The sequence below is a fragment of the Megalops cyprinoides genome, chromosome 1 (assembly GCF_013368585.1).
Source record: "Megalops cyprinoides isolate fMegCyp1 chromosome 1, fMegCyp1.pri, whole genome shotgun sequence".
Taxonomy (NCBI): Eukaryota; Metazoa; Chordata; class Actinopteri; order Elopiformes; family Megalopidae; genus Megalops; species Megalops cyprinoides.
Genome location: NC_050583.1, coordinates 35259160 through 35372249, shown reverse-complemented (window position 1 = coordinate 35372249; position 113090 = coordinate 35259160). Strand labels below are relative to the sequence as shown.

Genomic DNA, 113090 nt, shown 5'->3' with positions numbered 1-113090 from the left:
TAACCCACCCTTGCCCTCAATGTTTCCTTTCCCCTTCTCCTATTTTTTTTTCACTTCTTCTCCCCTCACTCCTCTTTCTTAAGTATCAGGCAGGAAGACATTCTCCCGACCCAGAAACCTGGCAGAATCCGTTCCTTTATTGGAGCCTGAAACTTGTAAAGGGGCTTAACCTCTTTCTTCCCTGTACCCTCCTCTCCTTCCTGCTTGCTCTCCACCACATAGAAGTTTATGATACCAGCTGGCTGGTCCAGGTACACCCCAAGAGTGGCAGAGTAGGGGACCCCCAGGATTTCAACATTCTCCCCTTTGTGCCAAACATGATAGCAGGATCCTGCCCAACCCAAAGCCCAGGATTCATCATTCTCTCCAAGGCCACAGGGCCCATCATGGGCCTTTCTTCCTGCTCCTTCATATGTGGCTCCAATGACAACCCAACCTGAAAACTCCACCTCCCAGTATCCTCTTGTACCCCATAAACCCTCCTTGCAGAGCACCTGGAGAATGAGAGAGGGAGATGAAGAAAGGAAGGATTAGCATTTTTCATACAAACCAGCTGAGTATTCACAACATTGATAATATAATAATACCAACAATGAGACACAGACTTACCTGTGGTGAGTGGTCATATCTCTCTGGTCTGTCCAGGTAGGGACAAACTTCCTCAGTCAGGCGGGACACCTTGGCACCACCCTCTGAAATCCATAGCAACTTCTGGGCAGTCCTTTCATCCAGAGAGAGATTGATCCAATCTGAGAAAATAAGGGAAACAGCATTGGGTATCATCTGAAAGGGAGAAATATATGCTGTAATACTACTGGTAAGTCTGATGACTAATGTATAAATTTAATTTATAAAAGTTACCAAGAAATACACTGAATTAAAGAGGCATTGTCTTACATTTCAGGAGCTCAGCTCTGCTTGTGGGCTCTGGAATATTTGGATCATAGACTGGATTTTTTTCTGTGGTGGAAAATATAAATCTACTGTCATTCAGTGACTGGACACAGTAGCACATTGACACTGACAGCTGCAAAATGAACTGGAAATGCACAATAACTGACAATGCAGACCAGTTATTATTATAATAAATATGACATGTTATATATTTAATACACATGCCATGAATGTTTATTATGTGAAAATCATCACTTTTTTGAATCAGACCATATATTTTTAGTTTAACAATGAGATTATATTCATAATGAAGAGGCTTGCATTTAGTGATGTCATGTCCCTCTTTTCTAATTCTTACCAACAGGAGCAAGTCCAGGTTTTGTTTTTCTTCCTTTGAAGGAGAAAAGAGGGTAATTGAAATACAAGGAAAGTAATGATAAGAAGAACAAAGGAGATCAATGCCAGATTTGCTTTACAAATTATTGCCCATGTTTCACAAAATGTTTATTTTAGATGTAATAGATAATTAAAGCAACATGAAATGGGAAAACCTTGCGTGTATTTAGTTGTAAAAACAGATTTATCTCTTCTGCTGGAGGTTTCTTCTCTTTACTACATCTGCAGTTATACAAGGCGAGTCAGTACCATATTCAACAGCTTAGGATAAATATTTTTTATTTCATCCACACACAAGTCTTCTCAAATAGCAAACATATGTGGGGAGATTATTATTCAATGGTTCAGAGACAACACTACAATTTGTTGTTTGCAATGTAATTAGGAGAAATGAAAGACTCTTTTTCCAGTCTATAGTTACTTGTACCTGTTTTGTGGACATAAATGTGTGACCAGGATGTTCCTTTCCCCTTGCTATAACATATTGTAGAATAGTCTACATGAATAAGAGTGTTTTAAGTAAAAAAAAGACTTCTTTGAATAATCTTGAATTATAAACAGACATTTGAGGTAATTGCTACAATATTTAAATTAATATTAAACTTGAAACACCTTCACAATAAATTCACATTAAACTGCCACCTCCCCTTCCACAGATATTCAAAATTATCACCATGGTTAATGAATAACAGCACATTGTATGAATTGTTGCTAACATGAACACAGAAGCCAAATGCTACAGAAAAATATTCCTATACATTCCTATAGAGAAAGTTCATGTGTAAAAATCAGCAATAGATGAATCATGGTAAAACTATCTATATGGTTGTCTTTTCATCTATGTATTCACCTTATACATATTTCCTAGAAGGTTTTGAAAGAAAAAAGACTCATCAGTGAAAAAAAAAGTCAGAGAACCTACAGCTGTCTCTTAATTTCCTCATATCCCATTTCTCCATATGGACAAGCCAGAGTATGTATATGTGTGCCTCTATATTTGTTTTAGCTTAAAGTATTTCTATTTCGTTCAAGAGAAACAGGTGTGCATCTAAATGGCTAATGCCAGAAAATTGAGAGAAACTTGGACGAGCTGTGAAAAAGTGTCATAGGGGTCAACTCATCTTACAACCCACTAACCCACTGACCTGATTAAATATATCCAGCTGCAGGTCTGCCAATTAGAGTTTTTTTATACAGAAACATAACCAGCACATCTATGCAGAATGTTGAGCAAAACACACACAGGTTTAATCAGTAGAAATCACTGCCAGGATTTGCACCAGTAACTTAACAGTATCTGGCCTTTACTAACGCAAAACTAAGTGAAGGTGGGCTCTAAAAAATAAGACCTGCCATGTGGTCAGTATGTGACATGTGACTGTATGAGGTTGGACCAATTAGTGCTTTTAAGTGAAGACTGCAAAAGAGAGAAACAGACCCTAAGAACTCACTACTCTCCAATTTGCAAATCGACTCATAACAAAAAGCTGTTATAACTAGTTCCTACCTGGCTTCTGAGATTCAGGTATGATTGTGGCTGATGGTGTTCTGACAGGCATCTTAATGCTGGGCACTCTCTTCTGTGTGCTGTTGGTTTCTTCTGTCTGTGCCTCTGGAGCAAAGTACCATTTGTCTGTCTCTCAGGGTAGTCTCTTATACATTCTGGAACAGGGGGTGGGCTTGGACAGGGGGGGTGGATGGAAAGGACCTGGAAAGGGTATGGCCATGGGGGAGGAGATGCCACATGGTGTTGTTCTGTATGAAGGCAATAATGGGGTTAGCTATGTCATGTGAAACTCCATAAACGCAAACGCCCTTTCAAAAAAGGGAAACACTTTGTGGGTATGATAGATTGGACATCATACTACATCAACACCAGCAGAGGGTGAGAGAGACAGGATTCCTCTATCAAGGTTATTGAGCGGAGCCAAGAAGAGCTCATACACTGACCCACTTCCTGACCAGAGTAGCTATGAGTTCATGCAATCAAGAGCTCTTCCGGACCTGAGAGATTTGTACTAAAATACCCAACACCCAAATACTCTTGACCCTGGAGAAGAAAATACTGTCAGGGAGACTATTGTCATCTCAGATGTAAGCATCTGAGTCGTACAGAAGTGGTAAACATGCAATAGCCATCAAACAGTTCTGTCTGAAGAACAGAGAGACCAATGAAAAGGGTTTCCTGCAGCAAGGACAGTTGTCCTCACATCAAGCCAGCAAAAAGGAAGAGGGTGTGAAGCAGTGATTTACTACAGAGATGCTCATCACCACTGTTAACAGCTACCGTGCTCAAACTGTAGAAATATCTTAAATATATATTGTACTAATAAAGCCATTTTCCTGACTGTGATTTGCAATTTGTATGATGTTGTGTTACCATGGTAACATCTGCTATGCTTGCAACCCAGACAGAGCATTTGAACATGAGACAGAGGGCTCACAGTCTGCGTCCGCCCATCACTCTATGTGGAATCCATGCCAGGATCTGTGGCACCGCTAATCTACATTACTTTAAATGGAAGGGGTGTAATGGATGTATAATGCATATAAATAGATGTTATAAATAAATTCTTGGCACTAGTTCTAGCTAAATGTTTTATCTGAATGCTTGTCATCTAAACTTCAACAACATGTTCTAAACATGCTAATAATGAAATCTCTACATGATACATTGGGATGTCATAGCTATGGGCTGGCTGGGCATACACCATACCAACACAGCTGAAAGACTTAAGCCCTTTTTTGGGTGTCCCACAGAAATAAACATAATGGCCATGAAGTCTGACTCCTTACCAACATTTCCTCATGTGAACACACAATATTGAGATACAATGTTATACAACCACACAATAAATGGCTAAACTTGGGACTATTTTGCGGTTTCTTTCTCATATTTTCCTATTATGGTCAATGATACGATCTATCCTGCTGAGGTGATGTGAGAAGCAGGTTGGGTTCACTACGAAACTGCTGCTGCTGGCAGCAATGAACAGGGTGTAGTAAACTAACAAGTTTACTAGAAAAGGCTAATAAAATGGTTTCTTGTTTGAAACACTGTAGGTTTAAATTAAAACATCATAATTCTTTTTAATGACGGAACAAGTGGGTTAACAGTGGCCGAATTAAGATATATGTATATTATGTATTTGCTGACATATATATCTTAGCAAGGTGTGCTGCAATTTGCATGTCAATAATAAATCTGGCAAATAACCAGAAATGTATAATGTCATTTACTGTTGTCTTTAATAATTAGGCAGGGTCATTTACATTTATTTTATAGTTAAATATTTAAGGTAAATATTACAACAATTAATATAATTAATTAAATAACTAAACAATAACATGAATGACATACCGATGATTTAATCGATGATTCAATCTTTACTCTTAACGGCATTCATAAGTGGAAGACAAAGGAAGAATTTCATTGTACAGGGAACTTGTTTCTTTACTGTGCATATGACAATAAACTTAAACTTTGACTTTGACTTTGACTTAACTTTAGTGAATAAATATTTTTAATATTTATATTAAAAGCATTGTGGAAAATTCCACAGTTCATATCTGTTTGATCTTATAAACTGTAAATATTGAGTGTCACAAGCATAAAACCCTCATTTCTGCTTAACAATCCCCTGTACCCCCATCCCCTGTACACACACACATTTGAACAGAACAAGCTGCTAGTGACTTATACATAAACAGTAAAAAGACAAAGTGAAAGCAAAGCCACAGGACAGCCCTGATCAAGACAGCCTACCAACACTGCCTCTCAGTTCTTGGAATAATGACCTGTTTAACTAATCATCCTCTGCAAGATGCATCCTATTAAACAATCATTTTGAGCTACTGGACAAACACACAAAACTCACTTACCCAAACGCTTTTAACAGTACTCCCAAAAATTAAGCAAGCCACCCCTTGACTCTAAACTAAAGATCTCCAAGGGCAATTGCAATTGGAGCCTGGTCTAGTCAGCTCCCTTGGCATGAGGAGAATATATTATTAAGATTAGCTGTGTCCTCCTAGGGAATGGTTCACTGGTCAGTTAAAAATGAAAGAGGAAAAAACCAATGAGCAGGTACATGGCTGGAGAGACAGTGCGCTGAAATAATTGTTTTTGGGCAAAACATTGACATACAATATTGACTAAATATGCAAGGAAAACAGGGAACAATTGGTCCATGAAGACATTCTTCTAATAACCAATATCCAACATGTCACTATCAACAGCTATGATAAATACCCACAGTATTCAGAGTGCAGCCAAATGACATACAGTACAGTGCCCCCTTTAACCATCCTACCAACATTCTCCTTTTACAGAAATACAGTATGACTTTCTATAAACTGAACAGTTAGTTGAATAGAGAAATGAAAGCAAGAGACTCTTTCTGGTCAGGTTCCAGCATAGGTCAGGGTTGGTCTCACTCTAACAGTCTGAATACAAAACAATAACGTTTGTGTGGAACACCTGTGTCATGAAGAACAAGAGGTCTTGGAGATGGTACTGGTGGTTTTACGATATGTATCCAGCTGATGACTCTGATAGTTGGTTGTTCATGAGAAAATGAACCTGAGTTGAGTCTCTGGGAGCTCACCCCAGCCGTATACTCCCAGAACCAACAAAAAAGCTCCAGGTGTTGACAGGATGTCAACTTTTATCTGCAGGAGGGCATGGCAGAGGTCTTGCAGCTCTTGGAGTTATACAGAATAGGTAGGTTTGATGCATCCATGCAGCAGAACAGAATCTTAAAAAAGGGGATAAGAAAGAGACCTCCGGAAATGGCGGTGGATCAATCCCCTTTCAGTGGATTAACAGATCAAGTCTAAGTCCATCTCCCATGGCCGTAACCAGGGTTTGAAAAATAGTGAGGTCTGGGGGGGGTTAGGTTTTGTCAAAATTACACATATAAACATTACGTACATAGAAAGAGACCTGTTGCTATTTACAAGAAACAAATTTTATTAGTTTACTGTGAGGTAGATGTGGAGCTTTCATATTAATATGCATTGCAGAATGAATAATAAATCGTAAGAACATTATCAACAGCATCAAAAAACATAGGTCTACGGTGTGAAGCATGATAATTAAGCTAAGGTTATTTGTAACCTTAGCTAGCTGTAAAAATAAAAGAAAAATGCTTGAGAGGAACACCATTACAAGATAACTTCATTATACACTTATATTCATTTCCAAATTTGGCTTTGAAATGTTTCGTAGGCCTACTATTATTGACACAGTCGCCTACATAAGCTGTTTTTTAATCAATTGTGTGGAACGTTACTTAGCCTACTAATATGAAAGAAATAGCCTAGCCTTCATCATGGCCAGAGTACGCATATTTAACATGATTCTTACAATTGCCTTTACTCCAGACACTGTACCAGGTTACTGTTTTGAATGTATCTTACAGGTAATGGCATAACGATCATTGCTTTGTCTTACCGAATGGTATCCGGCATTCACACAAGCCACCTGCTGCTGCCAACGTGCGTAATTTCCAATTGCTGCTGTCAGTGGAAGTGCTGATGATGCAAGGGGTGCGCTCATGCCCTCTCTCACAACTCTCACACACAGCGGACACTAAATAACAATTCTAAACTGAATTAAGCATGCACTCCTCTCGTCTCAACCTTCTCAACCTCTGATTTTTTTTTTTTATCAACTTGTATTTAGCTTCAAATTTTATTTTTAGCTCTAAAAAAATTTCCGAGGTCCGGACCTCATAGCTGGTTACGAGCATGCCATCTCCCTCTGGTGATATGCCTTGCATAGACATGTAGCACTCCAGAGAGCTCCGTCTATTACAATCTTCTACTAGCAGAGAGACATTCTCCTGTCTTGGCTTTACTCACTTTGGCTCCTCTCCTGTATGTCAGCTATATGGACCTATTCCACCAAACTGTCAGGATAAAGCTAAAAATCATGGGGTTCCAGCTGATGGGGGCACAATGGGAAGTGGCATACATATTTTATGTCATCATTGTTGGCAGAGACAGTTGTTCACCTTCACTGCCAAAAAGTGGTAGATGTGCAGACATAGGTGCCTGCCATGTAGAAGCTGAATCTATTCCAGTTTCACTTGGGCTGATTCTGAAACAATATGAAAAAGGGAACAGATCAAGATAAACTGAAATATACAAACAAGCAACAACAGCTCACAAACAACAAAAAATAAGTATCTTAGTTTTGATTTTAGGATAGGCCCAGTCACACAGATGCAGTGTAATATGCACCATAAATGTAACTGTTGGCATAGCTCTCTGTGGCTTAGGAACAGAGTGAGAAGCAGTAACAGGGAGTGCTGACCAGCCCAAATATTCAAAACTGAATGGCGAGGGTCACCTGTATGACCATCTTATCCTTTTGAGAACAAAAACATCAGGCTCCTGGGAATGATCTTGTTGTGAGATGGGGCAGAGACAAAAGCTGGTGGGAGGCGGTAAACCATGTCTAACAGAAGGTTGTTAGTTGTCCATGACGATGACAGGTGCTTGTCCTGGAAGAAGTTATCATCCACATGCATCTCTGTGCAGACTGGGTATTTCCTCTAAACAGAGCTAATAATAAAATAATGAAAAGAACAGCCTGTTGTTTGGACAAGTACACCAAAACAGCTGGACAGAACTGTCATACTTAAGGAGGAGAGGGTGGTGAATTGTTAGAACAATGACATTATGGTTTAGTAATAAAATGAAAATGAAGTTAATTTTAATTTGACAGACCAGGAAGAAAACTGCTTTGTGTTAACTGAAAACTTGCTCTCAGAAGCTCAGCAACACAATTAAACATTCCGGCATCAAAAAGTGGAGGGTTTTTCTGATGAGACATGCGAGACTGTAGAGACACTGACTTTTTTCTGTTTTCTTTTTCTCCTTGCTTGCTCACCTTGGATATATGAGGGAAGACTCTGGCTGTGGCAATTTTCCAGAGCTCAAGGATCTTTTGAGCTTGTACCTTTTATTGTATATTTTATGCTTTTTTTTGGTTTTTCAGCTTATTAACTTTGTTAAAATATGATCTGTATTTTTTGGATCTACCTCTCTGTGTGACTGACTGAGTTGTGTTGTGGTATTCTGAATCTAGTGCTTGACCAGGGAAAATAATCATGAAGTCATTTTCAAAAGCTACTCCTGCCCCCTGTTTATGACACACTGTTTACAGCGCTGGTATTCTGCATACTGTACACTTTATGCCTGGAAATATAGGAAGAGACAGAAAAAGGACTTTATTTTGTATTTACATGATTATTTCTTATGGGGCAGTTCTTCTCTCTGGACTTTATTATTAGCTGATAAATGATAGAACAGAAGCACATATCCTCAATTTCATACCTTGAACAGTTACCGTGTTAAAACCATGTCGCTTTCTGCATGATTGATAGGGCAGGTGTAACATTACTGCTTTGCCAGCAGTAGTGACTGTGGAAAACGATGCGTCCATATTTTGTTTCTAATCGGAATTGCTCTTTAGTCACGAACTGCAGCTCCAGGGATGAAGCGCAAAATGAGGGCTGACAGCAGTTCCAGAAGCCTGAGATGGGGACACATTGCAATGAGCTATTAGTGGATGGAATTTTGATAAAGGACCAGTGCGCTCAACATACTCCCACAAGACTCATCATGCTTAGATAACAGTATGCTGTCAAATTCTGCCAAACAATTTATTAAGCCATTTTAGGAAATACATTAAAAAACAATAAAACAAGATATCTATATAGATTCTGTATATAGTATATAATATATAATTCTAAAAATACAGTGCATTGTAAATTGTATTATAAATATAACCATGTGTTAAAATTGTAAAATAAAGAAAAACATGACATTTCAAGTCACCTTTTAGTTACTTTACACTTTGAAAACAAGCTGTGAATGAAAGCAATGAAAACAAGCTGTGTTCATTGTTTCAAGCACTACATTAAAAGCAGGTATTTTCTAATTGATTAGCAGTGACTGAACAATAATATAAAATTTTTCAAAAACATTAAGAAATATCAGAAATTTTGGCTAAAATGTAACTTACTGGCACCAACAATTTCCAGTCATTTAATTAAACTGGGAGATGTATGCAATAAACAAATACAAATAAATAACAAATATGAAGCAGTATTAGTAACAGTTATAGTAATAGTATATAATGATATATAATACTGAAAATGTCACTTATGCACATCTGCTTCTCAACCCTTAATATGGTGTTAATATGGTCACAATAACATCCCTACTTCTGTGGACTGTGAAAAGAGTTGTCTTGGAGAGATCATGCTGTAATATTCATATTAATTAATATTAATATTTCTTCTTCCATATAGTGCCATCAATCTAAAATGCAATAATATAGCTATTTGCGAGCAGCAATTGCAGGGACCAACTATGATAAGGAACTGGCTTCCACATCATGGGACCTATTGACACCACTGACTAAAGGTCATGCAATGTATTTGAATCCAACTGCTGATATAAAAACCAAGATTTTAGAACTTTGACTAATTTATGGAAAACATTTTGGACAATGTACTGGCAACTGGCACTGGTTAAAGAGAAGCCATCCGAGCAGTGAACAGATCATTTTGATCTGTATTTTCAGAGACATCCAAGATAATGGAAAATCCATCAATATGAATCCAGATGTAAATTATGAAGATGTCTATTGTGATATGCATCATAGCAGTGAATGCACAATGATGTTAAAATGAAGTAAATTTGATTTACCTGTGCTATATTGGGAAATATTTGTTATAGCTGGAATACAATTTAACCAATAGAAACAATAGGTTGCAAATAGCCATTTTATATTAAAAAAAAAGAAATTCCAAAAATAGCTACAAATTAAAATATGACAGCTGTGCCATGTGACTAAATGATACAATTTGGTGTAATGACACTTATGAGTCTTTAAATTACTACCAAGATTGATTGATATTTTAAGAATGTCAGTTATTGTTTCCTATTAACAATTCTTAATTATTAATTCATGCATTAAAATGGTTGGCTTGTGTTGAAAGTTTTGTTTAGGAGGTTTATTGAAGTTTAATGAATAACAGAATAACCAGATTATCTTAATGAGTAACCAAATTTCAGATCATTTCAACCAATGGCTCAGAAGAAGACATGGATAGTACTATGCATGCTAATTGCCAGGATGGGTAAAATTCAAACACTCCTGGTAACCATATTTCTTAACAGACAGTACCACTCAAAAGTTTAGGCACACCTACATTTTCTTTATTTTTAATATTTTCTACATTTTAGAATAATAGCAAAAACATCATCTTATATTTTTTTATAATCTTATATTCTCTTCTTATATTTTCTTATATTTTAGATTCTTCAAAGTAGTCATACATATTTTTTCAAATTAAAAAAAAAAAATGGAAAGAAATTCGTACAAGTTCAACTTCACTATTTATATTTGTCTAAGAAACACAAGTCAAGCATGTAAGCATAAGTTTTCATTAAAATGTCTTTGAATGCATGTTTCCCATTATCTTAAATAGGTGTGTCCAAACTTCACTACAAAATCCAATGTAGTGGCCAATCACTATCCATGTAACCTGTGAGTATGATATTGAGCTGTGAGCCTGTACCTCATATTTTTCTACAATCCTGCCACAATTCATGGGTTTTGAGTTTTGAGCACCTTTACCTTATAACTTGTGTGCAGAAGTATAGCATAAAAAGTATAAATTAATAATAATAATACCATAACAATAGGGTGCTTTCAAACCTTCAGTACCTCACCTCCTCACAATGACACACAATTTAAAAATGGTGTCACTAAACTGTATTTGTCATTAGTGGCCAAAAATATGTAATTTTTTTTCCAATTTAATTTGAATTGGGATGAATCTCTGCATAAGCAAACCATTTTACCATGTAATTCATTGTAATTAACAGGATTATAATGCCCTGCACAGCATCATTTATTCAATGGAAAAGAGCCAGGGAATAATCTGTGATTATAAACCAAATGTGTATGATCCATAGCATGATTTTAGTCTGCTCTTTTGCTGTGTGATGTTACTGTTGACCCCTGCCTCCTCTACTTCCTAGCAACAGCTGCTAACTCTGCCAATATCTAAAACCCTGTCTGTCACCACCCGATTTTAAAGCATGTGTCCTAGTTACTGATGTGCCAGGGATAAAGACTACTAAAACCATACAGTACCATGCACAACTTTGTCTTTTTACATAGCGTCCATGGTGATGACGAACAGTGTACTGTAGTACACTGCGTAGTTTACTGTCCCAGGAAAACTGGGCAAGAGAGAAACAAATTGATAATTAGGGAAAAATGAAAATTCATGATAATGCTCCTCTATGTCATTCAGTACTGCAATGCACTCTGTAGGTTATGGCCTTCCCTATCTAATCTTAATGTTATCCTACCTTAAATTTATTATCATACCTCTTCATATGCTTGTCTTTCCATATTAACATTTCCTATACTGTCAAAAGTAATAAGACTCCCATGTCAGGATGACCAATACCCTTGCTCCTGTGTAACATGTCTACATGATGAATGCCCTCTTTGCATGCTCACTTTTGGAATGGCACTTCTGGCACTACACAAACAAAGGGGGGGGGGGGGGGGGCATTTATAACACTTGTGCAAATGAAGTTTTGTTATACATATGAATAATATTGCAATTGTTTTGATGTTAATTGAAAATACTTCACCCAGATCTCAAAGGTAAACAAATGGTCAAACAACTCTGACCATTTTACACTGCAGACCCCTTTTGTCCCTTTATTTTAACTCGGGCAGGCCAGGACACAGCCTGATAAAACAGGCATGTTACAGTAAAGGGTGAGCAACAACTTTGACATGCAACTTGATAATGAAGAGATTTATAGTGTTAATGTTTCTGTCTGGCTATCACCTTTCCCCCAGCCTCATCTACCAGCCTCTCATTCCATTCCACAGTTTGTTTTTAAATGTCTCTTAAATCAATGAAGGTTGCAGAAGGTAAAAACATAGAATGCAACAGAGAATGCTTAATGATTTTTAATATGAAATTATTACATATAACATACACCTGGCTTTTCTAATTCTGTTGTATAGGGAGTGAGATTTGGAAACAATGGATTTGGACAGGCTATTCCAACAAAGCAATAGGGAGTAAAATGTTTTGCAGTACATTCCCACAGCAAGTCTGCTCCCTGATAAAGAAGGGTGGCATTTGTAGTAAAATACTTAGTTTATCTATTGCTGATACATATAGATGTTTATGTATGTGTGCTACTTTACACTGCCTCAGAACTTTGTAACTGTGGAAATTATTGTACAGATTTAATTTACTAATGTTATAAGGCCATTCCAGAGTACTCTGTGTGGACACTTAGGCCACTGCTTACTAAGCCTTTGCAGTACAAAAATCACACAACTGATCAAATCTTTCAATCAATAGTACCTACTAATCACACAGACCTGAAAGAGTGTGAAGTATAAATAATAATAAGGCATTAGAGATATGTAGGTCTAGTATAGTCTTAAAGGGATTTCTAATTGAGCCAGTTTTTGTAGTTACAGCTACATTTGCAAGATGGTCATGTGCTGTCTTGGTTACTTTTATTATTACATTATTATTGGTATTTACTAGACCCTCTTACCCAGAGTGACTTACATCAGTTACAATATTATCCATCTGGATATTGAAGCGATTTGGGGCTAAGTACTTTGCCCAAGGGTACAACAGTAGTCCCCGAGCGGGGAATCAAACCATGAGTCCTGCTCCGTAACCACTATGCTACACTGCTGCCCCTACTTTGCTTTCTCTATTAATATTTTCAACTCTATATAAAGGGATGTGACTTTCCTCTGCGGTGTGTTTGCATGTTCACTTGCCATATTTGTTGTTGAGCTCAAAGACCCAATTTGTCATGAGAGGTGCCTAAATGAAGTACAGTGAGGGTACTGTTTGTTCCTTGTAGCATGTAGCATGATCACTCTTGGTAAATACACTGCAATTGTCATTTTTCTGTTAAACAGTGGAACACTGTTTCTGTTTCAAAACATGGTATAAATGTTTTATTTATTGTTGCATGTATTGAGCAGTGATGAACATGGGAAGGTTAAGTTGTCAAACACTGAACTGCTGCGCATAATCATCAATTTGCAACAGAATAATAAAAGACAATGACAAAAAAAACACATTTTGACTGCAAACATATTTAGACATTTTAAAATAATAATTGAAGATACAATGCTATTTTATATTATAAAGTTCCAGAATGACCTTGCCAAGAATGTTGCAGGATTCTGTGTGAGGCTTTCTGTACTGCAGTGTATTTGATAAAACATACTTCGTGTCCTCTTGTCTTCTCTGAACACCTGCATGGAAGCCAGTTAGGACACTGTTGATGATTTGCCTGTTCCCATCAACCTGAAACCATGGTGGTTGTGATACACTGAGGCAGATCAAGATCTTGTTGCAGTTAGCTAAGATCTCACCACTTTCTCATCTATAGCATGGTTAAGTCAAGAAAGTCATTAACAGCCTTAAATTGCTCTGCGTGTGCCAAATTGTATGGGGCAGAGAATAATTTCCTATGGTAAGTCACAATTAAGTGTCTCATAAAGAGCATTCTGGTGCCTCACTCATTCTCAGTGAGGAAGTCGCACACCCAAGGTAGAGATCTGTTCTTACTCCAAGCTGCCACAGATCAGTTATTGTTAGTGTAATGTAGCATCTTAGCTGTTTAACTACAGATAGCAGTTTGTTGCAGTTTTATAACAATTTGTGAAAATACATTTCTGAACACAATTTGAAAGGACAGCTGTCTTTCTCATGTACTATACTGTTTATCAGTTAATGGGTCTGCTTCTCTTCTTTCAGTCTCCCTGAAAATATCAATACAATCACATTCAGTTGCACACTAGAATACACAGTGGTCACTGTGTTTGTTCTCCTCTATTTAATCAGGCTTCTGTTGGCATGTTAGTGATGCCACAGTTCTGCCAAACATCAGAAAACGCCAAATCCCACCACTCCAGTTCTTGATACAGATTTACCGTGCATAGTCAGTAACAGATACTTCATCTCCCAGAAGGGGCTGGAGTCCAGACTAAGACAGCTGTTTTAATCTTGACACTTGATTACTGCATGTGAATATGATCACAGTTCCCCTATTTATCCAGGCTTTTGGAGTGGAGCTCCCGCTGTTTTTTATTTTTTTTTTGGCTGCTTTCAGCACCAGTAGTCACAATACCTGAGTCCAAATTTGCTAATAATCTTTAGCTTTGTCTTTAGGGTAAACTCTATCATTGTCAGGGGCAACATTTCCTATCATGTTGCTTTCTTTCAGTTCTCTTCCTCTCTTATTGGGTGGCTTTTAATTCTTGTTTATTTGACTTTATTTCTGTGATGTAACTCAAACTCTCCTCATTAACACTTTCACCCTATTGTCTGAGTCATATGCTCACTAATGGAATCATATGCTTAGAAAAACATGACTAACAAATGCACATAGCATTATTCTGTTGTGGTGAGCCATTCACCAAAAAAATAAAGAATATTTAACAATCTGGTGACATCCATGATAACTACTTCACGCTTGTGATTAAAAGTGAAAGTGCGTTCTACTCCCATCTGTTCCTCTACATAACCCAGCTCTATTGGTCAAAACCTACTAGCAGACTAGAAGAAGGTCAGACAAGATTTTGAGGCACACAGACTGGAGCTACTGTCTCTCATGGGCTCTTTTTTGTGTGTGTGAATAGCTGTGTAAATTAATATTTCCCTTACCTGTTTTTTTAAGAGTGTATGTGTCAGCTGTGATCTTTTCTGCGACTCTGTTTAATGTCATGGTATGCTATGTCGTAAAACAGTTATCTTGTGGTTACCCAATCCGGTTAGCACTAAAGTACAAAACATTCATAGCCATCCAAATTATCCTCCTGTGCACCTTCAAGTGAAGCTAAACAAAATCTTAGGTTCATTTTTGCTTTGAAAATGAAAATAGAATTAATGTGTTTTTTATAAACCATTGATAATCCATCGCTGCTGTCTCTCATAATCCAGTTCTGTAGTCTGTAGCACATATGGAAAGGAAGACTATATAACATACTGTATATACACTCACCCCCTGACACATGTCTTTTTTCTGACTAGCAATAGTAGCATTCACATTCTCATATGTCCCACCAACTGCTCCTGCCTCTTCATTTTAAGCCTGTAGAAGACGGGACTGGGGTAAATACAGAAGGACTTCACAAAGCAGATTATATGATTATGTCAACATTAATTTGAGCTTTTCCAACAAAGGAGAAATGAAGAAAGGGCCCGAGTAAGAAAGAAAGGGGGTGAGAGAGAAAGAGGGAGAGAGACTCTGAAGAAGACTCTGAAGTATCTACCTTATCCCTCGGATTAGTGCACTGAACCACTGTGACACCATTCAGCCACTGGATAACATCCAGCCTTCACACGCCACCAACAATTCCAAATAGCTAGTGTAAGCAGCTAATGTATCACACATGGCACCACCTCTCCTATAAGAGAAAACACAAATGCAACAGGAATATATATATATATCTGAGACAGACAGAGACAGATTTTCTGTGCAAGTTGAAGCTATGTATATTATAGGTTGTTCTAGAAAATTCGGGGCTGGGAGAGGGGATTCATACAAAACCAGGGTGGGAGTGAAGAGTGCCAGTGCTGACACATTCTGTCTGGGGAGGACATTCTGACTCCAGGCCCACTGCTGTGACTCTGAGCTGTTAATCCCCTGTCACTCAGGAGGGGTGGTGGTGGGGGTAAGGGGGTGGAGAGGGGGAGAGAACGTGCAAGAGAGGCATGCTAAACAGGGATTGGAGAGAAGAGAGGAGGAGGAAGGTCAGAGAGAACGACAGACAAAAAAAGGATGATAGGCGACAGAGCGAGAGTGACAGGTGCTGGAGGCACACACTTCTTGGGAAAACATTATCTGATACAAGGCTGTATAACAGGGTTTGTCAACTAGAGGTCCTTGTCACACATGGTGTCCTACAAGCAATCAAAAAATAGCATAGTGAAATAATAAAAAAATACTGTGATATAACCACCTTGACAATGGTCAATGTTGTAGCTAATACTTTTACAATTACACAAATGAACCCTAACAACATTCAACAAATGAGGGCCTGCACCCACAAAATAAATACATGAAATGATTATCTACTTTCTAAATCTAAATTTCGTTATCAGTAATAAAACATGGCAAGTCGTATTAGCTACTGATGAAGCGCAGCACCTGAAAATTAGGGGGGATTTGCTAATACACCAATGAAACAACTTCAAATGTGAGCTTGACATGACATGTAGGTTCACATAATAAACATGTATTGTTAAATAATGAAATAACACTCACTTCGCATGCTGAGCTATGGTGTTGTAATTTCACTCTGAGCTAGTGCTGTACATGGTTATCAATGCCAACTCTACTGTCTAGATCAAACGCGCCACAATAAATTTACTGTCGCTCTCTGTTCTACTGTTCTACCCTCCATATGATTTACGTTTAAATAGAAGGAATTTGATTTACACACCATCTTTTTTCCAGGGTGACATGAGAAAAATCATTCATGAGCAATGGTAAGGATGAATGGAGACAGGGAACTTATATTTAATAAGAAAACTTGGAAACCTCTTCACTGGTTGATTTTTGGTAATGTAACCAGATTACTTCAATCACAGTTTAATCACATGAATCAGATAAAATGATTCTGGAGAATTCACTGAAAAAAATTCAACCATCTGCATATAACATATAGAAATGAGCTTCGCACCCCTTTTGTCGGTAAAGCGGCACAGAGTTCACTGAAACATTTGTGCTTTGTATTTAAGGGCAGTGCAAAATATGATTAATTGGAGTGGTATTTTGTTGCTTTTGGTCTGCCAATACAGTTGGCTGCAAATTTTGTCAGTCACGAAATAAAATGTATTTTGTTTTTACAATTGAATGTTTTGGATGGGACTAACTGACCATAACCTAAACTGTTCTTTTGAAAGTTGGAGATACTGTTTTTTTATTGAGGATGATTTTAAGACTTAAATTAATATGACTGAGACTTTAATATCTAAGAACTGCTCATGTTCAGCCTTTTCCAACTTTAGTTGTTTTTATTCTGTTATGTTTTGCTAAAGTACAACATTATGCAATTATGTAACAAATGGTTAATATTCAAAATCTTAAACTGAGGAAAAAATGTCATTGAATCCCGTTTAAATCACTTCAGTTTTATGTTGTAAGAGTCCAATATGATTTACATAAAGTAATGCTACTGTAATTCACCGGCAAAACATTCTGCATGTACTTGAGTAGCCATTAATTATTCGTGCATACCAATTAGATTTATAATTCAAAGAAAAATAATGACATCATAATGATTTGATAATTTTTAAGTATAAATAACCAGTTTCTTTTAGAGTGAAATCGGTCATATATTGCACCACACCCCAGGCTATCCCTTTATTTGCAAAATATCATGCAATGATATACAAAATTGCTTGTTAGACACATAGTATAATAATAATAATAATAATAATAATAATAATAATAATAATATGACTTTTTAATAATGGTCAGTTCCAGTGATTCAGATACTAAGAATAATCAATGGAAATAAGTAATAAATCAATTTAATTGGCATAAAAGTAACCTAGACTGATTGATTATGTTGGTAATTGCAACAATTTTACCATTTTAGCACAATAATCTTTAGCAAATGCAACAGATATGATATGGTCTATTACAGTACAGTAAATTTAGCTAATAAATAAATGTTCACTTAATGAACACAGCCTTTCTCTGATGCAAGGCCAGATACTATTGTTAAAAAAAAAAAACAAAAAACAAAAAAAAAAAAAAAAACAGACAGCAGGTTGATAATGCCATGCACTATGTATCTTGTCATAATGGCCTTATAAGACTAAGTAAAATAATAAATGAATAACAGCAACTTTAATACTACTACCACTACTACTACTAATAATAATAATAATTTACTAAATGTTAAGGAGAAGTTCCATCTGTAATGGTCCCTCTCTTATTTTAGGAAGTTAGGGGCCACAACCATGTACATCTTACATCTGGTTTTCCAGGAGGAAAAAGAGTGACGATGCATACTTCTACAGGCTCGTATGATTTACAGAGGGTACTTCTACATCCAGGGTGGAATAATTAAAGAAGTTACATTGAATAGAATGCAGCTAACCCCAGGCAACGCTCAATCTGCCAAGCATGTATCTGCCAAGCATGTATGGTGTAGCAGGAGTGTTTTACAGAAATCAACCCTCTGTTTGCTATGGTCAATATTCCACAGTATATAATACTACATCTATGGCATTATTATTCTGTGATAGACACTAATAAGAATCATATCTATATAATGCCTAAACTGTAATGCCTATAACACTTACATCTGTTTTACTGATAATCTTTTACGGTTGGCACAAGAGAAAACTGAGAAGGTGCCATCCAAGCTTTTAAGGTACATGACGCAGTGACATTACATAGTGCACATAGTGTACATTACAGCCTAAGATGACCAAAGATGGTCAACGTTGGAAGTTATTAAAATGCATTTTCAGGAAATCTGAGAGAATAAAAATTTGATCAAGGTTTTTATGGTTAAATTGTATTAACAGTGTAGGATTACCCAGGTTCAAAGGGAAGGTTTCAGTCCACTTTCCAAAATGTACATACATCTGAATAATGTAATTAATGATCTGACTTTTTCAACTGCCGCCCAATTGCATTTAGCACCAAGTGCTTCTTTTTAACTAATGGTGTTACACAATAGGTTTTAACACTTGATAAGTGCATTTCTATTTGTTTGTCATGGTCTTGTACAAACATGCCACCATCTGCAGGACAGTGAGTGAAAAGAGTGACAGAAAGTGACAGAAAGAAGGATCATTTAGAACATTTCTGTTATTTTATAATCCTGTCTTTCTCTTTACCATTTACTTATACATGCGTTCTTGTGTTTTCTGAGTAAAAATGTGTTGCTTTGACAAAACAAATGTTTGTCAGGCCAGTAATGCTCATTGAATTGAACTGATATAGAAATAGAAATACATTTACAAATACAATATACAGTATACAGAATACAGACTGCCCAATAGTGAATAGTGAATGGTGAATGCTGAATGACTTATTTGATTCCGTTCATGAATGGATAATGTCTACATCTGTCAAACCACTTGCTGCAATTCACTGAATCTAACCTTGAATATGTTTCTTGAATTTTATGTGGCGTTTTGTCTCCCCCAAGTGTCAGACTATTACAGAAGCTGGTTGTGATCTACAGCAAAATACAATAGTGTTATGAGCACATTCTGGGGAAGATGGTGTTGTTGCTCCACACATGGATGTCCTCAGTATCCTTATATTCAGAAAAAGACATTTCTCTTTTTCTTCTTCAGTAAAACATCTCTTATTCTGACTACATTTTTTGTGAAGTTTACTTATCTTAGATGCAACATGGCATATCCAGTTCACATCGAAATGTGAAACACAACTTCAATCTATTCAAATATATTTCTAGTTGCCTCAGATTTTGAAAGTTAAATGGTGCTAACCTATTATGAAATACCGTTCGTCTTTTCACACTTTATGTCACCTTAAGCAACCCTGCGAATAAGGCAAATACTGCATATCACCACCTCAGAAAATGCAACTGGAGGATCATCCCTATGTAGCAGTGTTGGATGATGTCAGATCCATCAGAGAGTCCTTCAGGAGCTGTATGAGGAGCTGAGAAGGGCAAGATTCAGCGCCTGTTATGGAGGTGTCCTTTTCTTACAGTATGTCTGTCTGGATGTCACATACTGATGTATTGCACTTGAGACCTAGCTTCCTCTTGCCCCAGAGTCAGTTTCCAGGTCAGTGTTCCTGAGAAGAAGGAGAGGAAAGGAAATAGAATCACATCATGCATAAAGCACAAGCTCTCCTTCATTTACTGAACAAATGTTAAACTCCAAATTTAATATGGGAGATTGTAGGAACTGTCATTACTTCAACCATTTCTTGTCTTTTTGCCTAGTGTTTTATATTAAATACTATGGTTTACATGTAAAATGTTTTAAAATGTAACCATTTGTCTTTGGCACGCATATACTTCACGTTAATGATATTCATTTTGGAAAAATGTAAAAGTTACAGAAATGCAGTCAAGAACTGAAACCAAAGATCAGTCTGTGCATACAATGACATGCCATAATCCTGCGGAGCTTCTTCTTAGTGGGTCGAAATTCAAATATTGTCCTCCACTGTGTGTTCTTTACAAAGACTTTATAGATAAGAAGTTATAGTTTAGTGTGCCTTTATGAAAGAGATAAAGAAGACAAGCAAATCTGGGTTGATTGGCAATTAGCCTCAGTTCTGCAGGTGATCATCTGTAAGGTTACCTCTGTCCCAGGTCCTACAGCCTCCACCCAGGCTATAGGGGACTGCAGCCTAAAAAAAATGCAAGAGCTCCTGTCCCACCTCTTTCACAGTCATAAGATGTCGTAAAGGGCATACACAATCCTCCAAGTGATGTTTCGACTCAAATAAAAACGATTAAAGTCCACATGTCAGGGCTCAGGCATGGACTCAAATGCAGGGTAGATATAGGGCTGGGGTGACGAGGAGATGGGATGCAGGTGTGCAGGCAGGCAGGTGGAGGAGATCAGGTAATCAGGTGGGCGGGGACAGGGCGGAGAGCGGGGCAGGGCTGGAACACAAGGAAAACAGTAAACAAAAGCACGTGGACCACATTAACAGACAGGGAGAACACCAGAACAACAACTAGGGGGCCGGAGTACTGACACTATATGCTACTGTAATGCTCCCAAGTGGCTTTATTTGCACGTAGAGATAACACAAGTGATGTTTTCATCCTTATGGATCTTGTTCAGGACAAAGACAACATGGAAACAGAAACATGCTCTAACAAAGTGCAAACTTAGCAAGCCAGGCCATGCAAAACAGACTGGAATAGGCAGGCATGGCTGCTCAGAGAAGAAGAAGGCTGTGCTCACCCTGAACCCCACATGAAACTGAAACAGAGCGGAAATGAGTAATATAAAGAGATTAGAGAAATTTTTGTGCAAAACTCAAAACGTGTTCCTAATTTTTCCATACCCCGTCCAAAACCCAGGTACTGACAATTCTCCAATGAGGGGAGAGATGGGCTGTGAATTTTTTTGCAACACATACCGCAGCAGGCTGTCAGGCAGAGAAAGTGACCACTTTGAGACCTGCAGCTTGAAACTGTAGGCCTCAGGCTTGATTTCCAGTAACCTGCGTCTTGATTGACCAGACCATTTTGACTCAGGACTTTACATTAATTTACGTAACTGTCATTTGGCAGATGCTCTTATCCAGAGTGACATTCATATGTTACAGTTTTATTGATGTATATAGCTGGATAGTTACTGAGACAACTGGAGGTTAAGTACCTTGCCCATGGGTACAGCGTCAATGCCCCACTACGCCACACTGCTGCCCACAAATAACAGCAGTAGCAATTGCTTTGTACATTACATTACTGTCATTTAGCAAGCACTCTTATCCATAGGTTACAATTTTATCCATATAGTGGGTAGTTACTGAAGGAATTGTGTGTTAAGTACCTTGCCCAAAGTAACAACGGCAATAACCCAGCAGGGAGTTGAGCCAGCAACCTTTCAGGTACAAGCCTTGCTCGTTACCACTATGCCACACTGCTGACTTGACTCTAGACCTCAAAGTCTTGAGACTCATTTGAGCCTAAGTGTGACTTGGCCGCATGTCTGCTTGCCAACTATAAAACACACAAATTCTTGACACACAAGAACATTTTTATTGGATCCCCCATCCCTTTGGAAGACTCTTTTGAGCTGTGTGAATATCTTAAATAATACAACCTAACACTGTCTGTCTTAATCTCTTAAATGCTGCTCAATGGTTCTGGATGAAGGAAACACTGTTGTTTCAGTTATTTTTCCTTCTCTCTTGATGTCAGCTCTAAAGATGAAAAAAAGAAAAAAAATTATATAGATATACCCAATGACCACTTTATTAGGTACACCTCTCTAATACTGGGTAGGACCCCCCTTTGCCCCTGGAACGGCCTGAATTCTTTGTGGCATGGATTCAAGAAGGTGCTGGAAACATTCCTTAGAGGTTCTGCTCCATGCTGACATGCATCACACAGTTCCTGCAGTTTTGTCAGCTGCACATTTATGCTGCTCCAGCTCAGGCTGGAGTGCTGACAGAGACGACAACACAAACAGCCCCTTTTAACAGGTAAGAGCAGTGGCTGTTGGAACTTTTATTAACCTTGCCATGCAATGTGCTGTATAAACCTATTCGCCTAAGCTCACAGGGATGAAAGGTTACTTTAAGAGGGACAGGTTTATATCCTTTGTTGCATTAAGAGTATACCTGTAATGCTATTTATTTCATTCAGGACTTTTGTTGCAAAACTAACCTTCACCTTGTACCTTATGACACAGCTATGTTTCTATTATACCATGGCCTATTGTGCTTAGTCTTTTTTGCAGAAATGAAACTTTTCCACATTCATGAAAGACCTTGTGAAAAATAGATTGAAATGTAGATAAAAGCCTTCCATAAAGAATATCTGATCTAGGGAATATATTCAACAAATATTAATAATAAGTAAGTAAATAAATAAGTAAATATATAAGTAAATATATACTGAAGTTAATCAAATTTTGTATCTGTTGGTTTGTTCCTAATAATTCTTGTGGGTCTCACAATTATGACACTCCCACATACAGTGGAAAAGTTCTCTTACCCTCTGTTAGTATCTCAGGTGTATCTGCTGTATTACCAGTGTTGTAGATATATCTATTGTACAGTTAATGTCTCTGTTATATCTACTGTATTGTCAGTGTTTCAGGAATGTCTAAGTTACTACATTGCCAGTGGTCCATGGTAAGAGTGATTCAAACACATTGTGGAGAAGCTGGTCAAAACTTCTCATAAAAACGAGCAAAGGTAAAAAATAAATAAATAATAAAATAATAATAATTTATTTCAATAACCAACAAAGAAACCAGCCTAACCAAACAGTCAGCAAAAACTAAATGAGCCCCCTTGCTCCCTAGTCACACAATTTTATTTAATAAGCCTTTAATTAGGGAGGTTTGGCTCATTAACCAGTAGGCTGGTTAACACACTGACAAATACAATTATAATTACAAACATGCAAACAATGAACAATTAACAGATTTAGATGCAGTTGATGAGATATGATTTATGGCCAGTTTGAATTGGTTATATGAAAAGGGCCCTTGAACATTTTAACAATTAACAGAACCTAACCACGCACATTCAGTTTCTAGGGGAGGTGAATGCACAAACACACAGATATGGTACTCACACAGACAGAGGTTTGGGGTGCCAGATGTAAGATAAGATAAGATAGCACTTTATTGATCCCCAGGTGAGGAAATTTGTGTGTTACCAGCAGCAGAAAGGACAGGCGAAGAAGCATAGATAACAATATAATAAAAATACAATACAATAAAAAATACAATAGGTACAATATATATAATATGCTATAATGTGTAATGTAGTAATAAACAATAAACAGTACAAGAACAACAATTAAGCAGACAACTGTACATGTAGTGCAAAAGTGGCATAATAGGTTGATAGGTTGGGGGGGGGGGGGGGGGGGGTGGCAGACAACTGTACATGTGGTGCAAAAAAGGTATAGTGAACAGTAAAAAGCAGAAACAGTTTCAAGTATTAAATATTAACATGTAGTGCAAAAGTGGCATGATAGGTTGGGGGGGGGGGGCAACTATGGAAGAGGCATTGGCTGGGGGTCTCTGGCGGCTGTTGGCACAAAAGAGCGTCTAAATCGCCCTGTCTTGCACTTGGCGGGGGGGGGGGGGGGGGGGAGGATGAGCCTGTGGCTGAAGGTGCTCCCCATCTGCCAAACCTCATCGTAGAGGGGTTGGGAGGGGTTGCCCAGGATGGTCCTTATTTTGTCGCTCATCCTCCTCTCCGCCACTGCCTCCAGGCTGTCCAGTTTTTGTCCAACAACAGAGCTGGCCTTCTTCACCAGCTTGTTGAGTCTGTTGGTCTCCCCAGTCCTGGTGCTGCCTCCCCAGCACACCACGGCAAAGAATAGTGTGCTGGCTACCACAGACTGGTAGAACATTCACAGTAGTCTGCTGCACACGTTGAAGGACCTGAGTATGTGAGAATGTATGTATAAGTATGAATGAATGTATGAGAATGTGACATGCAATGCACTCCCACCTTTGTTAGTTTGTGATGGAGTATATTTCTGAATATACACATTGTCTTTCTCTCTGCAGTTTACCTCCATATGACCATGTTTCAGCTCTTGATAATGCATGAAATTAGCTACTCATCTTCCAACTGAGGGCATACAGTCTGTGACTGGTAGGAAGTAACACATTTTAAGAAAATGCCATCTGTACCAACATTCCATGACAAATAAGAGATGCTAAACAGCTGAATTAAAATTTGTCATATTGGAATGTCATATTTCCCTTGTTTAACTACCTTAAACAATGAGACAAGTAAAAACTGATCTTTTTTGAGTAAACAGAAGATCCCTTGTTCAATGTGCCTTAAAAATGTTCTATTCATTTTTAATATAGGAAAATGTGCATTTTATGATGCATGTTGGCATTTCATACACACATGCACATGCACACGTAAATGCTTACTGTCGTTCACATGTATATTCCACACTCATATTGTTATTATTGACACATACTAGTCACATACCTGCACACACATTCCCTTGAAACCTTTGATGATGTTGTAATGTTATCATGTGCATGTCTTGCACATTTTGCTTTGTGGTTACTTTGTGTGTGGACACATGCATACACACACACTTCTAGTCCTTCAAACTGTTCTGTGACACCGTGTCTTGTTTACAGCAACAAATTCTCTGAGAGCCAGCTCACATGAGCTGCAGGGAGTGGAGGGAGGAAGAGTCAGTGTTCTGTGCAGCTATGACACTATGTATGGCAGTGACAAGAAGTACTGGTGCAAAGGGCTGGATTGGTGGAACTATTCCCCCATAGGAAACAGACTCTCAGAGCCTGGAGACAGACAGATTATCCATCAACAACAGGACTCAAGGCTTGTCACCATTAAGGAAGGAGGCAGCCAAAGATGATTACTGGAGTTAAGATCAAACTCAAACATGATAGGAATTCCTGGTGTCAAAGGGTAAGAACTCGATTTCAGACCTGTGAATGAGAGAATGTTAATATTGGCTAAATTTGTGGGTGACAGGAAACCACTGCTGATGTTGTAACGACTTCTTTGGGAAAGAGAAAGCAGATGGACTGGAAGAGATGAGCTGAAATTTACGGTGGCCACCAGGTGTCGCCACTAGCTCAGCTCTGTAGTGTCTCATACTTGCAATGTCCATTTTTATTTTTTTTCACTGATTAGTGACACTGACTGTCCATGGCTATTTCCATTTGTATGTCTACTCAGTGTCTAGGAGAATTGTACTAAGAATTAAATTGACCACAAGGGGGGCAATGGATTTGAATAACGCAACGGTAGCTGAACTTATCCTGAAGGTCAGTACAAGCACATTTATAGTAATGAGCATTACAAGCATACATAAGATACAGACTGCTGATTTCAGATTTAGGGTACACATGGATGTCTGCTGTCAGAGAAGATGGGGCATATGCTGGATAATAGCTGTTTTTTTCCAGTTTTGGGAAGATCTGCAGAAGAAGGGAGCACTAAATGGAGAGTGCTGCCAAATGGGCATATATTGCAGAAGAGGTCCCAAAGGTCACTGCAGTTGGTTGACAGAGACACCCTGACTCTGCAAAGAGCAACCTGCGTTCAGCACCATACCACTGCCAAACACAGTGTACCAAGCTAACATGTGCTGGGTTGTGTTAGCTAATTTGATATGTGTGTGTGTGTGTGTGTGTGTGTGTGTGTGTGCTTGTGTATGAGAGAGACAGTGTGTGAGAATGAATATATGTTTGTAGTCTGTACTGTGTGTTATTCTCAAATTACTGCTGATCAGGTGGAGTTTGAGTGCTAATCTTTTCTCAATAGACTATAGTGTGGATGTGGAGGGATCTATTATTGTAATTTAATAGTAGTAACACTTTTGAAGTGACACACACTGGGTTTGAGTACTATTAAATGTTTTAGTTGATTTGTTTTCCAAGTACTGGTCAGCTCAGCTACTGATAACTGTTATTTTACTGAACATAGCAAATGTGCCATTCATGTGTTGCCTCCCTTTGACTTTATATATGTGTGGTAGTGACCCAAAGGTTACCACATGAGTAGAGATCTCACAAACAGCACAGTGAAATGTCCTGGACCTATAACCTCCACTGCAAGGTTAAATGCTCCTTTAACCATTAATCAAAGGCATTAGAACACGATCTACCTCCGTTTTCATTAGTTTTAATGTTTATAATGCTTATTATGCTGCTTGAATTTGTTCATTACAGTTATGGAAAGTTGTAGACTTTGTCTTCACTCAAGATTTAACCTCTGATAATAAGAAGTGGTTTAATTTTTTATCAGCAGCTACACTGGATATGCTAAAATAGCACAAGTAACTTAAGTCTCACTTTAGAGTGACAACCAATGGCATTGCCATTTTTAATTGTTTGTTTAACATCTGGCAAGATGCTAAACTGATTGACTACACTTAACAATCAGGGACAGGCATGTCCACTGTGTCAGCTTCTCTCAAGTTGTCCTAGGACTTATTCTTCCTGGTATGTGTGAGTGATGTGTGGGACTCTCTGCTTCTTCTTAAATATTGTCTTTTTGTCTTAATAGTTAATACTTTTTTTTTTTTTTACATTTTTTATAGACCCAGAAGGGAATTGCCAGAGGCCACTGTCCCTGTCTCCTGTCTTGTACACTGACCTGTAGAGTATTACTATTTTTAGTTGCTAAAAAAAGCGACCTATATTCACAAAAGATGGTGAGGCAAAGCATTTAAAATAATGCTCATGATGAATTTTAGGTCCAAATCTTTTCACCAATTGATAAGCAGTAAATAACTGTTACATATCAAACATTTACTAAAAATACATGAAGGTAAAACAAACTTATTTCAGATTTCTGTGGCCAGCTGGTCTTTAAATGGGGGCTGCATATATTCACCATGGAATCTGATGTTTATTCTACTGTAAGATGATGACTAAGAATAAAAATGACATAGAAAAAAAAATCTTTAAAAATACCAACAGAAATCAATGGCTACTTTGTGTGGTCACATACTACTGCTGAGCATATGGGACATGCTGGTCATTGTCACTGTTCAAAATTCTCTATTCACCACTTTTTTGTTATGTTTTGTATGCATATAAAGATAGTCAAGTTTAAAGCACATGGCATTGCTATCCTTTTGGAAAAACATTCTCAATTATTAACATGGTGTTATTTCTTAATTTCTACCAATGATACAACAGTAATGAAAAACACCTGATGAACTATTTTAACGTGCCTAAAACTTTGCTCACACACATATAAAAGGCTCACACACATATGAAAGGCTTGCACATACACTCATACTATTTACAACTTGCACACAGACATATGAAATGCCTGTGTACACATATGAAGTGCTCATGAGCACAAATGTGAAAAATGTTTCATAATGTATGTGCATATGTAAGCATTTCATGGTCTTTCATTTGCATACACCATAGCCTTTGTGCGCATACGTGCATAACATTTTTATAAGTGTGTGTGCATGTATTAGCTATGTATAATTTAATATGGATAAAGTGAAATCCTTGCACTGCACATACCAGTAAAATGGGTCAGTCTGAGATTGCATTATCAAGGGAAAACTCCCAAGCCAATCTCCTAAGAAAGTGTACCTCACCTGAATTAGGTGTATTTCCTAAGTCATCTATAACCACTCTGACTACATCATAGTTGGACATCACACTAAAAGCCTACAACATAAGTCTCAGGTAGACTCTTCTTTATGCCTCACACACAGCCTTGCGGAACACCTTCACAATGCAGGTCAAGAATGATTGGTTAGTGTTTTGGAATGTAAGGAGTTATTTTTCTCCCCTAAATAGTTTTGCAGCAAACAGTCAACTCAGCTTTGATACATTTTAATTTATGACCAGGTCAGCCCTTTAATTTGGCCTTTTCACCTTCCCCTGCATATCATCCAATTCTGACCCAAGCATGGGCATGTAGTCTGGACAGTCTGAAGGTTAGAACATGATTGGAGACCACACAAACAGTACAGCGAAAGGTCAACAACCAATAACCAATAAAATGGGTTAAATTTTCCCATCACCATTAGTCAGAAACACTACAAAATTACATCTTGAACTTTTTTCTGAAACAAGGCCCAAATTTTATGTATTCACAAAGTGCCTACAACATATTTTATGACAGCATCCTGAGACAAAAATCAATCACATATTATTTAATGATCATGCACTCTGAAGTCAACAAAGACCCCAGTATACACAGCATGCTTACAAATGACAGCCATAGAAGTAGATTTCTACACAAAGTGCCATCTATGTGTATAAGATCATACTATAGCGTCAGTAAGGTATTTAATTCTTGTTCAGGTTTTGAACTGTTTTCAGTTGAGAGCAATTTATTCAACGACCCTCCTTGTTACAATTGATGATGCAACCCGAGTAGAGGGCAAATGTTGCTATATTATACTATATGCCTCGTGACATCTGTGTTCATTGTTCGGACATTCAGCATATACATATGAGATGCTAAATCCATAACTATCAGTTATTTTTCTAATGAATAGTAGGATTACATGAAAGCATGACTTTAAATTGAGATGATGATTCATGCCAAAGAGTCAAAGTGGTGATCAATGCTAATGACTGGGGGTGTACAGCTGAAAAGCAAGGCTGTCTGGTTAGCTAGTTATTTAATGCAAATGTGTAAGCTAATCGGAATTATGCTGTGATAGATCATTTTTAACCACCTTTGTATTTATGTATCTTTATTTATGCACTGTTTATGTACCACTTATGTACATTAGTTGGCTAGCAGGCTAGCTAGCTATAGTTTTGATTGCACATAAAAATTTGTGAATTCAACAAAAAAATGAAGAAAAACTTCCCAATCTCCTGCATTTTTTCACCTGTCTTGCCTGTTTTTCCTGCATTCAAGCAAAATTCTCTTTTCAAGAAGTGTAAAGCCTCATTCTTTCATTGTGAATATCGATGGGCATGCTTCTACTGGAATGACTGGATTTTCTTGTAGTAACAAATGATGTAATGACTTTTAACCAGCCATGCAATAATATTTTTGTACTTTTAGGATATGATTGCTTTGTCATCAGTTAATGAGTTTCTGCAATCCTAACCGATACTGGTATTCATGTCTACATGATGATAAAAATAAATAATAACTGTATGCTCCCTACAAAAAGACTGATTTCAGCTTATGGTCATAGCAGATCACTAGGTGCATGACGAATGAAATCTGGTTTTGCTTAGTGTCTTCATGACAAACACAGATAAGTAATGACACCATTTCAGTCACGTACACCAATGCTTGACACTGGCAATGGTGGCTGTTTACAACAGATAACATTTCTATGGAAATGTTCACCTTCCATCAAGAGTCCAACTCCACCGAGAATGTGAGAGAATCATGTGCCTGTCATACGAGTCCCACACATTCTCTCTTTGAAACAAATATCCACTGCCCCGTTGCTGGGTTCGCACATTGCTCCCTCTTGGGCAACACTTCAAAACAATGCCCCCGGCTTTCACATTTTAACTATTATTAGCATTGCTATACCTTTAGGTACAGTGGTGGTATTTTAATAAATTTGACATATGGCATTACATTTATATACAGTGACATGCATTTGACTTAATCAAAAATGTGTCTTATTCATATTCCACTCTGTACTTTTCAATCAGAATTAAAATTAAGGGTTAATATCAAAAAATAATGTTTGCATTATTTGCACTGCTTTGGAGTCAGAAAGTCACCTTTTTTCCCCATGCCTAAATTTTTCCACAAAACAAATACAAGTAACTTGCTTACAAGAGATAAAAATGACATTTCATTACATGAAAAGGGCATGTCATGATGTTACCCATTTTGGGGTGATGATTTTAATTCAGTCACTTTGATTTACATACATATTAATTTTCAGGCCAAGCATTTCTGAGCTTATTTAGATATCATGGTAGGCCTGTTTTAGATTACTTGAAGGCATTGCCAAAAGGCTATGTGCTGAGGTTTGCTACTTCCCTGTAAAAGACATCCTCTGAAACATTACACTACTGCAAGTTATCACTTGTAATCAACATTACAAATGCTTGCAGTGTATCTTTGCAGTCATAGTTTTCCTTGTGCTTAATTCACATGAAAATCTTTTTAGTAAATCATGTCAGAATTGATTTGGCTAGGCTCTACCTGCAGGTGTTGAGAATCCGTGATTATGCAAATGTTGGCTGTAATGTACATTGAGACTTTTCCAGTGTTAGAAAATAGAAAATGAACTAGAACAATGGAATCCTGGTTCCATCTTGTTTTCCATTTCTACAACTTGAACCAAAGAAGAGTTCATGAATGGTTCATCTGCAGAGACTTGATGGAAGCCAGTCTTTTGGCAATGTCCTTAATGACTGCTGGAAATGACTGTTGGACTGTTCTTCTGGGGTGTGGGGTGCTGGATGGGGACTGCATCTGGATATATGGTATGTAGCATAGTGGACTTCCAGCCTAACCACAGATTTGTCAATTTCAGCAACAGGATCTTTCTCTGTGGTAAATGGGAACCCTACCCTAATTGGAGTGTTTGAAGTGAAGGCGCCACATTGTTGTTAATGTTATTATTTGTTCACATATTCAGGCAAAAGCTTGTGATAGTTTGCTATCCATACTGTACAGGTATATAAAGAATATACTGCATGCTGGTATACAACATGTATATACCCTTTGTCACACATCTTTATCCATGGCATTATTAGCTAAGCATTATTTTATAAATCAAAATGAGTTAGTTCACTGAATGGGTTCAAGGGACATATTTATGGAAAGAAGAAATGTCAAAAACAAATACCACAGTGAGTTCCCTTGGGTAGGTAGAGGTTGAGTGGACAGTGTTGAGTGTTGGCTGTCACTTCTCAGCTGGGGTGTCATCAGTTTTAAAGTGAAAATGGAGCACTTCTTCAGTTTAGTGGTATTTCTCCATCCACTTGATCACCTGCAGACCTTTACCACTGATTCACCCGCTGCCTCCTGTTGACTTGTAACCGAAGACAAACTACCACCAGTATTACACTGAAACTACATTCATTACCTTGAATGTTCCTTTCTAATGTTAGTATAACTGAGAATCCTTCTTTGTCTTTTCATCTATAATAAAGAGAGAAACAGTGAACAGAAAAACACATATTTAATGATACTGTGTTATTATTATATTATTTTCCAGGATCTATCACAATATTCTTTGTTTACCATAAAAGAACTGCGCATGTATTTTATATAATGTTTTCATAAGTATATCAAATATAAAATATTATAAATATAACACTATTTCTGCATTTTTCCAATGTGTCTTTCTTTCTAAATCTAACAACAAATGACTTTTTATTCTTTATGGCATTTACATATTATTAAAAAAACAGCATTTCTAGCATTTTGCATTACTATGTTGCACAATATGCCTTACTGTTATGTAGTCTGATCAAATGTATTACAATTTATAAAATTATAAAAAGAAATAACTTAAGGAAGATATAAAACACAATAGAAAAATGTGCAAGACATAGAAGAATGTGAGTGGAAGTGTGAGTGATCCATGTCAGCTCCTCAGTGATGAGTACTCTGAGGTATCGGAAACTGCTCACCCTCTCTACTGGGGCACCATTGATGGAGAGTGGGGTGTAGCTCCTCTGTTGTGTCTTGCAGAAGTCGACTACCAGCTCCTTTGTTTTGCTGACGTTAAGGGAGAGGTAGTTGACCTGGCACCATTTTGTCAGGTCCTCCACCTCCTCCATGTAGGCCTTTCTCATTGTTGTTGGTGATCAGGCCCACCACCACAGTATCATCCGCAAACTTAATGATGGTGTTGGAGCTGTTCTTTGCCACACAGTCATGTGTGAGGACACAACCCTGAGGAGCGCTGGTGTTGAGGGTGAGAGAGGTGGAAGTGAGGCTGCCCACCCTAACCACCTGTGGTCTACCAGTCAGGAAGTTCAGGATCCATTTGCACAGAAGCTTACTGACCAGTAAGGGGGGGATTATAGTGTTAAAAGCTGAACTGTAGTCAATGAACAGCATTGTAACATAGTTCTCTCTGCCGATGTCAAGGTGGAATAAGGCGGTGTGCAGTACATGAGTGACTGCATCATCAGTGGAGCGGTTGGGGCGATAGGCAAACTGAAGGGGGTCCAGAGTGCATGGCAGAGAGGAGCAGATGTAGTTCTTCATAATCTTCTCAGAGCACTTCATTATTTCAGATGTGAGAGCTACAGGGCGGTAGTTGTTTAAGTTGGTTGGGGAGGGTTTTTTGGGCACAGGAACAATGACATGTCTTTTGAAACAGGTACTACAGACTTGGCCAGGGAGATGTTGAAGATAGTCGTTAACTCAGGGGTTAGCAGATCTGTGCAAGTTTTTAGCACCCGTTCAGGAATGCTGTCAAGACCCACTGCCTTCTTAGTGTTTACTCATCTCAGAGTTCTCCTGATGTCATGATCTGAGACGGTGAGTGCGTGCTTTCCCCCCCACAGCAGGGTTCAATTCAGCAGGGCCCTCTCTGCTGGATCTGACACTCCACCCATGTCTAGTGCTATGCACCATGCAAACTGAGCCTGTCGATACATTTTCAGAATACATTCATCTTGCCCTATGCACACTGCATTGCCCCTTGATGAAATGGCCTAGTTAAAACTTGAGCCTTAGTGACAGCCTGGATCACTCTGCTGTTGAAAGCTCTTCAGTTGTATTATTTCATTGCCCCACTCTTTCTCTGGTTGACTGAACAGCTCTGCCTACTAAAGTCCCGGGTGCACAGGCTTGAATGCACATTAACTATACTGTCCAACAGCATCCCTTCGGTTGGCATCTGTTGATCTGCTCTGCTTCTTTTGAATCATCTGTAGCCAGTTTGTGCTGTACCTTACACCTCCACCTTCCTCCACTTTAAACCATCAATGAGCTACTAAAGCAGCATTTTTCCATCACTGGGGAATGAAAACACATCTGCAAACAAAGGTGGGCTAAAACCTGTAACAAGTCTGGTTCTGAAATTTTAATGGAGTTTCAAAATGGCAGCCATGAAAGGAATAGCTTAGAAACATCCTTATCCTGATGTCCCGTCTGCCTTGAGATAAAAATCCAAGCTTTTTAACCCATTATCTTAGAAAAAGAGGTGATAACCTTAAAAAAGAGGTGATAACTTCTGAACTCAAGTGGTGTCTGATCCCATTTAAGGTCTTATACAGATAAATTCTTATTACTTAGGAATAAGGAATAAGCCTACCCTGGTTAAATGATTGTCTTAATATGCAATGTCTGCTTTCTAGATCTGAATGATACCTTTAGCACTGTGGACCACATCATACCACAGGAACTCTCAGTTCTCATTTGCACACTGGTGGTTGATACTCAGGAACCATGTAGGTTATACTTGCTAAAAAGGTTTCTGCTGAAAGCAGCAACAGCAATAATACTTCATTACATGGTTTTTTTTTTTGTTAAAGCAGTATGTTTTCTCATATTTTCTCATTTTCACTGAATATAATATCTAAGAACAATACAGATACATAACATATTCCAAAGGAGGCATACACACATTACCATTTCAGGCTGAATGGTATATCCTCTGAGGGAGATTCAGCAGAACTGCTCACATGCATACGAGTCACCTCCAACAATTAGTGGAGAAAACAATCAATGGAAAGGAGCTTGGTTTTGATGAGAGAAAAGTGAAGTGAGAAGAACAGAGGAAGAAAGCTACAGAGCTGAAGTCAAAATAAGGCAAAGAACAGAACACCAGGAAAGTATGGAAGGGCACAGAACAAAATACACACAGGTAATCACAGATGGGTTAAAGATGCCAGCCTTCCTTGGGAAGCTAGGTTCATCCAAAACTAAACCAAACTAGTTGTTTCAAACCAGGATATGAAAAAGTGATCTGACTATCAGTGCTCAGTACTCAGTGAAATATTCACACAGGATTGATTCAAGTCTCTGCCCACAGAGTTACCAATCTGGAGAGCTGGAAAACATCTTTCACCCTGAAGTTAGCTGGTGTCAATCTGGGTGCATAAGTGCACAGCAGAAGCATGTCACACTTGTGCCTGAATACAATGCAGGCAAATGAAATTCATTCATTAGGATGAATATACATTTCACACAACCCACTGAAAGCACTGAATAAATATTATGAATAAGTGTCAAAATTGTCAAATAACTGCATCCACTGAGAAGACAAGTTTGGCCAGAAACTAGATAATGCTTCATTCTGAAGACACTACACATTGCATACATTTTCTATTACAATGGAAAAGGACAACAAACATCAGCTTTATCTATGTTGATAAAACCTTGTGTAAAATTTAATTGGGGCACATGGTAGCATACAGAAATTACAATTTAAACCAAAGGAAAAAAGGTATATATACATAAACCAACTAACAGGACACTACTGTAGCACATTTACATTGATCATGTTTAACACACAGTGTCCATACATTCAACAACAACTCGTGTGTGGAAGTCAGTGTAGAATGCACGGCTATGACCTTACAATACAATAAAATATTTTTTTCAATAGATTTGCTTGAATTTTTGATTTTGCTTGTTTGAATCCAGTGTTGATGAAGATTTTAATATTTTCCAGAAATGACCACGAACCAGAGTCAAAAATTTGTACATTTCACAAAGCAACAATGAGCTGTAGACAGCAGTGTTCTGCCATCTGTAATATCCTCCATCGGTCATATTTGCTTACTGACAAATTGCAGTTTAAAATGTGCACTCTGAAATGTCTTCATCGCAACTTGTCACCATCTCTTCAGCTGGTAGAGTGTGCAAGTTTCGCCGGCTCTCAGAAGAGAAACGTTCCCTGCTGTTTTACCCAAGTGTAAATCCGTGAAACCAATGAGCACGCCAGCAGAATTCCATGCATCTGGATATGGTTGCATCAGCTGAAACCCACTTAAAGTGGGAACGTTGTGTTAGTGCAGGATTTGAGCAAACATTCGTTTTACAAGACACACACAGAATCTCAGTAATATTCAGGAGGCATATTTATTAAGGGGGTTGATTTATATCTGGAGTGAAGACACGTGGACTTGCCATCCCCCACTTTGTGTTAAGAAAAGGTAAAAAGTTACTGACCCCATTCTGGGGGGGCAGGTCACATGGGGGGAGAAAAAAAAATCTCATGAACTTATGTGCAAAATTCTTGTGAGGAGCATGACCATTACTCTAGGATTCCATACTCCAAACCCCATAGATGCATCATTGGGACTACACTGGGGACCTTGTAGTTGTGATTATGATTGATTGATGATGATGATTGTGACTTAAAGATGCCATCTACCAGAAGCTGTTCATTTTTTGGCAGATGTGTTTTTGCCTCATTTTCATTTGTGGACAGATAAAAATTCCCCTTTGATTTATACTGCCAAATTTCTGCTTGGAACATTCAAATCATTTTCTGAGACATCTTATTTTATTTTCATAGTCCTTAATAAAAATACACAATATGTTCTTATTATTATTATTATTATTATTATCATCATCATTATTATCATCATTATTATTATTATTATTAATGATAAGCCATTAAGAGGGATAAGGGGCTCTGCTGTATAAGGTATTAATGTTGTGAGAATTCTGAACATAGGGATAATTATGTACACAAGAACTGACACAGGCAACTGCAAGGGAATAAACATATAAAGGAGCATTTTTGTTACGCTCCTGGCGTCATTTCAAAAGGGAACCTATCACATTTCAGAAAATGTGCAAAAATATATGCCCTACAGTGTGACAGTCACACAATTCAGAGTGTCAATCAGCATCACTGACCATGTTAGTGTGTGCAGTGATGAGTGACAGTTATTCTTCTGTGTCACTCAGAATACAGAACCTGTATCTAAATGTCAGAATATGCATGGTGATGAGTGTAACAGTCCATTACAGTCAGGTCTGTCCTGTCAGTCAGCATTCCAGTGTGGGAATATGAGTCAGGCATTCAGGGAAGGACAAGGCAAACACACAATCTGTTAGTCAATTAATTAATCAAGCATTGTATCAGTTCAGGGTCTGGCCTTGCCACTATTGGATATTCACTATTCAACACCTTTTACCAGTCGGTTAGGCTTTTCATTACGACGGTAAACCCCTTTCACCACTTTCTCCCTCTTCCCCTCATCTTATCAGTCTAGATCTTTCCTTGGAGAATTTGCATTCCCCAATGGTTTTAAGTGACAGTCTCTCTCTCGCCTTCTTCTTCACCACCACCCCCCCCCCCCATCCCCCCCATACCTCAGTCTCTAGAGGGTAAGAAACTTAAGTGCTGAAAGACCACGAAGGGAGAGAGAGGGGAATAAAAAAGATCAACAGAAGGAGCACTTACAGACTCACGGACAGGGAGCAAGGCAATACAAGGGGTACAGAGACACAAACACTAACGTAGCCATGCCTGAAGCTAAGGAACCAGGTAAGGACCATGAATACACGTACATTGGGGGCTTGTGAAGAATGATGCAGAACATTTTGACATTAAAATGTATTGTCCGTTCCCCCATATTAAAATTAAAATTGCTGTTTTAGCCTGAAGAACATCAATATTTTGATTAGGTAGTAAAATAAAAAAGTTAAAATGAAATAATAGTGTGCTTTTTTCAAAAGATTTTTGCAACTGATTTTATGCAAACATTTTTAAAGTATTCTATTGTACTGTTCTAAGAATGTGTCACATAATAATAGTAAAGGGAAACTGATTACAATGTGGCTTGCATTACTAAAAGCACAGGCATAAGATAATGGAGACAATGAACAAATGATAAAGACCTGAATATTTTGCATATTGATCTTTCTGTGCATAGTTGCTCTTTCCCTGTGCATTTTCTGTTTTGCCATGTATAGTGTTCTCCTATATCAGATTTGTCAGATACAGGTACATTTTTATCACTCTTTTCTTTCTGCCTTCCTTTATCTTTGTGAAGTGTACCTACATACATGAACAGCAACTCTTTTCATTTAAAAAGTGATATCTCACTGGCACTTATGAGTTGGATGCATTAATTAAATGGCAACTTACTTGGTAATCCATTTAATGAAATGGATTACAAAGTAAGTTTTGACAGTACCTACTCAATGTGTGTGTGCGTGTGTGTGTGTGCGCGCACACGTGCGTGTTCGTGTGTACAGATGCATACGTATGTGTGTATAGATAGCCTTGACTCTTAGCCAGTTACTACAGTTTCCAACACTATATAAGGATTAGATAATGTATGATGGGAGAAATGAGACAGGGATGGAAGGATATGCATTAAAAATGGGTGAAACCCCTGCCTTTAATTCTTGAAGTGATTATGTAACATGAATGGGCACATGTATTACAAGTAATGTATATTGTTTTAAAGTAAGTGGTAGTGTTTGTAAGCTACTGTAAGTGTCAAGTATGAATATTTAGAGAGCTATGACACATGCTTTGCATATTCCTGTTGCTAGTTAAAGCAAAGGCTATGTTAATATTTTAGAACCAGCAACATGAGCTGTTGCATCTAAACACAAAATGAATGCTTTAAAAGGCAAGAATATGTGTGTAAATGAAACAAATTTGTACTTACAGTCATTTAGGTTATTATATGTTTCCTAGACATGTAAACGGTTAATAAAAAAGTAAGTAACTCAAAGTTAAGAATGAACCACAAAGCTGGATTACCAAAACTTGCCCTAGTAGCCATTTATGCTTCTGCTAAACTCATAAGACTTTTTCAGCACCTTAATAAAAACAGATATCAATGAAGCAAACATCTAATTAAAGGCAATGGCATGCTTGTAGGCAGTAGTCTGGAAAGAGTGAGAGAAGGGGTGAGAAAATAGTGATAAGTGTCAGCAGAAGATGGAGAGAGGGACAGGTGGGAAGGACAGCTGCATGAAGTAATAACAAGGGGTTTGGGTCAGTGATGAGGTGTATGATTCGGACACTGACCTTGTCACAAGAAAGCAGTGGGTTCAAACCCCCAGGTTTGACACTGCTGCTATGTCCTTGTGAATTACAAAACATCTATGGACCCAGTTTAACCTCCTTAAAAAATTCTGATGTAAACTGGATGGACGTGTTAATTAGTCATTCGTCTTCACCAGCAAATAATAATACATTTACATTTATTCATTTGGCAGACACTTTTATCCAAAGCGACTCACAAGTTAGGTAGAGTACAACACAAGCTGTACTGTAATAAATTGAGGACAATGTAGTGACTTTGTACAAAGCCTAGCTGCTCCAATGAAGACCAAGCAAATATAGACAGACATACAGTATAAAGAGAGGAAAGGAAAGGAATTAGGTACAATCACACAGATAGCTAGAGAGAGAAACTTCTCTCTGATGCATTGTCAACCCCAGTCTAACCAACATGCTGACATTTTTGACAACACTGGGCTGCCTGGGATATTGACTCAAGGCCTTAAAACAACAAGCTTTTTCAACTGTAGTCAAAAAATGAATAACTTCTGTCTCTAAATGAAAAGGGCACCTACCACAGAAAGAGACAGAACCAAACTGCCAACTGGCATATGATCATTTCTGAAATGAAAGCTAGTTTGGCTGCCTAAAGAACAAACCGCTTCTACCTAATGTTAAGACAGTTAGCTGCAACAGCCAATCCATACCATAGGGTTTCATGATATACTTGTTAACCTTTGTGCAGGATGGCAGATGGCAGCCGGGTTGACATCAAACAGTAAGATTTGACACTGCCCCACTGATGGTCTTTAGGCTTCATAAACACGATAACACAACCTATATTATATGTTTGACAGTTTTTGTGTTAAAATGTTGTGAAATAGACTTGTAACTGAGTGGATCTTGTGGCAGTGACAGTCTCTGAAGATGCTGGCACTGGTCCACCGGATGACAGCTCTGGACAATTGCGATAGTTCATATGGACATAGGTTTCAGCTGAACACTTGGGGGGCCTGCACACAATGAATTTTCTTCATGATGGTTATTGTGGACACTGACACTGTATCATCCATTCAATCCCAACGTTTGCGTCACCATACAGACAGCCTACTGTATGTTAATTAGGAAATCTAGAGTGAAAGGCTCCGATGAGAGTTCTCCAACTGTCTATAGTGGATTTCAAAACACACCCCCAAACCAACCATCTACCTTAGCGACAGCAGACGTGACCTAGAAAACCCAATTTCTACCACACCCTTCCTGTTTAGCAATCCAGCGCAGTGAACATCACAGTTCCTGCCATAGGTTATTCATTTAGCGATAGCTACCTACCATGAGCTAATTTGATCAATCACGCAACTGCTAACTAGTCAAACTCGCAATAATTTAAAAAGCCAACTGTACATAGAGCCTTGGCTAGCTAGGTTACGTTACATGTATGTATATCATCAGGTGTCACCATGAAGTTTTTATCTGGAAAACATTATTGTCATGTAACGTTTGTTTGGCTAAATACAGTTCATATCTTTCTCTTCAACCGCTATGGCTATGACTCAGGGTCAGGTTCAAAGCCATCTGCTGCAGAAGGATACTGGGAAATGAAGTCCAATCTATAACCATATTGATGATCACATAGAAACGTTTACTTCATATCCTGTTTGTCCTTTCCTAGATACAAAACTTTGCATTTCGTAAGCAAACTATTAAGAGAGGCAATAAGTCATAGTATTTTTACAAGCTTTCCACAAGAGTTCTGCATCATCGTAAGGCCATTTTCTAATGGCAGACTAATTCTTGGCTGGGGCGGGGTATTTGCTTCTTGGATATTTTATAATAATACTAAACCACACAATATTAAATTTTGTAAACATACGCTATATTGTAATTACATGCAAATGAGAAAGTCAGTGAGAAATCCTTTACAGCACTTGTAATTACTACACTGTTCTTTGAGTTAGAACAAGAAAACAACTGGTGACTGCCTATCTTGCATATCTTTTTCAACCCACAGGTGAGTTAGCTTGCTAACCAGTGTACTACCCGTGTCCCTCCCAGGTATAGGTCCATCACCCATTTATTACCTGAAGTCACATTAGCTACCAGGCTAGCTAACTTTCCAGTTCTGATCAGCAGATACAATACATGAAAACATTTTTAAACAGGACCATTCTGTAGTTAGCTCGTCAATATCTAATATCTAAAGTAAACAGTGAACCAGAGAACAAGTTCTTCCAATTATTTCACTCTAGGTTTTGGTAAGGCCTGGTATGGGATGGTCAATGACAAACATTTTAGAATAAATAAAACAAATCTTTCAAAAAATATCTCTTACTCATTACAATAAATTGTAAGTTTAATAACAAATAACGTGTGACATTTTAGGAATATTAAAACGATTTCTGCTAACCTTTCATTGACCAAGTTTACATGCATATTAATGTGGGTTTTAATACGATTAAGAAAATACTCTTGAGTTAAGCACAACTAATGTGAGCATTTAGATTATTTTATTGCAATTAAGCTCTTGATTACACTAAACATAACTGTAGGACGATATGTGGAGTACTCCAATCTTATGAACACTTTTTTAAGACTATTGGATCATTCAGACATTCAGTGGTGTTATGTCAGCAGTCAGTGATTCACCAGTTAAGAAGCCTTGCAGTTTGTGTTGTAAAAGTTTATTAACTATAGAAAGGAGTTTTTGTATGGAAGAGGGTATAATATATGAGTCGCTTCCTTTCCTGATGGACCATCTGCTTCTTGACCATGACCTTATGTCACCGTAAATCTCTGTATGAAATCTGAGAAAGACAGACCAAGAGAATTAAAGGGGGTGTTGGGGGGTGAAGTAGAAGAGACCAGAAAACTAGGACCAAGTTTTAAGATGGGTGTGACCCGCTCTGAATGTTCCTGGCACAATGTTGCTGCCTCATTTTCAAACGTAGTTTCTCTCATTCACCTAATATTCATTGTCATCAGGTAGCTGTGTAGGCTGAGGTGTTTTCTCAGTACTCCTACCCTTGACTGTAGTTTTAGAGCATTCTCCATACGATTTCCTTAATGTGGTAATCTCTGTATTGATCCGCCATCTCCTTCACACCCGCTTCCTCACAACCTGTCACCTCTTTCTCTCCATGCTTGTCTTTATTTCTCTTTTATCTGTCCTTCACTGTCACCTCATCACCCCAGCTCTTTGACTTTTCACTCTCTCATGCAAACCCTTACAGCATTACATCATGGATATTACATTACCCCCTGGCCCCCCTCGCCGTCTCGGTTCCCTCCACACCCAGCCCAACCCTAACCTTTTCTCAACAGCTCATGTAACACTAGTGATTTACTGCCAATGACTAAATTGGTTTGCTGAAACACTATTTGGAAAACATGTTTCTCCTTAAACAGGAGAAGAGCACGGTGAAATAGATGAGCAAGTCTGTTTTTCCAGCAGGTCATTCTGACTGAAGCCTTGTCTCCAATTTAACCTTGGACTTGAATGATAAAAAATCACAATTAACAATAATTTAATAGTATGTATAAATACATGTACACATCAGTCAGATAAACCACTCTTTATAGCTTTTGCATTTTTATCTAGTTTATCATGGAGAGAAATTCTAATTATTAACTTTAGAATGTTGTATGCAGTTGTAGCAGAGCTGAAAGTTATACATAAAGCTGTTAGCAGGTGTGGTAGCAGGTAGTAGAGCGCTTTCAGTGGTGATGTCACTCCCCGAGACTCCATTTAGCTAGCGTTTTTGCCTATGGAGCTAGGGGCAAATTGCCTGTAGCTCAGCTGGTAACAATACTGGCCATGAGAGTCTGTGCTACAGGAACAGGGGTTTGGGTCTCACTTTCAGAGTTGCCGACATTCTTTCACGTACTCTACACAATATCAATTCTGATCTATCTAAGCACTGAGGAGGCATGTCTGGTCATCCATCAGTATTCGTTTTGTTTGCCTTGATTGACAGTTGGTATATACAGATAACGCCATGTCTCACACTTGAGCCAGCCTTCGCTCAAAGTGTGTTATCAATCGTGTGTGTGGGTGGATAGTGGTGGAGTAATTCACAGGGGTCAGTATAGTGAGCTTCAGCAAGGATAAGAGCTCTTTATTTGTGAAGGCATGATACATTCCTTAAATAAAACAAACCAAAGTCATTAAAAGCAGTGGGTCCCTTCATTTGTCCACTCCGACAGGTCTCCCAGGTTACAGTATATGTGTCGAGGGGCTCCTCATGAGGCTGAGACAAATAAATCATTCTTTTAGATGACATTGGCTAAGTAGTTCTTCAAGACTAATTCATGAATTTGATTGATCTATTATATAATCTATAATCACCTGGCTCATGCAACAGCTAGTGTTAAGTAAAGCTGATTTCAAGTTTGATGAAGAGACTGATTTGTAGGGCCTTCTAATTATTATTATTATTATTATTATCATTATATTGTCAGATTAAGAAATATACAATGGTGAAAATTTAATCTAAATGCTTCTGATCAGCAGGCTCTGCAGATAAGAGAAGAGCCAGGTTGTTTATATCTGTGCTTCTGTATTAACTGATTTTAATACATTTAACACATATATCTTGACTCACATTTTATGAAGAGACTTCCAAACCCATCTTGGTTCAGTTGTTGATGTCTGAAAAAAAAACAGTAAATCTGTGTTTGATTGCAATTCAGAGATTAAATATTAATATTAGAATATTATCATAATAACATAACAGTATTGGGTAGACCCCCAGTTGTTCTCTCCTATTGGCTTTTACCCTAATTTGCCATAGACCCAGATGCTCTGGCCCTTGCACTGTTTTTTTCTATCCCAGCCAAACTTTGCTCCTCTTTTCTTCCTTTCAAATTCTCATCTTTGAAGAGTGCCCTTCCTTTTCTTCCGCAAAAGAATTTTCCCTGTCCCCCTTTTAACCTTTCCAATGCCCTCCTCCTCCCGTCCCATGTGATATCATATCCTGGCATATCAAGTTTTATTACAATATCACATGTAACACCATCAGTGATAAATAATCAGCACCCCCTCCCCTTACCCTTTTCACCAGTTAAGTTCCCCTTTACTTGTTCTATGTATGTTTATTTTTCTATTTTCCTGTATTCCATTCGTTTTCACTGATTCAAACTGAGCGGTTTAAGATTGATTTCCTCCCTGTGACTATTCCTTCAGCCTTTCAACCTTTCTTCAACCTTTCTGGCCTCAGCCACCACCCCTCCGCCTCCCTCCAGTCCTGACTGACAGCTATGCACAGCCCATAAAAAGTGCAGGAGCCTCGGGTAGAATGTCTGCCGGCCGTAATTCTTATCATCATTTCAGTGTAATAAAACAACAAGGTGAAACACTATACCTTCCTTCATAGCCATGTCTCCCTTGATTTTGCTCTACTCCTTCTGCTATTACTGATTTTCTACCTTTGCTCATTTTTCAGCCCCCCTTCTTCTTGATTTTCTTTCCTTCTCTCTACATTGCCACCTCTGTCCATCTAACCTCAAGCCATTTTCCCTTTCTGTGCTGTTACCCTCTGAATGGCTGTTCCCTTTTCAGTCTGCAGTTAATCCCCCCAACCAGCCTCCAGTCACCCCCTTATTTGACCTGGTAAATAAAATTACTTTTCCATGTAATGATAACTTTTTTTGTCAGAACTGTGAAATAAACCACTAGCTGTCATTCTAAGAAGCTTAAGCTGTTCCCCCTAATGCTGCCAATGCACATTGATCCTCCCAGCTACCCTGACCCTATTCCTGCATTGGACACCTGCCAAATACCATCAAAACTAAACCACATGCGGTGCAGTAAAAATAGCAGACTTGCAAATAAATCTTTATTTCCATATTTATATTTGCAGATTTAAATAATTTACCCATTTGCGTCTGTCCATATCCTTCTGACTATGAGTATCTACTTTCTGTCCTTTTTCATCAAGGCAAGTTTGTTATTGTGTTGCTCTCTTTAAATGGCAAGTAACACCCTGGATGAAAATGCATTATATATTTGAAAAAGGTACGCATACATGGTCATGCATCATGTGCTTGTTGGACACAGACAGCGTGTTATTTGAATGAAACACTTGGTGTGTTGGAGCTTACGCATGTCTGTGTTGGCAGTATGAGATATTGACATTGCACTTGGAGAAAAGTTAGCATAAGGGATATTGATGCTACCTGTGGAATTGGATGCTACACTTGATTAATTTGTCACTGAGGGTGACAGGGCTTCCTTACATGTTATAACTATGTGCATATCATTTAGTTTTCCACAACCCCCTGATTGAGAAATGATTTGGTTAAATATAGAAAAGGACATATTTTTCATGATTTTTGTTGAAAAAAGCTATAATGGAAGGGCATTTGAGGATAAGTGGATTTAAGCAAGGGGGTGAGATAAACTGCCTAAAATTTTCAGTAGAATGCAGTAAAAACAAGAACACTTAACAAGAATGGAAAACAGCAGCAGTGTATCCAATGGACAGTTCAGAATGTAAAAATAGTACCAGAAAGTATTTTTGTGTGAAATTGGAAGCTCAAGGATATATCTAGGGGTTGAGGTGTTGGAAAAAAGTCAGACATATCTGAAATACAAGAAGTCTGAAACACTACCAATACGGGTCAATGAAATGCCTGAGCCATAAGCAGCCAATGCAGGTTATGTGTTTGATTCTTCAAATCTACCTGTGCACAATGACATAAAGTTGACCAAAAACTTGACAATTACCTGCAGCTCACTTTGTACTGCTGTTGTAGGGAAAAATAAATAAGTAAGGATGTAAATGTTTGGTATAGATCAAGCTATGTTGGTGATAGCTAGCTAGCTGTTGTGTTCCTGCACCATTTGAACATCTGTACTCATGTTCTGATGACACAAATTCTGAAATGCTTTAGAGTGTTGCTACTCTCTTTATAGAAAAACACAGATAATACTGTTAGCTAGTTATTTTGTTGGCTACCGATGTGAAATATAGTGTTGGGCAATCTTGTCTCACTTTTAGTTATGTTATTGTGCGAATATGTGCTGAGCTACACCATCATCTGTTATAATTAGTCAGCAAATCATCTGAAATATTTTGATGACAATGATTACATAATGGATTCAAGTTAAACCAAGTAAGAGTATTGAGCAAAAAGTTGTCTAGACAGCTAGATAGAATATCATCAGGAAGATTGTCTAGGGGAGAGAGGCACAGCACTATAAGACAACTCGCACGCCAAACCACTTTGAAAGTGTGGTAGGTCACTTAACAATAGTATATGTGGGCTATACTGAGGACAGCGGTTGCTATTGAGTATTGTTAAGATGCCAGGAGCAAATGACGAGAAAGACACAGAACAGCTGGCCTGTTGGAAAGCGTCTCAGACCACCAATGATTGATGAAGGCCTTCATGTGTTATGTCTCAGGAGTGCCCTCTAGGTACCAACACCAGTCTCAGCAGAAACTGTGTTGTCAACGTAGTAATTACAAATTAGTATTCCTAAGGATACTAAACATCTACAAAATTGCTAAATGTTAAAATGGATCATTTTCTATCCTGTACACAATTTGACTTGTTTATAATTTTCACATTAATAATAATAATTACAGTAGAGGTAGGGCTGCCCCCAACTAAAGATTTTCCTAGTCGACTAGTAGTTGTTAGCTCAAGTTGACTAGTCGTAGCACATTTATGATATTAATTTAATTATTCAAATAACCTATATATTGATTATTTTGGGGGGCATCATAAAATGGTTTGAGTTCCAGGGCTGAGAAAGAATGTTGTAAGTAACATTGTTAACAGTGTGCTACGTTACAGAGAAATACAAAACCGTATTTCGAAGCCGCACAAAGCCGCCTGTTAACGACAATGCTAATGGGAAAAGCGGTAATGATTCTGAATGTGTCAGAACAACCAGCAAGAAGATTTTTGTTAATTCTTAAAAATGTTAAGAATGTATTTCTTAATTCTTCTTAATTCTTAAGAATATAATTCTTATATCTGGTGTAAAATACCATATATAATTTTATTGAAAAGTTTTACAGTTTAGCTAAGTGCTTGTAGTCTTTATAGCAGACAAAAAGCTCCCTGCCAATAAAAACTTAGCCCTCTTCAGTCAAAACACGGGAAGAACAAAAAGAACATTAAGAAGACGGAAACCTAATGTAAACCTTTAAGGCACTTATGATAAAAGCATTTGACACACTGAACAAGTATATGACTGACCAATGATTGCGCTGTGGCATTATAGACTACACAGTGTTAAATTTCAAAGACAAACTCAAAAATATTTAACATGAGTCAAATTGTCATGTTTGAAGGAATGTAAGTAGGGACGTTTAATGCGCTGACCATAACGTTAACAATGTGCACAGTAACACTAATTAAAGAATTGTATTTATCTTATTAGGACTGTGTTAAAATAAAGCAAATTATTGCAAATAAATATAGTACATTCAAATAAATTTTGTCCTATATTTGTGAAATTTAGCTAAGGATGTCCTCATGCTTAACAAAACACTTCAATTTTTGGTAAATTTCCTCAGCCCTTTCAACAGAGATGGGCAAGAAAAAATACTGTATCACGAATGTTAGCTCTGTTAAAACTGGGAAAAATTACTGCATGAATTAAAAAAAATGTTAGAAACAGAGTTGTCATGCAGCTGTCTGCCCTCTCTAACTGTACTGCAGAACTGCCTGTGTGACACAAGTAGATGGCAAAGGCCAGGAATGGTGTCTCATTACTCGCAAGCAGGAGACAGATAGGACGGCAGCCTGCCACGTTGCCCCACCTGAATGTGGAGTCAGCAGTGGCCTGAGGTCAGCAGATCTCCTCAACTATGTAGGACTATATCAGTAGGTGGAGCAGAGATTATGCAATTGCCCCTGTCTGTTTGTCTGTCACTCCGTCTGTCTTTGAACAGGTTGACTGAAAAGCCTTGGACAGATTTGGATGAAACTGTGTGTAATGATTGGCTCTGGAAAAGGAAAGAAATTGCTAGATTTTAGCACTGCCATGAAAACTGCCATTTTCTTTTGAGTACTAACTATGGCATGAATTTATGTGTTTTGTCATGACTGTGTGAGTCGCCATCTCCTCTGCAGAATAGGAGAGTGTAAATACAAGAGGAGTGTAAAGTGTAAAAACAATAGTGTGCATTTACAATACGAGTGTAAATACATAAAAACTTTGGGCACACCAGCTTAATCACAGGCAGCAGGAAATGGTTACTTTAGTTCCTACCTAATTCCACAGATGGCAGCGTTGTGACAGCAGCAGCATGTGCTGTTTTCCATTTTTTTGCCACTGCAGAAGATGCTGATGCCTCTTGGAGGCTTATGCTAACTCAATTCTGTCATGAGCGGCTTGCTGTAGACCTGTTCGGCCAGTGCTTCTTTTGACTTGTTTGGTTTGTTTTGAGAGTTCACAAAATGGCCAAGAGAAAATTATTCGTGTTTGTTTCAAAGGAATTGTGGCTACTTGTGGAACAAGAAGGTGTAAACAATGTGTTTACAAATATGTTTATGTGTTCAGGTTATAGGTTAGGGTATCTGTGCCCTCTTCTCATTTCCTGTAGTCTTATCTAAATTTTCCCTTTTCCTCTGTTTCTCTCATCTCTTGTTTTCACTCACTTTTTACCACTTTTGTTGTCTTGCTCTCAATTTCCCCTCATCCACTCTGTGTCTTTGGGACAAGAGGCCTCCCCCTTTCTATCTTTAAGATAATGTTGGAAAAGGAAAATAACATGTATTATTAGCTCTGCTTTGTAGATAATTTATTACTCATTATCATTTGCACCAATTCACATAGTGATTCATGATCAAAAGTTAAATTAAATATGCTGTAATTTTAGTGTTTACACCCACTTATATTTTAGTGAATCTTCTTGATACTGCTAGTGAAATTCCAGACACACTGGCTGTCTCATACAGTAGAAGTGATATGCTCATAATATAGTCATGATTCATGTACATGATCCATGTATATCCAAAACTATTAATAGTATGATACCCCTACTTAAGAGAACATTCGTGATTTAATTTTATAACCATATCAACCTTCTTGCAAAGTAACTGTGTTCCCCCACCTTCAGTGATATTTAGCGCCAAATATCACACAGATGGCTTGTTGATTATGCTGTGTGCTTATGTGGATACTTTGTTAATTGGAAAGACTGTAACATCATAACCTGTTTAACTACCTGACCAGATGTTCAATGTGCTACTTAATGACTTGTCCCATAGAAGATTTTTACCACATACATTAATTCACACAATCCTTTCATCTTGACTGAAAAAAACTGAACTGTGTTTGTTGGTGTACTGACCAGCATCTGGTGTTTTCTCTTAAATCTTTTTTCTGTCCTTTTCTTTTTAAGAAGCCGCACCAGAGGCAGGGCGTAAGTAAAGCACATGTGTTTGAAGCCTGTGTGTTTGAGTGTGTGTCTGCCTGTTATAGTGCATCACTCATTTCCACTGTGCAGTATCATTCCAGTGTAATATGTTTGCTGATCTGCAGTCACAACCTCTCAGAAGGGGTGTGGCAGTAGCCTTGTGTGCAGGGTGTGTTTGTGTGTATGTAGCTATGCAGTTTACTTCCAAATAGATTGTCTGTCATATGGACTGTCATTAGCTGAACTTTATATGATCTGCTTTACTGTTGTTGACACTGGGTGTCTAATTGAAAAAAAAACTGCAAGAATGCCTGGCCTGTAATGCACTTAACTGTTAATGGAATATTGAATTCATACCAGCTTTGTTTATAAAAACAAGGGAATACTGCTATATTATATGTCTAGAGAGATGTGATGTATGTATGATGTACATCTTTTAATGATTTTGTTTTTGTTAGTTGTTCATGTGTATTCTTATAGGCGTGTTTAAGAGAAGCAACAGAGCAGTTGTATAAGTCTGTGTACTTTATATGTGTGAATGTTAAAAAGTCAGGGTGGGCTTAGGTGAGTGTTTGTGTTAAGGTTTTGTTAAGCAATCAGAATAAAGATTCATCATTCAACATGTCAGTATGCTTTCTGATTGTGAGTGCAAGTGTGAGCATCTATTTGCTTGTGCACAGTTTGTCAGAATGTCAATAATAGTGTCCCCAGTGTGGTCAAATATTCAAATATTTCCTTTCATTAACAGAGGAAAAGCCTGCAGAGGATGGTAAGAGAAATACATGGTGCACAGAACTTTTTCACTCACTTTTATATGTTTGTGTGTATCAGAAATAGAAAGCTAAAACATTGCATGCATGTACGTGGGTGTGCGTACATGCGTGTGCATGTGAGGGAAACTGATGTAGGAACATACCAATAGTTTTGGCATGTCTGTCTGTCCCAACACCTGGCAGATACATGCTTTTGGTATGCATGTTAATGTCTATGTGATGTATCTGTGGAAGTTTCAGTAATATAATGTTATATAAGTGATATAACATTGTTTATGTATACTTTCTAAACATTTGTGATTATGTTTCTATGTATGTTTATGTGTGTGTGGGTACAGTAAGTGTAAGCTAAGCATTTCACCACAAATGCCAACATCACCATAAAGTTGGGACTAGAGTGTGAGGACCGACAATAAAACTAATTTTTACCCGAGCTTGTTTTTGTGATTGCAAAGTTTACTGCTTCAGTCACAGGTTACACATAGTATCCCAGCATGCCAATATTCAACATACCTTACTGCAGTACGTGTGTTAAAATAGTTTCTTTTCATTATCAGAAGCAAAGCCCGCAGAGGAGGGTAAGAGAAAGACCATATGCATAAAGTTTTCCCAGCCAGCGTGCATGTTTGAGTCAGTATATGAAGAGGGGTTGGAACAGGGGAAGTTTCAGAATGTGAAAATTGGTCCTTCTGCCTGTCTTCTTTATGAATGCATGTGTACAATGCATCTCTATACATTTTCAAGGTTTTACCTTTTTGAAAAAGCCCAAGTAGCCAGGCCAGGCTTGGTGGGGTAGGTTAGGGTATCACATTTGCATTTGGAGGATTAATTAGTGTGGCTCTGTTCATTTTTAATTTTTACTTCAAAATGTACTTCATGGTTTTGCTTGTAGCACAAGTCTAGTTATGTATAATTTCTAAACCCTGTATTTTCCAGGACTAGACTAGGATTATTGATTTACTTGGCAGACACATTTTCAGAGATGGTGACAAAGATGAATGTCTTACAGCATGCAATGCAAGTCCTAAGAGCTGCAAGGGCATGTGTTAAAAAAAAAAAAAACTACAGTCTAGTAAGCATACAATCGTGTCTGATATGTGTTTGCATAGTGAGTAAAGTGATAACAGACACCATAGACAGTATAAAACAAAAACCAGTAAGAGCAACTTTATATGTTGCTGTAGCATAACTTGGCTACAGTGCCCAAACGTTATCTGACACCGCATCAGACTGCATTGATGGTAAGGAATGTTGAGGTGTCAGGAGATAGGCAAAGGATGCATACTGGTTCAGGGAACCAAGATGTTGTCTGGACAGCTGGGTTTTGAACAGTTCCGATAGTTGTATGGAGTTCATCCTACCACTAGAGGGCTAGTGAGTATAAGAGACGATTTTGGGGGTGTGTGGCTGTTATGAAGGGAAGCTATAGACGGCCAGTGTTTGCCAAACACAGAGTTCTGGCTGGTGTGGAGATCTGATCATTCGAGTGGAGAACAAGTTTCCTCTTACCACATACTGCTATTACATAAACAACTGCAAATGCAAATTAGATGCTGGAACAATTGCTGTACAAACTTTGTGTAGCATGTCTGTCTTTCTTTGCATATTCCATTGTGTATGCAAAACATCTTTATCCGTGTCTGTAAATCTTCTTTCATGATTGAATGCAAACTGTGTGTGTGTGTGTGTGTGTGTGTACGTGCGTGTAACCAGGCAGTAAGCACACGAGTCTGCTATGGAAAGTTGTGTCATTTCAGATATTAAGACAAAGAACTGTTATTTCTTATGCAAATACTGTTTGTTGTGTGGTGATGTGATCATGTTCTTGTGAAACTGAGACTGTAATGTGATTGCATAGTTTATGGGAACAGTCCCAATCTGGACCAAACTGCCAGTACGGCAGTTTAGTTGTGACACATTTCACCCCAGTACCTGTGTTGAAATAGTTTATTATTTTCATTATCAGAAGCAAAGCCTGCAGAAGTGGGTAAGTGAAGGACAAAAGGCATAGGACTTTGTAAGCCTGGGTATGTGAGACTTTTTGAAAGTGCACAATTGGTGCCTGCAGCATGTCAGTCCATGTCCATCTGTATGTAATTACTATATGTATGCAGTTTATTTGTATACATTTATGTAGCTATGATTTCTTTACTTACTATGTTATGTTTACATCTTTGGAATGGATTTATTTTGTTTGCTATCATTTATGCTCTCATTTTGATAGTTTCATCAATTCTGCATAATGTGTGCAAAGGTGTATGCATATATTTGGATGCTGAGGTGTGTGTGTGTGTGTGTGTTTTTATGAAAGAGAAAGTGTGTGTTAGAGAGACTGTACGGCATACTTGCATGCTAGTAAAATCTCCCCTCATTTTGCTCCAGTCCCTGTGTTGATATCTACGTTTTTTCTTTAGCAGAAGCAAAGCCTGAAGAAGAGGGTAAGAGACAGACAGAATACATAGAAAACAGACAAGAAAACAGTCTGAGTTTGTGTGTCGGGTCAGGGATATTTTAGAGTTTGCAAAAAATAAGTGTTAAGCATGTCTGTCTAAACACCTGACAGATACATGCAGTCTTTTACGCATGTATGCATGATGTAATTGTGTACATTTCTTCAATTATAAACCCATAATTGTATGCACTTTACGATTGCGTTGTTCTGCATTTGGTGATATTTGTGTTGTATATGTGTCCAAACCTGTATGCCGCTGTTTTGATAGGTGTGTGTACAGTTCTTTACAAATTCAGCATATAACTGAGCATGGAGGATTAGGCAACCCTCCAAGAAAAAAGGGGATCTTTAGTGTAGTAAGTGGCTCTTGTCTGTTGGAGATGGACTTTGGTCTGTGGTGGAAAAGCAGGTTTGATCCTGATTCAGAGCATACCCAGGTGCATTAGTGTGATGAATCAGACACCTTATGCATACTGTATGAGTTGGCTGAGGAAGCTTATGTTGTTTAGAGGGGAAGAGCGCAAAACAGCTCAGCATGTACACGAGTCATTTATACATGATGATGACACCCCCTGGAGTCAAGACAAATGCTTGTGACCACTCAGCCAGGTGTCGTTTGTGCGGTGAACTAGTCATGTCTCTCTTGTGGCATCTGTAGGCAAAGCATGAGGTAAAAATCACACCAGCTGAATGAACGAGGCTGAGATAATATTTCACAATGCTCCAAACAATGTTTTAAAATGAGTTATTTCTACTGACAGCACCTAAACCTGCTGAGGAGGGTAAGAGAAAGACACAGTGCATAGAAATCCTTCATTTTTCCTGTGTGAAAAAAGTTTTTGGGTTATTTTTACTCATGAGTGTCAATGTGTGCTTAGAGGAAGGGAGGGGGTGTTTTGGAGTGCACTGGGTCTTTGCAGCATGCTAGTCCACTGGTCTGATTGTCAGTACGTATATGTATATGCAAATATATGTGCTCCTGAAGAGCTCAGTCAGCAAGGTGCTCGGCTTGAGTGCCGGTTGAGCCCTAAGCCCAGGTTAAAAACCAGCCGTGTCATCGGGCAGCAATGACTTGGAGTCCACAGAAATGGAACATATGCTTTGTTTCACTGGGGCTAAGGGTGGGTAGGTCAGCCAGGACTCATCTCAATGCTCTCAGGCACTCTTCAATCCGTCAGGCACCTGTATGTTGCTCAGACGTGTTTGTGGACCTGTGTCCAATGTGCTCGGATGTGTTCTTCCAAAGATCAACTGCTTCATTATGGCTGCATGCAAATGTATCAGAGGATTTTATTTGTCTCACTTAAGCATTCCAACATGAGTTCAGAGGATGTTACATAAAGACCAGCCATGGTCTGCGGACATTTTTTGGACAGATGATGGTCTGTTCTGTGGCACCTTGGTATTACCATTGTTTGCATCTTAGTTATTTTTCCTGAATACAGATAAAAGTGTAGCCTACTGGTGTTGTACATGTTTATGTGTGCATGTATTGTACACAATCAAAACCATAAGTGACACTCAGTTTTTAAAGATTTACACAGTGCTCCTTTCAGTAAGCACTTCCTCTATGCTGTCAGCTTTTGAAAAAAAAAAAGATGTTTAGCTTCTGCCTGATTCAAACAGGCTGCAAAAATTATTGATTCAATCCATTGATTAATCACACAGGTTACATATTATCAGGATACCAGCACAACCTTCTCACATTCCCACTCCAAGCTCAATTTTAAAACAATTTCCTTTCATTGTCAGTAGCAAAGCCTGCTGAAGAGGGTAAGAGACGGGCATAATTCCTAAAATTGTTTACCTTTGTGTGTGACCTTGTGTAGGTTTTTATAGGCAGGTGCATGAATGGTATTCAGCAACATTTGTGTGTTTCTGGAACCTGTCTGTCAGTAAATGAATGACTAATATTTATAGGAACCAGTTGAACCAATTTTTAGGGGTGGTGTGTCTATTCTTTTTTGCTATGATTTAATTTTGGTAAATCTTCTCTTATGGTCATTCTGTGGCACGTTCTGTTCACACCTGGTATGTTTTGGAGTTGGAAGGGAAAAAACGGGTGTGTCCAGCATGTCAAACCGTCTCTCCGTCTGACTGTAGGTGTCAAGTGCATCTCTGAGCTAGCACCACCATCAAGATCTAGGAGTAACAAAAAATAGCAATGAGAATGTCCTTCCTGTGACCTTCAGTATTCATGAACAGGGTTGGGAGGGTTACTTTTAATATGTATTCCACTACAGATTACAGAATACTTGCTCTACAATGTAATTTGTAATGTATTCTGTTAGATTAGTAAAGGTAAGCAAAGTAATCAAAATACTTTGGATTACTTTCTGAGCACTGTGTTTTTAATTTTTAAAAATATGTAAATAAAAGTGTGAATGTGACATATACTGGTTGGGTGATTCTCACAAGCTATGTCCAAGTGATGTCAAAATCTAAATAGCTAAACTTAACTGAGTGAATGAAATTGATGCGATGAGCATCATTCACTGCCGTGTTTATGTATAGTATTTTAAACATTTAATTCTCTCAGTAAAATGAATCTTCAGAGAGTTTTGGTACCTATGAAAATACACATATAAATGCAATAAGTGGGTTAATGGAAGTCCTAGTCCCCCACTATGAATTCCTGGGTGTGGACCTGTCTGTATGCTTGTAAATACGAATGTAACGCATCTGTCAGTCTCTGAAATACTGCTCACTGTACGCCATTATATAGGAATGTATGCAATTTTATTTACTGCCCATTATAATGGTATATGTTTGCAATAGTGTGTGTTTGTGTGTGTGTGTGTGTGTGTGTATGTGTGTGTGTGTATTCAAGTGACTGTGGATGCATTTGGTGTGACATGTATGATCCAACACACCAGTATAATTTTCCTAAATTTTAGTCTTGTTTTAAAATACTCTTCTTTCATTGTCAGCAGCAAAACCTGCTGCAGAAGGTGAAGAAGGTATATATTTTTCTGACCGTATGAGTAATACATGTTAAGTGTTCGTGTGTGTGTGTGTGTGTGTACACGTACAAGTAATCACAGCATTCCTGTACAATTTCTACACACTTTACTCCAATTCTTGTTTTGAAATATATTGTTTTCTTTTTTGTAGTAGCAAAACCTGCAGAAGAAGGTGAGGGAAAAGCCAATTAGAATGGTTTAATTTTCTGTGCAGTGTGGCCATGTAAAAGTGCTCCTAAGTGTTATGGGAGTGTGGGACTGCATCCATGTGCACATGTCTTTGTGCCCTGACCAAAAAATCATTTGGAATAAATGCATAGCTAATATTTTTTCAAATAGAATGTTTATAGAAAATAATTTAAAACATGGAAAGACATATTTTGAACATATATTACAAATTATTTAGGCTATGGTGAAGAACAGACTAGACCAATTATCAATTAACTGTATGGTAAACATTTTTTCAGTGCGGTCAAATGTGTCTTTGTTGCATGATATGGTCTCTTCCCTAAGTGGCTCAGTTACATGAGGTGCCTGGACAAGAGAGAGACAGAGACAGTGCTGGTTTTGTTTCAGTATAGCTCCAAATAACCCTGAATCAGTGAAATCAATTCTCTGAAATGAAACCTAATTTTTATTACAAATAAAATAAAAGATGTATGCACAAATGGATTACCTTCATTATAATTTTATGAATTACTCTAAAACATTTTAAAATTAGACATATATAAAGATGTATGTGATACATCTACCTGTTTCTGCAATGATGGCTGTTGCATTGTAGGAAAATATGTGTTGTTATTTTTTGCCGGTTGATATTATTTGTGCAATAGTGTATGCGTTCCAGTGTCAGTGGATGTATGCATTTTAACGTGTGTATGATCCAGCATGTTAGTGCAATTTCCCTACTTTTGACTGCTGTTTTAAAGTGCTTTCTTTTTGTTGTCAGAAGCAAAACCTGCTGAAGAAGGTGAGGGAAAGACAGTACATGTTTTCCAGACTGTATGTTATAAGTGTGTGTGTGTGTGTGTGTGTGTGTGTGTTTATGCATGTGTCTGCGTGTGTGCACATGTTTGTATATGTGAACACAACATTCCTTTACACTTCCCACACACTTTACTCTGGTTCTTATTCTTATTTTTTTCCTGTCAGTAGCAAAACCAGCAGAAGAAGGTGAGGGAAAAGTTCATTCATAGAACGATTTCATTCTATGTTCAGTGTGGGCATGCGAAAACAGATGTGATGGGTGTGTGGGACTGCATCCATGTGTACATGTACCCTGACCAAAAAATCATATGGAAAAAAATCATGTTTTGCAAATATATTCTTTTAAAAAAATACTAATAAAAACATGGAAAGGCATATGTCAAACATATATTACTAATTACTTTGAATGTCAGTGTATGGTCAACAATTTTAAATGAGATCAAATGTGTCTTTCAGTGCTTTGTTTTTGTTGCTTAATGGTCTCTCATCTCTAAATGGCGCAGTCACATGAGGTGCCTGAGACAAGTGCTGGTTTTGTTTCAGTATAGTACCAAGCAGTGGTGTTTTTGGCATAGAAATTCTGGTGGGGCACCAATTAGCTTGTCAAGCCTATCAGTGATGACTGTGAGCCTCAACCTTGCTAGTTTGACACAGTGATGAAACCCTTATAACACACTATCACGCCTAGTTGCTCACCTGCAAAATATTAGATAGAAGCCTACCGGGGGAGCGCAGATCAGCCTACCATTTAAAATGAATTTAAAATGAATTATGTTCATGTAAGATTATGTAAGTATGTAAGACTGCTTACTTATTTACCTATTAATCTTGTGTAGCCTACAATGTTTTATGCATGTAATACCGTGAATCTGTCTTTACCAAACAGAGAGACCAATCCATGTAATACTGTAAGTCATGCATTACCAAACGGGGAGGCTAATGCAATAGATAGTCAACACTGTTCAAGCTGAGCACACAGCCATAAAGTGCAATTATTTACTCACCTCAGTACTTGAAAAGAAATGTGGCTCGACACTCTTTCATGTGTGCAAACTTTTCAATCTTGCTGTTGAAGTCCATCAGTCCATTAATATATTCATTTTCAATTGATAACATGGCAAGGGCGTTCAACCGCTGTTGGACTGCTACAGCTACGCTACTACGAGAGTCTAACGCAATCTCGTATCAATAACGTGATCGTAAGGAGACAGCTACTACAGCTACAGTCAGGAGAAGATCTACAGCTAGCTAGCCAATTGACAACGTGGGGCCGAGACGAACCAGCCCCACAGGCCAACATAGAAAATCCGTTATGACATGTGCAGAAGGGGTTCCCTGTCATACTGTCAGGGCCATGGGTCATGGGGCTAGTCCCACTGACAGATACTTGCCAGCATCAAGCGCCTTAGGGTACAGTACATTGCACAAACAATTTTTATTTCTTTGAGTGCATTTTAGAAGAGATCTATCAAAGGTTGAGTTATTCAAAATGAATTTTATTCACTGAACTGCTGTGCCTGACAGATAAGAAACTCAATGAAAGAACTCAATACTGCCATCTAGTGCTGAGGCCAGGCCCCACCGGCCCCTAATGTAGAGATGCCCATGGTACCAAGTAATCCTGAATCAGTGACATTACTTGTCTGTAATAAAGATGAACTATTATCACAAAGAAAATGGAGTATTAGGGCACAAATGGATTATCCTCACTTAAATTTCTGAACTGATATGAACTACACTAATACATTTTAACATGATATATGTATGTAATGCATCCATCTGTCTCTGCAGTAATGATTATTACATTGTGGGGAAATAGGATAGAATTTTTATTTACTGCCAGTTTATATTGCATGTGCAGTAGTGTGTGTGTGTGTGTGTGTGTGTGTGTCTGTGTGTGTCAGTATGCCAGTACAGTTTGACACACTGTACCCCAATCCTTATTTTGAAATATTTTCATATTTTCTACCAGAAGCAAAACCTGCAGAAGAAGGTAAGCAAAAGACAGTACATCTTTTCAGAATGTGTGAGTGAAAACACATGTTTAAGTGTGTGTTGGTGTTAGCTTGCATACATGTTGTGCGTGTTTGTGTTTATGTGTGTGTGTGTGATAGAGAGAGGGAGAGAGTGAGAGAGAAAGAGAGAGAGAGAATGTCAGCATGCTGGTACAATTTCTAATCATTTTTTTCCAGTCTGTCTTTTATTGATTGTATTATTTATTTTTTCTATCAGAAGCAAAACCTGCAGAAGAAGGTAAGCAAAAGACAGTACATTTTTTCAGAATGTGTGAGTGAAAACATATGTTAAATTAATGTTTAACTGTGTGTTGGTACCATACATGTTGTGCCAGCTTGCATACATGTTTGTTTGTGTGTGTGTGTGTGTGTGTGTGTGTGTGTGTGTGTATGCGTGTGTGTGAGAGAGAATGTCAGAAGGCCAGTACAATTTTCATACACTCTTCTTTAGCCTGTCTTTTATTTATTGTCTTTTTTTTCTATCAGAGGCAAAACCTGCAGAAGAAGGTAGAGAAAATATCAGTTCACAGAACTGTTTCATGTTGTGAGAAACTTATGTCTGACTGTATTTGTACTGCATTTGTTGTGTGTGCTTGTCAGTATGCACTCATGTGAATGGTCATCATGTATGTTTGTGTGTTCATGTATGTGTGGGCATGTAAGTCCTACATGTGAATGGTGTGTGGGTCGCTGTTGCATTGGGTGCAAGTTCAAGATTATTGAATTGGCATTATGTCACTGGCAGATGTGTTTCCTTGTATTAAACACAAAACAGACAAAAGCTAAAACAATGAACCGTAGCACATTCAAATGAGAAGCAGGATCCTGCTGTATATTTTATATGAGAATTTAGAATTTTGGGGTGGTTGCCAAGTGGTCAACCCAAGATTTCATGATCCTGAGCTGTGATGCCCAGAATTCATTCAGATCTTGAAAATTGCTCAGGATCTTGTAGAGTTTGGTAAATTCATGGTGAAATGACAAGCTTATTATTAATGGTTATTGATGGCTTCTTGTTTGCCTAAAGATACAAAGAGGACATTCTCTATATAACCGTACTCTATATCAAATTCTCTATATCAGCTTACACAACAAAATATACTTGTCTATGTGGTCTGCATTTCTTTTACATTTTGATACAGAGTAATGTGAACCTAGTAGAGCACTTGTGGGATGGTCTGATTTGACATGTGTGTTGCTGTGACCATGTCTTGGCCACAACCATGTGAACTTGCTGAGCTGTATGTTGCAGTTCCTGTTGTGTAAAATGTAATTTCCCATGCTGAAATAAGCACATTTGTAATGTTGCCACGCTAGGTGTAAGCATTTCTGACAGAAAATAGAGGTTTTGAAAATGCATATGCATAGAGTCCATATTTATACAATAGTGCATTTTAAAAATGTGTGACTAGGCCATTTTGCACTTCAGTTGTAAGATGTTTTGCACCACGCACCAGGATGCATGTACCAGTATGCTAAAACAATCTGCATAAACTTTGCATTTGTCCATCCTTTGAAATATTTTTTTCTTTCATTGTCAGAAGCAAAACCTGCAGAGGATGGTAAGAGAGAGATAGTTTGTATTGCTGTTTATAGATTTGTGTGTGAGAAAGTGTGGTAGCAGTCTCACTTTTATATACAGCTGGCTACAGTGATAGCCAACTTTTTAGTGAACAGCTTTTCACAATTATAACTAATAATAAGCATGTTTCAGCATGCTCTTCAAAGGATAAATCAAAGACAAACCGTTAGTACTGCAGTCGGCCTATGATCAGGAGCAAGTGTTTGTCCATGTAAGCATTTAGCTTTCTGTTTTAGGACTAGTAGATTATGAAAGAAATTTGGTAATTATCAATTGATTGGTTAAAAATGTCTGTCTCCACACCCAGCCACAACGTTCAAACATATAACACTGCATTGTGACAAAGGATTTACACAGAAATAAATGGGGGGGGGGAAGCTAGCTCTGCTTGAGCTTCAACTTAATTTCATCCATTTCTGGCAAACAAAACTAACTAAAATGAACAATTTGAAAACCAAGGGAAACTAGATAGTCCTTCCACTCAGCTTCATTGAATTGGGTTGCTCATTTACGGGAATCATGGCATACAAATGAACAGATTGGTTTACTGCAAAGCATCCAGGCCGTGGATGTCACAGCTGTGGATGTCACATCAGTATAAGTATATTCTGTATAAGTGTTTAAACCTCTGTACTTTGTGTTAATGTGCATCTTTAGTTCTGTGATTTTATGTATGAAGTGTGCTTTACATGTATATGTGATTATCAGCACTTGTTCATGTAGGTGTGATGATATTTCAGCATTCTAGAAACATATTCATACATTTTACTCCAGTAAAAACTTTAAAATAGTATTTCCTTCTCATTATTAGCGGAAGAAAAGCCTGCAGAGGGTAAGGAAAATAACCGTGCATAAGGGCTGTTTCAGGACAAATGTTTGTGTTTGGAGCATGTTAAAGTACACATGTTTGTGTGAAAGCACATGACTATGTGACTGTAGTAGAAGGAGGAGACACTGCTTTGAAATACATTCATTATGGCTGCCAAACCAAGTGATCATGTTCCTTTTTTTTCTGAATACCTTTGCATCTCCGTGTTGTGTCTCATATGTGTTTTTTGATGTTCTTGTTCAAGGGAAGTATTTTTCTTTGCGGTAGTAGTCTATGAAACTGCGGGGCTTATGTGCGAAATTGTCTCTATGACCAGTTGCAGTCAGGGATTTTGATGTTGAAATCAGTGAATGGTTCACATTTGACTTTGGAGCCTTTGTCTATGCACCTTTTCAGTATTGCAGGGGTTTTGACGTCACACATGAAACAGGTGTAAACATGGCAGCTCAAAATGGACAGCATATATGTATTCACAATTCATTATCTATAAAATGTGTACATGTACCTCACAATTTATTAATGCCAACTAATACTAAAATAATGAGCTGTGTATCTATTTGTTCTTCTGGTGTAGTTGTGTAAAAGAGGAAATGTTACTGTGCAGCATGGTACGTGTGTCTAAACAACACAGTTATTTCTGTCATGATTCATTCGAGCCACATTTCTTTTCCACACATTCTGAGTGGAGTTCATCCTCCAGTGATGCAAAACCCACTGACCCTAACCCTTAACTGCAGGGTCATTTCAATTTCAGGGCATAGCATTGTAACAGGGGTAACACTCAAAGGACTAATTTCCACTGAGATCTTAGCGTTCATGATTAATGTCATCCATTTAGTCATTCTGCCTCGTATTTGCCATACTTGTAAGGATGTTTACACCTGTGTGCATGTGTGAATGGGTGCATGTGTTATACGTTGCTGTAGCTGTGTGTGCAAACTGGGTTATGTGTGCGTTTCTGGGTGAAAGCACATGAGTCCCTACGCTTTTCTAAAATATGTTTCTTTCATTGTCAGAGGGAATACCTGCAGAGGGTGAGGAATGCATTAATCATTTTTATTCTGCTTGTGAGAACACGTTTTTTTTCTGTGTACTATTATATGAACGGTATCAGTATGTGTCTAGGCATGTAGGAGTGCACATGTGTGTTTAAGGTGTCATAATGGAGCCATCAGCATGTTTTCAACTCATTACGGCTGCGGAACCCTCTGACACAGCAACTTCTAGTCGCTGATTTTGCGGTTGCAAGGGCGACATGAGTAAAGTTGTTTTTGTCAGGTTTCTGGCTCCTGATTGAATCTGTGTTGGTCAGGCTGGAAAAAGCATTGCCCATATTTTGAATTCCCATCAGATTTTAATATCTGACATCATGTGCCAAACTGTGTGCAGTGAATATGTGCAGTACGTGTCTTTGACATCATTTTTGGCTTCTGAATTGCTGTTCTTATATGTGAAATTGTTCAAAGAATTTCTTGTTTTCTTTTTTTATTGTTTGGTTTGCGCTACAAATATCAAGCTCCAACAGTGTTTGCCCCCGGATAACACACTGTAGTGTATACTGTATACTGTATTAATGCAAACGGATCCTGGTGCATTGTACTGAAGTCTGCTGTTTTTGTTTTTTAAATCAGTCTTTAAAGATATGATTCCTATTCTCATCACAATGATCTTGTTTGGCTACATTGTAAGGGGCAGACTCATCTGAGCTTCTGCCGCTAAGTGCTCAGTTCTGCTAACCCTGTGATTGTTTCAGATGAGACGTCTTCAGCAGCGCACTGCTGCAGATAAGGCTTCTTTATGTAATCTTCAGTTTGCCTCATTACAGGGAAATCAACCATCAAAGTGTTCTACACAGGAATACAACAGTGAAAATAATCTCAACATCATATTCATTCAGAGAGATCCAATTTCATTCATATTCAAAATTTAAATTAATCCAAACAGGTTTCCCTGTAAAATGGGGAATGAAGGAGGCAAGGCACTGAGTTAAAAGTAGTTCAGGGCTTTTGAAATGCAGATTCCATTACGATAAAAAGAAGTTAATGAACGGCTGATTGAATAATCACTTTAAATCGCTGAACAATCATTTTGAATCAAGATATTGTTCAGCTCAACTTAGAGCTTGATGGAATGGCATGAGGTCAAAATTAAACACTGGAAACAATGGGGATTAATTGTATTGCTAAGTGCCCATATGAATTCAGATAGAGACCTTTATCTCAGAATATTATAGACCTCATATTTATAGATGATGCACATAGTATTTACAACTTGTACTAGGTCTGAATAGGATAGTGATGTATTTGCATAAAGGCTGGCAAATCAGCTTTTTGTGGCCCATTGCACAGAGATACTACCTGACAAAATCAAGCTTCTTCAAAGTCCTGTTCAGAGCAAATGCAAAATATTCTGTCCTACAGCTCCAGTTTCCTTAAGTAATCACAGTAATCCACAATCAAAATGATTGTATTGATAAAAAAGCAGATGTGCAGATCTATCATTTCCTGAGTGTTTGACTTGAAAACAGTTGCTCATCTTAAAATTGTTGAAAAAGACCTGATCTACTTTAGAGTATATACTGTACACTGAGGAGCAATCAATCTCCTGTTTGTACATTGTTGATTTTAATTAGTCACATTTGTATAGGCATGTGTCACATGATGTCAGTGATGTCAGTGACGTTTTACACGTGACTGTATAGGGGAGTGTGCGTGAATGTGTGTACATATTTCAGCATGCTTGTACCTCTATACACTTCCCTGATCCTGCACTGAGATCATTATTATCATTAACAGAAGCTAAAACTGAGGGAGAGGGTAAGTGAACATGCACAGAACAGGTTATGTGTGAGTGAATGTCTTGTATTTGTAATTCTATGTTATTATGATCATATGAACTATATGCATATGTATGGGCATGTAGTGGTGCTCTGGTGTGTGTGTGTGTGTGACAAGATAGGTGCCCAAGAAGGTGGTACTGTTCCATTTCAACCTGCTCAGTATATCTGCTAAATTGTTGACCATGGAACCTCTCTGAAATTATGTATGGATCTATGTGTATGCATTTTCACAAGTAAAATACAAGTTCTGGAAATTATCATATAATACAAATATTATATCTCCAAATATTAGGCTCCAGTTTCCTTTTGTAAACAAGGCCTTGAGTTAATAAAGTCAAGATCAAATAAAATGAGAAACATGATAGCTGTGCAGTGTAATTGGTGCCCAGATGTGATTTTTTTTTTTTTTTTGTCAAGGATTGGAAATCACTGATTCCACCTCTCGAGAAGTCTTGTCACTTGAATTAGCATTTACGTCTGTTGATCATAATGCATTGATGCATTGCATTTAATGCTGTGATTGTTTCGTGTGTATTCCTTTGTGTTTGTGTGCATGTGTGTATGTGTTTATGTTAGGACGCCTATAAAAATCTTCTTACATTTAACTTCACTGTCTGTGTTGATATTTTATTTTCTTTACAAGAAAAATAACCTGCAGACACAGTGCATAGTGTTGTTTTAAGTAGTGGGTGTCTGTGTGTGAGAACACGCTTCATTTTGTGTTGTAGCTATTTGGGTGCTGATCAGTGTGTGTGTGTGCATTTGTACATATATGTGTCTGTGTGGGTGTGTGTGAGCACAAGACTGAGACTAAATGACACTGTCACATTGTCAACATATTGCTATTCATTATGCCTACTCCTGGAATGTCACGCTCTGCCTCTCAATATCTCAGGCTATGAGGTTATGTCACAGTTTCTACTGTATATATGTATTATGTGTTGTGGTAAAACTTTTATATTTCAAGGCATCCATCGGAAAAATGTGTTATACATTTTGTGTGTGTGTGTGTGTGCGTATGAGAGAGAGAGAGAGAGAGATTAATTGTATCATTAGTGAAAGGCATGCAGGAAAATGGTGTCGTGTATTTGCTTTTTCAATATGGTCAACATGGCTGCCACGTCCAATGATCCGAGAAGGTTTTTTTTTTAACTGCATTTGCATCTCAGTTTGTGATGTTGCCACGCGCTATGTTAGGGAACTCTATATACTTCACGTTGAAAATTCTGTCCATGCCAGTGATCACTTGACTGGACAGTCTTAGCATTGAGGAAGTCCGTGAAGGGCCTTGCTTGTGTACAGCATTGATGGACCTATTAAATAACATATATTCCAATAGGTCATTTGGTACCATCATCAATATAGCAGTATCAATCACCTGCAGTGCATGTGACATGCATGCCTGTGCAAAACCACACAGGGAAATGGTGCTGTAGAGCAGGGTGTTAACTAGTTAGAGCTGTTTATTACTCTGCTACAGATGTTGCTAGGGAAATTTCATGCTCCTTCAGTGTTTGGATTCCTTGTCATGGCTTAGAATTTATATGTTAAACAGCATCCACTAAAATCATTTGCAAAGTCTTCATCTAATTTATACTTTTGTTTGTTAAATGCCTTAGAAAAACAGTCGTAGAATTACTTAAAGTCAAGAGATATGACCCCAAGTCTTAATCATAGGGTTTGCAGTTAGGTATATTTGATTAAGCTCATTTCAGAAACTGTCGCTCTATGAGATTTGTGTGTGCTAAAGGGTGGTAATGTCAGCATGATGTTCAGCCTGCACATACTACAGCCCCTGTGTTGAAATACACTTTTTTCTTCATCAGCAGAACCACCTGCCCCAGAGGGTAAGAGAATGACACAATGCATAGAGATGTTTCAGCCTGTGTGTGTGTGTGTGTGTGAGAGAGAGAGAGAGAGAGAGAGAGAGAGAGAGAGAGAGTCCCTGTGTGTTTAGAATCAGAATCAGATTTATCGGCCAAGTATGTTAGCACACACAAGGAACTTGGTTCCGGCCATTGGTGTCTCACAGCAGTACAGACAATATACAGACAATGTGCATATTATTTACAGACAATACACAATATACAAGCAATATACAGATAATATAAAAAACAAAAATATACATAAAGTGCTAGTGTGTGTGGTGGTGCAAGCATCAATAATGGCACAGCAGATGATACTGCTCAGCTGCAGCATTTATGAGGGTGATGGCATGAGGAAAGAAACTGCTCCTGTGTCTGGTGATTTTGCTGTACAGGGTTCTGTAGCGCCTGCTGGAGGGGAGGAGTTGAAAAAGATTGTGCCCAGTGTGTGAGGAATCTGTCATGATTTTCCCTGCCCGCTTCCTGGTTCTTGAAGAGCACAAGTCCTGGAGGATGGGCAGGGGAGCACCAATGATTTTTTCTGCTGTCCTTACTGTTCGCTGCAGTCTGTTCCTATCCTGATTTGTGGCTGCTCCGAACCAGACCGTAATGGATATGCACAGGACGGATTCAATGACTGCAGTGTAGAACTGGTTCAACAGCTCCTGTGTCAGACCATACTTCCTCAGTTGCCGCAGAAAGTACATCCTTTCCTGGACCTTTTTGAGGATGGAGTTGATGTTGGTCTCCCACTTCAGGTCTTGGGAAATGGTAGTTCCTAGAAACCTGAAGGTCTCCACGGTTGACACAGGGCTGTTGGATATTGTGAGGGGGAGCAGTGCTAAGGGGTGTCTCCTAAAGTCCACTGTCATCTCCACATTCTTGAGCGTGTTCAGCTCCAAGTTGTTCTGACTGCACCAGAGCACCGGCCATTCAACCTCCCACTGATATGCAGACTCGTCACCATCTTGGATGAGTCCGATGACTGTAGTGTCATCCGCAAACTTCTGGAGTTTAACAGCTGGGTCCTTGGAGGTGCAGTCATTGGTGTAGAAGGAGAAGAGCAGTGGGGAGAGGACACATCCCTGGGGAGCACCAGTGCTGACTGTCCGTATACCAGAAGTGACTTCCCCCAGCCTCACCTGCTGTTTCCTGCCTGTCAGGAAACTGGTGATCCACTGACAGATGGCCGGGGATACAGTGAGCTGGGAGAGTTTTGAGGAGAGGATTTTTGGAATGATGGTGTTGAACGCCGAGCTGAAGTCCACAAACAGGATCCTTGTGTATATCCCTGGGCAGTTAAAGTGTTGCAAGATGTAGTGCAGTCCCATGTTGACTGCGTCATCAAGCAAATTCCGCCGCCTTTCGTTTTCCCTGATAGCTCCGTTATGCGATCTGCTCCGTGTAGATGGAAAACCCGGCAGATGTAATCCATTGTCGGGGGTGGATCTGTTGAGCCAGGTTTGAGGGAAACAAAGGGCAGCAGACCGTGCAAAGTCCTTGTTCGTCCCATTTAGGAGAAGCAGCTCATCCATTTTGTTGGTCAAGGAGCAGAGATTCGGCAGGTGAATCGATGGTAGAGCAGCTCGAAATCCCCGCTGTCGGAGCTTCAGTAACATACCTGTGCGCTTCCCCCATCTGCGTCTCCTCCATGTCCCACAGAGAGCTGCTGTTCCTCCAACTAAGATCTCCAAAAAACTTTCTGGTTTTACAAAAACTGGTGAAAAACTATTTGGAGTGAACTGTCTAATGTTAAGCAGTTCCTTTCTAATGAAAGTAGTCGGGTTTGAGTAACCGAACACACAGAGAATAAACAAAAACAAAGAAAGTACTAGAGAGCGCTGTACAGAGGCTGCCATCCGCAGCGCCGTCATGCAAAAGATACGTGTACATGTTTCTGTGAGTTAGTGAACTAAAGGTGTCCAAACTGTGCTTTTAGTGCTCTCAATATGGCTGCAAAGCCTTGTGACAAAGCAACTTCTCTTGCCAGCTGCCTTTGGAAGTTTCACGGCCATTGTTTTATGGTCCTTGTTTATTTGGAGGCGAGTGTCTAAGGTGATGCAAGGGACATGTTCTCCCCCAAGCTTTCTTTTATAAATATGGATGTGAGTGAACAGCTAACCAAAAAAAGCTATCAGATAGTGACATTGGTGCAGTGTAATTAGTCATTAAAGCTATGGCAGATTATTCAGTTTGGAGCATTTTTGAAAGATCCTGACCAAAGAATATGCCATGATCTTGTCGCTTGGCCAAGTAGTTAAATATATTTGTGTTTCACATTTCAGTACTTTTGTATGTATGCATGTGTGTATATATATAATCAATATACACATTGTAGGCAAATCTGTTTTCATTTTTCGTAGTTTGTGTGTGTTCTTGATGACATTTCCAGTATTAATACTTACAAATATTTCTTTTGGATCATGTGATTTATTGCAGATAATCCTATTTCCTCTTATATGAATGAACATTGTAAAGTATTTACATTAGGAGAAATTAATTATTTACATAAGGAGAAATCATTGTAAAAGCTTTTTGTACAAGCAGAATAATATACTGCACATTTCTTATCATTACCTTAAGGTCACGCTTTTCTTTTGTGTGCGTTGTTCATGTAAAGATAAAAGTGGTGCTGAGAGAGGTGGCTTAGCCTGCTCTTGTTCACTTCAATGTTACAGTCAAGACTCGCCTAAGCAATATGTCTGGTATCGCATGCATTTTTCCATCTGACCTGCCTTGATGCACACATGTGCCTGTGAGTGTGTGTATGTGAGGGGATCACATGTATTCCATTTCCCTGCTCACTGTGTTTGCTCCCCCCTGTTTCTCAGAGGCGGCCCCTGAGAAAACAGAACTCACTGGACTTTTTGTGGAGAAGCCTGAGAGTGTCTGTGCCACAGCAGGTGAGATACCACGCTTTCCATCACAGTGCTGCATCTGTGATCAGCAGAGAGTCACACTGCTCCATCAGTCATCAGCCTGTGGGATAAACAGTCCTCATCATTTTTGTTTAGGTTATTTATATACCCTTTTAGTCTGCACTACAGTCTGAGCACATTGTATACCACTCATTGTTAGAAGTGACAATTTGTTTTTCTTGCTTATGTACAAAATTGCAATTTCTTCAGGTGTTATTGACAACGGTTTTTTGCTGTCAGGGAAGGATGTCACATTCGTAGCAAAAGTTGATTCTTCCAACCTGATGAGGAAGCCTACCATGAAGTGGTTGAAGGGAAAATGGCTGGACCTGGGCAGCAAGGCAGGCAAACACCTGCAGTTCAAGGAGACCTATGACAGGAACACCAAGGTGTGTGTGTGTGTGTGTGTGTGTGCGTGCGTGCGTGCGTGCATGTCTGTCTGTAAAAACATATCCATGCTAAGACAGCATATGGCTAGCATCATTGTTCATCATTATCATCTGTTTAGCTACAAATGCAGCTTTCCAATTAAATAAATGTATGTGACAACAGTACTAGCACTGCCATATTGCTCTAGTCTATGACTCTTACTTGCCTCATATTATGTGTTGTACAGTTGTCTGCCTGTGTGTTCAAAGTCTTTGCTTAAAGTTCCATGTATTGTCTGGAAGTATGTCTTGGGCTTCTCCCATTGTAAGCATTGGAGTTTTGTAATGTTTAGTCAGTCGAGAGGATTGTTCAGGGAAAGCTTGTTCTCCCCTTTGTGTTACTCCCAGATCTATACCTATGAGATGAAGATCATCAAAGTGGTCCCAGGAGATGCAGGAGGTTACAGATGTGAGGTCACCTCCAAAGACAAGTGTGACAGCAGCACATTTGAGGTCACAGTGGAAGGTACAAAGGAAAATGCATTAAAAACATACTCATAAATTGACCATAAATAGTGAACCATGAAGTATGTCTTCTGAAAGAATTTTCTTTTCAGTGGCAGCATCCTGATGTATTGGAGTCAAACAGTGTATCAGTTTATACAGTTGATGTGCTAGTTAGGCAGTCAGTGTAACAGTTTACACAGTCAATGTATCAGTTAGACAGTTGGTGTAGTAGTACAGTCAGTGTGTATGTTAAACAGTGAATGTACCTATCAGGTAGTCACTGTATTGATTTATACAGTCAGTTTATCACATTCACATTATGCAATTAGTTTACCAGTAAGGCAGTCAGTGTATCATTTGCAGTCATTGTTTCTATTTTAAAGCCCGATTTTATTCATATTGTAGCTGCCCATGTGGAGGAGAGTGTAAACATTCTGGAGGCATTCAAAAGAGCGTGAGTGTGCATGTGTACAAATTGTATATTTATCATTCTCCGTTCCATACATTAGCAAGTCATGTGTACTTCTGAGTGATACAAGACGCATTGAATTTCACTTTCTCAGGGATGCGGGAGAGGATGAAGGTGACCTTGACTTCAGTGCTCTACTGAAAGCAGCTAAAAAGTAAGAGGTTTTTAATTCCATTCTTTTGCATGTATGTTCATCACTTCCTAGTCAGGTAATGAACTGAAACTAAACTACTTATTTTAAATAACGTATATAACAACAACAACAAACAACAACAACACCAATAAGCACCACTTATAGCAGACTATGAGTGTGGATGAAGTGAGCTAATGTCCATTGAATCATGGGTTTTTGAATGTGTTCTTCACAGGCAATGTGTCTTATGGACAAAGACAGGTAGTCACTGATTTAAGTCAACAATGCTTTCACACCAATGTAAATTGTAGCATTGTTAATTGGAATAGGACATTCTTCTCCCTTAACCCTGGGTTCTGCCATCATTCTGACCTTCAATTAGGATGAATAATTAAACGCAGAATCAGGGGCATTAAAAAGCAGGAGAAACATGTCTGAAATGCTGTCTTCTCTGCATTACCTTGTAACAAAGGACAAGATAAAACCTTGCATAAACTGCTCACTGGCTAAATCATGGAGGATCTGCATATGGGTCTGCAGTGAGTACTGTGTACTTAAAAATATGGACAATTTAATGTGTGTTCAAAAGGGTCTGTGGATTCCAAAGATGGTAAACTGTCAATGAGCTCTGTCCAGCAAGGAAAAAAGACATATGAGAGTCCGTGCCTGAGTGTAAGTGTAATGTTCACTGTCAGTCTATTTTAAGAACTGGTAATAGAACAGGGGTCTAGGTGGGAGTCAGAACAGCACCTGAGGCCCCAAGAGGTACTCTTAATAACAAACAAAGGTCTGCTCAACCATATACATGCCGTGAAGTGTAATATACTGTGTGTCCATACTGATATCAGAAAAGGCTGGCCTGGAAATAGGCAGAAGGTGCATTTGCTTAGGGGTGGATTCTACCAGCTAGTCTTCCATCTAGGTTCTGGCTCCTGTGAGACAGAGCCGACAGTGAGCCAGGCTGAGCAGTAAGCATTGTGTTATGGGCACAAATATCAAGCTGAGATGCTGTGCTGTTGGGCAAGTGATTTATTTCAAAAGGAAATAAATCATGTGAGGGTCGCATGTATTGATAGTATGGCCAGCTGGAAATTGACCCATTGTATCTCTCTCGCTTGCAATCTCTGACTCCAGGAAGAAGCCAGTGGTACAAGAAAAGGAACAGATAGACGTGTGGGAACTCCTCAAGAATGCACATCCCAGCGAATATGAGAAGATCGCTTTTGAGTACGGCATCACTGATCTGCGTGGCATGCTGAAGCGTCTGAAGAAGATGAAGACAGTGGAGCCCAAGAAGTGCGATGGTGAGGGGGAGAGAGGGTTGGGGGTAGACATACGCAGCTCTGAAGATTTATGGGTTAACAACTGAAAGAAAACAGCCCTCAGTGAGCTCCTGCAGCATGCAAGAAGTGTTATAGATCATGTTTTTCATGGTAATTCAAGCCTTCAAGTTTTTTCATTTGTAATAGAGATTGATTCATTCACTAAACACAGTTATCTAGGTGCCCACCCATCTAGTGTGTCACCATAATATAGTTTCCTGTCCACCCCTGTCAATTGATTGCACCATACTTGTGAGTTGTTTTACTCAGGCAATCCTTATGACCCTCAGCCTTCCTGAAGAAACTGGAATCAGCTTACTCAGTGGATAAGGGAAAGAGGATGACACTGACGGTAGAAGTGGCTGACCCCAATGCCCAGGTCAAGTGGCTGAAGAATGGACAGGAGATCAAACCTTCAGCCAAGTATGGAAGGGCATACAATTACAGTGGGTTGGAGGGAACTAACAACATGGTGGCATCTTCTGTCTGTATTTTCTGTACAAGTTTGTCAGTTGCACCACATTTTGTTTAAAATACAAGTAGATGATTAAATTGGCATTAACTTCAGTTCACAATAATAACATACAGACGGGTGACAAATTAAAGGTAAAACCAACATGTGAAAACACCAAAAGTGTCTTAGTTGGGCCACCACAAGCCACCAGAACAGCTTCAATGCGTCTTGTCATAGATTCTACAAGTCTCTGGAACTCTACTGGAGGGATGGAACACCATTCTTCCAAAAGATATTCCCTCATTTGGTGTTTTGATGATGGTGGTGGAGAGGGCTGTCTAACAGATCGGTCCAACATCTCCCATTGGTGTTCAATCGGGTTGAGATCTGGTGACTGCAAAGGCCGTAGCATATGATTCACATCATTTTCATACTCATCAAACCATTTAGTGACCCCTCGTGCCCTATGGATGGGGGCATTGTCATCCTGGAAGAGACCACACCCATCAGAATAGAAATGTTTCATCATAGGATAAAGGTGATCACTCAGAACAACTTTATATTGATTTGCAGTGACCCTTCCCTCTAAGGGGACAAATGGACCCAAACCAAGCCAGCAAAATTCCCCACACAGCATAACAGAGCCACCGGACCCCTCACTGTAGGGATCAAGCTTTCAGGCCTGTACTGTTCTCTTGGTGTACGCCACACATGCACTCGCCCACTTGTCAAGAATATGGTGAAGGATGACTCATCTGACCATATCACTTTTTTTCCACATCTCTGTAGACCAGTGCCTATGGTTTTTGCATCACTGAACTCTCAAATGTGCATTCATCTTTGTAATGAGGGGTTTATGCACTGCAACCCTACTATAATGTCCCTCTCTATGTAATTGTTGACGGACTGTTCTTGCTGACACAGTCTTCTCATGTCCTGCATTGACATTCTCAGTCACCTGAGGAAGAGTTACTCTTCTGTTTTTCCTTACATATTGCACTAATGCACGAGCATCATGGTCATCGAATGTGTGCTGTCGACCACAATTTCCAACCCTATTTACTGATGTCTTTCCCATCTAAATGCAGATGTCACTTTAGTCACTGTTCCTATTGAAACACTAGCCAGTTGAGCAGTCTTTGTGACTGAAGCTCCCGCCATCCATGCCCCAACAATGAACCCTCTTTCAAAGTCACTTACATCTTTTCCTCTTGCCACCTTGATCCAAAATCGAGATCAACTGGGCCTGCTCAGCATTTTTATACATGCCACAGAGCATGGCTGGAGGTTAATTGCTTAATTGTACCATGCAGTACACCTGTGTGGAAGCATCTGCATTCGTTATGGTTCTCCACTCACTTATTCAGTTTTCCTTTAATTTGTCTCCCGTCTGTACATTTTATAAAGAGATTGCTTAGCTTGGATTATTTACATTATAGAGGCTTCAGCAACCCATTTTTGAATAAGCATGATAAATTTATGGTATGACTATCTGTTCACTTTGATGTACAGTAACACTTATTGACAGAGTGACAACCAGTCCTCATGCAATAGCAATAGTAACACAATATCAGCAGGCACCACAAAGGTGCACTGTCTACCCACCAGCATATCAACACTACTTCATTTTACATGTTTATGGAAGCTTTCCTGTCTCTAGTATTTGAATCCACATGAGGGTTATGGGAATCTACAGTAACTTGTTAACTTACCAAAGTGCATTGAATTTCATAGTATGCTCCATTCTTCAATTAAATCAATAGGAGTGTTTTATAAATGACATTCCTATAATGTTTGTTGTGGACAGTTGGCAGTTTGGATGCCTCCATTATCTGTGTGTCCATTAGTGAACACATTGTATTCATCCTGTCTCTGTTGCTTGCCAGGTATGTTTTTGAGTCTTCAGGAAACAAGAGAACACTCATCATCAATAAGTGTAACCTTGCGGATGATGCAGCCTACGAGTGTGTCATTGGAGACGATAAGTGCTTCACTGAGGTCTTCGTCAAGGGTAAATCATCCAATGTGTCTTTCTGAAGCCCACACAGATGGTAATCATCACCATCATGAAAACAGCACTAACAACCGAAATGAAAACAATTTCAATGGCTATGGTGATACAGTTCGTCCACTTGCATGACAAGTGACTGTTCAGTCAACATACCTGCATTGGATGTAAGGTCTCCAAGGGTTGTTTTAAAAAATATTAAGTGGGATATGAAGTGTTAGGACCATCATAGATAAGACTGCTGCACTCTCAGGATTTATAGCAGGAGCCATAAAATATATGCATTCTAAGATGCAGCCCTAAAGTCTATACAGGCTGAGCACTCACAACAGTGACTATACTATAGGGGTATTTTAATATGTTACAGACAACATACTGTCCTAACATTTTATTTTATGTTAACAGATTTTTCATCCCTAAGGGCCCTTTATGTTTAGCAGCGTTGGTATAAATGTGCTGTAATGATGCTCTGTTTCCCCTTGCTGTTGTTCTCAGAGCCCCCTATCACAATCACCAAACTTCTGGATGACTACCATGTGGTGGTAGGAGAAAGGGTGGAGTTTGTAGTGGAGGTGTCAGAGGAAGGAGCCCATGTTAAATGGTCAGTGTGTCCAAGTGATCCAGTCCAAATATTTTCCAGTCTACACTGCTCATTTCGACTGTTAATGTCTATCGATTTCCCCTTTTTCTTGACGATGCTCTCTCTCTCTCTCTCTCTCTCTCTCTGTCTCTCTCTCTCTCTCACTACACTCAGGATGAAGGATGATGAAGAACTGTCAAGGGATGAGACCCATAAGTATCGCTTTAAGAAGGATGGGAAGATGCACTGGTTGATCATTAATGAGGCAACACTGGATGACATAGGAATGTACCATGTATTCACCAATGGAGGTCATTCCAAGGGTGAACTTGAAGTGGAAGGTACCCTTTTACTCCCTGATGACATATCTCTGTAGAAACAGCTTTCCTGCCATTTTCCTTTAAAATTCATTTTCCCTCACTGTCTTCCTTTCTCCCCCACTCCCTCCCTCACAATATCATCTCAGATTTCAAAGTCAGTTTTCACTGTTGGTATAACAGTGAAAAGACAAAAGACAGCTAAGGCATTTGCCAAATTCATAGACTGTCCATGTGCTGCAGTCAGTATTAGGCTATTAACAAATACAATGAAAGTATAATATTTTAAATGAATTTAACAATTCAGTGTAGCATAGTGGTTAAGGAGGAGGACTCATAACCGAAAGGTTGCTAGTTCAATTCCCACTGGGACACTGCTGCTGTACCCTTGGGCAAGGTACTTAACCCACAGTTGCCTCAGTAAATATCCAGCTGTATAAATGGATAACATTGTAAGGAACTGTAACCTATGTAAGTCGCTTTGGATAAAAGCGTCTGCCAAATGAGTAAATGTTAATTAAATAAGCACTAATAACAGACTTCTCATTTTTAATTAATTATAAAAATGACTCATAAATGACGTCTGTTCTTAACCTCCATGAGACTCCTTTGGTGTGCTAGTAGAATGTCTGTTTCTCATGTACAGTAGTAAGAAGCTGTAACAACAAGCAAACAATCAAGCTTTGTTCCTCTTCAAACATAACTCCTATGTGTTTCTGCCTGTTAGGGCCATGTCAGTTACAGGGGAGGTGATTATTTTGTGATAGAGCTGGGGGCGAAATAGGTTGCAGTTTAAAAGTGTGCTTTACTCTCTCATCCACCGTCTTTTTTTCTGCCTCTCAGAAAAGGAGCTGGAGGTCCTGCAGAGCATTGCGGACCTAACGGTCAAGGCAGCAGAGCAGGCCATGTTCAAGTGTGAGGTGTCTGATGAAAAGGTGACAGGAACATGGTATAAAGATGGCGTGGAGGTGGTAGCCAGTGATCGCATCAAAATTACTCACATTGGGAGGTAAAGATGGTGGAAATTGTTATATATCTTTTGGTAGGCTTATAACTGGATACTCTTATGTGTTCATGAAACCTTGTTGAGTTGCACAGGGATTACAAGGGGAAAGCAATAGGATTAGCCCATAATAATATGCTGGCAATACAAACAGTAAAGACAAGTAAAAGATAGGATATGGTGATGCCATGATTTGTAAAGGGCTTCCGTCAATTTTAGGCTGATATAGGGAGTGTGGTTCTGTCTGGGTCATGGTGAGTAATGGTGAATAAACCTCCTCTACCACTCCACTCTCCTTCTCTTCCAGGATACACAGGTTGACAATAGATGATGTGAAGCCAGAAGATGCTGGAGACTACACCTTCGTCCCAAATGGATATGCCCTGTCTCTGTCTGCCAAGCTTAACTTCCTGGGTGAGAGAGTAATCGCGCCATGAAACAAATAATTATGGAAACTGATAATGGAAAATATACAGCTGAAATGCAATGAAATGAGTGATGATAATGTTCAGATAGATATTGTGGATGCCTAAATATTTTAAGTTCTAGAACTGTGCAGCAGAAACTTATTTGTGAAGCATATTTGATCGCAGGTCTTCCAGTTTTTTTGTTTTTTAGATTGGCACACAATGATTCATTCATTTTTGAAATGGTCGACAGGTAGTGCCCAGTATTTGACTTTGTACTGTCAGTGGATTGCAAATAAAGGCAGTAAATATAATATGAGAAAAGTCTTGTAAGCTTTCCTACTGAAAGGGGAGTACTAACATCTTTCCCTTTCTCCTGCAGAAATCAAGATCGACTATGTACCTCGTCAAGGCAAGTTATGTTCACTATAATTCTTATTCAATATTACTATTAAGAATAACCAGTAGTAAATTATACAATTTAGGGGGACGTCCCCATATGTATTGCTTCCATGTCTATACACTCATCTCTTCTCTGACCTTTAACCCTCAAAGTCTGTTTATCTTTCCCTCAGATCCACCCAAGATTCACCTGGACACCACTGGAAGCATGGTTTCCCAAAATACCATCATTGTTGTTGCTGGCAACAAGCTCCGACTGGATGTAGAGATCACTGGAGAGCCAGCCCCAACTGTCTGCTGGATGAAAGGAGACAAGGTGAAGTATGCGTCCCATGATGGAGTGGCTCTTTATGGCATATGCAAGAGTATACACCTAGATATTTATCACTGTGCTAAGTGCAGATGATGTAATGTAGCAAAGCATACATGTGTATAAAGGAAGGTTTTCAGGTCACTAAACACTTGTGGTCAAAGACTCCAGCTGTCACGGGAGTGACCGGGACACAAACGCGGACCACGCGATCCACAGGTTCAGGGCGTTTATTTGAACTGCAGGCAGTAGAGCGGTCAGAGACAGGCAGGGTTCAAAGCACAGAGAAGCAGTCCGGGGGCAAATCCAAAGTTGGGGAATTGCGGCAGACAGGGTCAGGTACCAGGCAGGTGAGAAATCAGGCAATTGAATCCAGGCGGCAGGCAGAATCGTAGTCAGGATGCAGGCAGGAAAAGCAATAACAGCAGAACATGGAGCCAAAACTACAGCAGGGCCAAAACAGGTCAGAAACACTGAAACAAACTTGCAACAAGACAGAGACACGCAGGGAAGATATAGGGCTGGGGTGACGAGGAGATGGGATGCAGGTGGGCAGGCAGGCAGGTGAAGGCAATGAGAAAATCAGGTGGGCGGGGACCAGGCGGGGAGCGGGGCGGGCTGGAACACAAGGAAAACAAGAGCACATGGACAGGGGAAAACAAAACACCACAGCTAAGGGGGCGGAGCCCTGACACCAGCATGCACGACAAAACCTTCAATTAGTGATTTACTTGTCATAAAAATGATGAATGAAACTGCAGCACCCAACATCCCTATGGGATGACCGTGAAATTGTATCACCTGCCAAATGTTGATCTTAACCATGTAGAGGCTGTGGTGCAACAAGTGACTGTCTTGTGCATCTAAATATGACACTTATGTATGGTGTGATACAAATACTGTGTGTGACTGAGATGAGCTTTTTAATGTTTGTTGAATTTTTTTTTCAGAATTTGTAAATATAGTGTACTTCTGTGGACATTTTGGACTCTAATCTTTGCATTTTCAAATTGCTGCATTTTCAGTACCAATCAGTATTAACTCTACAATGGAAATATTGTTTTAAGATAAGAGGCGAGTTTGAACGAAAGTACACAACAGCAACATCGTGTATTTTCTTTATGACGCTCTCTATGGTGCTCAGTTCATGGAGCTTGGAGTACCACTTATTCACAGCTAAGTCGTGCATTCAGCACTCAGGCCTTTCATCCCAGGATCGTTGCTTGGCCATAGCTACAGGAGTTTCTCTGTTTATAGACGCTGCTGCAGCCAAAGGGCAATTCTTGTGAGTGCAGTCATTGATTCATTGCTCCATCTCCTTCTCTCAGCCAATTACAGAGGCAGAGGGACGTGTCAGAGTGGAGAGCAGGAAAGACCTGAGCTGCTTTGTAATAGAGGGAGCAGAGAGGGAAGATGAGGGGAACTACATAATCACTGTCACCAACCCTGCTGGAGAGGACAAGGCCACTCTCCACATCAAGATTGTGGGTCCGTATCGGTTGTCTCATTATTCCATCTGTCCAGCGGCGCAAAGTTTATGACATCCCTTTCAGCATCCTCCCAATGGTCTCCTTCAGAAATTACTCCGTAGTTCTCTCTCTCTCTCTCTGTCTGCCTGCCTACCTTTCCTTTCTTTTTGACCAAGCAGGACAGAACTGTTAAGAATCTGTATTTTTCCCTATATCCCTCCCTGCCTGAATCCCACAGTACTTATGTTTCTTGTGATGATGGTTGACTACATTATAGTTCAGGGCAGTCTGCCCAGTTAAGTCTTATCTCCATCGCTATCTCTTGCATTGATCCTGTCGTCCGTTTGTCTCAGATGTCCCTGACCCCCCTGAGTCAGTCAAATGCACAACAGTGGGTGAGGACTGCGCCACCATCATCTGGGAACCCCCCAAATTTGACGGGGGTGCACCCGTTAAAGGTAACACCTCAATCTCTCTCAGTGTTTCCAGCCGTATTTCCACATGTCCCTACAAAGGAGAGTATGAAATTCTATGCTGTCATTTTGTCACTGTCTCTCTCTCCCCTCCCCTCCAGGCTATTTAATGGAGAGGAAGAAGAAGGGATCATCCAGATGGACGAAGCTGAACTTTGACATCTTCGAATCGACCACCTATGAAGCGAAGAAGATGATTGAGGGGGTGCTGTATGAGATGAGGGTGTTTGCTGTGAACGGCATTGGCATTTCCCAGCCCAGCCTCAACTCCAAGCCCTTCATGCCCATCGGTGTGTGGAGACTGCAGGAATTTCCCCCTCCTTTCACTCCCTGCCCATATCACTCCTTATGGAGCAAAACAGAGTAGAGCTGCATAAGTGACAGTTAAGTTTTCAGTTTTCACATGCCTTTCCTCTCTCCCCCAGCACCCACTAGTGCGCCCACACGCCTACTTGTGGATGATGTCTCAGACACCACCTGCACCCTGAAGTGGCTGCCTCCTGACAGAATTGGAGCGGGGGGTATCGACGGATATATTATTGAATACTGCAAGGAAGGTGGTAAGTAGCTGTGGTGCCATAGGATGTAGCTGAAAAAACAACAACAAAGCACTGATTGGTCCACACACAAAGTAAGCAGCTGGCTGACTGTGAGTGGTTGAATCATTTATTTCCCAGCTTGTTTGATAATAGACTGAAACATAAGTTGTTCATGTTGGTCAATACTAGGGATGTAACGATATATCGCATTTTGCGATATTGCGTTAAAAAATGTCTCGATACCGTCGTGGGACTGTGAAGAAATCTACCAGGATATTACATGGTTATTTCACTAGTATAGCTGCATTCTACTATCTCTCCTTGTCGAAAATTGTATTGTTTTTGTTTTGCAATTGTACCAGTGGCGGTTTGCTCGGTCGGGCGACACACCACCAAAGGGGGAAAGGGAGGGAATTTTTCTATCACACTCTACCACAGTGTTACGCTAGCTGTGACTTTTCTAGACAGTTTGTCCTGCCTCTGAATATCATAGTCCGATCAGCGTCAAGTCGTGTTCCGTGGAGGACCGCCCCTTTCGGGGGAAATTTCAGTCTGATTGAAACTTGAAAATCGCCCACATCGCTCTGAGAGACTCTCATGTTAAGGCAATTTTTTGAACTGCAGGCACTGCAATGCACTCTGTATGGATTCTGGGTGGGCTTGCACTAACATGCTTTCGTCATACATAACCTGGTGTAGGGATCGCTGGGGCAGCCAGCGATCTTGTCACATTTAAGGTCAACATGGCTAATGTTACCTCAACTCAGAGCAACTCGATCGTGTCATTAAGAGAAATACCGTTTAGTCATCATAGTGATAAGGATAAATTGGCAACTAAATAATTAGGACCACCCAGACCAAATTTAAACATCAAGCAAGTATCTACAAAGGGGGAAAATCATATAACCAGGGATTTTCGCGGAGCTGGTATGAGCGGAAAATGTGGCAAGCAGGCTGCGAAGTAGCTAACACTTTGTTTGCAACGTGACAATGTCAAGTTAGCTAGCTGACTAATTTGCACAATGCAATGTGACAATGTCTAGTTAGCTAGCTGTTGATTTACCCATTGAACGGGTCACCTTAGCCATCATCGAAACAATTGTCCCCCCCTGAGAGATTTGGCAGTAGCCGCCAATGAATTGTACATACATAGTTCAATCATTCATTGCCAAAGACAATTCATGCCAATTTTTGCACATGCTTAGGTCATGGCTGGCTACTTTTATTTTATTTTATTGAAGAAGGAAAGCGGAAGCACTTTAAGTTAAAAGGAAAAAATAATTTTATACGAATAAAAAATGCTGATTTATTATTTAATAAATACTCATACCATGAGTTTTTGGTATCGTTACATCCCTAGTCAATACACAAATTGATTGTTATTTGTTTGTTACTTCTCCCTCTCACACGCTGCCCTTTTTTCTGGTCCCAGTCTGTATCTTTCAGCACCTATATTTTGTCATTTACTGTCACCCTGACTCGCTTCTTTCTACATGGTCACAGCTAGTGCTGTGTCTGGTCTCATCAGTAATTTTTACTGCACTTGACAATTCTTCCCCCTGTGCTTCAGACACGGAGTGGGTGGCAGCCAATAAGGAGCTGGTAGAAAGGAACAACTTTGTGGTCCGGGGACTCCCAACTGGAGAGAAGATGAACTTCAGAGTGATGTGTGTCAACATCGCAGGCCGCAGCCCACCTGCTTTGTTGAGCCAGCCGGTCACCGTTCGCGAGATTGTGGGTCAGTGGGTCACCTCATAATCTAACCTTGTGTGCACACGTGCGTGTGTATGTGTGTGTGTGTGTGTGTGTGTGTGTGTGTGTGTGTGTGTGTGTGTGTGTGTGTGTGTTTGTGACAGGCCCGGTGCCAGCATGAATTGACTGAGGGGGCTGTTAAAAATGGCGGGGGGCAAATCTTTTTATATAGTAAAACAGTAGGTCATCATCCTGCTATGCCTATTTCTGCATTTTTTTCATCCTGCGGGTGGCAATATAGTGGCGTTTTGACTAGATGCGAACATTTCCCTACCTTACCTTTTCCATGTGTTTGTGCGTCATGGCCATTATATGAAATAGGAATATTTTGGACAGATTGCCAGGTCACCACCTAAAATTGGTCTGTGGTAGGTTTAACCCTTTCACACATAACTTATTTTTTATGCTATGTAGCGCGCGTGTTACGTTACATGGTTTGTTATGTTTTCATTAGCGTTATTAAGCTTCTCATAGTTTTAAGTTAGCATTTGCTATATTTTTTAACATTAAATCACTGTTTCCTCAAGGCTAAAATTAGCTAGAATTTTTCCCATCTAGTGCTCTAATCGCACCAGTTTTAGCATATGCGCTAAATGGCAAATCACACCGGTGTGACCGTACGCACGAAAGCGTTAATGAAATTAATTATTGGAACGTAGGTCTACAAGAGGCAAAATAATAGAATTTATGAACGATTCTAATCACTGATATACGACTGCTAAACTCAACAAAATAATAGGCAACAGCGTTTTGTTGTTTTTGCTATTTTTTATAGGGTACATAAAACTTAACCCGGGGGGTCAGAAAATACAACTGAGGGGGCAAAGCCCCCTCTTGCCCCCTTGTGACACCGAGTGCGGTGTGTGAATGTGAGTGTGACACAGACAGAGACTTCCACCATGTGCAAATCTAGTCAACATGTCACAGTGCATTTCCCTGGCAACATCCCTAATTCTAATTCTCCTCTACAGAGCTCCCCAAGATCCGGCTCCCACGTCAGCTGAGAACCAAGTACATCAGGAAAGTGGGCGATACCATCAACCTGGTCATTCCCTTCCAGGTTAGCAGGCTCTCCATTCAGCTATTTCAGTCTGGTCTCTCTATATCAGCACTAATGTTTGGAAGTGTCCAATGTGTTTATGTTGATTGTGTGGGCACCCTCTCTTTGTGTTTCAGGGAAAGCCTCGCCCCGTTGCAGAGTGGACTAAGGACGGTCAGCCTATAGACCCCAAGAAGGTGGGCGTGCGCAACTCCATGGTAGACAGTGTGCTCTTCATCCGCTCTGCTGAACGAGAGCACTCTGGGAAATACACACTCACTGTGCAGATTGAGAACATGGAGGACAAGGCTGCTATCGACATCCAAATTGTGGGTCAGTGACTGCTGCTCTGCAATCAATGAGAATAGTTGTCAATGTTGCCTGTTTAAGCTGTGATAGAAATTCACACTGCCAGATTCTCTCTGAATAACTGACAGTGAAACTGCAGTCATTTGTTGAAAAAGAAAAATTTGACAATGACAGAGCTGGTAATGTTCCAGGCTGTGATTATTATAACTAGAGAAACCAAAATCATTTCACCACTGCTAAACTAAATGAAAGGAGTTGCAGTTTTGCATAATTAGTTGTGTGCTTTGTGATCTTGCTTGTTTTGAATCAAAGTATGAGAAGCTAAATATTCAATACCTTCAATGCATTCTTCCATATCTATGAAGTTTTTAATAACCTTAAACGTTAACTAAACATTAAATGTTCTGTCCCAAAAATTACTGCATGCAAAAAATTTTGAACAGTGATATAACATATAATATTGTGTGTGCAGTTCTCTGTGCCCTCTCTCTATCTCCCACTCTCACTCACTCTCTCTTTCTACAGAGAAGCCAGGGCCCCCTGTTGCAGTGAAGGTTACTGATGTGTGGGGCTTCAATGCAGCCCTAGAGTGGCAGCCCCCTAAGGACAATGGCAACTGCGATATCACAGGGTACACCATACAGAAAGCTGACAAGAAGACTATGGTGAGAAAGGAGAGTGCTGAGTGCGCGTGCGTGTGTATGTGTATGCGTATGCGTGTGCGCAGGCATGCACATGTGATTGCCTAACAACAGTGAGATTCTACTGATGGGTAAAGCACAGTATGTCACCGGTGTGTGTTGGGAATATAGAGAATATACTGAGCTATAGTGAATACAGTGACTGTAGCGACATGAGCGCAGAGCCCAGTACAGCAGAGACACATAGTGAGGTGGATTGAGAATAACTTTAATCTATTCCACACCAAAGAGTTTTAATTACAAGGAAATGGGAAATTTTGGCAAAGTTATATCAAATGATCTGTTCTGCACAGAGCAATTATTCCGATGGGAAATCATGACATCATGAAAAGTAAACATTCAGTTTGTCAAGGTTACATTACATTGCATTCATTTATTCATTTGGCAGAGACTTCTATCCAAAGCGACATACAAGTGAGTCAGAGTACGACACAAGAGAAAGCCATACATGGGGTCACAATATTATGTCCAATTCACAATATGCATGACCAAGTTGGCCAGACAGGTACAAGCTAGTTGGTAGAGTCAAAGGTACATTAAGCCATTTTTTTAATGGAAAACAGAGTTTAGGACATAAGAAATTGCTTTAGGTGGTAGTGATTCAGGTGATCAGCTGATTGCAGAGTCAGATGTCAGTCAAGGTAATCATGGGGCTGTCAGATTAATAACTAAAATTATATATAATTCACAGATCATACTGGATTTGTCCCTCTCTCTGTCCCTAGGAGTGGTTTACTGTTTATGAGCACAACAGACGCACAAACTGCACTGTGTCCGACCTGATCATGGGGAATGAGTACATGTTCCGCATCTACAGTCAGAACTACTGCGGCTTGAGTGAGGAACCTGGATTGAGCAAGGACACGGCTGTCATTGCGAAGACAGGTATCCATCTGACCTGAATATCCATGCAGCAGACTGTGGTGTAGTTAAAGTTCATTTCACTGTTAAAGCATTCTGATCCTGCCTTTTGTCTCAGGCCTGGAGTACAATCCCGCTCCCTACAAGGAGAAAGATATGCAGTGCTCCCCCAAGTTTACACAGCCCCTGGTGGACAGGTCTGTCATTGCGGGCTACAGCACTGCCATCAGCTGTGCTGTGCGTGGTTACCCCAAGGTTGGTCTTTCATTCTTTTTGCTTGTGCTTGTGCTTTTGTTCTTCCTGTTTTATGTTTCAGTGAGTGTAATAACCACCTGTCTCCCTATGGCAATATTATTGTATGCATACAAAAAATACACTTTGAGTTGTACTCAGTCACAGTAACAAGCAAAAATTAAAATGCAAAATCCTCCCCTGCAACATTATAATGACTGTTTTTACCCAATTTCTAGAAACATATAAATAACTTGAAAAATAAATAACAGCACTATGAAACAACAACAGGTCTTTTGTGTGCAAATGTATGTATGCCTAATGTTGTCATAACAAGTCAACTGATTTTCTTTAAAGACTGTGCCATGATGTCTTGTAGACATAGAGCAGAGTTTGAGCCAGGGTTCTGTTGCTGTAAATTGTCTCGTCCTAAATCTTAATCCACAATATAACAGTCCTCCATCCCCACTGTCTCTCAGCCCAAGATCATCTGGATGAAAAACAAGATGATTATTGGGGAGGACCCCAAGTTCCTCATGATGAACAACCAAGGGGTGCTGACCCTCAACATCCGCAAGCCCAGCCTGTTTGACGGGGGGAAGTACTCCTGCAAGGCTGTCAATGATCTGGGGGAGGATGAGGTGGAGTGCAAGTTGGAGATCCGAGGTATGGACGGATGAAGCAGCAGAAAAATGAACTGCTCTGACTTTACAGAAAAAAAATGGCTAAGCATGTAGCTTCTTATTTCTCAAACATGAACACTCGTTAGCTATCATCTATATCAGTTTTTTCCTCAAACACTGGGGTGGTGGTTGAGGTCTGGGTCATGACAGACATAGTACTGTGTCTCAAAATGTCCAATAAATCAAGGCCTCATCACAGAATAGCTATAAAAACATTAAATAAGACTACACTCCTTTCCCCTTGCTGAAAGTGCACTTTACTATGCAGCATAACTCCTTGTCATTCAATGTGTTAATTTATGCAGGAATGATCAAGATAGACTAATAAAGCTCAGAAATATTCAGACCTGGATTACTGTTGGTGGAAAGAAAAGATTTTAAATAATGCCTTTTGATCAAAAACAGAAACGAAGTCATGCATTACAGTTGATGTAACTAAATGAACACAGTACAAATGACAGTGCAGAACTCTTCAAATCATTGGTGAAAACATTAAAAATCAGTCAGTAATACAGTATGTAGCTCTATTTTTAGAACTGTATTGCATTTTATTTTACTTTAATCATTCCTGAGGTGCCAACAATTGGAGGCCTGCTCTGTTCCAGTGAACCTTAGCTATGTGATGTCATTATTATGCCTCATGTCATCAGTGCTATAACAAGCAGAACTTTATGTATAACATTTCAATGAAAGGCCCTCCATGTATTCCTTCAGTCAGTATGTACTGGCAAATTGCAGCATTGCTGATGATGCATTATGGGTAGTGTGACAGTTCAAATTACTGTTTGAGTTTGATGCGACACAGGATTTGGTTTGCACGTTTGAACAAATATGCAACTACAGACTTATTTCCTCTCTTAAAAATACCCCACAGATCTTTTGTTTTCTTTTATTTACAGCAATCCCAATTGAAAAAAAGGACTGACGGGATGAATCGCAGAAATCACACAAGGAAAAACAATATGCAAAACTACAAGACACATATGGTCATGGCAAAAAAAGGAAACACAATAAAATAAAATTGGAATCTTAATCTGTTTTTTTTTTGTCTTTGATCCATTTTCACAAGTGGCATAGCGCAAGTGTTCCAAATGCTCTTTGCGTTTTAGTCAATCTGCTCTATTATGAGAAAACTGAGTGCTATCGAATGTGTATGGACATTTACACACATGCACATTTACACACATGCACAGTATACACATACACATGTGTTCATGTTTGTGGTTTTGTGTGTGTGTTGTTTTGGGTTAACAAGGTTAGGTAAGGTCATTTACTAATTTATAACCTGTAAAAAGGTTTTCATCTACAACTGCATGATTATTAGGAGTTATGAAATGCAAGTTTTACAAGAGCTAACAGAGCTTCCTCCTGTCAGTCTGTGATGACATCATAATGATGAGCATGACAAGACATTAAATAGTATGAGAATTCCACACTTGCAGGTGTGTATTTTTCCAAAAGCCCAAGTTCAAAGTGAATGAGATGGAAATCATGAAAAAATATGTAAATTAAAATATGGATAACATGTACAGAATGTAGAACATGAAAAGCCCATAAACGTTACAATGACAAGAACCCACTATTCAGCCAACCCCTCACAGACTGAAATGCACAGAACAATACTTCACTGGGTCACTGAAACCAGGACAAGACAATGCAGACACAGCAACTGTTAAGACTTTAATGTGTCCTTTTACATACCTTTATGAGATCACTGAAGTTATCCTGTATACATTAATAAAGTATCACAATCATCTTAAGATTCAAAATTCAACAAAACAACATTCAAGGTTAGTAATTTATTAGATTGGGACTATGCTATGCTTTCCACCATGATGAGGTCTTCTGTTTGTTGCTGGTACTCAGCATTGATTCCTTTTGATTTGTCTTCAGATGCTAATGGTTCACAGAAATACCCTGTAAGATGGTTTGTGTTGGAATGTGCAAGAAAACTAACATCATTCATTCCAAAAGTCCCTGGATGTCTGAATGCCAGTCTGTTAAACAAAGATCCAGTTTACAATGATCCATGTTTACTTTTTTCACAAAAATGCAACCATTAGTGGTTCTAGGACACAAGGTTCTGATGTGTTGTAAAAGCAGAGACCACTTTTATGTATGTTCACTTTGGGAAAAAAAAACTAACTGAATAGGAAAGTCAGCTAGCAGCACTTCCAGCCAAAACTTCCAGCTACCAAGTAGTGTGGGAATTCATTGTTGCAACCTCATATACGTACAGTAAAACTCAACTATAAACGACCCAATTAAAAATATATATCTTGTTAGTTCTGCATACAAACATTAAGGTAGATCAAGTAAGGTTTTTGTGTTACCACAGTCAGGCAGGTTAAAACATAGGTCATGTAGACAGTTGGTAGCTGCATAATGCAAACTGCTGCTTTTTATTTGCCACTGAATAAACTACATAACTCTTCCCTGTCCTGCTCAACGCTATACCATTTTCATTCACTGTGACTGTTCTCTCCAGCTTTATCCTGTTACTGTACCTCAGTATTCTCACACTACTGCTACAACAGTACAATGGTATTTTCATGTGTTAAAATGTCATGGCAACATGACAGGACTGTGTGTGAGCAGGGCTATTTATCCACTGAGTGGTAGTTCCCTCTCCTGTAAACAAAAGCTGCGATGGTTCCTAGCAGCGCCACTGTGAGGATAGCCAGGGCCACTGCTAGAGCTGTGATGACACCTGAGACCCAGTGAAGGGACAAAAGGAGAAAGTGAGTTAACAAGCTGCTGTGGTCAAAATGCACATGCTCTCTTCACAAAATCTCATTGTCAGTGCTCAGTTATGGGGTATACCATTTCAGCAACGTTACTGTTTACTTTACTGCAGTGCTTCAAAGACAAATGTGCCATAATGAAAATAAGATAAAACATTCCTGTCACCTGAGCTGGAGTCTGCCTGTTTCAGTCCACATTCTGCATCCCAGTCCTGCACTATGACATCAGTCACAGCCTGAGTAAAGTTCATCAAAGGGCATGGGGTCACAGCACAGCCAGGCACAGGGGTCGGGTAGGGGTCATGAGTTGAGTCATTTCGATAAAATAAACCAATGGAGTATGACCTGAAAAAAAGAGGTCAAGCTGGGTGAACACACCAAACACAACTGCATACTTATGTGCATTAATGTTCTCAAAAGTTGTGACAAGTATTCATAACTACTTTTTGGATCCTTTAATCAATGTAATTATATCCCAATAAAATATTATTATGTAATATTGTACAGTCATAAAGTCAAATGTCATTCATATATATGTATCATTCCAGCAGGCACAGAGACTTATAAGATACTGTCATTTATGTGATGTCAGCATTGTATTTGTGGCTGTGCTGAGTCATTCTGATGAGCATTGCAGGGCGAATAAACAGACCCGTCAGTCTCCTGGTAGAACTCAAAGAGCTGGCAGGCAGCGTAGGGGGGCAGCCGACCATTGTACACATTGAGGGCGGCCTGAAGAGTGATGAGCGTGGAGTCATGCTAGAGAGAGGCAGAGGAAGAAAGAGGGGGGTTATCACTCTGCAGACAGAGCTATCGTAGACTATACACACTGACTGGACACTACTGTTCATAGGTACCGGCCCACAGAGAAAGAGAGAGGGTAGTGCACACACTATGAAGATGTGCATTGTCAGGGCACTGGCCTTGACACTGTATGCTCCATTGGCAGCTGCATTTAAGGCATCGTCATCTTGAGTACCATTGATGTTCAACTCACTGCTGAGTACATGACCAGTTTGAGTGGACTCTCCCTCTTCACGGAACTCGTAAAATTCCCCAGGATGGCATTCAACAGCACTCCTGTGATAAATGCATTTCATTAATGACCTTTCAGGTAAGGACAGTAATTTACCTTGTTGGGGCTTAAGGCTTAAAGTGCAGAGGAAGCTGTGATGTCACTCTTTTATTGAGGCTTGGTTTATCTGTAGTATACAGTATCTGTTGTATCAAACACATGGTTTAAGTTCAGACATGGCTGTTGATTTACTCCTTAAAGTTCACAAGCTACAGTGTTTTCATCATGGACGAAGATTTTGTGGAGACACTGGCTATGGAAGTTCACAAGTGTTGTTATTTATAAATACTTCCTTGGGTGTCATTATTATTTATCTCTACTGAGGCTACAAAGCATCACATTGCCATATTACATTCTGTATATTGTGTTGTGTGGCATTAGAGAAAGAGGGAGGGCAAAGATAGTGGTTAGCATAGGATGGCCAGGCAATTATATCACTTATAATAACATTATTGTGATTACAGTGCGCATACATAATATAAATATCTGTATATAGTTTATAAATCACAGCTGAGACCTCGGTGCTGTAGTTTGATTTAGAAAAAAAAAAACTCGTAATGTCAGTATCATTCCAGTGACGTAAGTGGTTTATGGGTTCATGTCACATCAGATGAAATAGCAGGAATGGGAGTTCTAATATGGCCCCTGTATGATGGCTTCTGCACTGCAAATAAACAAATTACAATACTAATAATCATTATAGTGAGGGTACAGTTAATTACCTCTTTAGCCTATACCTCTTCCCCTCATGAGTGGGCCCATATCATATCACAGTCTCATTAACATACTCACCAACACACTGGAGACTTATTAACACACCATCAGCCCTGCACCAATGAATTCTCCTACTGAGCAAACTAATTAGCTGTAATTCACACACCCTCAAAGTAAACACAATCTCAGCAGAGAAGAGCTCAGATTCACCCCTAATGGCTAGACCGCCGCTTGAGCTAGACCCTTTTAGGTGAGAATAAGCATGGTTCGCGTTTTGTGTACTGATGGTGGTTAAAAAAGCAGTGTTATAGCCAGGTGAGGTGATAATTACATCCACATAAAAACATGAAAACACACTGACTGGTGGAGGACATGACATGAATTTCCACAAACTAAGGTCAGAGTGTCAATTTTCCCAGCCCAAGACTACAGCAAATTCCATGTTTTACATTTTTGAACAGATTCTGAAACAAAAAAAATTGTCTGATGTTACAGCTATGCCTTTGCCACAAGCCAATCATTAACAATGTCATTATTGCTGGCAAAATCACATACATATTTCACATTCTCTCTTTCCAAGGACCTATAGTAACTTATAAACGCGCCTTCCATTGAGAACTCTAATGATGGCTCACCCCCTGCCAGCCTGGCCTTGTCTTTGCGTTTGTGAGTGAACACACTGTACATGACTTCAAAGGAAGCAATTTCCTCCAGGGTGTTGAACACTTCCTGGGTTGCCCAGCGTGGTATGGTCAGGTTGTGAATTCTCTGTGGAATACAAAAGGAATCACTGGAGTCTTTTTCATTACCATCGTCATGCCATGGTGGTCATGCTTATAACTAAATTCATTCATGTTACTAAATTCATTCTAATCACAATCCAGTGATGATCATTTTTTATAAGAAGGGAGGGTAATGAAACTGATTAATTATAGTGGCTCTAGTAACATTGTTTTCTTCTATTAACTCAACTTTCATTAAATACTAATTAAATTATTAGCATTTCTTATAATAGCAAGTAATATCTACATGAAAGTAACCACTTTTTTCCTAATCAGTCAGAGGGTACATCATCACAGTAAGTGCCAGCATCAGTGAGTGAGGCCATCAGCGGCAACTTTGGGTTCAGGAATTAGATATACCAGTGTAGTAATGAGTATACAAAGTATACTTTTATCAGTCAGAAACAGTCTGAATGAACGAGCAGTTGTTGGTACCTGGCAGTAGAGGGTGTCATAGACCCTCCACACTTTCCTCACTGCCAGCCTGTCCACTGGGTATCCGGTGTGGTTTGAGAGCTCCTGGATAAATCCCTGCAGGGTATGTCTCCAAGCAAAGTTACATTGTATGAAGAAAAAGGGGAGAACTCAATTTAGTTTCAAGGAATGTGGGTGAATGAGTGGGGAAGGAGAAACGGGATGGAGTGGACACTCATTCCTGTGGTACTACAACATGGTAGAAAATTAAACAGCCCTTAAAAACATAAACAGGTAGAAGGACATTACCAGTAGTGATAAAATTAAATTACATTGAATTTTGTTGCACTTCTGCAATGCTTCCACCAGAGGGAGCATGAGCCTCACTGTTTCATAGTATGTCGGAGCAGACCTCTCACTAATTCAATCACTCATTTAATGGGATTCATGATAGTCAGTTTAATTAAAAGCCTTTCAGTTTAATTTTAGCTCTAATTTAATCCCTTGTTTAATTTTTATAAAAGAAACAGAGGGAGAATTCATAACATATTTTAAAGGAAGAAAGAGAAACAATGACATTGACAGACAAAAGGGTACACAGACTTGCTCAGCAAATGAAAATAGGAGAAACAAACACCATATCATGGACAAACAAATGCTCACAGTTACAAAAAAGGAAGAGTTATGTTTGCAAGTAAGGCTTGTCTTGTTTTACCTTGTAAGTCTTGAGCACTGTCTGGTAGTCTTCACTGCGAAAGGTTTCAGCCATCAGCTCTCTGAACTTGGGACAATGCTTACTAGGTGTCTTCAGTAACTGGAAGATGTACAAAACAATGTCACTTCACATTACAGAGCAGTGTGATCATGCTTTAGAAAATGATAATTACCGCTTGACTTCCCTGCAGACTTTAAACAAGATTTTGTTGGTACACGTTGGTGGTCAAATTACAAGGAATGACTTTTGAAGTATACTTCTAGGAACCACACATTTAATTTGCATTGCAGCAATTAAAACAGGTTAAATTAATTAGCAAATTCATTCAATAAGTTCATCTGCTCAAAGTTCTGTGCACCACATAGTACCGATTAGTTCCCCACCAGAGAGACCAATCACAAACCGTTGAAATGAATAACTCTCTATTGACCGAATTCATACAATTAAATTAAATATTTAAACAGATGGGATTTTAGTGTTAAAAATTAAAAGTGAATCATTTGTAAAATCCTGCTTTCTTGCGACAATTGCAAATACATAATCAAATTAAACATAATCTTTGTCTGGCAGTTTTCAGAATGTCATTATAATGCCACACATGTGTACATGGCATTAAATGACAATAGAATTTTAGTTTAACAGTCACACTTTCCACTTGACAATAGAATTATTGGCGTATGCTACTTCCATACCATTTTCTCCATGACTAAAGTAATTGTTAATGAGGAATGCTGATACTGAATTTAATCCAATTGATGCTGCAACTATATGGATTAATCACTCATTTTTATGTGGGACAGATATGCCACATTATGCCATTGGCAATAGAAAATAAAGCTTAGACATAATGTTACACAACTGGTTTGTAGTAAAGCTGTCAAAAAGGGTTAGGGAGGGACATCAAAAAATTATGAGCTGGAAGTCTCCGTTTATGTGGGCTGTATCTTTACAGTGAATCTTTCCATAAGAGGTACAATCACAAGCACAACATGTAGAACAGAACTGAATGCTGGGAACTGCACCTTGCTGGTGAGGATGCTGAACTAAATGGACAAGACCATTTGAGAATCACCTTTCGTGCAAAGTGAACAAAAATTAATGCTAGTGTCTCAACTGCAAGAAAAAAACGAGTTGCTGTATTCAAGCTGTTATGGTGCAATTACCAGAAATGCAGTGCATGATAGCCATGTCTTAATAACACACAACATATTTTCACACCATTCTGAGACGTAAGGAGGTACAACCAAAACCTGACAGGATATGTCCTTTAGGTCTGACCTCTTACATCTAAAACTGGATACAATCACTGTCCTCATCTCTCTAGCATTCTCTAAATTCAATCCAAAGTGCTTTATTGGCATGACCAAGGGCACTCCTGCCAGAAGTTACATAATTATCACGACTCTGAGGCTCATCGGACATTCAGACAGGAGGCTACAGATTGCAAATGCCAATAACAGCTGTTGCAGTGTCACTCTTTCCTCACCTTGTCCTGTGACCTGGGAACAGTGTGTACTGGGATGGGACGCCACAGAAGCTGGGGGTCGATGGGAGGGGGGCGCAGACTTGGGGGAAACAACCCCGCCAAATTGGCTTGGGCGCTCATCAACGTGCGATCATAGTCAGTGCTGCGCACGTACACCTTGGAAGAGACAGAGTGGTTAAAATGAGGTTACCTCTCCCTCTCCAGGCCTGAACTTGTCTCATCCCTTCTCCCCTCCCAAGTCCATAGGGTGCCGTTCCAGCCAATACCTACCTGCATGTCTGCTTGCGGTTGATTACCTGGACTGCGCCAGTCACATTTTAATTATAGATTCTGTGGGAATGCGCAGATGTGCATGTACTTTGTCATTGCAGAAAGAGCTGAGCAAGGGAAAAGGCCAGGATGAGGGACGAGATTGGGAAAGGAGGGGGCTGGGCAGGGATGAGGTGAAAATAAAAAGCTGGAAAAGGGAGCAGGCAAGATGGAGACAGGGGAAGGAGAAACGCCTGGCAGTGGTGTATGAGTGACAGAAGGATCACGTAGACAGAAATTAGAAGACAGAGACAGAGCGTCAGCAACAGTGGGATGGAGAGAATTATAATTATGGTAGTAATTACATGTTGCCTCAGAGAGTGAGAATAGAGAGGGCAGAAAGAGTAGGGGGAATCTGATCTGTGTAATTACACTACAGACACCTAGTGGGACATCGAGAGCGAAGAAACAGTGTCATCATTCAACATATCTAACACTGGGCCCCCAACACACACCCATTATTCCACAAGTAGGTACAAACATAAAACACACACACACACACACACACTGTGTACTCCGACTGTGTGCATATATTGAGACACAAACTTAAACACCAGTACCTCTTTACTATTGTAATCTTCACTGAGGAAATGTCCATAGCGTTTCCTTAAAAATTTTCCTAATTCATATTGCTGTCTCATCCCCAACTAAAGAAAAAGAAGACAAAGAAGGACAAAAGAGTTTTGTTAAACTTACTGCACTAATACAGTTTATGAATGCTGACCATAGTCATAGTCATAGGCTAATATGGTCTAATGTCACACAAGGTGTTCTATATATTCCTATACACATATAAAAATAGCAGTATAATATAAAAATGAATACATTGTGATACAGGGAACAATGTAAGGTATTTGTTCCTGTAAAGTGTTTTTCTTTCTGCCATATTACAGAAGCCTGTGCAAAATATGTATCCTTGACAAGATGCTGTGCCCCCCCTCCCATTACTAGCGCTCTTTTTTAAAGAAAATTATTACTGAAGACAGTCTCTCACCTGCTTTTCAATTTCACACCAGGTATTTCATCAAACATGAGAGATCTTACCCCAGCATATGCTGTTTTTCTTAAAGGACAAGGTGACCTGTTGCTAAAATCTAATTTAAATCCCCTTCCAGTTCACCAAAATCGCACCAAAATGTAGTAAGGAGATAAAAGTTAACACATGCAGGTAGTGCTTGTGAAAATGTTAATTATAGTGAGCCATTTCCAGACCTTAGAGGGACAATGCACTTACTTCATATAAGACTACTTTACTTTTCAGCGCTTGAACAATCTTTAGTTACATTAATTTGTGTTTCAATTTGTCAACTGTCAGTGATGGGAACATAGGCTGAAAAGTGTTTCAGTTAAAAAGCCCAGATTACAAAACAGTACTGGTGACTATTTTAGATGCTTTGTTGTATTGACATTAATTAAAGTCAAAGCAAATTGACTGGCATACAACATGGAAACACCCCCAAAACACAATATGGTCCCATGTGACACTGTACCTCGGTGAGTTGTCCAAATCCTTGTGCCCATACTTCCTCTTTGTGAGGATCATTGGGAAAAGATTCAATTGGTGACCGATCACCATGCCTAAATACCTATAATGACACCATAAGATACACAAAATGTTCACACAGACATTAATACCAGCAAGTAAATGTTGCCCAAAAACTCATGCTAGACAAAACATGCACACTGTGCAGTGGAAATGTGCATAGTACCCTGATGGTAAAACAACGTACATAACAGACACATAATCAGTACATGAAGACAAACAATAAAAGCACAGTTCAGCCCACATGGTACACACTTACAGCCACAACAAATTTTAGTATCCGTGACTCTGATAACAAACAGTGGGAGAGGATAAGAAGACATCCCAGATATTTCAACAAACTCCACATATTGCTCTGTCTCTCTCCAGGCACAACTGGACTAACACTGAAATTAAGGGACAAACACAAAAAAGACTGTTAACTTCACCTCACACCTGGTCATTATACAGACATACATTTAACAATTTATTTATTTTTTCCTTTCAAAATGTCAATTTTGTTTATATTACTTTCATATATATGATATTATATATGGTGTTAACCATCAGGAGTCAGTCATATATTTAATCATATAATAATCATACTTTGGCCTACCTTGTTCTTTATGCAACAAAGATTTACTTCATCCATTGGTTTTTTAATAACAATCTAAAAAAATTGGAACTCAACATTAGTAGCATTATCCTATAGTTCATTGATTAAATTCCTTGTGAAAATGAAGAGAATCACTTTCAATGTTTCAAGTTTAATCTAAGAAAATATGCATCCACCTCCAGATATGTAAAACAATGAATGCTTACTGTATATTTTCATGACAAACCTCATACCTTTATCCTCCGCTTTCAGTGCCTACATCTGCTTTTTGTGTGAAACTGGCTCTCTCCAAGGCCACTTCTCTCCTCTATCTCCCTACTTCTACCTGCGCTTTCTTTTAAAAATTAATTTACTGCGAATTTATTTACTGCACCTCCGTCACAGAACGTTTACACACACTCCGTGAGCAAAAGTCTAAAGGATGTATCAACACGCTTATATTTCTCCGCGCTATAGTTCCCGCCTTTCCCTCACCCACGTGGCACACATGTCCATTATACCCCATGTCATTCGTTGAGGTTTTGTGAAAATAATTGTTTGGCACTCTGTAGCTGCATTTCTTAGGATTTAAGAAACAGGTAGGTAGTTGTTTGTGTCAAAATTACCTTGAGGCAAAAGATGCAATGAATAAGTTATGTTTAAATGAACAACATATAATTATGAGACCTCAGATCATGAGCTAGGGAGCCTGTGTGTATGTTTTAATAGGCAATGTGTTTATCTTCATGTGTGGACAAGTTGGTGTGTAAACATGTGCAATTTTGCTTTATATTCATACTGAGTTTTGAGAATTGAGAATATTAGATTATAATAAATACTGTTTCCATCCAGGTTTAGGTGTGAAGTGTTTTGCCTTGGTCTGCCTGTTAAAAAGCTATAGGTATGCAAAGCTGCAGAGACAGCTGAGTAAAAAAGTTTATATTTCTGTAAGTAAATCAGTAAATGCCCACAAGGAAACCAAACTAGATTTCGACCGAAGTTTATTTAGCAGGCCTTGGAAGCCAGTCTTCCATAATCGGGTGTAATGTAAATATATCTTGATCAAAGTTTGTCAGAGCCAAGCTCATTGTGGGGATTAACAGATCAACACTATAAAAGATTAACTGATTGAAAGATCTTTACTGATTGCTTGACCAAAGAGGACAAAAGTGCCCCCACAGAAGTTCTATATATAGACTAGTTGATATTGCTTCATGTCTACATGGTCTCTAATCACCCAGGCATGTAACATGCTTTATCATCTGTCTTTGAAAATGACAAATTCTGTTTCTTCTCCTTGTATGTAAAAACACAAATGCGCTGGCTTTGTTGATAAGGGAATGACTGGCATACATTAATTTTGTGGCAATTTGTAAAAAACTGCCATAATATTGAGAAAAAAACAAGAGATGCATAATATCAACATCATCTGTAGTGACAAATGGTTCCCACGCTGTGTAGTCTTCCCTGGCTGGAATGAGTGCAACTTGACCCAAAATGAGCAGGGCACTGCCTTGATGCAACACATTCTGCACAGCCCTCCACGTGAACAAAATCTGTTCTGACTGAAGAGGAATCCTTTTGACTGTATTTGTATCATTACCTCCTTACTCTCCCATCTCTCCAGGCCCTGTCCTTATCGTTTCCTCTCTTCCCTCCTGCAGCATTGGCCTCTCCTTTCCTTTAACCAGCTGTTTCACCTCTAAAGGCTTTGGGGGCGTAGCCCGTGACGTGATTGTCTATATATTGAGTATTCAGTCGCTAGCTAATTAGTTTAGGTTAAAATGCTAACAGCAATAGCAAACACAACATGTTTATTGTTGCCTTTTTAATGTTCGAAAATATTTGGACAACATGTTATGTTCATATTTCTCTAATGAAGACCATTCCTGACAAGCTGTGTGCACATATGAGCAGATAATGTACACACACACACACACACACACACGCACTCTCTCTCTCTCACACACCCACATACACACACTCTCTCTCTCTCTCACACACACACGCACACACACATGCACACAGAAAGAGAGAGGCAATGAGAGGGTTATGATGACAAAGAGAAAGGTGATGGACAGAGGATGATGTGCAGAGTAATAGAAATCAGAAAGAGTGGGAGGCAGGGACAGACCTGTGGACACAGCAATGATGGCTCATACGCACACACATTGACTGGACACCACAGTACACTACACTGCACTGAGAGGGAAGGAGGGAGGATGAATGCAGCAGTTTTGAAAGAGCTTTTGGCTCAGTTCAAATAGTTGCCATGGTTTCAGGCCGGTCTCCTTGGAGACGCAAGCGGCCAATAAAATAAATTTGAACTGAATCTTCGCAGGGAGACAGAGTGGGAAGGAGTGAGAGGAAGAGGAGGAGTTACAGATACACAGAGTGACTGAACATTACAGAACATTAACACTGCACAAGGGTGGGGTGCGGATAGGAGGGGGCAGAGTGACAGTGATCGGGGGATGGAGGGAGAGGGAGACAGAGAGGCTAATGGGAAGAGAGGGAGAAACATACTGAGGAAGAGAGAAGCGAGATGGCTATTTTAGGCTGCAGGTTGTCATGGAAACAGCAGCCACACTACAGAATGGGGAGGCTGAAAACACATGGATAGATGAAAAGAAATAATACAGTGTACTGGAGCTACAAATATTACCAATATGAGTGACATATCTTATTATATTATTTATTTTACTACCCACATTACATCAGTGATTGTGAGCGTTAATATAGTACAGTTCCTAGACAGTGTGTTTAATCTGTAGACATTTCCCTCAGTGCAGTGCCGGGGCTAATATCCTGCAGTATAAATTCAGTCAGTCAGTAAGCCAGTCTGTGTGTTTCAATTAACACCCTTGCTCTCCTTCCTCTTGCTCTCCCTCTCTTGCTCTCTGAAGGACAGAGGTATTCCCACATTTCTCAGTCACCATGGCAACGCTGCAGCAGAAAGAGAGAGGGCGCGAGAGGAAGGGGGAGGGGACATGGGCCGGGGGATGTGTGCACAATGCTAATGCTACTTCACTGATCATCGATTGTGTATTTATTCACTTTCGGCCTCTCTCTCTGTCCTCCATGTATCCCTGAAATCAGTCTTTATATAGTAATCCATTGCCTCATCCAGTAACACTCTCCCTGCCTGTCTACACAGATTGCTCTCATGTGTACCCACCTCAGTAGATGTGTTTACACAGGCATTTATTTCCCTCTCTAGTCTGGAATGATTAAATATTTGGAATAATTCCTGTCCCTTATGACCATCATTCTCAGACTGCAAGAGACATGGATTCTGCATTTGTATTTTCACAATACCTAAGAGCGCCATAAAAATAGCTTATTCCCAACAAGACGCTGAACCTGCAAAGAGTGAGCCATGGAGCATAGTTGACAAGTGTGCCTACTGCTGCTCCCGCAAATTAAAACGAATATTCATTAATGATTCAAATATAATGACAAAAATGGAAGAGCTGTGAAGTATTCCGATGGGGTGATGCATCTCAACAGCCTTGAATCCCTAATCTGTAAAAGTGCCACGGAGACAAATACACCACTCTTTGTAGGACCCCGCATTCACACCTCTGAACCTGCAGCTTGTGTGACAGAAGGGAAATGTTGAATATGAATATCCTCACCTACAGTATATCACATTCCTGATGGCACGCTTTAGTATACACGCATGTATGCCTCATCTCCTTGTATAGGTATGTGCTTTAATCTGTGTGTGTGTGTGTGTGTGTGTGCGTGCGCATTTCAGTGTTGTATACTGTGTGTCATCTCCCCCTTCTTATTCCCTGGTTTCCAATCAATAACTCATCTGTTGACGTCGATTCTCCTCCCCCCACCAGTAAGACAAACATTCTTCTTTGGGAAAGAAAGGGGAAGGTAAAGAGGGTATGGGAAATAAAGACACACAGAAACACATGGACAACATGCACTAACTTACTGACAGAACTAACAATGTCCCACAGCAAGCCAATGAAGTCAGGAAGGCAAGAGAGGGAGAGAGAGGTGGAGGGAAGGGGGGCTGCAAGGGGCTGGAGAGAGCTGTTACAGAATGGCTGATTAACCCCCATCGCCAAGGTTATTCCTAATAACTGTACCACTGCAGAGAGGACACGAGGCGCGTGTGTGTGTGTGTGTGTGTATGTGGGGGGGGGATTGATATTCCTGTACATTAGCATGAGGCAAGGCTGGGAGATGGATAACAGACATCAGGCACACTGACCGACAGACAGGAGACGACAGAGCGCGGATTCTGAGGGAGACAGTTTGAAGAAGGAATGTGACACAGAAAATATGAGAGCGAGGGGCGACAGAGCAAGAGAGAGAAAAAGAGAAAATGTTCCAAATCATCAAACTGCAAGAATTGACCTTTTCAGCAGGGGAAAAAATATCAGCCTGTATTTTTTACTCTCTTCATCATTTTCTGCTTTTCCATTTCCCTTCCTTTTCATCTCTCGCTCAATTTTTCCTTTCCTGTCATTCTTAGCCATCATCTCTTGTACCTATTCCACAGCCAGTGAGGCTCTGTGTATTTATTTATTCTTATAAATACATGTCAAATATTGGTTTTGTTGGCTATGCCAGTGTTGATACCGATCACATTTACTGGACATCACCAGTTTTGAAGAGCCCCTCTTTAGAATAAATATCTTTATTATATTTTCTTTGATGTACAGATCCAGACTTTAAACTCCTGTTTTTGTCCTACTTTTCTGCAAAGAAAGCTAGTGTTCTCAGGTCATTTCCCAAAAGTGACTTGAGCCCAACCACAAGCATGAGATCAACTGAGCTACGCTTTGAAGGCCCAAAACATTTTTTCCAAAAATAGGCACCAATATTTTCTGCATGTTTTGTATAGCTTTGTAACTGTAAAAAACTATAAAATATAACCATGACAAGCCTTGTAGTCATGAAGATTAATTCACTTTGCATTTGAGACTATCAATGAGTAGGCCACCAATTGATAACCTCTTAAATAGTTTGACAGATTTCCCGATTGTTCTAACTTCCTTCTCTCCACCTCTCACACCTCACACAGACACAGACATGAACACACACACAACACACACACACAAATCCCAAGGATGGTTTAGTACAGTCGCATGATAATGTGAACTAAGGGTTTCTTTATGGAGGGTTCACCACAGTTTCATCATTAGGCGAACAACTGGCCCAGTGGTGAGAAAGGCACCCAGGAGACTTTAAGTCAAACAGATGTGAACACAAGGCGCTGGGAACTTTGGGTTGCCCTGTGGCTAACCCAGAGGGATGGTGTCACAACAGCTCATTTTTACACACAAATACACTGACCCATTCCCTCAAAACACCCATGCAGTACACACATACTGACAGCCACTTCTACACACACAAAGACTTTCAATCTCACACAAACACACATGCACGCACACAAATACAGACAAGGACTCTTACACAAGTCTCTTACACAGAGCAAGTAAAATTCAAAAAGACATTATTTTTCTAAGGAAACAAACACGTCTTTTTGTAGAAAACAACAATGTTGATTTTTTTATTTCATAAATTTTGCTCAATATGGCACATTAACAGATTTGATGATCAGAAAAAAAAATGTTTGGCACGGATCTTTTAACTGGAACATATCTGTACTCTTTACACATATATGTGTGTATACACACATATACACACACATACTGTACACACACATACACAAACACATACACGCACATACATGCGTGTGTGATGTATACATGTATGTGTGTATATATTCACATATAAACACACACACCCACACACACATACATACGCAAGAAGATAATCTGTGTGTATAAACTTTTCCATTTGTGAAACCACACTGATCATTATGAGAGTCATGACAAACAATGTCAATAACTATTCTCAAGATCATTGCAAAAAATAACTTAGAAGAACTGATGGAGGTAATCTTTCATTCAAAAGAATAAAAATAGCTGAAACATCAGTAGGTTGGTGTGTTTTTCCTGAGAGAGATGAGATGAGGTTGAACACAAGAAACAAGAGGTGCAGTGCAAGGAGGCAGGGGGAGGGGTAGAGGGGAATCATGTTTTTTGCCACCTCCATCTTTCAGCAAAACCAGGACACAATGAAAGAACAAGATTAAGAGAGAGAACAGTCCCCCACCCCCCACCCCCCACACACCACTAACTCCCGTTTTTCGCTGCACATCAATCATTTAAACCTGCCTTCGGTCAAAAAAAGTCTATGCACATCTTAAGTTTATCTACATGTCCAAATACAGACAGGGAAAGAGAATTTAACCTTGATCTCAGACCTTAAAATAACTGTATGAGGACAGTAGCAATATTGGAATCCCCTAAAGCACTCTAGGGTACATAAGTAGTCTAATTTTCTCTTTTCACAAACAAGAGAAGGATTGAATAGGATTTTTGTAGGTCTTCACCCTTCCCCTTGCTGCCAGTACAGTAACCCAGTTCTCTCTCTGTTTCTTTCAACCCCTACCCCCCATGACTGACCAATGCTTTGCAATGGAGGCTTGTCCCATGCTGGTTGGCTTTGGAACAGAAGGCCACATTCTTAGTGCTGAATGGACCATAAACCCTGTAGCTGCCTGAAAAGCCCAGACTGCTGAAGTGAGTTACTAGTGTAATGTGAGGGAAGCATGCTGTTGACAACAAGGGGAAGGAAGCATGAAAGCAAAAGGGCAGGAAGGGACAAAGACAGAGAGAAAGCAGGAAGACCAGAAAGAAAAGAGTCAGATGAGGGCAAGCAATGTTCTAAGAATTGCCAGTAAGAAAACAAAGAAAAAAAACATGGTTCCAAGTATTGAGCCATGGGAAGGAAGCTGAAAATAATACTGTATATTATCCTTCAAGGTGCTGTAGCACAATGTGTTGGAATCAAAGAGCTTATTTAGCTGAATGAAAGGACATATTTTTCTCCATCAAAATGCCTAAGTTTTGGAAGAGGTGTTTGATTAATGGGAGATGAGCAGGTCAGAGCTGCCTGTAATAGTTCTGTATTACAATTTTGTGGGCTCTCCCCGTGAAGTGTCTACTATGCAGTCTGCCTCAGAGCTGGTCCTGAAAACCCCCTGTCCTACCCCCCGCCCAACTCTCAAATACAACTGTCTAACTTCCTGAGGCACTTATTTTCTTCATGGGTTTACTGAGTGATTACATGTGGTATAAACATCTTACATTCTGTGGCAGTACCTCTTGCCAACTTAAAGTGGCCCTCGAAAGGATACAAAGGGCAGCTGACTACTTGCACTTCCCGGCTTATTGCGTGCTGCACTGTTATGTTGGTGCTGCTTAAGTTTGACCAGCTGGAGATGCACATCAGTGACTGTAACAGCTAGTTTTAATAGAATTTGAAAATTACGTGCTACAAAATTGGCCTGTAGCATAATGTGTATGAATAAATGTGCAGATTAGCTATTTCTGGCACATACAGTCTTGGGTTATACAGATCTCCATGGATGACAGCACAGAGGCTATGCAATGCTCAATGCTGGGCTAGTAGAGACCAGAATTTTGCAATGGTTCTGAAAAATTCTGCAAAATATTCTTATGCACTGTAGAAAGTTCCATAACACTCCACTATTCTAAGAACAGGATGAGACTGGGTTGACTATTTTCACCCTGAATATGCTTTGTAGCTGTTTGTATGAAGATGTTACAAAAAAAAGATCAATTAATTAATGGTCTATTCAACCTCATTTGAGAAGCACAAAAGTGTGTAATGCCATTGAGTACATTTATAAGCATTATATAATTTCAACTCTGACCCAAGAAACTACTTTACTCTATAAGCTCGCTAACTATATTACTATATGGCCAGGGTTAAAAGGGTTTGTGCAACAATATGTGGAATCATCTTTACATCTTTCTTATATGATCACTTAGGCAGCCAGACGCAAAAGGAGGTTAACTAAAGGGATATGAGTGAAAGAGCAACAGAGAAATGGATCAGTAGGTTGTCTCCCTCCTCCAACACAACTTACTGTAGTAGACCTTTACACCGCTTTAAATCTTCTGTAGGTGTGATTCATTTATATTTACAGTCATTTGCAACCTCTGAGTTGAAGTTCATGAATATACTACAGGGTGGTCTCTGTCTTATTAAAATGTGCATTTTTTTCCATTTGGCACATAGTTGCACATTCAGAAAGAAGGCAATATTTTCATCATTTCAAGCAACCAATCAACAAACTGATAAAAAAAAACCCACATATGAATAATTGCACAGTGCAGAAGCTGCATATAATGTAGTGGAGACTTTAAGTAACAAAAATATACATGAACAGTCTTTACAAATCACACGCACATTTCCCTCACATGTTCCTGTCATGAGTCAGTGTGGATTCACCTCATTCAGAAGGAAGCAGCAGTCTAGTTGAGTCTCAGTCAAAGCAGTTTCTGGTGTTAGCTATAAGGTGAAGCAGGCTCTTACACAGCTTATACTGATGCATATGCAAACAGATGCACTGAATAGTCCTCTGATCTTTCTGTTTTTGTTCTTTTTGGGTTTTACTCCCCATAAAATTATGGGTTATCATAATACAATAATTTCAAGGTGGCATCAAAAAACTCATTTGACTAAGTAAATGCGAGAGTTTGCCTTGCTGGATTGTCAGAGGTCAGTAAAAGCATTTGCCACATTTTTTCAGTGCTTGATGACGAAAGTATTTCCTGTGCTCTGGCTCAGGTGATTCACAGGTGAGATTACTGCACACAGATTAGTCTTTCCTTGTATTTCCATCATACCTGAGATCTTCCAAAAGCCCCCATTCTGTGTACAGCTCCCTGCATGCTCTAGGCCTTATTCTGTTTACTCATGGTGACTTTGATTAAACTGTGAATGATCTTTAACAGTTGGTTCTGCCTAATGGGGAGAGGACAGTGAGCCACTCAGCTGGTTAGTGTTAAATGTTGAATATAATTCAAAGACAAATAATGAAAAGATATAACTGAGTAAAGTCTCAGATTAATTAAGGGTTCACTTTAGTAGCTAAGCACACAGTTGAAATTAAGTCCTTCAGATGCTGGGGCTTGAAACAGGACAAGGTTTGAGCTGAGGAATGACATGAGGACACTGAATTAGACCAGCTGAGGAAGGGGTGAGCACAATGAACAAAATTTGAAAGATCCAACAGTACAAATAATCCCCAGACTTATTTTCAGCCAAATGATCATACAATAGCCTGTAGCTGATGAAAGCCTACTGCACTGTTACACACTAGAAGTAGCCAATGATAGTCACTTCCATCCCTTTCCTCCTCTCACACTTAGAACAGCAAAGTACACACAAAATAATAAAATAACCATCAAAACAAATCAGAGATCTCTGCAATTACACTGTATTTGAAACAAGATAATGGTAGTACTAAATGCATCTCCTTCATTTTTCTACAAACCCAATATAATTATTTTCCAAAATTCATACAATAACTTAATGAAACAACGCCAATCAAATCCTTTACTGCACAGTCAGTATTTATGATATGATGCATCCATCTTCACCTGCAGTCAAACCAGCATATTATTAGGTTAATGTGAATGAACAGCTCACTCTAAAACTCTCATAGTAGAATCCTGGTTTTGTTAGTATGCAGTGTCATGGAGACAGGTGTTAGACATTTGGGACAACACTGACACAGGACAGTGTCTATTTTATGGAACAAAATAGTATCAGGAGATTCTGATGCGTATCGAGACTGGGAATTCCACACTATGTGGTGCAACTGTGTTGGCACGTGTTGTCATGCAAACATGGCTAGATTCCTGTTGGAAAGGTGTTCATATTGTGAAGCACCACTAACAGAACTAACTGTGACATTTGCAATTACTCAGAGACAGCAGGATGACTACAAATGGCTTACTTGTCATATTCTGTGCAGAAAAGGATTCTTTATTTTGTCATTAGACATTCATATATGTGTCTCTTTTAAGTGTAGGTGGTTCAAAGTCGACATTAAAAAATGTGATACTTCAATAATATTGAAACCTTCAACTGCCACTTCTTGTTTCACAGAGCATGTCCACCACTTTGTGTGCCAGGTTTTTAATTTTGAAGTGACGTCTGCTAACAGAACATTTGTTTTAATAATAACCATAATAATATTGATAATAATAACAATAACAATATTACAATTGAGATAATAACAACACTTAATTTTAAAAAAAGGAAAAAATGGAACTAGATAAACACAAAAATGAAAAACACTTGTTATATTTTTGTTTGTTTTTTTTTTTAAAAGAAATCATCTATAACTGCTTCTATGTTTTTCATTTATTTGTCCTTTGTTCATTTAAAAAACTTGCCAAAGCCATTTTAATCCAGTCTTTCCAGTCAGTATCATTAAATACAATCGCTTACCTTTTGAAAATGTGAAAAAAGTTGTCCCCGTTTTTTTTTCTTTTCTTTTCACTCACTTCATTTTTTCACACTAACGTGGCATTTAAGTTTTGTCATAACCAACTGTAATCCACGAGTGTTTCCATTGGCTTTATTTTGTTTTAAACAAGCAAGAAAATGGTGGCTTGACTCGTGAAATTCTGTGTTGTAAAAAACTGAGAGGGGGAGCATGAGGAGGAAGCATTTTTCTCCACCTAGAAAAAGAAGGACAGCCATAATGTTTTAATCAGCACATGGGCCATTGTTTGTCTTCTTGCGCTGATTCTCCTTCACTTCAGTGGTAGCTTCTGTCAGCTCCTTTGTGACTGTTTTTGTTGCTGTGTGATTGTCATCATTGATATCCTTGTAGACCCCAGGTCAAATTCCTCAGTTACATAAAAATGCAAAGTAATTACTGTTATTTAATAATAGTAATAATAATAATAATAATACATAATAATACATAATAATGATACGTGTATTTATGTATTTATTAAAACATTTTATGTTAATAGCTGTAACCATATTACTATTGTATTAGCTTTTACGGTATCAAATACAGTCGCATTAAGAAGCCAAGGATAAAACCGGGCAATCCTTTATCCTTTGGCACTAGTGTACCAGTTCCATACTAAGTGGGCCATTTTGCTTATGTTTGGTATCACAGGAAATGTCAGTCAAAAAATGTTGAGGTAGGTGTAGAGAACTTTTCTTTTGTTAGCAAATATTTAAAGATGCAAGCCTTGAAACATAGCCAATAATATTTTTTAATCCAAATGAAAAGTTATTAGTGAATAAAATCATTTGTGTAGATTAAAAGGAGCATTTAGCCATCTGCCTGAAATTACTTGCTGTGTTATTCCAATTTAGGGGTATACTGCAAAGCCATATAGATTCAGTTACAACCTTGGCACTTTACTGCAGCTTCACTGCAATATTGATGGGTAGACTAAAAACACATGACTGTCTTTGGGCTTCATAAAACACAGATCAGTTATGACAATAATGTTCTGTATTATTATTATTATTATTATTATTATTATTATTATTATTATTATTATTATTAACATCCAACCTGTATGTAAGTGGGGGAAACTTATTGTAAACTCACTGAGCTGTTACAGTAACAATCAGACCAACACATACAGAAAACGCCACCCACTCCTTCAACTCATTGCAACAACTCTAAAAAAAAATAATGTTGATTTGTATTTGAGAATAACAGGGTACTAATTATTTCTGCAGGGCCTAAATTAAAGCCACTATTAACTTGGATATTCACTATGTTATCTTAACCTTTTGCTTCTACCCCACCCCCTCCTCTCGCCCTCTGCTGTCACAAAACCAAGAGCAAAAAAAAAAAAGCTGTGACAAGGTTTGTTTTGTCGATCATAATTATAATAGCTGGAACAATAGCAGCTCATTGATCCTTCAAAGTTTGTGCCTTTGAGTCTGTATTGTTAAAGATGCTTCATAATTTATTTCTTCAAATGAAAATATATTTATATATTGTAGGTATTTTCACAGTTATTGTATCTTTAATTGTCTTTTTTCTCTTTCTTGCTTCTCCATCTCTTCTTCGTTTCCATTGCAAAAGTAACCATCCATTGAGTGTACTCGAGGGAGAGAGAATGAGTGCTCTGCACATGTTTTTCTTCAAAAATCTGTAAAACGAGAAGAACCTGCTGTCTCACTGCATTGTGCAGTGTTTCCTTGTATCTGTATTTTGGCTGCATCCAGACTATACTGAGTCTTAAATTCTACTGTATTGGGCCATGTCTCTGAACTGCACTGTGCTGAACTGTACATGTCTCAGCTGTGGCAAACAAACTTTTGGATATTAAATCTTTTTATATATATACTTTAAATATTGTTACACATGAATACAGGGAAATGTGCTTTGGCACAGATTTATGTTGTACTAGTATCTGTTAGGTACTTCATTGCCATAACCATTAATTAATACAGACACACTTTCTCTTCTAAATGTGCCAGGGCTGGTCAATGGCTCAGTACATTGTCTGTGTACAGTATTGTCCAGTTAGTGTGGATACTATGTAAACTCTCCTCTGTTTGTTCTCCTCTTCCTGTTACTCTCTGTCTCATTGCAGTGATGTCAATGCCTGACCCTTCACAGCAGTCCTACATAGCACTGAAAATATAGTACTGCTGTATGGACACAACTTCACATTCATCAAAGTCTGCTGAGGGAGTTCAACAAGCGTGGCCATCAATCCCATTTCTCTCTCTCTCTCTCTCTCTCTCTCTCTCTCTCTCTCTCTCCCTCTCTCTCTCTCTCTCTCTCTCTCTCTCTCTCTCTCTCCCTCCCCTACTCAGATTTGAGTCTCTTGAACATTTTCCTTAGAACCACTTTTAAACAGAAGTGGTTCAACTTGAGGGTTCTGGCTCTGACTCATTAAACCCTTTAGAGATCCATGTAAACCCATCGGTGGTAGAGGGAGGGGAATGGGGAGCGGGGAGGACACAGCATTGGGGTTCATGTTGGTGCTGTTTCCAGACGTGCTCTGTAAATTGGATGAGGAGATGGGGACTTGGGTACAGGAAATGGGTGTAGCCTGAGGGGGCTGGGAAAGGGGGGAGGGATTGTTATTGTTGTTGAGGACCCCCCCGGATCCAACAACCCCCCCTACCCCAGCCCCTGAGCCAATACTCATGCCCATCACATTGTTGTTGAAATGATGCGCCTTGTAATAATGGTTGAGATGCTCTGACCTTGCTAAATTGGGAAGGTTGACAATTTCTGGATGGTGCAATCTTAAACTCTGCCCCCCACTACTGCCTCCTCCAACTCCAGAATGCATAGTGGATCCCCCTGAAATCCCACTTCCACCACCCACTCCACTCGCCCCTCCGGCTCCGATCTCATCCTCAACATTGATGATCTCAATGGCGCGTGCCGGCCCATGATGTTTGTGCAGCTGGTGCTGCTTTCTCAGCTTGTAGAACACCACCAGCATCACTGCTGCCATGAATGTGATGGCAACAAAACAGCCGATGATGATTTTGGTCGTCTTCATCACATCATCCAGACCAGGCATGTTGGTGACATCTGTTATCGGAATGGTGAAAGCCCTTTCTGAGGACTTTGTCGCTCTAGGGGAGGAGGACGAAGAGGACGAAGAAGCAGAAGATGTGGTCGCCAAAGTTGTGCTCCAAGCTTCTGCTGGAAGCGTAGGACCTACAGAACCTATGAAAGTCTCATTAATGAACTGCCGGGCAGAGCTCTCCTCTTGACCTGTCTCAACAGTTTCCACGGTGACAGTGGTGAAGTAGCTGTAGCTGTTGCTGGCATCAGAGGCTGAAACATTGAGCACAGCTGTTGCAGTGGTGTTGCCAGCTGAGTTGGTCACCATGCAGGTATACTGGCCTGTATCCTGTACTGTGACATTGGTGAAATTCAGGGTGCCATCGTGCAAGACTGAGATCCTAACCCTGTACGACCCATGGGTCATGAGGGTGCCATTTGGGGTGAGCCAGTTGACAGAGGTCATCGAGGTGCCCGTTCTGCACTTCAGCTCAGCCGCCATGCCTTCTGTGACATTAAGGTCAGTAGGGGGCTCCACAATCACAGGCGCGTAGCAGGTGAAATGGCTCTGGTCCAGCTCGCCAATGTATCTGCCTTTCAGCACGGGAGGGGCATGGCAGCGGGCGCAGCAGGTAGTGTTGCTAGGCACCGTCTCCTTCAGCCACCAGCTCAGCCACAGCACGTCACAGTTGCACACCCAGGGGTTGTGGTTGAGGTGTACTCTCTCCAGCTGGTGCAGCGGGGTGAAGAGGTCATGGGGTAGAGAGTGCAGGGAGTTGTGGGACAGGTTCAGCTCCTCCAGGTTCTTGAGATCATCAAAGGCGTTCCGCTCGATGACCGACACCTGGGAGTGCATGAGCCAGAGCTTGCGGAGGGACACCAGGCCCTGGAAGGAGCCTGGCCGGATAATCTCCAGCCGGTTCCCGGAGAGCTCCAGCTCCTCCAGCCGCACCAGGGCCGTGAGGTTGGGGATGTCCTTGAGTCCACACATGCCCAGGTTCAGGTAGCGCAGGTTGATGAGGCCCTCAAAGGCAGCCTCAGAAATGTAGTCGAGCTTCTTGAGCTCCCCGAGGTCCAGCCGTCTGAGCGAGGGCACACGGTGGAAGGCGTAGGCAGGCAGAGTCTCAATGGGGTTGTTGCGCAGCCAAAGCTCCCGCAGCTTGCTGAGATATTCGAAGGCCTGGGAGGGGACCAGCGTGAGCCGGTTATCAAAGAGCTCGAGAGTGTTGAGATTGGGGAGGCCATTGAACGCCCCCACTTCGATCTGACGTATGTGATTTTTGGAGAGCTGCAGGATCTCCAAATGCCGCAGGTGCTTGAAAGTATCAGACTTAATCACCTGGTGTAGGAGAGAGATGGCAGGGAGAAAAAGAGAGTGACAAATGTGTTTTAGTACAACATATGCACATCAACACCAAACTTTTCCTACCCTGTACAATCACAGGATGTTAAGTATTCTCTCTGACTTTTTTGAAATGAGAGGCAACCTCACATTTAATATGGCAATATTAAATTGTACGACTGAGGCATTCGTATTCATACACAACTCTGATGAAATGACTAATATTCATATTGAATTCATACTGAATTAGTGCTCATACCAAAGCACCAGTATTCATACAGATTCATGACTGAAGTGCTTGTATTGATATTGACTATGAAGGAATTGCTAATATTGATATGGGCTTACAACTGAAGAGCTGATATTAATATGGAATCTCACTGAAGAACAGAATGCCAGACACCTCTCCAGTAAGGTAAAACTCACTGGTCTTTCAAGCTGTCTGAGAAATCCTATGACCTGCTACGCTGTCACCCAGACAGCACCCCACGGCATGAGGAGGGGTGTTTCAAAGGGAGGGCGAGAGTTGTCATCAGTTTACTCTAAGGGCACACTGTTTTAAGAAAGTAAATGAATGGTGCCTTAAGGCTCAAGACATTTTTAGATCTTGAATCATTGCAAGGAGAACTCCAGGATACAACTAAACGAGAACAAAATCTTTATACTAAGAAGGAAATAAAATGGCAAGTGCAAATAATTTATTCTTTTAATGAGTGGCCTCTCAACAGACCATTAAATGTGGCTTGGAAGCATTGGCAAAAGAGCTGGGAGTACTAAATAGCCTTAAACTGAACAAAGAAATTAATGGGTCTTATATGCTTAACAGTAGATATGAGTGAGGGTACAAAAACCTGGGCAGCAGTGTTAAGTAGAGGTTAAGGAACTGAAGCCTTTGTAAGCCAAATGCCACACGTTTGTTTCCCATGTAAGGCAATGAAATTGTAGCCTTGAGGAAAATACTAAGATACACAGTTTCTTCAGGGAATATCCAGCTGTAAAATGGATAATATATAAGGCATGTCACCCTGGGTAAAGTTAAGCAAAAAAAAAAATACACTGTGAGAAATTAACATACATGACAAAACTGAGTATTCCCATGTATTTAGCAGGCAAATTTTTCACATTCAAAAAGTATCTGTATGTAGGTTTTACCAAAACACAATGACTTGTTGATGTTAAATTCATTATGTCTTATGAAATTAAAAAAGACATCCTGGAGTGACATCTTGGTTGTTACATCACTGATAGAAAAATATTCTACACCATACCCTGAAAGATGAACTCTGCATTATTATGGCATTTAGCATATGGTGGCTCATTTCCAAAGGCTATATCTGTGTCAAAAACCACCAACTGACACAGAGGATACTCTGAAAAAAATTTCTAAATATGACACTTTAGCCATTAGAACACGTATCCTTGAGTATCTTGAAATGAAACTAATAAACTTAATTAGTGCACAAATCTCTCCTTAAGCCAGGCACTAACCGGCCCATGCAATCTTCCTCCCAGCATGCCTTTGTTTCCTTGACCCATTGATACTGCATTGCTCACAAACAACAGCAATAAAGTATTATGCTGGTTAGTGTGCTCTACTTTGATGTACAAATGCAGTTTCAAATCTTCATCAGGACACCTCATTATAACATTTCAAACAGATACTTACAAAAGAAAAAGAAAAATGTAATCTGGTAAAGGCAGCAACACATTGGCAGTTTCACTGTCACTTTGATTTCAGCTTGTGGCCACAATAGATCATGACTGTGTATGGAAGTTTGGGTCGTTAGAGTATACATACCACAGAGTGTACAGTTGTAATTACTTACTCCAGTGAAAGGTTTGCTGTTTGTAATTTCAGTCTGAATGTACGACATAATTGTAATCATATGTCTATAAACCTTTTGGTTCCAAAAGATTTGGTGTGATTACAGAAAACAATGACTATCGAACGTTTCCTACTGTGCAATAAGTTAACTCTCTTGAAGAAAAAATGCAGACAGTTTCCTGTACACATTAATACTGTGATAGCACTGTAACCAGACAATCAGAACAAGTGTCACAGGAATACTGTAAGTAAAGGGCTATAAGTATACTGTAAGTATTTGGTTATTCACAGATCTATTTATAAATTCACACAAGCACACACTGGCATGGAGCCACGCTCAAACATTTACCTGTATCGAATTCTCCTGTAGGTTGAGGTATCGTGTGTTGACAGATATACTCTCAGGCACCTCCTCTAAGCTCCTCCTTGTACAGATGACTCTGCTTGCTTGATTGGAACAGCTGCAGAGGGCAGGGCAAGTTGAGGCTGCCTCTGTCAACTCTGGCCCAGGTGGGAGGAGCCTCAACAGCAGCTGGACCAATAAGACAAGGAGGGGGGAGGGGCTGGGGAGGCCGGTCACCGTGGCGACACGCATGGCAACTGGGTCATGACCCTCCCCTTTTCTGAGTGTGTTGATTGGTTGACTCCAGATGGTAAGCTTTTGTTTTGGTAGTTTTTTTTTTTACTTCTTCATTTAACGGATTTCTTGTTGGTTATCCTTTTGTTTCAGAAATTATGAAAATGACACGGCAAGTGTTTCTTCGTATTTTTAATGTTTCATTTTATATACTGGAGTGTTGAATGTTCTTTCTTTGTTTTCTGTTTATATTTTCCATATATTTAATGTCTCTCCTGTTTTGATGATAGTATAATATATAACTACAGAGGGATGTGAATACAGATGATGTCTTTTGGCTTCTTTGTTCTGGATTTCAGATGTATTTCTCCAAATTTGTTACTATAAAAAGAGAGAAGAAAGAGACAGATCAATACACTCTACAAACAGGGACATAGTAGATGCTATGTGCACAGCAAGAGAGCAAATTAATTTCTGTAGTTACCAGCAGTCACTTATTTTCATATTATTTAAACCACTGCTGAGCGCTGCAGGTTTTTGAGTTACCTTGCAATTAGCAACTGATGAGCACCTGGAACACCAGACTAGTTGGCTTGCTATTGAAATAATGACTTCAATCAAACAATAAATAGCTACGGCAGTATGACCACCACAAGATCCTATGACCTGAAGAACTAAAGCTACCTATCCTTGACTTTCTCTGAACTAACGGATTAAAGTCATCAGTTTATATTCATATAATATAAGTAATAATACAATGCTCATAAACTGACCGATTCACACTATGTGCATTAATGCTGACAATGTAAGAAGAGAAAAACAAGGGACGGAAAAAGATTATTTAAATGATACATGACTATACAGCTATAGAGAAATATTAATTTCTGTAATGGCTGTTTAGCAACTTTGCCAGTGGAGGACTGCATAGTGTGCATAGGGCGATGTGGTAAAAGCAAAACGTATAGCAGCAAATGTATTTTGTCGCAATCACACCTTCAAACAGGGTGATGTTACTGTTGTGAGCTTAGCGCAGGACAATTCTACTTCGTAACAAGACCCAGCTTTTAGCAATTCAGTAACGCCACTGCACTATAGAGCAGGAGACCAGTGTTTGGCTCCCAGCTCCAACGGTTTACCTTGTTGACTCCCATTGAAATTCCATATTTGCCACAG

At 39.4% G+C, this 113090-nt stretch overlaps 4 protein-coding genes across 10 annotated transcripts in view; 1 reads left to right on the top strand and 3 right to left on the bottom strand.

Annotated features, from left to right (window-relative positions):
* Nucleotides 1-2899, bottom strand: part of LOC118792369 (stonustoxin subunit beta-like) — a 10608-nt gene extending 7709 nt beyond the window's left edge. The window contains exons 1-5 of one of the 2 annotated variants that reach the window (XM_036550215.1): nucleotides 2798-2899; nucleotides 1253-1285; nucleotides 898-960; nucleotides 610-749; nucleotides 1-494 (exon numbers count right to left, since the gene is read on the bottom strand). The exon at nucleotides 1-494 is cut by the window's left edge and continues 595 nt beyond it. In XM_036550215.1, coding sequence (XP_036406108.1) covers nucleotides 66-494; nucleotides 610-749; nucleotides 898-960; nucleotides 1253-1285; nucleotides 2798-2849 — 717 coding nt within the window. In that variant the 5' untranslated portion in view covers nucleotides 2850-2899 and the 3' untranslated portion in view covers nucleotides 1-65. The remainder of the gene's footprint in view (nucleotides 495-609; nucleotides 750-897; nucleotides 961-1252; nucleotides 1286-2797) is intronic. The other variant, XM_036550207.1, reaches the window with a different exon arrangement.
* Nucleotides 2900-36803: 33904 nt separating this feature from the next.
* mybpc2b (myosin binding protein Cb) lies at nucleotides 36804-85424 on the top strand. 6 transcript variants are annotated; one of them, XM_036522767.1, is made up of 31 exons: nucleotides 36804-36979; nucleotides 48817-48837; nucleotides 49580-49600; nucleotides 51571-51591; nucleotides 52022-52042; nucleotides 67968-68039; nucleotides 68295-68443; nucleotides 68831-68948; nucleotides 69335-69383; nucleotides 69493-69552; nucleotides 70666-70835; nucleotides 71144-71276; nucleotides 73194-73318; nucleotides 73811-73916; nucleotides 74070-74236; nucleotides 75056-75221; nucleotides 75523-75629; nucleotides 76005-76034; nucleotides 76198-76340; nucleotides 77663-77822; nucleotides 78157-78261; nucleotides 78378-78566; nucleotides 78702-78836; nucleotides 80386-80553; nucleotides 81539-81627; nucleotides 81744-81939; nucleotides 82441-82580; nucleotides 83342-83501; nucleotides 83596-83732; nucleotides 84188-84374; nucleotides 85291-85424. In XM_036522767.1, the coding sequence occupies exons 1-31, from the start codon at nucleotides 36958-36960 to the stop codon at nucleotides 85314-85316; spliced, it is 3393 nt and encodes a 1130-aa protein (XP_036378660.1). In that variant the 5' UTR covers nucleotides 36804-36957; the 3' UTR covers nucleotides 85317-85424. The 6 variants fall into 6 exon arrangements, with proteins under 6 accessions (XP_036378660.1, XP_036378652.1, XP_036378668.1 ...); XM_036522759.1 differs by having other exon boundaries at nucleotides 52019-52042; XM_036522775.1 differs by lacking the exon at nucleotides 51571-51591 and having other exon boundaries at nucleotides 52019-52042.
* A 1529-nt stretch (nucleotides 85425-86953) lies between these two features.
* LOC118782304 (testicular acid phosphatase homolog) lies at nucleotides 86954-94522 on the bottom strand. The gene is made up of 11 exons (XM_036535646.1): nucleotides 94433-94522; nucleotides 94121-94216; nucleotides 93191-93277; nucleotides 92322-92477; nucleotides 90836-90934; nucleotides 90142-90237; nucleotides 89560-89692; nucleotides 88133-88215; nucleotides 87788-87894; nucleotides 87302-87480; nucleotides 86954-87101 (listed from the first exon to the last, which is right to left on the bottom strand). Exons 1-11 carry the CDS (start codon nucleotides 94520-94522, stop codon nucleotides 86992-86994), a joined length of 1236 nt encoding a protein of 411 aa, XP_036391539.1. The 3' UTR covers nucleotides 86954-86991.
* Nucleotides 94523-105575: 11053 nt separating this feature from the next.
* LOC118790161 (leucine-rich repeat-containing protein 4B-like) lies at nucleotides 105576-112125 on the bottom strand. Its single transcript, XM_036547016.1, has 2 exons — nucleotides 111690-112125; nucleotides 105576-109512 (listed from the first exon to the last, which is right to left on the bottom strand). Exons 1-2 carry the CDS (start codon nucleotides 111933-111935, stop codon nucleotides 107461-107463), a joined length of 2298 nt encoding a protein of 765 aa, XP_036402909.1. The 5' UTR covers nucleotides 111936-112125; the 3' UTR covers nucleotides 105576-107460.
* Nucleotides 112126-113090: the final 965 nt, after the last annotated feature.

Bases quoted from the DNA above. Each gene is read 5' to 3' on its own strand.
- mybpc2b (XM_036522759.1), top strand. From the start codon at position 36,958: ATGCCTGAAGCTAAGGAACCAG. The intron at 69,553-70,665 runs GTAAGAGGTTTT...CTCTGACTCCAG, and splicing joins CTACTGAAAGCAGCTAAAAA to GAAGAAGCCAGTGGTACAAG. The intron at 78,262-78,377 runs GTAACACCTCAA...CCTCCCCTCCAG, and splicing joins CGGGGGTGCACCCGTTAAAG to GCTATTTAATGGAGAGGAAG.
- LOC118782304 (XM_036535646.1), bottom strand. From the start codon at position 94,522: ATGTGGAGTTTGTTGAAATATCTGGGATGTCTTCTTATCCTCTCCCAC. The intron at 87,895-88,132 runs GTGAGTTGAACA...GCCTCTCTCTAG, and splicing joins AACTGGTCATGTACTCAGCA to CATGACTCCACGCTCATCAC. The intron at 87,481-87,787 runs GTCTGTTTATTC...TCTTTTTTTCAG, and splicing joins TTCTACCAGGAGACTGACGG to GTCATACTCCATTGGTTTAT.
- LOC118790161 (XM_036547016.1), bottom strand. From the start codon at position 111,935: ATGCGTGTCGCCACGGTGACCGGCCTCCCCAGCCCCTCCCCCCTCCTT. The intron at 109,513-111,689 runs GTAAATGTTTGA...CTCCTACACCAG, and splicing joins TACAGGAGAATTCGATACAG to GTGATTAAGTCTGATACTTT.